Below are 141,044 nucleotides of genomic sequence, written 5' to 3' on the forward strand. Positions count from 1 at the left end.
GTACTCAATATGCTTTTCTGTATTGATTTTAAGCAATAATATGTAACTATTTGTAATTAATTTTTGGTTTTATCATCTTATTTCTAGGGTTTACGGAAGCTGCCTTGTTTTCAGCTACCAGAGCAACCTGAGGATTCCCCACACACCAGAAATCTTCTGAGTAAGGTAGAACTGATTATCTAATTGTCTTCTGCCATGTTTTCTCTTGAAGAAATACTGAACTGGTACAGTGCTAAGCTCATTTTCCCTCCATGTTTCCTGTAGCAGGAAGTAACTTCCATTTAAGAAGTAGCCCCTCAACTTAAGAAACAAATAAAAAACTCCATCAAAACAAACAAAATGCCCCTTCCCCCAACAAACAAACCAACCAAAACAAACAAAAACACAACAAAAAGCATAAGCCTTTTACCTGCTCATTAAATGTCAGCTGCAGGAGTGGTTAAGCTCTGTTAACAAGGTGATACAAATAGGCCCCTTGTATTCCAGGAGGAAATGGTGATTTACTGAGCCATCTGGATCCTCACAAGTCTATGGGACCAGATGGGATCCATCCTAGGGTGATGAGGGAGCTAGCAGAAGAACTTGCCAAGCCTCTCTCCATCATCTTCCAACAGTCCTGGCTCACTGGGGAGGTCCCATATGATTGGAAATTGGCCAATGTTACCCCAGTCCACAAAAAGGGCTGCAAAGCTGACCCTGGCAACTACAGGCCTGTCAGCCTGACCTCGGTGCCTGGCAGGGTTATGGAGCAGATCATCCTGAATGGAATCACACAGCACCTTCAGGATGGACAAGGGATCAGACCCAGCCAGCATGGGTTTAGGAGAGGCAGGTCCTGTCTGACCAACCGGATCTCCTTTTATGATCAGGTGACTCACCTGGTGGATGAGGGGAAAGCCGTGGATGTGGTCTATCTGGACTTCAGCAAGGCCTTTGACACTGTCTCCCATAATATACTCCTGCAAAAGCTGGTAGCCCGTGGCTTGGACAAGTGTACTCTACGCTGGGTTAAGAACTGGCTGGAGGGCCGGGCCCAGAGGGTGCTGGTGAATGGGGCTGCATCTAGCTGGCGGCCAGTCACTAGTGGTGTCCCCAGGGGTCGGTGTTGGGTCCAGTCCTATTTAACATCTTTATTGACGATTTAGATGAGGGGATTGAGACCATCATCAGCAAATTTGCTGATGACACCAAGTTGGGAGGGAGTGTCGACCTGCTGGAAGGCAGGAGGGCTCTGCAGAGGGATCTGGACAGACTGGAAAAATGGGCTGATTCCAATGGGATGAAGTTCAATAAGGCCAAGTGCCGGGTGCTGCACTTTGGTCACAACAACCCCCTGCAGCGCTACAGGCTGGGCGCAGAGTGGCTGGAGAGCAGTCAGACAGAAAGGGACCTGGGGGTGCTAATTGACAGGAAGCTCAACATGAGCCATCAGTGTGCCCAGGTGGCCAAGAAGGCCAATGGTATCCTGTCCTGTATCAAAAATAGCGTGGTCAGCAGGACAAGGGAAGTGATCCTTCCCCTGTACTCTGCATTGGTGAGGCCACACCTGGAGTATTGTGTTCAGTTCTGGGCCCCTCAGTTCAGGAAAGACATTGAAGTGCTGGAGCGAGTCCAGAGAAGAGCAACAAGACTGGTGAAGGGACTTGAGCATAAGACCTATGGGGAGAGGCTGAGGGAGCTGGGGTTGTTTAGTCTAGAGAAGAGGAGGCTTAGAGGTGACCTCATCACTCTCTATAACTACCTGAAGGGAAGTTATAGCCAGGTGGGGATTGGTCTCTTCTCCCAGGCAGTTAGCAATAGGACAAGGGGGCATGGGCTTAAACTCTGCCAGGGGAAATTTAGGCTGGATATTAGAAAGAAATTCTTTACAAAGAGAGTGGTCAGGCATTGGAATGGCCTGCCCAGGGAGGTGGTGGACTCGCCGTCCCTGGAGGTTTTTAAACTGAGATTGGACATGGCACTTAGTGCCATGATCTAATAAGCGGACTAGAGTTGGACCAAGGGTTGGACTCCATGATCTCTGAGGTCTTTTCCAACCCAGTTGATTCTGTGATTCTGTGATCAGAAAAAATGTAGAACCTCCATCTTTGAAAATTTTCAGAACCCAACAAGGCCTTGAGCAACCTGATGAAACTTTTAAGTCAGAGGTGCTTTGATCAGAAGGTTAAATTAAATTACACCTAGCCATCTCTTCAGCAGGAATCTCCCCATTAGAAGTAAAATTAGCCAAGTAAAGATCCATTCAAATGTGGTTTAGAAGAGCTTGTTTTCTTAAGCACAGAGAACAGCTCCTTGTGGCTTTCTTTCAAGTTTTGTGGGAAAATACATTCTGAGTTCTTCCAAAAGAAAACACTGCAAATCAGCAGCAGCACAGACTAGTAATTCAGAGAGGTGCTCTACATCAGCAGTCGGCTCTGTGGTACGAACGCACTTCAGCGGGTGTCTGCTGCCTCCTGCAGACCGTTCCCAGCCTTAGGGAAAAGGAACCGTCATTTGGTCAGACATTAACAGCATCCCATTCCTTTGCACTAGTTTTTGGGTGGGGAGAGAGAAAGAAAACTAAGAAGAAAGATATTGTTAAGCAGATAGTTGGTGAACATTTTTGTGTATCAGCAAAGGATTTTTGTCATGTTAGAAATGCACCGTAATGCAATTATCTTAATAAGTACAACAAACAATACTTCAAGTTACAACTTCAGTTGTTTAGATTTAATTGTCACAACTGAGGAAAAAAAATCTTAGAGCAATGGGTGAAGTCTGGGTTATGGAAAACCTTGAAATAAATTCAAGCTTCTAAAGTGCGTTTATATTGTTTTGGTTAAGTGATTCAGTTCTTTGTATGCCAAACAAATGATGCTCTGTCTCTCCTTTTACTTCAGAACAAGCTTTTGTAGCGCTATCAAGGCCAGATTGGCAGAAAGTCTTCCTTATTTCATCCACAGATGGGGGATTTTATATACCTAAATATACCTGCGTGTTTATGCAGTGCCGTGTACATACATTTCTGTACCTGTGTGCCTATGCATGTGTGTTCAACAGCTGAAATCAAGTACACCCTTTAAAAAAAGACTACACAACAACTTGGTGAAAATACAGACTCAGCTAGCATGTTAACAAGGACAACTATAGACAGAAAATCCAGTCATATCATAAGTTAATATTTTGTGTTTGCGATGTAATGTTTTTTAGCTTGCTTGAGAAGGTTTTTTTAAAAAATAGATGAAATCAGATGTAAAAGAAGATTATTTTACGCATTGAGTGTTTTTTTTCTGTTGGGAAAGAAATTATCCTTCTGAAAAGTTACTTTGTATCCAACTCCCACTAACACAACCTGCTGAGAAAACAGCAAATATAAATACCAGGCTTTTATATGGTGATACTGCTTTATTATTTCCTCATGCACGATTTAAACAAAATGGCTAAAGAAGGAAAGCAATACAGATTTGATGGTACACTGCATTCCTTATACCTCATAACATAAAGGTTCCCATTTTCAAAACTGAAATAGTTATCTTCTACTGTGGTGAATCTGAAGTTTTAAAGCTTCTAATTGAAGCTCTCAAATACATACAACGTATTCTATTTATTGTCCTGTCTGTAGTCATTCTGCTGCTAATACTTTAAAAAAAAAAAAAAAAAGGAGAGAAGCGTAAAGTTGCCATTTTTCACACCACAGATTCTCAGCACATCAAGGAAAAACTCGACATCATCCTTGAAGTCAAAGCCCTCAGATGTGACAGAAGGCTCCTCCTGTTTATGCGCATATCATACATCCATTGAAATGTAGTGCAGTACATCACTGAGGTATGTTGAGTTTTGCTTTTGTCAGTTTTCTGCCTTTTTTTAAAGCCCTATAAATTTGAGTTTATCATCCCCATTCCTTGGCACTCAATGATGTAGGTATCTGTACTGGAATCTTCCTCTTCCGATTTTGTCACGGTAAATTTGACCTAAAATAGGATTAGAAATATATCACTAATTAAGTTATAACATACGTAAGTTTAAATATTCAATATCTGATTTCAAATAATCGTATTGCCATGTGTTTATCAATATTACAGCTTTGACTGATTTCATTAAGAAATGTTTAAATAAAAGTGGTGAAAGTATCTAACCATTCTAAAGGCATTTAACTGTAATGTATGTTCGTTTTCTACAGGTAAACTCCCATATAAATATTGTAGCAATTATTTTGCTAGTGCTTTTTCTGCATGATTAAGTTCAGTTCACAATGCCTGCTAAACCACACGTTTCCTAGTTGCTGCATGGCAACTGACAGGGAAAACTTCCTGAAGTTTTGGACTCACCTTTGTTAGCTGCTCTGCAAAGTGTATAGCTGTTTGAGTATGAAGTGTAATTGGTCCACTTTTCACTCGAGACACCCCCTTTGCTAGTGCCATAAAAATGATCAGCTGAAAAGGAGGAAAAGGTAGTAATTAAGTAACTCTTCAAATCTTAGGAACTTATTGATTAAAAAAAAAACAAAACACGAAAGTATAGAAGATGTAAAAATGTGGTTTGCCAAGTTTCCTAAACGTTCATGGTGCTGAGTGTGAAGTGTGATCCAAGGCGCAAGAAGCCTGGAAATAACTGCTGTAATACCTATTAAAGAAGGGCTGCTACTTTTCTCAGTGGAGTTTGGCATTTACTACATTTAACTTGGCTCTCCCTCACCCTCCTGCCCCAAAACTCCCCGAAGTCAGGTTAGACTCCAGATTATTACTTTTGTGTGGAGAGAAAAACCTCAGGAAGGATTTTTTTGGTGTTGTTTTGTTGGTGGTGTTTTTTTCTTTTTTAAAATTATAACACTTTCTGGTGATGTAATCACCAGACAGATACTTAAAAATTCTGATTTCAGTTACAAACATCACCATGACAAGTACTCAGTAAAGTATCAGGTAAGTCTGAATAGTTCCCATACAGCCTGAATCTAGCTGTGGCATGTTCCCACCAAAATTGTACTGTGCACACTTTGGAAAAAGTAGGATGAGTCCTAGACCAAAATACTTCCTATTCTACTACATAATAGTAATGTGTGACCAGGTGTTTACAGCTAAAAGGTAATGTCTCCTACCTAGAACAACCCAAGACTCTTGCCAATCTCCATTATTGGAAATAAGATAGTGGAGGGTGGAAGTTCTTAATTCTCAAATGAAATTAGGTGAGCATGACAAACAGGAACACCTCTTAGATATTCTATTCTCTTATAGCTTCACTTAGTACCGTTCTTAATGTGTAACCAGGGAGCTATTTTTACTCCACTACATGGGGTGCCAAATAGACGCAAATTCCTACCTCTTTTCTTCCATACCTACTAAAATTTGCAGAAAGGGAAAAATTAATAGTGTTGGTGCAAAGCCAGGAGCATCTGTGGTTCCTGTGAACTGTATGTAATTTGCTAATCCTAGCGATATTGTGACCACACCTGGAAATCTCCTAAGACTTCTAATTATCAACTAATTATGTAAAGCCATGCCTACCTGTGGAGATGCAGTCTAACTTTGAAATCTCATTCTTCCCTTGTTCATACTTATTTACAAGTCATACATACATGCATGCTCTTTCTACTTCAACCTCATGTAAAGCCATTCAGAAGCCTTACTTGGTCTTGCAGAGAATCGTCCACAGTTCCACCATGTTTAAGATTCCTAAGCAGTATCTCAGCTGCTTCAATGCCAACCTTGTCAGGATTCTTTCCTAACAGAGAAATACAGGAGATTAGGATGCTGCCAATTATTATTTAACATTCTAAAAATGCAGAAAGGAAAAAAAAAAAAAAAAAGACGACATCAAGGAAAGATCAACTTTTTAAACGCTATTTCCATGCTCTTGCCTCAAATGTCTTCTTAAAAAGACTCCCATCTTATGATGGCACATAGTAAGTAGCCCCACTTACAGTCAGAGAAATATTTTATTCAAATGATTTAAAACTAAAATAACTTCTATTCCTTTTCATCTAGATACACATCAACACTCAGCACTAATCAAAAACTTCAGGGGTGAACCACAAAGACTGTATGTTCTTAAAGTCCAGAAGTATTTTCAACTCAGTGATCCGTAACAATCCATTCTGATAAAAGGTGAGTTTAATAATTTTTATATTTTTGTCACTAGGCAGAAGCAGCTTAGAAGTATAAAGTGTAAGATTCCATTTACTATGTTTAAAATCTGCTTATTTCCACTGTCCTTTATTACTGAACGTCATCCATTTAAAAAAGCAACACTCAAAGCATCACATCTTTGAACAAATTATACTTCAGATTCCTATTTATTAATAGCACATTAAATCTGTGAGGTGTACTTCATACAACTCTCACCTCTTTTGCCAAGTGATGACCCAGCTAACAAACAGCCTGTTGAAGTCTCTGCAACAACACTAAGCAGAAAAAAATCAACATTAAAACCAAAATCACTCACATTATACTTAACAGATATGTAATCAAGATGTAAATAATCAACCAGCAAGGTTATAGGTGTCAACGGAAAGTTTGGGCTCATCTTACATTATTCCACTTCCAGTCCCAACGGCTTGATCATCAGGTTCTCGAACAGGCTGAATGTTAATGTAAAGATCCCTGATTTCTTTCCTGATGCATCTCACAGCTGCTGCTGACATGTCTTTTGCCAGCTAACAAGGTAAGAGGTAAAAAACATTAATTAAATTATGCAACTATAGTAATACTTTTTCCTTGTAAGTTGAATTATTACAGTGGATCCCTGAATAAAAGGGCTATTTTATCAACTAGCAAAACAAAAGACTGTAATAAAATCCGACAAGCAAGAATTGAACATCATCTTTTCTGAGAATTTTCTCACAAAATTAAGGTAACATTAAATGCTGAACAAATGAGAATTAGAGTGATATAAGTAGAAGCTTCAATATCAATAGAAATTCAAGAACTATTCTCCATTCATAGGGAGAAAGATTTGATTTTAGTTTTGATTATCTCAAAACATGAGTTTGTAGAACAAAAAAACAAATAAAGCACACCCCCCCAACAAACATACAACCACCAACCAAACAAACAAACACCAAAAAACAACCCACAACCAAAACCAAACAAAAAAAACAACCCACAATTATTATGTACAGGATGTACTCTGTAAGATATAATATATAAAATAACGATTTTAAATCATGGGCAGGTGGGGACATATGAAGCTTATCCCATACTTGTGATGCAATCATAGCCAATACTAATAGGTTTGAAGATTTTAAGATCAAAACCAGCTCTTCAAAAAGTAACTCAGTTTCTCCTTTTCCTTCCTTTACTAATTCCTAGCCTGTGCATGAGAAGGAGCCTTGGAGAGATCCCGCCACTTATTCTCTGCAAAAACAGACAGGATAGGAATAATAGAAAGAAGGAGGTAAAAAGGAGCAAATTTCTCTCTGTTTTATCTTTGGCTAAACCTACCCTTAACTTGTTCTGTCTAACACCCTTAGCAATGGTCAAAAAATTTGATGTAGTCTGACCTCTGCCTATTACAGTGCACCATAGTTTACCCATAAATCTATGAACGAGGGCCATGATTTCAGATTTAAAATAATTGATGTAAATATGAACAATATGTACATCAGATATAAGGTACACCTCAATATACACTAAGAACTTTTGAAGAGTCATATGAGGGATAACAATTACATCATTCCCATTTCCTGTTTTAGGTGCTACCATATTCCTATGCAATAAATGCATTTTAGAAATGTCCAAAATACTATTCTAAAGCCTGAATAACTGAAACTATTTAATAAGGCTACTTAGTTTGTATGTGAAAAACTGCAATATACAGGAACAGCAGATATATGTTAAGCAGATCACATGCAATTTTATATAGATATATGAAGTTGGACAGTATCAGAGCTATTATCAAAACTTACTTTTATAGGCAGCGCTCCAGCAACAAATGCTCTTCCATATATCTTTGTCACCGTGCCACGTTCTGTTAAGTTTATTGGGCTCAACTCTTTGACTGGTGACATCTGGACTACAACTTCACCACCTCCCTGAGGATAGTAGCCCCTATTTAGGAACAGTAATAAGATATCATTAAATGCAAAGAGCACATGGAAACCAATAAGAGTCAGAATGCTCTAAATACATTTCATTATACATTTTTATGTTCTCTGTTACTGTACATATGAATTTTCTTGATGTGTTCCTTACAAATCTTTATGAGAGAATTAGGTTCTCTAACAGTATTACCTCATTACACTTAATATTAGCTACCTAACATCAATATAACTGGCACCTCAGAAAAAGCTCAGTAATGTACTGCCTGTTCAGCAGGCGCTTCCTTTAGGGGTGCCCATAGGAAACATTAAACAGCAGCTGAAGACTCAGCAATGAAAAAAAAACAGACAGGAAAGAACCATATCCCATTCATCATCTGGTGGCACTACACACAGCGGCAGCTGATGCAGATTAGTTCATCTATTATAAATTCATTCTCGGCTTGACTGAGGGCACCTTGTGTGCGTGCCTCTGCGCTCGCGCACTGGTTCAGTAAGGCCTGCCTCTGCCACATGTCTGCGTAACTCACCTCTTTTTTATGTCACAATTAAATGTGAAATTGAACTTTTCAACTATTGGCTTGAAAACCTGAAAAACAAGCATACATAAAAACATAGGGTGAATCTGTTTTACATTTGTAATTTTCTACTATTTTATGCAGTCTTCCAAAAAGAAAAATATTTAAACACACAAATTTCAGTTACATTATTGAAAAAAAAGATAGCCAGTCTTATACATACAGCTTATTTGACGTTCCGCATACTTCATTCTGAATAGTCACTTTGTGTAAAAGGATTTTCTTACAGAAGGAAGAGAAAATCTTAGCAATTTACAGCACTTCTAGAATAAATAATATATTTTCTTTAGTAATAAAAAGCAAACAGACTAGTTGCTGCTTCATGAAATTCCGTGAAACACTGGTTGCTTTCTACATGAATAGTGCAACACCTAATTCCACAATTACAAATAAAATTGCAGCAAGAGGAACAGAAGTACAGTAGTTACGTTGCATGTATATGCATGAAATATGCACCAAACCGAAGAAATGTTCCCCTACCATGACTGTGTAGTCTATCTGAGGAGCCATCTCAGCATTAGTCCCACCTTTTAAACGAAGTTCTGATGGGGAAGCAGCAAACAGCACACAGGGCATTGCTACCTGCATCAGCAGACATACGCTCCTAAAAGCAATTGCAAGATAATCACAGAATCATTACATATCAAAGGCAAATGACCTTCCAGAGCATTGATAAAAGTATGTGATTTTGAACATGATCTGTAAAGTAAACTTATTTGCCTTAAAAAATACTAATTTAAAACTTCATGTCCTTAGCAAGTCTAAATATGAAGGGTTTTGTTTCACAATAAGCGCATCTTTAATATTCCTGTTTGAAATAAAAGTAATGTGGCTTACTTAGTATACTGATCCGACTGTGAAAACTGTAGGTTTAGCTAACAGATGATAAAAGCAGAAATGTCTTAGGCAGCAATTTCAACATTTTAATACTTATTTAATAACAAGATGTTTAGAAAAGTACAGAATTGCCTAGCAGCTGGTGAGCATCCTGCACAAGAAAATTCAGCATAGAAAATATGCTTTTAAAGTAATTTGTTCAGCAAAACAAAACAGTTATCTCACAGGGATTTCAAACATAATTTTGAATTGTGAAAACAGTGATCACCACTGAACTGAAGAAAACATGGGTTTGTTTTCTTAAATAACTTCCAAATGTTTGTGAACCATACTGTCTCCCTTTTTTTGTGTGTGTGTGCTTAATTACTAATTCTGCTGCATGGTTGCTTACTCAGACCTTTCTGTGTTAAGTAAAAGGCATCACCATGATTGTTTGTACTACTGCAGCTCAGAAAAATATTTATCTTAGCTTAAAGCAAACTTTAACCTATGCCTAAACTAGCTTATGCTTCCAAACAACTGTTCAGCCCAGCTTTCCATACCTAAACCCAACTTGGTTTTGCAACATGGGCAGCTTTTTTTGCTTAACATTAATCAAGTGTTCAACTTATAGATCAATTATAATTGTAAAACTGTTACACCTGCATATACTTCATTCATATATATCCTGGCCATTCTAAAGGTTCTTTGGTCACATGTATCTGTCTCAGGCAGCACAGATTTTGGCTCATTATGTGTGTAATAATGTTCTTTTTTTCCCCTCACTGTTTTGTGATAATTTTAAAGTTACAAAAAGTCTTCTGTCATAATTTTAAAGTTACCAAAAGCAGTTAAGAGCAGTTACTCATCAGTCATTACCCATGTACAAAGACATACCCTGCTGTTTTTGTATCTGCTATGTGGGTTCCACCTTTAATCTTCCCAGGAGTGAAGGTTATTTCTGTTGAGCCAATTTCTCCACCTTCCAGCTTCCCCTCACATAGATCTCGAATCATCTCCAATCCAGACAGATGCTGAGGCCTTGGAGTGACAAAACAAAGATATATGCAAACAGACTACATTCTTATGTTACATTAAAAGAACTACTAAATACCAACTAATAAATACTACAACTGCAAATTTCGGATCAAACAAGGATCAGAAATTCAATCTGGTTCCTACAGTACTTCTGAGTTCACAGGAGCCAAGAGAGCAGCATTCAGGCCCTTTGCAGGATTCTACTGTGTTTCCCATTAGAATGGGTCCAGGCAGACAAGACACAGGAGCAGTCGCTTGTCATAATGTGATAAATGCTTGGACAAAAATGCAATGGTTAATGATGGGAATGCTGAACTGGAGCCAAGCCAGTAACTGGTAGCCAGAGCCACAAGAGAGCCAACAGCTTTGTTATTTATCTGTTTCGCTGTGCCTGTGTTTCCATTTATTTGAGTAACTTAAACAGGAAAGAAACAAACTTCTTAACCCCACACGCTGGGTGAATCACATTTTGCTGAGGCACTACATGACCTCAAACGTACTTCAGGTTTCACGCCATGCAGTCTGCTTAGCACCTTGGAGAATATTTCTGATGCTCTGTGGGGGTGTCTGACCGGCGGGTCCGGGGCAGCGCCGGGCGGGACCAGCGCCAAGCGGACAGGGCGACGGGTCCGGAGCCTCCGGCCGGGGGGCTGCGGGGCGCCCAGTCCGCGGCCCAGCTTTCCTCCGGCTCAGCCCTTCAGCCGGGGTTTTCTGTCAAAAGGGCCTTCTTAAAGCGATAGAAATACTTGCGGTTTGTTCTTGGAAGTACTTCGGGCAAAATCAAGCCAAGGCGTCTGCAAGGCCACGTCCCCGCCGGGAGCGCCTCACACACGGCCGCGCTGACCGTGCCCGGGGACCGCGGCGCCCCGAGCCAGCCCCCGGGAGAGCGGAGAGAGGCCGCGGGAAGGGCCGTTACCTGAGGCCGGGCTGGCTCCTCCCGGCGCGGATCCGGCGCACCCGCAGCGGCAGGCCCAGCAGGCAGCTCAGCGCCGTGGACACTCGCAGGATCTGCCCGCCCTGCACGGAGAAACTGCGCTCGTCAGCCGGTACAGCACTGCCCGCCCAGCCCGCCACCGGCCCGGCCGCCACCGCCGCTCGGGGCGAGGTGCGGCGAGCCCAGCCCACCGCCGGAGCTCACCCCCTCCATGATCCCGCCGTCTATCTCCACCCGGTCCCCGTCCATGGCTGGCGGTGAGCGGAGCAGTGTCTCGCAGAGGCCCCTGCCGCGCTGACGGGATGCCGGCGGGGCCCTGCACACAGCGAGCCCTCGGCGAAGCAGCTCCCGGGACCGCGAACGCTACCCGGAAGCACGCCCGAGGTGCGATGCGGTGCCGGCGGCGCTGGAGCAGGCGCAGAGCGGAGCCAGCTCCCGCCCGCCCTCCGTGGGTGGGCAGGGGCGGCTCCGCTGCAGGAGCAGCCACCGGGTTCCAACGCACGGGCAGCCGCGTAGTGGGTGCAAGAGCTTCCTCCTCCCCGCGTTAAGGACCGCGTCCCGGCACAGGGCGGAGCTGCAGCGGCTCGGCGTCCCGGAGAAAGCAACGCCTTCCCCCCTTCCCGAGGCTCTTGGGCCGCAGCGGTGACAAACGCGGCAGCCCGCAGCCAAGCAGCGGCTGGGGCGGCAGCCCCGGGGGCACAGGTGTGCCCTGCAGCACTCTGTTGCCCCGGAGGAAAGTAGCGGGATTCTGGCCGTCACGTTTACAACAGAGTAGTTCTCCCCTGAAGCCGAATCGCTGAAAGAAGCGCGGAGAGACGTACGCATGTTGGTCCGGCAGTGGCGCTCGTGACTTTATTACAGGTGTACGGGGAAGGGCCGGGCTCCCCGCGCTGCCTTCACGCCACTCCGGCCAAGGGAAACCGCGCTCTGCTCCGGGAACCCCCGCTAGGCGCTCGGGCACGTGACGCCCTCCCGTTACTTCCTGTGGGCGTGTGACGGCTCCGAGGCACCGCCTGCGCTCCCCGAGCAGCGACGGCACCGAGCGCCCGCTCCGCCGCCCCGCGCTCCCGCCCCCTTCGCCACCGCCCACCCTGGCCCGGGTCTCGGTTGGCTGCGGCCGCCGTGGCTGCGCGGCGATTGGCTGGTTGGTGGGAGGTGTGCGAGGCGCGAGCGCTGCCTTCTCCCGGAGTAAGATGGCGGCCCTGGCCGCTCTGAGGAGCAGCTGCCGCGGCGCGGGGCGCCTGGTAAGGGGAGGGGGCGCTGCGGGGGGTGGCGCTCCCGGTTGGCCGGTGAGGCGGTGGCCGACGTGCGGCTCCTCCACCTCGCCGGCGGAATCCTGAAGCCCTGTGGCTTTCTTCCAGCCGGGAGCGAGCGAGGACCGGGCCGCAGCCCCTCCGAACAAACATGACACAATCGCGGATTTGCCGCCGCCTCAGCCCTCCCGGCCGCCGCCTCCCCCGCGCCTGCGGGCGGGCAGTGCCCGCGCTGCCCCACCCGCCTCCTCTCAGCCTGTCCGGCCGCTGCCCGCCGGTGCACAGGTGACCGTGTCCCTGTCAGCCGGCAGCGCTCGGCCCCGCCCGGCCCGCGGTGCCCGCAGAGCCCACCCGCCGCTTCCCGGCTCTCAGAGTGTTCTCGCTCCCCAAGGCCCCAGAACAGACTTTCTCTGCCCCAGGCTCCTGCCCGCTCAGGGTCTTCGCCGTGTTCCCTGTGCAGGAAACGTGTGCCTCCCGTAGCGAGGCACTGACACCTTTCTCTTCTGTTATTTCTTAGTCGTCTGATTCATTGGGTTGCCTGTGCGTTACACTGCCAGCAGCGCTCCTCCGCCCCGCCATCTGCGCGCTTTGCACAGCGGTCTGCACAGAGGGGAAACCTATTACTTTGAGTCCCAGGAGCCTTGATATTTGTACATTAAATAGTTGAGCTACCTTATTGTACTTCAAGAGGTGAATCTACTTGATTGCGTTTTAGGACGCTTATAATCTCCTATACCATCCTGAAGACTTTGTGCTTTCTTCTGTCTTTTTGTGCTATGGTCTTCCTGCTCTAGTGAAGAATGTTGGTTTCCAATTATGTCACTGCTGTTTTGTGGAATGTCAGAAACATCTTTTTGGAAGATAATCCAAGTGAAAACAAAATTAAGGATCAGTTGTAGTTCTCAATTTTTGCTCTTAAAAATTATTTGTATTGTATTTTGAAAAGGAGAAAGTAATGGTGGTTGTCCATGGGGGCTGCAAGTTGTGAAGAAGTAAAGAAAGAAGTCTGGAGGTCTTTGTGTGAAGTAGTAGGGAAATAACAGGTGCCAGGTGTTTAGGTGAGGAATAACATCTGACTGAAACATGCTACCAAGGACACTGGTTTAGTATATAGGCAACTATATACTTGGAGATTCAGAATATATAGGCAAAACAAATCAAATGTAAGTAAATGTTCACTAAAATGACTTAATGTGACAGCAAGTCAGAAGAGTTTTGTAGAGGAGTATCCTTTAATGTGAAGTCATTGCCATTAAGCACAAGCTATGCAATTTGACTTTGAAATTCAATGTTATTTCATTAGGTAATCAGTTGCCTGCAGGATGCATAAAAACATTTTTTCTGAGGCTAGCAGTAGAGCTTTGGGATCAGTGGTGGCTTAGAAAAGCACAGTGGGCTTCTTTTTAAGGAAACAACCAAAACTGAACTAAATAGGGGAAAGGCAGTTCTCCCCCAAATAGCAAACAGCTCCCGAGTTGCCTTGGTTCAACCACAGGTCTTAGTCGGGCATATACTCCTGGCTGATGTGTCCACAGTAGCGGTAAGAGGCTGGAGTGGGTCCTCAGTTTCTTCTCCCCACTGTAACTCCGTGCATTGAAGACGTGCACGGAAAAGGTGTTATCTTACTGTGGCTTTACTGCCTTTAAATTGTCATACAAACAGCCTAATAGTGGTGACATAAACATAACTGCTGGTACTGTGCTTGTCTTTTATTACTATATTTTTCCAGACATCAAGATATGTAGGTGGGTATGCAATGGATATTAGAACTAATTTTATCTTTTATATGCTTTTGGTTTTTTCCTTATTTGGCATTATACCAAAAATAGTAGTTTGGTGATTAAATACTGAAATTAATAAGCACAGACTCTTTAATGGATTTTATTTTTTCCACTTGTTAGAAGGGAACACTGTTTTATGAACTGATTGGGTACTGTATATTTGCTTTAACATCCTAGCACACCAGCTTTTTAGTAGAGAATATGCAAAACTGCAAACCAAAAAGATTCAATTTTTTTTTAGTGCAGTAGTTTTGAATTATTCCTACAGATACAATTTGAAACAGCATTTAAACTCTTCTGTAACAAAGCCAGCCTGTCTTTTTTGGCAGTGATATTACTAATTTACTACCTGCATTGGTTACCAAATGTTAAAAACACATGGAAAGCATTATGAAACTTCACATTTAGAAATAGTTCATAGATTTGTTGTGCTCCTTCACTGTCTGAAGAACCTTTCAGAAAATTCCATTGACCCTTTAAGTTGATTTCTGGATAAATATAATTGTAACCATGAAAGAAAACCATCTCATGTGCAGTTCTTAAAAAAATATCATTAAAGTTGATGTGAAATTACAGTTACTTGAAGACCGATTGCCTTCTATATGTTAACAGAAATAAGAGGGCAACTGTCCCTGCCTGCTGATGTCAAGTTCCTTTCCAATTTGTACTTCAGATCAACCTTTGATTGCAATAAGAACTGACAAAAATATGCTAATTTTTCCTGCAGTCTAGGGGACCCTTGCAGCATCCATTCTTGATAAGAATGTTTCAGATGGCTGATGTAGTTAATACCATGTATGCTTTTTGTGTGTGTGTCCTGATTAAACTGATTGCTTAGAGAAACAATAGCAAGTATGAATCCCTTACCAGATCTTGTCATGATTTTTGTTAATTGATTATGCTATTGTGGCTTTGATCTCCCCATGTGTTGTGTTAGTGAAAGAAGTTAAAATATTTGGCAAAGTTTATGCTAGTTTAATGGTTATTGTACATTCAGTGTGTGTTCAGTATAATAGTGTTTCCATAAGAACTTATATAAACTAGAAACTGTTGCATCAGGAATATTAAATGAGCTCTACGTTCCTCAGTCCATTATATTAACACTTGAGACTTTTCTCTCCCAGGTTTGCATTCACCGTGTTAGATCGTGCAGCAGCATTCGCTTTATAAAATCAAAATATGTGTGCGTGTTTGACAAATCTGCCCTCAAGTTTAGTCATCAACAGCGATTATTCAGAACATCTGCTGGTAATCTTTTTCATAATAAAATAATGTATTTTATGTTGCTATTTTATGAGTGTTATGTTAGCAGTTTGTATATGACTGGTATGTAGACTAATTTTGATGCATTCAGATTGTTCTGTTTGGTACATTTAATACTAAACATGCTGTATTTCCATTTCCTTGTTTGTTTTAAGTTTCATGTGGCCAAATTGTCCAGTTTAAGCTTGCTGACATTGGAGAAGGGATTACAGAGGTGACTGTAAAAGAATGGTAAGCTCTGCTTTATTAGAAATACACTAAGAAATCATTAAGTAGTTTAACAGCTGTATCAATTATTTATCTGAGAATATGTTTTCTGAGTTACTAGGGAAGTTTTTTAAGTTTAATTTTCCACATTTTAAAACCTTGCATATACTGAGCTTTACATTTTGTTTATTTGCAATCTGGTTAATTTGGGAGTGGAAAAGATGTGAGTAGTGGGATGGCCTAACTGCACCTGTATTTAGGCTTTCTTTCAGTGACTAATGTTTCTGGAGTGCTGGAGGTCTGTCTTTTATTACACTTGCTTAGGCTGAACTTTAGAAACAAATGACTAGTCTGGAGAATCTAGATAATTTCATCCTATACCCCTTTCCTATTGACCTTAGTAATTTGAACATTTACATAGTCTTTAAAAAGCCAATGATGAATGGATTAAGCAAAATCAAAGTGTACAGTGAAGGAAGGCAGCATTGAAATGCCCCATTCTTTGTACAAATAGGTGAAAATACCTCCTTTGCATAGAAGACAGCGTTTCCCACTTTTGGTGTCTTTTCTGAAACTGATTGTATACTGATCCTGGCACAAAATGAAGAACTTCCTTAGGTTCAGACTAAGCTGGGCTAGTTCTTATTTTTTAGATGTCTTATAATCTGTCAAGAAAACTCTGCTTTACCGAAGTAATAGGAAGAATATATGCGTGATGATATTGTAAATCATTGTGTCGTTTCAGACAGCAAAGGGTTCTGAAGCAGTCAGGCAAAAGGTATATAGCAAATGTATCCATTATGTAGAATTTGTCCTCTTAACTGGAATGCATTTGTATGTTGTGGGGATGCATATAGCTGAAGTTATAAAAAGGATACACAGCATGGATTTTTACACTTAATATGTTTTATACTGACCTGTGTCTTTTCTCTTAGGTATGTAAAAGAAGGTGATAGCGTGTCTCAGTTTGATAGCATCTGTGAAGTACAGAGCGATAAAGCATCTGTTACTATTACTAGTCGTTATGATGGCATCATTAGAAAACTCCATTACAATGTAGATGAAACTGCTTATGTTGGAAAACCATTAGTGGACATTGAAACTGATGCTTCAAAAGGTATTTTAAGCTGTTTTTTTCACTTATATATTTTGTGTTTGTTCTTATAAAACCTTCAGTGACAGAGGCGTTTACGTTTTCCTCCTGAAAATCTTAAAATTGAGGGTTTTTTTTTTCCTTTATAGAGTCAAGAAAATTAGTAGAAAAAGCTGTGATATTTTACTAGGATTTAAAATCTCAAAAGCCAAACATGTCCTATTGAAAATTTAGCTTAAGCAGCAGGCTTTAGCATGCTTTGTTCCCATCCAAAGTAGCTCAAAGTAAATGTTAAAAAGTTCAGCTGTCACAGAAACGCAGGATGGTTGAGGTCGGAATTTAACAAATGCTTTTAATGTAGTAAAGTTAATGTTTTTCTTTCATTTGTAGGTGTTGCCTCCGAAGAAGATGTTGTTGAAACACCTCCTATGTCTCATGAAGAGCACACTCACCAAGAGATAAAAGGTCACAAAACATTAGCAACCCCTGCAGTTCGTCGTCTGGCCATGGAGAACAATGTAAGTTTGCTGAATCAGGTCCTGCTGCGTTTTGTATAGCAGCTTGACTGACTAGGAGAACAGTGATCTAAAAGGAAGTGCAGAGAGAAATGACTTGTTTTCAAATACTTTTAAAATGTCTAAAAACTGTAGTAAAGATGAGAGGACTGTGCTTTCTGATTATTACGGTGGATAGGAAAAGAATTACTGGACTTGGAATGCAGCTAAGATGCTTTAGGCTGGAGATTAAGATGACCTTTTTGGAATAAAAATAATAAAGTATCAGAATAGATTCCTGGGACAGAGGAAGGAGGAGAGAAAATGGAATCTCAGCTTTAGCTACCTTGTTCTGTTTTTCACATTTGTATTGGAGCAGAGGATGTACTAGGTGACCTTTAAGTGCTATTCTAATTATTTTTCCTGTGAATCTACAAGAATTCCATTGGTTTTGAAAGCTTGTGGTGCATTTTTAGGAGAAAAAATGAAGTGACAAATTGCTTTCTTCAAATTAGTATTTCATTATTGATTCTGTGAAGTAATTAAGAGGCAAGTAGTATTCATAGTTCCTCTTTAAATATGCAGTTAGACACCTAGCTGGTCTTCTGGGTGATTTTAACAACAATGAGTACCTAATAAATCATAAAAAGTGAAAAACAACTGTAGGTATGTTAGACCAGTAATTGGAATAATTTTTAACCATAGCTTACAATATAGGATATTTTTATATTGCTGTAAAATGAAAGTGTCATAGCTTTTTATGTTATTTTCAGATTAAATTGAGTGAAGTTATTGGAACAGGGAAAGATAACAGAATCCTTAAAGAAGACATACTCAACTACTTGGCCAAACAAACAGGAGCTATTTTACCTCCATCACCAAAGGCTGAAATTATCCCACCTTTGCCAAAATCAGAGACTGTGCCAGCTGCTCCAAAGGACAAAGCACACAAAATTCCTGTTTCCAGACCTATTGTGTTTTCAGGAAAAGATAAAACTGAACCTATCACAGGTAAATCATGAAATATGAAATCTTGAGATCATGTTCCCAGTAGACTACCACTAAATGTTACTCAGTGAATAGTTGATTCCTTTTGATGGGAGTGTTTCATGTTATTGTCATGCAAGTGAGCAACAGGAAAACATGCTCTGTAAGGGGGTGTTGCATGAAATAACTATTTTATGAAATAATTGTTCATGTTTCACTCAGATGGAGTTGGGCTGCAAGTTGCACTTGCTCATTTTTAATCCATGTTTCTTCAAACGTATGCTGAAACAGGTAGGAATTCTGAAACGTGAATTTGTTGCAGTATGAATCATCATGCAATTAGTGGCAAAGTGCAGTGAATTTAAGGGTTTATCAGTGCCTAACAGTAGCATATTTCAGCATTCACATTTGTTCTGGAGAAGAGTGCAACAAAAGATGGCGAGTTAAGAAAAGTCACATTAAAAGAGGAAGATAAAAGGTTTTTGCTTGCCTTTCAGTCAATGTTTATTTGGAGAGGCTGGAAAGAGTAGTGCAGATTACTCTGTTATGATTTCAAATAAAAACATATATAGGAGATATATGCAGTAATATAATCTGAAATATTACAATTGTGAAAATTGAATTTCATTTGCTAAATAACTGTTGATCCTAACGTGAGTTTACACTGTCCTTTTTCTGTTGTGGTTGGGTTTTGTGTTGGTTTGGTTTTTTTTAAGTTTTGTAATTTGTTTGATGAAAACAAGTAACTGAAATTTCACCATAGCTTCCCAGAAGTTTATTTTGTTGGTTTAAGAAGTTGGTGAATATTTTACAGGTTTTCAGAAGGCAATGGTAAAGACTATGAGTGCAGCCCTGAAGATACCCCACTTTGGTTATTGTGATGAGATTGACTTGACTCAGCTTGTTCAGCTGCGAGAAGAGCTGAAACCTCTAGCACAACTTCGTGGAGTTAAGCTTTCCTTTATGCCTTTCTTCATAAAGGTGAGATGTGCGGCAGAGCACTGTACAGAGCACTTATTGCCAAAACCCGATCAACGATCGTTGTAAGTTTGGAGATCCTCTCTATCATGTGAATAATTACAGGTCACAAGAAAAGTCTCAACTTCTCCAGTTTATTGAACCGCTTATCAATTTACTGTTGGAATTGTAGTTAGGGTTATAGTATCAAGGAAAATTTTTGAAATATGAATGGGGAAGGACAGACCAGATAAAGCATTATTCATTATGGGGGTAAGCATCACTGGGTGTTTGAATTACACTGAACAAATTTTGGAAACTGTCAGTATTTTTTATGAGCTCCATTAAAATGAACCTGGTGTGAAATGTGTCCTTATTATTGTTGTTGTTATTATTATTACTATCTTATTTCTGTTGGTAATGAACCCCTCAGGTGTGTCCCTTCTGTGGTTTAGAAGACCAGATGCTTGCATTTGTTTAGTTGCCATGGTTCTATTTCCAACTATTGGCATGAGTGGAGGCTGGTGCATTACCTAAGCTACACATTGAATGCATAGCTTAGTCTGAAACGTGTGGTAATGCTTTTTCAATTAGAGTGCTAAGTAAGCACTCATTGTGCTCATTCTCTTTAGGGCAATAAGTATTACTTCCTTGAAATAATTGTCATCTAAGTGGGGAGCTGAGAATGACATTGCTGCTGCATCTTGAATCTTTTGTCTTGGGATATTTTATTTGAATTGTGGAATAGAAATAACAAATACGGATTCAGCTTCAGTTATACTTGGGAAAGGGATTATCACTTTTTATGTCTGTCTTGGTGTATATCTGTTTTTTGTAAGTTGTCCTTTTCTTCTGCTATCTTCATAATGACAGAATATCAACAGAGAAGATCAGGAGTTGAGGCGAAATTTGATTGCATTGAGGAAATCCATATTGTTATTAAGCTAAATTGTCTCCCACTGTTCCTTCCTTTCCATGCAGTTTTATGGTTATAAAATAGAAATATCTGTATTTTTTTTTGTCTTTTTTTTTTTGTCTTTTTTTTTCAGGCAGCCTCTCTGGGATTATTGCAGTATCCCATTCTAAATGCTTCTTTGGATGAAAGCTGTCAGAATGTCACATATAAGGTTTGTAAACTACCAATAAAAGTTGTGAGCAGAAAACCTAAACTAACAGCTACCAAGTGCTTTTCAGAATGTCTGAGCTACTTGTAAGAACCAAAATTATGGTGATGTGCTGGGAAATAGTTTGTGTGTCCAGATTCTAAGATTATATTTGATTTATTATTGATCTTATTTCAACAGTTTATTTGATGAGTCACTTGGTTATTCAGGCTTGCCTCAAAAGCATATATTAATATAGTGATTTCCTATTTTTCACCTGAAGATGGGCCAAGCATTAAAAATGAAAACATTTAAAATCTAATACAATAATATCTGTAGTAATGACACAGCGGTTCCACTGTTCCAGTGTTCAATCCTCATGTATTGAAGTAATATTTTAAACTCAATTTTGATTAAAAATGAATTAATTTTCATACAAACTGCTGGATTGATACTTCTGGGCAGCACGTTTCTATTAAGTGATGTGTGTGCATTTCTTGTAATACAAACTTTTTTGTGCTGGTTTATCAGTATCTCTCAGATGAATCCTTACATATTCCTTGTAGCAAATGAAAGGCAACTCAGTTTTCTTTTTTTAAAAATTTATTGTTCTCTTTAAAATCTACTAGTCATGTCTTGTTACTCAACTGAAATATTTTTAGTGCAAAATTGATTCCAGGATTTTTTATTTCCTGAATGTGAAATTGCCAAAATCAATTTGCACTTTGCAGATGTGGAAAGCTAATATTGAAAACTTTACATCACCTTCTCCCCTCAAAGTTGTGTAGAGGAATTGTTTACTACAGACAGCACTTTCTAGGTTAAAAAGTTATTTGAAGAAGACATTATTCAAGTGCTTTTTATGTCAAATACATTTTATGTTGACTGCTTACGTTAATGTCTGGTTAATGGAACTTGTTGCAGGCTTCGCACAACATTGGAGTTGCTATGGACACAGAGCAAGGTTTAATTGTCCCAAATGTGAAAAATGTTCAAGTCTGTAGTGTGTTTGAGATTGCTTCTGAATTAAATCGCCTGCAGTCCTTGGGCTCCACAGGCCAACTGGGAACGAAGGACCTCACTGGGGGAACATTCACCCTTTCAAATATTGGCACGGTAAGTACAGAAAAAGGAGAATTTATATCTGAGAACTGCTTCTGAAATGAATACCTTAGTAAAGTTTTATATGCAATGAACAGAACGTAGCAACTGATGCAAGAGGCAATCTGCTTTAAAAAAAAAAAAAAAACCACAAACCAAAACCACAAACTAATATTCCCAGATTTTTCTTTCTAGATTGGTGGCACATATGCTAAACCGGTGATACTACCTCCTGAAGTAGCTATTGGAGCACTTGGAAAGATACAGGTATGTTAACTTCATCTTAGTGATGTGAATGCTTAACTCGAGCTAACTCAGGTCATCTGTAGAGAAAATGAAATGTGGCGTCCCTTTGTTTTGTTTTTGTTATATAAACATTTCCTCTTTATGTTACAAAAAAACTGCATAGCTTGTGATTGACAAGTTTTGTTATGCTTTTAGATGACTGTGCAGAGACACCAAATGTTTACACAGAGATCTCATGCCAAAGGTTCAGATTTGTTTTCTAGAATCCTGTTATATTTCACTCACATGTATGTTTAGCATTCTGGTTATCAAGAAACAACATAAATATGTTTTTACAACTTTTGCAACATGTTGATAGCGTTTTTGTTATCATCAAGGAGAAAACTTGAGACTAAAAACCTATTCTGATAATGAAGTTTAATTTCATGAGCCAAGTAGCTTAATCCATACAGAACTCTGTATGGTGAAGGCAGTTTAATATTTTCTGAATTTCAGGCTTTAGTTCTTCAACATATGCATTTGAGATCAATGTTGGAAATGAAATTTATATTAATTAATAAACTTTTTCTGTGTTATTCCTGTGAGCCTTTCGTTTAGGGAATGTTTTAAGGAAGCTCTCACTTTGAGCACTGACAGTGCAATAAACTATTCAGGAAGAAACTTTTGAGTCAGGAAGAATTTTCACTACTTAAGCATTTCCATTATGGTGCAAACAAGATATGACTGGTTATGATGTAGGTTTGCAACATATTCTAATCCACAGCACAAACAATAATGGGAAGGTCTTTGTTTTTGGAATGGCACTACTGCTGTCTATCTAGTTGGGCAAAATGTTTAAATCTAGATTAACAAATTAACAATAATAAAACACAGATTTGTTAATGAAAGTATTTAATATTTAATTTTTTCCCCCTTTCTCTGATTTTTAGCTTCTTCCTCGGTTTAATGGAAAAGGTGAAGTATTTAAAGCACAGATAATGAATGTGAGTTGGTCAGCCGATCACCGCGTCATTGATGGAGCTACAATGGCCCGGTTTTCTAACTTGTGGAAATCTTATTTGGAGAACCCTGCTTCAATGCTGCTAGACCTTAAATAAAGAAACCATGGCCAGAATATGCCTTTAAATTTTGTGAATTAGACTGAATAACTATAAAAGCTGGCTCTGCTAGCACGTGCCCTTTGCTACTCACATAATATAATAATTTTATGTGGTTAAAAGTTCTCAACAGCTGATATCAGTCTATCAGTTCGTTGTTACTTCTTTTAATTAGTAGTGCTGCAATTTCTTCTACAGCAGACTGTCAATAAATCATGGTGCGACTTCCAAATATGGTGATGGAATGTCTTTATTTTGCCTTTTATAATATATCCGGTTGTGAGGCTGGTGTGACTCAATGACACTGACCTACATCTGCAGTATGTATAATCTGACTAATCTGTTTTGAAGGGAAATACTCATAGTTCTTTCTTGTTGGACATGTAAATTTATTTTAACAAATAATACACAAATTCACAAAAGAAATTATGCAAACAGCATGTACAAATAAAATGCCTTTTATGCTTCTGCTGTAAGATGTCCAGAGCGATTTTTGTGTTTAACTGAGTAAACCTTTCAAGTCTTTTGCTAGTTCACTTTTTCCTGCCAATTACTTGCCTAAGTACTCTTTATCAAATTATAAATGAAGAGGCCATATTTATTCCAGTGCTTACTGATAACATTTATTGATAACTAGCAGGGCCTTAATACCCTCTAGAACAGGGAATGTAGGAGTAGTTACATTTATACAACCCTAAAATTACATTCGGCCCTTGGAAGGCAACCACGAGGCTGATGTGGCCCCCGGTGAAAATGAGTTTGACACCCCTCCTCTAGAATATTCTGGTTTTTTTATAGGCTGGAAGTAGTTTAAGTCCTTAAATGCTTTCCAGTTATTTTTTTTTCTTATAGGAAGCATCTGATTCTTAAAAAAAAAGGAGGATCTCGTTATTCTGTCATTAGGTAAGACTGACAGTAAGCAGAATGCTTTGTAAAACCTTGCATCACCTTGTATTATTGATGTTCAGATACTAGAATTTGACAGATTAATCAGATACAACAAAGAATTAATGTTAAAAAATACTACATGAGATAAGGACTTTTTAAATTCAGATACGAGGCCCATAATGAATAGGTTCAAGTTAATGCCTTCAGTTGTGCAGCTTTAAGGTAAACTACACAGATAATGAGATTGCACTGGTTATTTAACAGGAGATATGAAGAAAACTGGTGGATATAAATACCTTCTAGAAACGTAAGTTGCGAACAGATGCAGGAGGAGACAGTTACATGGCCTTAAAAATTAATTTGTGAGGCACAAAATGGACATTTTCTCCTTTCTTCAGATGTATCAAAAGCTGCCACTACAGGAGCATTCTTCAAAATTGTAAACCAAAGTTGTCTATTGCATTTAGCTGTGAAGATGCAAGGCACAAACTCCGGAGGCAGAATCTCTGCTGTCCTTGATGCTGAGACTGAGCAAGAGGAAAGCTGGTAATGTAGGGGAGGGAGCACAGGAGCACACATGTAAGATGCTATTTATATTTGTATTGTGGTATAAAGGTCTTTTATACATAGGTCATTTCTTGCAAAGTTTGACTGATATATTATGCTTGTCACCTATTTCATTTTGATTAGATTTATTTATTCCTAATAAAAAAAATAAAGACACAAAAAAATTGTCGTAATATTGGGTTATTTTGTGAATTGTATGCAGGCGATCCTGTACAGGTGATTCAAACTTCTATTTCTTCTTATCTTAAAGAACCTACTGCACTCAAGACTAGCAAAAGAACAGTCTAATGGCTACTTTCCTTCAAGTATAGTTGTGGTTAGGGCTTAGTTTGAGCAGTTTATTTTTTAATGTTATAACCATGGAGAAAATAAATGGAGGAAATATAAGTGTGTGATAGAGAGCAGTAAAGTGCTTTTGAAATATTTGAGACAGAATAATTTTGTTCACACAAGGAGCCTGAAATTTGTCTCTCAAAACTCCAGTAAAAGGATTTTTTTTCCTAGTTCTAATTGTCTGTCTCTTTTAAGGAGGAGGAGATTAGGTAGGTAGTGTTTAAGTTATGACTTTTTTAAATCAAGAAAAAACATTGATTAAAAAGCACTATGGGGACTGAATTTATACCAAAAATGAAAGAAGAAATACCTATACCAAATAACTTGTTGGATCATTTTTACTTTTGCATAACTTTTTCCAAAAAAACTCAAACCACAAAGTTTAGAAGATTGAAAGTTAAAGTGGTTAGTGTCTTAAATGGGTGTTGGTGTTCAGGTATTTAGTTGGTCATGGACTGGAGAGGGGTTTTTGGTTACAAAGTTCTGTGTAGTAATGCTAGAATCTAAGGCTAATAATGAGGAAAAATATTTCTACTGAAAGAGGATTGTAACCAAAAAGAATTATATTTTAAAAATTTCATCTTCACATCTTATACTCCAGTGCAAGAATTGGTTAGAATTATCCAGGTTTATGGCTTCTGCCTCAAATAGTGACTGTGATTATTGCTGTCCCTTTCCATTTGGTTAAAAAAAGATTCTGACAGAATTGTTCTTTTCTATTCTGTAAGGGCTCTTTGAAGAAATAAAATGTTAAAATGTTTCGTGATTGGAAGCATGAAAAGGAGTGAGTAATAAGCCCTCTGCACATCCCAACGAAGATTACTTTTCTGCCTGTACTTCGATAATTTGCACTAAAATTCTTCAACAAGAGAATTGTTCAGCATGGACAAAAGTAATGAGTAAAATACTTAGTGATATAATGCTTTTTCTAGTGTAATTAGTAAATGTTGCTCTATCATAGCACGTGGAAGCTCAGTTGCCTTGAAGAGAAACATTACTAGAGTAAAGAAAACAACTGTCCTTTTGGATTCAAAGCTAGCTTATTTTTAATTGTGGACCTTAACAAGTACTCCTTTGTTCATTTTGTTCCCAATTTGTAACTTTAGTTAATGGGAGTCATGTTGAGTGGTACATGTTTGGGGGGTTTGCAGAAGTGCCTCATGTGATACCTTCTATTCTCAGCATAGGTTAAAATTAGAACTAGACTGACATTGCATTGCAGTCTGAGTGAGAGTTCTACGTGGTTTTGACAGTACAGGCAACATTCAGAATCTGTCTCTGCTCTTGGCCAGAAAGCAATGAGTCACCGAAAATCCTAGAAAACACCAGATAATTGAGGTAAGTTGTTGTTAAATTCTTTCAGATGCTTGGAGGTGAATTTGTTAGGAGATCTGATTACTTGGGAGTAAGTTTGCAGTTGTTTTACAGCCACGCTTGGGAATTCACTGCTGAATTTTTGGCTGTGATGGCATGATTATTATGGGTTTCATTTTCCTGAAAAATAATGAGAACTAAGAACAAGAAGCTTTTGATGGAAGTCCAGCTATTATATAATTACATTTCCTTGAAAACAGTCATATACTTAGGTTCTCTTTCATATTTCATGGTTTTAAAGGAATGTTAATTGAATAATATGCTTTCTGCAGCAAAAGATAGTTGCCCAGTGTAAGCTTTCCGCAAAAAAGTATTGTTTTGACTGTATATTCTGATACTGGTTTTAGCAGTACAAGTTTTAACAAATATCTCTAGAGATTTGCACCATAATGTCTCTTTACTATGTGATTTATGTAAAAAGGCTTAGAGTTCAAAAAATGTCGCTAAACAACAAGAAATGATAGATCAGGTGAATCACCTAATCCGGGCCTAATCTCAGTAGAAATTTAATCCTGAAAAATAAGGCAATTTAAATTGTAACCAGTAATCAGAGCAAAAAGCTTCAGACAATGTCTTAGTCATTATTGCTGCATGTTGGGATGAGAAATGGGCAAGGTAATTAACTATGAGGACCACTGAAGGAGAAGCTAATCCTTCAAACCAGTAAATGTGATCACATTTATGTGGGGAATGGAAAGGGGATACAATCCCTCTTTAGGAATCCAAATGCCAGACTTCATTGTGACACACTGTGGTTGCCATTTGTGTCACCTGTCAAATCCTGCCATTTTTTCTTAATGAACAGAGAACAGTTAAGAATCCTTAGCATTAACGTATTGGACCAGATTCTTCTTTGTTCAAGCATTATAATTTGATTTTATGATGTCTTTACAACAGGAAGCAATCCTGATAATTTTCATTTCTTATTATCTGCTTGCTTATATGTTTTTAATTAAGTGATTTCAGTATAATCAGGATTTACAAATAACTATGTTAGCAAAGATATGGTAAATATAAAATAGAATGATGGATAGTTTGAATACAAAAATGTTCACTAAGCAATTGTGGCTTATCCATGCCACACAAAACTGTAATGGAATAAATTCCATAGAAAAGATTGCTCTAGAAGAGAGACCTGCAGCAATTATTGTAGTGAAATATGTGTATGAAAAGACCTGAAATTCCGTTTTGTTGTTATCTACCTGTTGTTTGGCTGAAAGTTATCCTCACTTTTTTAGTTTGAATGGGTATGTAAGACATTTTTCTTAATTGTCTCTGCGAGTATTAGTAAGGGATTTGAAAGGGAGCGTTCAGATCATCAGTGCTCAGAGTACACACGCTGCTGTTGGCATGAAATTTAGCCCTCCAAGCTTTTCTGAATATCAATGTCTTGGCTCCAGTTTATTTTAAAAAAATCTCTTCCCCAAGTGACTACAACAATGGCAATACAAATGTTTTTTAAAGGGATGCACTGATTAGGATGACTGAGTATTCTTTGCTGCTCTTCAGGAAAATATGTATTAATTATGTCACTAAGGAGTAGATGACTTCAGAATTTTAGGCTGAATTTTCTTTTAAATGTGGATCCTGACACTCAGCAGGGCTATAAGAAGATTCAGAGAGTTGTGAAGACTGTTAAAAGTCTTTTCTTAAAGGTAATGCATTGTGAACTATAAAATATGTTACAATGAGTTAAACTATGAAGAAAATGACTGCTAATAAAGTATACTAATTTATTTCCAGCAGCCGTTCTGTTTCTCTAAGTGCAAAAGTCCTTTAGGATGCGGCTACCAGGATTTAACTGCCTTAAATTGCAGGTAATGGCTTAATTTCTTCCTGGGAAGGGAATGAATACTATATCTGCGTTGAACAATTATGGTCAGTTCTCAGCCTACCACTGGAAGGAACTGAGAGCAGCAGTTGTTTACTGACTAAGAATGCAGAGAGGTTGCAAAAATACCATTTCTTGTTATAAGAAAATGTAGCTACATGCAACTATCTATTTTTATAAAGAGAAAGCAGTTGGTAAAATTCTGTCAGTTCTATACATTAACTAAATTTGATAATATAGTCAAGTGGGTATTGCAGCATTTTAGTTTTCACATCACTGTCCCCATTTGGTAGGTGAAACATGCACTGATGCATTGAGCTTGGAATTTAGAGTCAGGTTCTTGTGACTGAACCTAAACATGTGAGGATCATGACTGACACTGCAGTTTGTGTTGGAACGTTCACTGCTGTGAAGACCCTTTGGGAAGTGAGAATACACAAGATAAATGAAGAATTGCAGAAAGAAAAGGAATTCAGGCAGAGGTCTGCAGGAAGGTAGGTAAATGCAGATCTTTAAGTATGTGAAATGCTAGACCGTAGTTACATTTCAGAAGACTATAATTGATTTTCCTAAACTCATCCAGAGTCTAATTCTTTAGTTGTTACTCCAGCAGAATTCCCACTGGTTAGAATCTAGCAATATGGTCAGGTCAAACCAATAATTGCGTTTTGTGATAAAAACATTAGCATATATACTAAATGCCCTAAATGCAGATACTCAAATGCTCTCCTGTGTGGATATTCTAACCAGTGGAGATTTAATTTGTTACGCTTTCTTCTCAATGGATGCATTAACAGGGTCACCCAGTCTTCTGTCTGGCCAGCATTTCATGAAATGTGAAGGAATTTAGCATTCTGGTTTTGGAATTCTTCCTAATTTATGAGATGTGCTGAAATGGAATACCAAATTCAAACGTTACTAATGGAAAATACAAGCAGAAAGAAAGATAATTAGCCTAATTTTCATAATTCTTTTTTAAGTTCCCTTTGGAAATGAAGAATCTCTACCTGCTTGACCTTGTTTGATTGTGCTTATGTTTGCTGCAACTGAAGGCTTTATTTGTAGGAGACTGCTTCAAAATTAATGGCTTTGGAACTTAAGTCCACATGACTTCATATCCTGTTGCCCTGCTGCAAATGAATGAAGTTATATCTTCCTTCTGATTGTCAATTTGAAGGACTATAAAATAGAACTATAACTTACCTCAGCCAGACATTACATTATCTTCTGGTCTTCCCTCAAATTGATAATATATTTAGTATCCATATATATGTGTTGTCTGACATCCAAAAAGGCTAATCCAGAAAACAGAACAGATAACAATTATTGCCTGTATTCGTTGTTGCACCACTGACAGATCTTTCCCTTGTAGGCTACTACTTGTCTGGGAGGAGAGAGCTGCTTTAGCAAAGTTGAAAGAAAAAGTTATTAATGAAGATGGAAGAGCGATTTTAAGGATAGAGGAAGAAGAATGGAAGGTAGCGTTGATAGGAATGAATGTTGCGTGGGTGGAATGACTGATGCATTTCTTACTGTTGTTTGTTTTCTAAGAATGAAAATCAGCCATAATTCTTATTTCTAACCCATGGGGGGAAGCAGCTAACTGTAGGATCAACAACAGAGTGGCAGCTCACAGTCTGTTTGGAGCCACACAAGTGCAGATGCCAGATGAAGTGAAGAGAATGAGACTGTGTTGAGGCGAGGGAGAGAATGACGGCCACACCAGCAGTGCTCTGGTGGGCCGTAGGCCAGGGCTGCTTCAGAACTTGTAGCGTACAGGCACTGCAGTTTTTCTGTCCCTCAGCTCTTCTGCTCTCTGCTGCTCACTGTTTTTCTTAACAGAATAGGAAATACAATTTAGATTACCATTAAAATGCAAAAAGCCATGTAGAGCAGTTTCATCTTCAGTTATATTGGCTTTGTTTAAAAAAAAAAAAAAGAAAAAGAAACAAAAGCAAGCCTGAGGCTTTTCATGCAATGACGATAAGGCAGCAAAAAGTGGGCAGGTTAAATCTGTGGTCAGAATGACTCATATGGACAGTGTTCATTTGGGGATGTTACAGTATAGCTTGAGAAGGATAGATTTTTAAATTTAATTTTATTTTAAGATGACTGTTACTGTTTCAAATAAAACTTCTACCTAAGCCTGTATTCTTGTTGTATACTAAGCTGAATTTCTTCTGGTTCATATTTTTTGTTTTAGACACTACCTTCATGCTTATTGAAACTCATCCACCTCCAGGAATGGCAGCTTCATAGAACTAGTTTGCAGAAAATTCCCCAGTTCATTGGAAGATTTCAAAATCTTGTTGTTCTGGATCTATCCCGGAACTCAATTGAAAGAGTACCTAAAGAAATAGGTGAGCCGCGCTTTCTTTTATTTTAAGCTGCTTTTCTTTAAAAATTAATCTTACACAAACATGCCATCTTTGTGCACTTTGCCTGTCTAATAATTCTACTGACTGGCAGTGAGACAGATCTTAAAACCATGGATTTTCTATAAATTAAAACAAATGGCTGGATGGAGGAGACAGACTTTTATGAAACCTCCACATAAAAAAAAAGCTAGTAAGCACAGCAGATACAAGGTATCAGAATGCAGATAGAAAAGTGATATTGAAAGCCAGGTTTTGTGTTCTGAGTCCCCAGCATGAGTAACCTATGTTCATAAGGTTTTTTTGTGTTTTAGGGGTATTTTTTTGTAGCACTCAACTAGAGTGTAGTTCTGTACTAAAGAGTCCTGAAATCCTACTATTTGAATTTCAGTGTTTGTGTTTTGGGGTTTAAGTGAGAACATAGAGCACTTGAGTAACAATATAAGGATAACACAAAACAAGTAATATTGTATTTCAAATAGAATGAATGTGAACATTTATCATTTCTCCTTTGTGCTCTCTGCAGGCCAGCTGACCAGCCTCCAAGAGCTGCTTCTCAGTTACAACAGAATAAAGTCTGTTCCTGAGGAAATAAGGAACTGTGTCAGTCTGGAAAGACTGGAACTGGCTGTCAACAGGAATATCTCTGATCTTCCTCCTCAGGTTTTGACAGACTGTGTTGTTTTGTTTAGATTCGTTTAATGTATATTTTTAATCTATCCAAAACCAATTATAATGAAACATTGCATGCCAGGTTTTCAGATTTGCCTTGATATTCCGATTTCATAACTACTCCCCAGAAACACAGATGTGAACCATATCTGTATGGCTAGTCAAACTGAAGCTACATAAGAAGGACATATATACATATGTAGTAGTTGAAGGAGCCAATCTTTATTTTGTCCTGATAAATTACTTGGTAGTCCATGTAGGACAATGATACACTTGATAATTTGTTCAGACTGAAGGTTTTCACTGATTTACCCCACCGAGGACCTGACACCTTAGCACAGCGAAGTTCCCTTTTACGGTTGAGTATACAAACTCACACCACATGCCAAGACACAACTGTAAGCATCCTTACCAGAGCTGCTAACTATGAATAGGGGTTGTGTGATTTAAACAACTGCCTATGCACAAATAGTTGAACAAATGTTGTTGTGAGATGATGAAAGCACCGAAGAGAATAAAAACAATTGCTCACCTACTATTGAGCTCTAATTGGACTGATATAACTGTAAAGAGACCTGCATCTCTTAAGTATTAGTCTCTTAGACAGAGACGACAAGTATGTAACTATATTTACTTGTTTTATTTTATTTAAAAAAAAAACAGTAGTGGCAATAGTTGACAGCAATCAGTGCCTTGCACAATTGAACGAGTCCAAACAATAATAGCTAACAACAAACCTTCAAATGAAAACATGCACTGTTAATCAGAATCCAGAATTTACAAAATCTATGTGGATACAGGTTAGGTGGTGTAATGTAGAGTTATAGCTTTTAAATTAACAGCTCATAGCAAATACATAGTTCTGTGCTACTGAGACTATGGTGATGGGAACACTGTGAAGCTTTGGTTATGTGTACTTGAGTGGCATTCAGTGTTTAGGCAGTTGGACCAGATTTGCAATAAAACACCTTTGCATCACTTGAATATTGTATGAATCATGCCTGAAGGGATGATTCACCAAAGCACCTAGCTGTTGCCATACTGAATGATGCCATGTTTAATTTTTAGAGTGTCTTGCCATAGTAGTAGACTTCACAACATAGAAAGTGTCTCGGTTCACTCTAAAATACAGTCCATGCAATTTGATCCATAAATATTGAAATATTTGACTAATGAAAAATGGCATATTGCATGGAGAAACACCACTGAGTGTGAAAGACTAAGGACAGTGAAGTCTTTAAGTTTCATTTTTTTCTCAAGGCTTGGGGTATATCTGTGTTGCAGTCACCCAGTTAAGGCATTCACTGCCTGGTGGGAAATAAAGTTCTGCTGCCTCACACCCACCCACCTTCAGGTGAGAACAGTAACTGTTAGGTAATACCAGCTAAAGTAATTCCGAAGCCATTTTGTGTTTACTAACTCCAAAACGTGTTGTAATGTGTTTAAATTGTTTCCTTCTTTTCAGTTAACATTATTACAACACTGCTGTCGTGGACAGCTGTACAAACGTGTATTAAATCTCCCTTTCTTTTCAGCTCAGTGATTTAAAGAAGCTTTCACACATAGATTTGTGCATGAATCAGTTTACTACCATCCCTTCGGCTCTTCTCAACATGCCAAATCTAGAATGGTTAGATATGGGGGGAAATAAACTCCAGGAGCTTCCTGATGCAATTGACAGGTACAGAAAGCTCAAAGCTCCCATCTTAGTCTCAGTTCCATTGCATTGAAATTCTAATTATTAAATCCTACTTTAAGAGATTTTTTTTAATGTTAAACTCATTGCAAACTTAAGATTTATCAGCCCTAATGTAATATTTTGGATGAGTTTGAATAATCAATTCAATAAACAATAGATTCATCATCAAGTGAAATATTTCTTGCCAATGACATTTTTGACTACAGGTTAGGTGATTATCTTGGATATGGGATTTTCTTTGACAATGATTGTATTCTTTATGTGAGTCCTTTATGTGGCTGTAAAAATGAATCCATTACTTTACATTAATGATTGATAAGACTAATTTTCTGAATCTTAATTGATTGCACAAATACCTATTTTACAGAATGGAAAATCTCCACACTTTGTGGCTCCAAAGGAATGAGATAAAGTCTTTGCCAGAAACCATTGGTAATATGAAAAATCTTAGTACTCTTGTTCTTAGCAACAACAAACTTAAGGATATTCCAGCTTGTATGAAGGACATGACAAATCTGAGGTAAGAAAAAGCAACAAATATAAATTAAAAAGCTAGAAGTTTTAAAGCTTCCCTTGAGTTTGTATGTCATAGAATGATACTTAGGAAATGGAAAAGGCATGTCCGCAGTTAAACAGATGAACACAATACTATATAAATCAGCATAATTACACAGATTCACAATAGCTGGGGATCTGGTCAAGAAAACTTTGTGTAGCACAACTTATTTAAAGAAGTAAGCTATGATAGTTACAGTCCCAAATGAAAAAGGAGACTGTAATACATTTTCTCACTTCTGAAAGGTCCAGATGCCCACTTCTAACTGGCCTTTTATCTCACTCTCTAAAGCCAAGAGCTAGGAGGATAAATGTGTGACAAGCGTAAAAATGACAAAAAGTAGAACTTTGGCACTGAGAAGTCACACGTTCAGAATTAAACAAAAAGGACTAGGTATAAGTATATGAATGAAGCTCTCCTGTACTTGATTTGAAAAATAAAAAATAATTCATGTAAAATTTTAATTAGTAAAATTGGAAATATTACTTTATTTATTGCGACAGAAACATTTCTGTTGTTTGCATTTTTATTTGAATTACTGGATGCTGGGCACTCTAGAGAAAGAAGTAAATCACATCTAACCCAGTAAGACAATTGCTGTTTTCAGATGTTTTGGAAGAAGCAGCACCTCTTTAAAAATATAGAAGCCATAAGCCCAGGGATGGACCAAGGACAGAGGGACAGGGCTGGCTATGGCCTTGCAGAGTTGAGAGGATGCTTGTTCTCTTCCACTTACCTGTTTGTGGAAGTTCAATAAGGCTGATAATGGGGTGAAAACCTGAAGACAAAATGACAAGAACTGTGATGTTTTCTCCCGCCACAATCAGCTATTGTTACTATAAAGCATCAACTTCTCTTAGTTTACTTAAGACTACTAATATAGTGGTTTAGTATACGAAAAGACTTGTTTTGTTCCAAATACTGTTTGAGGAATCTTAATTTAGTTTCAAGATACTTGTTCTCTCTGGACAAAACCTACTGCAAGAGTAACCTTTTCTGGTGAACTGTCAGATTTGTCAACTTCAGAGACAATCCACTGGAGTTAGAGATAACACTCCCTCCATGTGAGAATGAAGAAGAGGAGGAGCAACAGGAAATGTTTGGCATTGAATTCATGCACATGTATATCCAGGAGTCACTCAAGAAAACAGGTATGGCTTTTTTATTAATTCTAATTCCTCTGGAATACAGTAAGGAAGGGAAGGATACTCTGGATATAAGAAAGCTAGGATATGTATACAAATGAAACAGGAATAATCTTCTTAATGAGTAACATTTTCCCAAATGCTGTGAACGGGTTTTTACCAAGGGCAGGGGCGCTCCTATCATATCAGGAGTTGGCACAATAGGTCTCTATTTGAACAGCATATATTCTAGTAGGAACATACTGGAATCATGGAACATTAGAATAAATGTGCCTGAGTTACCTACGGTCTGGATAACTGGAAGTTGACAGCTGTCTTCTTGTATTTACAATTTAATCAGAGTTTACATAGTGTGGTTCTTCCAGCACTGTTTGTCTCTCGAAGCTCAATTTTCCCTGTTTTTGTATGTTGTCCAGCTGGGGACTACCAAAGAGGGATGTAAGGTAGAGATGCTAAAGTTCCCAACATACATTTTTTAGCAATGAAATGTCAATACCTGATATACAAATGTTTCTCACAACTTGCTTTCCCTGACAAAAAATCCAGAAACCTAAACAAAACATGCCACAATTTCATCCCATTTCTAAATCACCATGACAAAAAAATGCTGTTAGTAGTCTCAAAGGTAACTACTTAAAGGTTGCAGTCAGAGACCAAAATAAGCACTTTTGAACAAATGGGCAGGTGGCAGCTGTTACTTGCAGAGAGAACTTTATGCACTGCAGGTATAAAATATTCTCTTTGATCTTCATTCTATATAAGGTGAAGGCTTAAAAAATGAATGACTGAAATGTTCTTGGTTTAGAATGCTAAGCCAGCTTTTTTCTTATCAATATTTCATGAATGGTCAAATTAGCAAAAGTATGTTAAGATGACAGTTCTTCTTTAAAAGATTCCCCTAGCAGCATGGGCTGATGGAAGTACCTAGGCCTACTTAAATTATTTAAGACCAAATACAAAGCTATCCTGAACTTCAAAGTGAAACAAAGTATTAATATGTTAATTTCTCTTATTTTAACCCCTTGTCTTTCAGAAAATCTGACAAGTTGTACCTCTTGTCCTTCTCCTATCGTAGATGCTAGCGAATAAAGAATGTGACTGCGGATGGAAGAAAATATGAAATATACTTCTTCCTAACAAAGAGGCATGCAACAGGTTTCAAATATTCTTACAGATTTTATTTTTCCACTGATGAGAACTTGTTTGCATATTTGTAATTCCCAGTGAAAATGGGAAATACAAGATCTTTTCCTGGGTACAGGAAAGACTAAAACAGTTTTGTTTTTTTTTTTTTTGTAAGCAATGAATTCACTTTTAAAAAAATCCAGATAAGTTTTATAGGTTTTTTTCCTACCAATTCCAAACCTATCTCCTGTCATGTAGTTGGCTCTGGTATCAAAGATGGCCTTGGGACAGCTGTCAACAGGACATTCTCCAAGGACACAGCAGACTCTGTATAATACTGTAGTGCAGCCTTGTATCCTCGTTGTTGTAAATATTCAATCCGTCCATGATCAATCAGCCGTTTACAGAGGCAACCTATCTCCTTTCGTTCTTCAACCGTAAGTATCCTAGTTTCATAAAGAGGAAAAGAACGAACGTGTCAGAAGCACAGTTTTGTTTAATTAACGTTAGCAGTTAAGCTTAGAAAAACTACTGAAATCACTGTAAGTGATTTTGAAATGTATGTCCATGAAAATTGTATTTTTAAAGTAGAGTATTTCTAAAAATTTAGTAATTAAAATATTCAGTCAGTCATTTTGAGGACCCAAAACAACTTCATATACCACTATACCTAATTTTGCTTTTCTGTAGGAGTCCATTTGCTGGGAAAAAAGTTACATACCCCTGTAAAGTATCAGAAACATTCTCTGTATTGCTCAAAGTGTGCTCATGTTCTTCTGTGTCATTAGTGGGATCTTCACTTTCTTCACTTGTAGAGGCTTTGGTTGTGGTTTCTCGCATGCCACAAGTGGCCCAGCTACTCATTCTCTGAAAATAATTAAATTCTACTGGTCCAAGTCCTACTGATTTAAAGAACTCTCTGCCTACATAATGCGTCCAGTCACACTTGTGATGGCAGCACAGTGCAATAACAATTCCAGCTACAGGCGTACAGTCGTCTTTGTTGCTTTCGTTATCAGCAGAATTGTTAGAAGCCACCTCTGTCTTATCGGTCCTAGAGCGTTTTGGTGCGGGCTCTTCATTTTCTCTATCACAGCAAGCTGTATAACTTTCAACCAAGCATGTCAAAGCAAGATCTGGGAAAAAAGAGATATACCGCACCCCCCCCAAAAAAAATAGTGATAAACACCGTGCAATTATTTATTCAGGCTCTATTATGGTTGCGAAATGTACTTCCCACAAAGAAGAATAAAAGTGTGCATCACAAACTAAGCCAAGAGCAATTATAAGGATAACTGAAAATTGCAAGCATGCTTGGACAATGTGAAAACCCTAAATGCTAAATGAATATTATGAGACCTCTGGAGCTACTAAGGGCTGATCCTCTTGAATATTTGTTCTACACAAGTGAATTTGAAATACCTTGGTTAGCAAATGGGCATATTGAAGGAGGAGCTCCTCCCTGTAAAACATGCAAGTATTTGCTCTAAAAGTTTGATATCTAGGACACAATCTATTTAATATGTACATGTACTTCTCAAATCTGAACTGTGTCATCTTTGTAACAGTACTTATATAGGTGTCATATCTGAAGTGTCTTTATCTACTTAGTAGACATATAACATTAAAAGTGTATTAGTTAAAAATTATCAGGATAAAAACACATTCTTCTCACTTGTTTGCTTGGGGCACAATATTCAGACAACCAATATAAATTTAGAAAGAAAAATATTTCAGAGTAGCGATGATGTTGCCACTATTCTTTGCCCTACTCCACAGAAAACAAGAAAGGTTTTACTTTTGTCTGAAGTAGCCCTGCATCTATTATCCATTTACTATTCTACTGAAGTCAACAGATATTTAGAATATCACTGCTACATTCACCAACAAAGGGTGAGAGGGCAAGAAAAGCCTAAAAGAGATCCGTCCATTCAGATTGTAAGATTTAGTATCCTAACTTTCTGCAGTCAACACATTCTTCTCTCAAGTAGTAAGTGATAGGACAAAACGGCCTCAAGTTGCACCAGGGGAGGTTCAGATTTGATATTAGGAAAAAATTATTCATGGAAAGGGTTGTCAGGCATTGGAACAGGCTGCCAGGGAAGTGGTGGAGTCACTATCCCTGGAGGTGTTTAAAAGGCATTTAGATGAGGTTCTTAGGGACATGGTTTAGTGCTAGGGCTAGGTTATGGTTGAACTGATCTTGAGGGTCTCTTCCAACCAGAATGATTCTATATATAATTCATACCTGTCGCAGCACCACACAAATGCTTCCCAATTCCTACCACTGGTAGTTTTTTCTTCTCCAAAATAGGTACCTTATCTGGAGGGAAAGGGGGAGAAATAAAAAAAAAAAAAATTAAAAAAAAAATAAAATAAAAAAATATATATATATAAATAAACACCCACAATCCACAACACCCCCAGAACCTCTATTATTATAATTGCGGCAATATGTTTTCTGGATAATAAAATTTCAGCACACTTTAAAAAAAGAAATGAATGCTTACCACCACTAAAAATACAGCAGTCTGTAAATACAGTTGTAAGCTATTAAAAGGAAAAGTCTCTTTTTCTAAAACCAATTCAGAGAATTGGATGCTCTGGCTGAGAAGCATATTCTTCTTTTGCTTAAACAATGCAATCTTGTCCAAAGGCAAAGAATGTATTTTAATGGTATTATGAAGCAACAACATTACTATATAGCAGTAAAATGATTACCAGGAACACTGGATTGGTTTTCCTTAGCAGAATTATCTGTGGCCCAGAGATCAGTTCCAGCTAAATAGCAATATAAATACTTCTCCTTTTTATTAAAATAAAGTATTAGAAATACAGGATTTTGCATTTATGCTAAGATAGTTACATTTAGCTGTTTAACCATTTCAGCCATTCTAAACTGCCTATGAAATGTAAATATGACTTTAAGGCCTCTCTTGATGACAGGTGTCCCCACAAATTCTACAGTGTTGACATGCATAGCACATCAATGATGTGCATGACTTGCTTCATTCCACGCATCTAAAACAAACAATACAAAGGTGTTTAATCCTGCAAGTTCTAGAAAATCTTCCCAATGTTTTTGTTTTGGTATTTCTCACCTATAATGATGTCTTATAGGTGTATAAAAAGCAGAACATTTTAAATCCTCATTTAATATAGATATATGTTTATACAAACAGCATTAATGTGTCCAAGCAACCATTGATAATAATGTTCAGAACCAGGTATATTTAAGCATGCTACCTACAAATTGATTTGAACTCGAGTATTCAAAAGTCTAAAATTAAGCCTCTATTTCAGAATTACACAAGCCAAGAAGGAACTTACTTAAACATAAGTGTTGAATATCAACTTGAAGCCTTTCAAATACAGAATCTCTCCTTCTATGTTTTCCATCCACCTGTGTAAACAGAACAAGGTCATTAATTAGGGCTGGCCACTAATAATTATAATCTTGCTCCAGGTATTAATGCCAGACTTTTTTCCTGTCAAGTCAACATCTGCACATTTCCAACATTAGACACTAGGATTCTTTTCTTATAAATTTGCTATCAAAGTATTGAATGTAGGGAATCACACTTTGAGCGTTTCAAAAGACTTTATGTTATTTTTGAAGATAAAAAGCAAATGCTAACAGCTTCAATGACAACAGTTTAAAAACACTAATTAGACAATACCTTCTCTTACCTTGAATCTTGTAGTTGCCCTTTCCACGAGCAAAAACTGAACATTTTCAACATTCTGTAAAGCAACATCAACCCAATGAGACAGCTTTCCTCGCCCGGCTCCAAACTCAACAAAACATCTTCCTGGGCCAAGTAAATGTAATTTTTCCATGTTACCTAGAATAGAAGCCTACAAACATCAGAAGATTATTTGCAAACCAAGCAAATATGTACGCTGTGTATCATACTGCCTGATAGAAAAATGATTACTTCACCCAACTGCAAAAGACTTTTTCAAGTCTTCCCTTCCATGTGGGATTTAGGAAAAGATCTTGTGTGTACAGAGGAAAAGGATTATAAATTCTGCCTAATCAGCATTACCATGCCCTTCTTCGCTGCTCACAGAACTCCAGCCAGAAGTTTTTTGAATGGATTTTTGGGATCAGGTACAGATGATAATAGTGTTCTTTGCTGATTCTCAAAGTAGCCATCCAAAATATGGGGACTCTACTGGACTTTCTGTGAAATATCAGTGCCTGCAGAGCCCTCTCTGCTGCATTTACACATTTTATAAGACAAAGAAAAGCAGAGCATGGGAAGAAAGTACAGAAAACAAACATTTCTCACTTTCATTTTTCTTAAAGCTTTTTCCTTTTAAAACTTTCTGTTTTAATACAGTATAAAGCCCATCTCTCTTAAAATTCCTTCTGTTCAATATACATTAAAAAAGGCAGGAGGTAAACTCAGTCTCTCTAATTCTTTTTATGCATCTGTTACACAACCAAGCAATCTAGGACCAACTCTTACAGAAAAAGTAAAAAGTTCCTTTCACTTCTTAGGTAATACATTTTACCTTTTGTAGCTCATATTTATTATGAATTAATATAAAATAAGTAAAAATTCAGAAGAACAGCACACAACTTGTAACTTATTTCAGTATCCTTAATTAACTTTTGTTACTAAGACTTAACAAAGCAGCCACTCAAAAGTTATATATGTGCTGTTATTTGAAGGGCATAGTTATAAAGCATATCAGATTTGGTCTGTACGAAGTGACCAGCATTACGCATGCACAGTCGCTAGAACTTCCAGCAGCAGAATTCCACATGCTTGAAAACATCTACAGCTATTAGTAAAGCAGTGACCATACCTGTTGTTTCAGGTGTTTGAAAGCAGATTCCCCATTCTTTGGGTCATTTAAGGCTTCCTGTAAAGCCTGGTGGGACAGTATTTGTTCCTTAAGGTGAAGATCCAGGCCTGCACACAAATGCAAAACTTTTAGGTACACGTTTCCAGTTTCAACAGTTTCTGGTTTTGCAACACACACCTTACAGTGGTCGGACGTGAGCTCACTGTGTACCACTAACAAAACAGTCTGATGGGGGCATAAATCTATCATCGTATGTTTATAACAGAGCTGTATTGTTGTCTGTAGTAATATTTGAGTGGGAAACAAACAACATAAAAGGAAATTAGCTTTATGAACAAAAGATCAGTGGTTTATCATTCTCTCAATCTAGTTTGTTCTTCTGAGTAGTATTTAACTATCAGAGGACTGCCTACATCTTGATGATTATTACTTAAGATGTGCTCAGTGCCAAATGTCTCGCTTTTTCACAGATATCTAACAACACAAATAACAGTGAAATATTTAATCAATTAAATTCAAAACATCTTATTTTCAGTATTAAGCAAGCTCACCATTACTTGCTTTTTTCAACTTGATAATTAAGTTCTCCAGCTCTTCTTTGGACAGAGAAGAGAGAGGTACCTTTTAAGGAAAAAAAACCACCTGTCATAAATTCAAGACCTTTTTGTTAGTTCTTTAGTCATATGATCAATTGGAACATGTTATGTAGGGCCTGAGCTTTAGAACAGATAAATGTACCTACTTGTTTTTCTGGTATTTCTGCTACATCTTTTAAACCTGCATTAATGTCTTGAACAAAGTAGACCTTTAAAAATCAAAATAAAGGAATCTGTTATTGACCAGGAAGCAAAAATCTAAATTCTTCAGTGTTTTTATTATAAGGTACATAACAATAGGAAGCCACTGCAAAATAAGATATTCCAAGTATTTTTTTTCCTATAGTCTGATCCTTAATCCCCAACTGACTGTTCTGACACAGTTTGACAAGACTGAACGTGTTCACAGGAGTTCAGCTGTCAGTGCTTACTAGACTGAAGCCAGAGACCATGTCAAGGTTCTCCTGAAACAGCTGCTGAGACACACATCCTACACGTTCCCGCAGCGCGGGCTGCGGCCTGGCTGTCACAGCGCTGCGGGCTCCTGAGAGGCAGGTGGCCGGCTGGGGCTGCAGAACGCCCAAAGCCTCCTTGCTCGCTTTGCTGTCCAAGGACCATCGCTCACCAAGCCTCTAACATGAACGGCATTGTGACAGACTATTCTTGGGGAAACGGTTTTGAGAAAAAAATAACTCAGCATTTTCATTCGTCACTAGAACTGAAAAGCTGTACTGAACTACAGTGAGAGGGGACAGGGAGGATGAGGAGAGCAGAATGCGAATTGCGTTTCAGCAGGCACTTGTCCAGCTTCCACACTGTCCTTGCTGGCGTGCTTGCTGAGACTGCTGTTCCAGCTCACAATAAATTCTGTGCGGAGCTGCAATGGTTTGGGTCTTATATCTGAGAGGAAGTAGCGCTGAGTTTATGCTGCACTTACCGGCTTTGGCTTCTCTCTCGAATTACATTTTTTTAAGTGTTTTTGTAGTTGGTCTTCATATACAGTGCTAAAATACAAAGGGAAAAAAAAAGTAGGGAACAGCATTTGTCATGGGAATTCTAACAAAGAATAGGAAAAGTATTTACATATACTTACTGTTTTGGATCAAGAGGGCATGGAATTCTTTTTCTGTCATTTCCTTCCTAGTTATAAAGGACAAGTTTTAGGCAATACTTTAGAATGTGTTCAGTGTTTCTGTTTTAGAAAAGCTGTTGAGGGACATCTGGGTTTTATAAAACATCTCTTCTGAGGTAGCTAGATTAACCGGAATGGAGATACTGAGACAAGGATTTCATACTTAAATGGATCCTAGAGGAACACACCACGGCTGTAATGGCAGCGTTACTGCTGGGCTGAACCGCCGGCCTTACACACGCAGCGACACAGCCCGGGGTTCCGGGCCCCCGCGAACCCTCCCCAGCCAGAGCACGGCCCAGTACCTCCTGCTGCCCGTGCTCTCCGCAGAAGCGCCTCCCCGGAGCCGGGATCATCCTGCAGAAGCGCTTCTTCCTCTCCACGAAGTAGGCGCATCGCCCCGGCGCCGCCATCGCCGTCCCAGCAGCCCCCGCGCTCGCCGCCCCGCTCCATGTTGCGGCTCCTCCTCCGCGGGACCGCGGCGGCAAACTCGAAGGGTAAGATGGCGGCGGAGAGTCTGTTCAACCGGCCGGTGTGCGTGCAAGTGAGGTGCCAGGGCTGCGAGGAGAGGTGAGGGGCCGCCTGAGCGGCGCGGCGGGCTCCGGCGCGGTTTCCTCAGCGGCTGCGGGGGAATTTTATTGCGTTGTTTATGAGAAGGGCTGCCGAGCGGCTCTTTCTTCCTCCCGTTTTTGTGCGTTGTGCGGCGCTGAGCGGAGCGGCCTTGCTCTTGTTTGGGGGCCGCTTGCGGCGATCCCTCTGGGTCGAAGAGGGGAAGGGGGCTCGGTGGCAGCCACGCTGGAGCTGGGGGCTGGAGCGGCTCCTGCGAGCGCCGTGCCGGGGGACCGGGGCCGAGGAAACACGCAGTGGCGTTAGGAAAGGTTCAGGGGTCGGGGCCGAACGCCTGTGCCCTGCGGGCGGCGGGAGGGCCGGGGCTCGGCCTCAGCCCGCTGGCCCTGTCAGCGCTGCCCGCCCGGCCGGGCCGCTGGCTGCGCCGTCCCGGGCCGCGGCCATTGCCCGCGGGCGGGCCCGTCCCGCCGCCCCCGCCCTCTCCTCCCCCTTCAGCAACCGGCCTCAGCGCGGCCTCCTGCCGCTCTGCAGCTCGCTCGGTACTGCCCGCACGGCCGTGCCCGTCGGTTTCTGCCCTGGGATGAGCCGATGCGGGCGCACCCGGGTACGCTTGGCTGAGCGCTGGGGTTCGGTAAAGCCCAGCAACGTCTTGTGTGAAGTATCTGTTCAAATTACAGTGAATTTCGCCAATATAGGACCTGTCTGGATTAGCGTGTGCAGGCGTCAGGGCTGTTGTGGCCCGTGTGGGGAGGCACAGGGAGGCACTGGTGCGCTCTGTAACACAAACGGCCTCCGGGTCACTCAGTAGGTAAATGAAGACAAGGTAGCGCTGCGTAAATGATCAGCAAAAGTTTCAGCAGGCTTTTCCAAAGGTTCTGGTTTCTGGATAAAGTTTCAAAACTTCTGCCTTGTTATTTAAAGTTTGGTGAATGACAACAAAAGAACCTGAGCTGGCTGAGGAGCTGTAATGGTAACTGAAACTGGGGCCTTCAGGTGTCTTAGTAGAAGTTGGCAGCAGGAACTTTTCTCCATATTTTTGCCTAAACTTTTGTTTTCTAAATGTCATCTGATTCCTGTAATTTGGCAATTATTATACACTATATACATATATATAGTATTCTCTCTATATATCATGCTATGTGCAGTATGCTATGTATAGAGAGGACACTTATTATCTGGAGAATGTTTGGATTTGGTGCTAAGTTTCATCTTTTTCTACACAGGAGATTAAATGTTCGAGTGAATATTGAGCTACTGTCAATTTCTAATCCTGTTCATAAAAAGGTTTGTGGATTAATTATATTTGTGTCATTCATTAGGTGTTATCTGAATTTCATTGTATATGAGGACACAGACAAAGGAAAAACAAAATAGGATTTTATTATTTTTGTCACTTGACCGTATTTTTTATATGTTTTCTTGAATAATTTAGTTGGTTTGTTATGGTTGGTTTTTTTCTAGCCTTTTTAGTCCTCTCTTAGTTTGGCTGTTCATGAGTCTTAGTAAACTTGCAAATTAAAAGTATCTGGAGACCCTCAGAGGAACCCAAGTCAGAGCTTAAGAGCAGTCTTGCTTTAAATATATTGAACTCTTATTTAAGATTGTAGGGTAGCAGTTGTCTTTGCAAAGTCCTCCTGTTAACTAGCAATAATTCTGCTGACTGTGACAGTGACAACATTAAGTGTGAAGCAGCAGTTCAGTTCAGAGCTGTGTACAAGTGGCAGCCCCTGTCAGCAGGAGCCTGGAAGTCAATTGGGTACTTCAGCGAGTGATCAGTCTGTAAAGCTACCCTCAAAGGCTTGGATCAGTCAGCGGGACACCAAACCGAGCAGGCAGTCATATCATCAGCAACCCTGCTGTTTTGGGCTGGTGTCAGCTTTAGCATAAGCTGAGCTGCACATGTAAATCTCTGTGCTTGTTTACACATCTCCAACTGAGCGCTTTGTTAGTGTTACTGGTATCTGAGTTACTGAAACTCGTTTCAATTCTGTGTATGTACATGTGCTATGGTCACACTTCAGTGATGTAGGAAGAGCTGTGTCTCGTTTTCTTCCTTCTTCCTTCTTCCTTCTTCCTTCTTCCTTCTTCCTTCTTCCTTCTTCCTTCTTCCTTCTTCCTTCTTCCTTCTTCCTTCTTCCTTCTTCCTTCTTCCTTCTTCCTTCTTCCTTCTTCCTTCTTCCTTCTTCCTTCTTCCTTCTTCCTTCTTCCTTCTTCCTTCTTCCTTCTTCCTTCTTTCTTTCTTCTTTCTTCTTTCTTTCTTCTTTCTTCTCTTTTTCCCTCTCCTCTCCCAGGGAATGTTACATTCATCACACAGGTGTGAGCCTCCTTATAGAGAACAGGTGCCTGGGCCCAACAGATCAGGTGTTTGGCATAAGCTAAGCTGCATAATGCTGCAATTTTCCTTATGAGTTTACTGGATCCATTTTGTTTGCTTTGTGAAGGTCTGCATTCAAATACATAAACTCTTCAGAAGGTATTTTCTCAAACTTGTAGGAGCAGTGTGCTCTGAAAAAACTTCCAGTTATGAGAATGATGTGTTTGTGGTCCATTCTGCACTGTAATATTTGAAGTTGTATCAAATGTTAATGGTTTCCACCTTCTGAGTTAGTCACCACAAGTCTATCTTATTTTTGGTTTAAAAAAATAGTAAATGCTGTTTGTAATATTGCTTTACAATATTTAAACAATCCTACAGAGTGGTTTGTAGTATTTTTAATCATATATAAATGTCTGTTTTTTCAGGATTTAGCTGTTCGATTGACTGATGATACTGATCCTTTTTTCCTTTATAACCTTGTCATATCTGAGGACGACTTTCAAAGGCAAGTGAAACGATAATGTTTTATATGTGAAACATTTCTAAATGGCAAAAGAGAATGAAGGAATATTTTTAGCTTAGAATGGTCTGTCTTAAAATTTAGGTTTTGGCATTATTCACTTGTGGAGTTTTGTCAGTATTTTGGTTGTGTTGTTCTCTTTGACCAGTTGGTGAAACAGCCAAGTATGGGAAAGCGATTGGCTCACATTATCCAGACGAATGACAGAATCCTGATATTACGCTTCCTACATAGCTACAGTACCACAGTTCACATTACTGCTTGCATCTTCTGTTTATCATAACTACTTCTTACTATTGTATGTGTGTGAGCTATTTCAAGGAATAATTGCAAGAGGAAAGTCTGTTTGCATGGGCATGGATTCACAGACCTGAGCCTTTGTCTTAGAGGTTTCTTGCATGCTAATTGTACTGTGGGTCTCACTTGACTTGCTCAGAATTTGATCATCACATTTGGGCACCAGCCATGAACAGTTCAGTTTTCTCCTTTGTTGTTTGAGAGTTTTGTTTGTTATCTTTTTTTGAAAGATACATGATCAGTGTGTGAATCAAAAGGTAAAATAGTGTTTGTAAAACAGAAGTGCAGAAGAAGTGTTTTGCTATACAAGTTGTGACTTTGTGCAAATACTGCTGAATGTCTGTTTCTGGTTTCGAGTTTGTGTCTATGGTGAAGGTGTGCAGTTAAATAAACAAGTAGATAAAGTCTTGTTAGTGGTTGAGTCTCCCCATGTCCTTTGCTTGTTCCATGTGCTCTCATCCAATGACTGTACCACTCTGTGCTGTAAGGAAGGTGTCTACTCAAAGGAGCACATTTGTTCTGCCACAGTAACTTATTTTTTTTCCGTAGCGCAGCCCATTTGCAGGAACTCGTGAAATCAAAAATAGCCTCTGGTGATTATTATCCAAGATATGATCACCTTTATTCTGTGTTCAGGAGTGAAAATAACATACCAGTGAACTTTAATGGCAAGATCAGAATTACTTCTTTCTACTGGTGTAAACAGAATATTTTATAGGAAATAAATTACTCTCTGATATATTTTTTCCACTCTGTTTGTATAGTTTAAAATCCCAGCAGGGTCTCTTGGTGGACTTCTCTGCTTTCCCACAAAAATTTATAGACCTGCTTCAGCAATGCATTCAGGAACAGAACAAAGATATCCCAAGGTAGGTAATAACTTGAGTGTCGTATTTCTCTGTGTTCTTAAAATACTTGTCAGCTGCTCAGACTGAGAAGAGTCAGCAGAACAAGAATTAACCTTCCCCTGGACACGTCTAAATATGAGTTGGTGGATGTTACTAACAAAACTTGGGAGGCCTGAGCAGTGGAATTAATGTCTAGCAGTAGTGTTCCCATCTGAGTTGAAGCTGTCAAGCTCCCACCCGAGCAGATGTGCAAGGATGCAGCACTAGGCCGTTGTTGGTTTTTAGGAGTTTAATGCTAGAGAGCTAATCTGAGTTTGGTGGACTGAGGTATGAATCATTCTGTTTCACAGGAGAAGGTAGAGTTTCAAGGCATTCTGACAAGGATTTTTTTAAATTTCGGGGTTCAGATATTAAGACATGAGTGGGGGGACATGAGGTCCATTCTTTCCCGTAGTAGCCTTTTCACATGTTATTTTCGTTGGTGTGGGTGCTGAGGAAAGCCCTGCCCAGAGTCCCTGCTCTACTCTGGTAGGCAGGCCATCTCCTGAAGTGTGTCTTGGGGGCTATGGGTTTTACTAGGTTGCAGGAAACATAAAAGCAAGTTTTGGATCTGAAAACTTTACAAATAAACAAACTGATTAGTTTTGTGCATTTCTTATTATAAGGTGCAAACATTTCAGTTGATATTTATTTGTAATATTAACTGCAACACAAGTATTGATTTTTGTAGTTCTTTTTCAAACAAAAACTGGACAGACTTATTGCACCTATAAAAATATATTTTATTTGAAAATGGCATATAGGATCTACGGGTACTTTCAGGAAAAGAAATATGCTAAACACTTGTAATTTTTTGTATTTTCTCTAGGTTTTTGTTGCAGTTAGTTTCTTCAGCACCTGTTCTCGATCACACACCTGTCTCTTTAAATGTAGTGGAGACCAACCCTTTTAAACATCTTACCCATCTCTCTCTAAAATTTCTACCAGGAAATGATGCAGAAATAAAGAAGTTTTTAGCCAGCTGTTTGAAATGCCTTAAGGTAAAACGAAGGCTTGTCATAGCTGCAACTAGGCCTTGATGCTATGTGTATTTAAGCATTTTTTTTCACTCTTATACTTCAAAAGTATGTACCAAATTGTATGCTCTGGTTTAGTTTTTATTTTATCTTGCATGTGTAATTGCATGCAGTTATTCGGATGTTGTAAAAGTGAATTGTTACTGTCACTCTGGCAATGAAAATACGACATGCATGTTCAACCACGTGCTGTAATTTGACCTGGCAGAAAATCAGACGTCACACATGCAGTGCACATAGAACGCAGCTGTTGTGTAAATGCTCCAGCGTCTTGTGCTTTAGAGCCTTGAGCTGATTGTCAGATCAGCTGCAAAAATAAAATACTGTCAACTTTCCATCTCTTCGTTCTGCGGTTGGGTTTAGGAAAGCTTGCGTGCGTATGCGATTCTAAGGCTTTATGGACTTCAAAGGGCTAGTAGCTATAAATAGCAAATGAAATTGTAATGTTGATGCAGTTGGTAGCATGCTAGGTTTTATTTAATGAGAAATTAATGGTCTCATAGTTTGCCTGTTGTCTGTTTCAGTTTCATAGGTTGGGATTTATGTCTTTTCTACTTTGCTGTCATGTTTATAACCACCTAATAAGCCTTTTTAAGAAAATAAATTTACAGTGTTTCAGTTGATTTCTCGTTCATGCAACTCATTTTTAAGCAAGTCTTTATGATAGTATTTCCTTATAGAAACTTGTTAAGAATTTAACTCAGGGTTTTTACCTTGTGAGTTAATGCCTTTTCTTTTAAATTTATTAGTTGTATCTTATTGAATATGATTACTTCAGAAGATGTTTTTTTTCTACAAATGTAATGGGTATGTGTTTGCTTAGGCAGGGTATGCTGATAAAATGGAAGGTAAATATAATACTATTTGTAATTTGAGAGCTAAGGATTTGACTTGATGTCAATTTGTACATAGGAAGACAAAATGATGTTGGAAGAAAAGCTTAGAAAAACTGAAGAGAATCTTAGCAGACAACTGAGCTACACTCAGCAGGTAATGCACATCTTTAACTTTCCTGTTGTCAGTTGCATTTCTTTTAGCCTGTGGCAAATGTGCCTTCTTGTGGGCGGGTTGGTTTAGCTGCTGCCCAGCCAGGAGAATTAACTTGGGAATGAGTGGAAGTTCTCTGCTGGAGCTTTTCTTCAGAAAGAGTAAAGCGTGCAACTGGATAATAAAATTTAGTTGTTAAAGTACTAAAACAGAATTTTACTGTATTTTGTACAGAGGTCTGTCTGTATATGCACACGCAAATTATATACTAAATATATGTTAGTGTGAAGATAAATATACTCTACATATTCTGTGAATGGTTGGAAATCCTTACATTTGGAAAAATTGTGAAACAATGATAGATAAATCAGAAGTCTTGGACTTCATGTTATTCTGCTGCTGCTTGATTTTTTGCAGTCAGCCCAGTAATGACTTCACATTTGTGTTTGTGTCAAATTCTAGAACTATCAAGGTTACTTTTTAACTGTCATGAAACAGAAAAAAAATCCATCAAAACTATTATGGAGCTTTTTTGGAATGGAATACTTGTTTACCTCATCTTTGCACTTCCAGTTGGAGTTACTGGAATGTGTTTGCTGAATTGGAATGCAGAATTACAAATCAAAAAGAGGAAAATATGCTGCTTAAGAACTTTTTTGTTTTTTAATTCCCTGCTAGGTTCTGTTACAAGGGTAGGGAACATGAGCAGACTGGCTTTTCACTCTTAAATAGTGGTTGGAAGAAAATACAGTTGGAAATGAAGATTATTTTTTCCACAGGGTCAGAAATGCGCTCTCTAGCTTCTTGGTGCTGTACTTTCCTCTTTACAGAATTAATAGATATTTTGGCATCTGATGCTGAAATTTAGACTTTCCATGTCCTTTTAAAGAAATAATAGTAAAGAATCATTCAGTATTGACTGAAATGCTTGAATTTTTAAAACTCCATATGCTTTGTCCAACTTTAATAGAACTTGTCAGAGAAGAGCCGAGAACTAGACAAACTGAAAAATGAATGGACATCATACACTACTGCTCTAACAAACAAACACACACAGGAGCTGACAAATGAGAAGGAAAGAGCTCTCCAGGTATGACAACGGGAAAAAATTAACAGTATTCTTATGTGTGAATAGTTTCTTGGCTAAATTTTCAGATTTATTAAATGACTACTTAGTTTCTTTGCTTCTCATAGGCACAAGCTCAGTACCAGCAACAGCATGAACAACAGAAAAAGGAATTAGAAAATCTGCATCAGAAGAGTATTCAACAGTTGCAGAACAGACTCTCAGAACTCGAGGTCATCAATAAAGATCTAACAGAAAGGAGATACAAAGGAGACTCCACAGTCAGAGAACTGAAAGCAAAGCTTTCTGGAATAGAAGATGTATGGCTTATTAATTTCTATAACCAAAGCTACTATTTTTAAATCATTAACACTGCCTGTAATAGGAAATATAGCATATTAAGTTTGTTCAGCTCCTCTTCATCCCACACTATGATTGCTATTTAGATATATCTGTTTAAGTTACTATTAGAGGTTTTCCTAAAAATAATAAAATAAAACTCCTTCCCAACATTCTAGGAATGTCAAAGAACAAAGCAGGAGGTGCTGTCGCTGCGTCGGGAGAACACTACTCTGGATGCTGAATGTCATGAAAAAGAGAAGCTCATTAATCAGCTACAGACACGGGTTGCGGTTCTGGAACAAGAGATCAAAGATAAAGATCAGCTAGTTATTAGAACAAAAGAAGTATTAGATGCGACACAAGAACAAAAGGTTCCTTCAAGTTTCAAAATAATTTTCTGTGAAGCTATGTAGAACCTTCTTAACTGTAGTCCCTATAGATGAGCAGCTGGCCAGTTTTTATGAATACAGCAAGTAAGCTTTCAAATGTAGTTAAAGATTGTAAGTTATAGCATCAAAAGTATACTGGATCCAGTTTGACACAGCTCACTGCTGCTTTAATACTGTGGTACTGGAGTAAAGTCAGTGGTACTTTTAGTAAACCAAAAAATGGATGGATTGATATCTGTGTAATTTGACTGAAAGGCAAGGACTGAATTTCTTGTAAGAATTAGTTCCCAAAGAATTATTGAGCTTCTATTTGAAATCATAAGCAATGTCTTATATCTTTATTACAATATTTTTTATATTCTTTTAAAGGTGATACTGGAAGAAAGTACAGAGAAAAAACAAAGTCATATTGAAAAGCTGGAGACAACAATTAAGTCGCTGTCAGCCGAACTTCTTAAGGTTTGTTTGAATGTGCTGTTGTCCTCATGAAATGTCTTCCTTATTTCTAGGTGTTTCTTTGTTTTGAGAATATCTGATTTTTTTTTTTTTTTTTTTTTATTAATAGGCTAATGAAATTATCAAGAAGCTACAAGGAGATTTGAAAACTCTAATGAGTAAATTAAAATTGAAAAATACAGTAACAATTCAACAGGAAAAGCTATTGGCAGAAAAAGAGGAGAGACTTCAAAAAGAGCAGAGAGAATTGCAAGAGACAGGACAATCTCTGCGAATGAAAGAGCAGGAGGTATTGTGATGGGTGAACCCCCTGTCTGGTAAATGCTGTTGTGTTCAGTGTAGTGGGGTTTGTGAGTTTTAATACAGCAACGAGGTCTTAAATCTTTCTGTGGAATAGAAAGTACTGTATTCTTAACATGTTTGTTCAAATGTGTAATCAGCTTCTTGGTTTTTTTTCATATTAAACTGATTTGTAAACGCCATCTATCCATATAGAAGAAAAGTAAAATTGTATTGTTAGCAGTACAGAGCAATATGATGGATGAATTGGCGCTTTACAGGGCACAGTCATGTGCAGGTTGGTGAAGGAGGTGAGAACAGGAACAGCGTGTATGTTTTCCATTAAGTATGTTCCCCTGCTTAAAGTCTTTGCATTATTTAATCATAGAAGAATTAAGGTTGGAGAAGTTTCTGCCTGTCATCTTGTTAAAACTCTACCTAAAAGTAAGGCTTTTTTAAAAAGAATTATCATATTGCTTTTGTAAAAACTTGAGTTGAAACTTCCCTAAATAATTTTGGAACAACTTCATAGATCCTTTTTATTTACTGATGCTACAATTTTTCTTCAGTTTGTAATTAGTAGCAGCTCCTGATGGTGTTATAATTATTATGGGAATATTGCAGGTTTGCAAGCTACAAGAACAGCTGGAAACTACAATACAAAAGCTAGAAGAAAGTAAGCAGCTACTGAAAACCAATGAAAACGGTAGGTGTGTCTGATTTCATTTATCTCTCTGTAAAAAGACAGTGAAGTAGCTGCTGCTGAAAATTAAGGGAAGCAACAACATTGCTTTACCTGTGCTCTTTCTCTGTAAAGAGCTGTGATTATGGAAAACAAGCTTCTGTCTGTAGTGGCTCTGTGGCAGCCTAGAGCTGCAGGTGGAGATCATTTCATTGCGTGTGGGGCTTGGGGTGGTGTGTGTGGGGAGTAGCTCTGGAGGCGGAGCGGGAATCCTCTGCAGGGTGGAAGAAGCTCTGGACATAAAGGCTTTTCATAAGACTAGGACTTGTAGTCATGTTTGAGCTTAAGGAGGAAAAATAGTCCTCCAAGTTGTCACTTTTTTTGAGGAAGGGCTACTTGCTGTTTTAAATGGCTTGTAAGAGGTAGAAGGTGACTCAACCTCTTTCTTCTCTCTTCAGTTATCACATGGTTAAACAAACAGCTGAATGAAGTTCAGATGGCCAAGAAGCTGGAAACTTCTGCCCCAACGCATGGTGCTGTTAGGACTGTCCTGTCACCTCACGGCTTGGTAAGATGCAGCTGTAAACACCGTGGCTGTCATGTAGTCATTATGTCCTGAAACACAGGGCCTCTGCAGAAAAAAGGGAAAGTGCTTTCATCTTCCTAGAGCCCTATAGTTTCAGGTGGGTGTGGTGGTTTGGGTTTTGGTGTGTGCTTGTTTTTTTCCATTTAGTTTTTTTAGTGTTTGTTTTTCTTTTTTTAATAACAAAATACCCTGATGGGTGCTACTTGATGCCTTGGCATTCAAAGTGACAATTTTCTAAGCTGTCGTTTATTAAAATACACAAAACAATGCAAAATCAGCTTGGAAAAGATGAGGTGCAGGGTGAAGGGGGGGGAAAAAAAAGGCGGCATTTTTGTGTTGTGAGGTTAACTTGCGTGCTAATTATCTCTGTATAGGATTGCAAAAAAATGTACTATTTGAATACTCTTATTAGTGCTATTTAGAAACATGAAAATGAGGGGTAAGACACGTATTACCTACTGTTTTTGATAAATACCATAGCTTATTAGTTCGTTGTTGTCCCAGTGTGTACAGATGTCCGTTGTCACTCAGCAATCAATGAGCTGCTTTTTGCGCACTGGAAGGGCATATTCGTGCAAAGAGGTCTCTGATGTATAGCTGGGTACATTTACTGTATTCAACAATTATAGGGTGTGTAGCTTATTATGAGCTTGTTAGCTGAGTGCTCAACTCATCTAACTAATAAAAAGGGACAAGTTTTCCTTACAAAGTGGGTCTTGGAGAAGGGATGTTTTCTTCCCATCCAGAAGACTCAAGTGAGTGTTTGCTTTGTGATTGTGGCTACCTGTTGATTTTGGAATCTCAGATATATACAAACAATTACTTCAATAATTGTTTTTCTCCTTTATGGACATGTTCTGTTTCTCTTACAGCCCGACCGACCACCCTTTCCCAGCTCAGGAATCAATCATCCCCTTTCTCCTCTGTATGCCTTCCAGAACTTGGCGGAACCAGCGCACAACAGAACCGTCAGTTCACAATATCCAGTACCAAAGGCAGGCACTTTGACTTTTCTCTTTGGCACAAAATAACAAAGCTTTGTGTTTTATTTCTCAAAATGCATAAATGTTTACTGTATACCCTAGTACTCTTAAATTTCCTGTCTTAAACATTGTCAGTATTAGTTATGTTATAGCTAATGCTTGTTTCTAGGATGCTTATTCTTGCGTGCTTTGCTGCAGAGAAGTGCTGTGCAAAGAACAGGAACATTCATCCCCAAAAAGTTGTCTCTGAATACAGGTACGGGTGAACCATCGTGCCTGGTGTAGCTCTCTCACCTCCAGCTCTTCTGTTTCTGCAGGTGCAGTGTAACACACAGCTTTCTAAAATGAATCCATGTTCCAGTGTTCAGACGGTGGCTGCTGCAAGCAGCCATCCAGCAAATAAGGAGAAGTGAGTGTCATCTATTGCATTTTTAGCACTGGTGGTGTTTTTTTGTTGTTGTTGTGGTGTTTGTTTTGTGGTTTTTTTTTTTTTTTTTTAAAATCTTTTTATAAAACCATTTGTCTTCTCTGTGTGTCCCAGTACCAGGCTAGTTGTGTGATCTGCCTTTCTCCATCAAGTTGTTGTGATAGACTGAACTGGTCACTCAGCATGGTTTGTAGATAACAAAGAGCTGTGCTTGCAGGAGTGGGTCTCAAGGAATAGAAGTTCATTGTCCCTCCTGGTGACAGATCGAAGACAATCAGGTGATGGGTCAGTCGACAAGAAATAAATAGTTCTAGAGTGTTCTTATTTGGTAATAGTTTACCTTTAAATAGGAGTTCACAGGAGTGCAGTAGTTCCACTTCAGTTTGATTTTTCTGCATGAGTCTGTATCCACACTTGCTGATGTACTGCTAACTAATGACATTTGTTTTAAATTTTAATTAGCCTTTTTATTTCTAGTGGTGATAATTTGGGGCTGGAATCAAAGTATTTCAAGAAGAAAGATGACAGCATTCCTTTAAGAGGGCTTAGTCAAAATACACTGAACTCAGGTATGTATGGAAATATTAAACCAAGACTTTGTTTGAAATGTACTTAAAGGGTATTTACATTTATGGTTCTAAGAACAGAATCTTGTTTCTGCTGTTCTACAGAGTATCTGAAACCCTACTTACCAACAAAAGCCCAACCGTCACCAAAAGCTGCAGTAACACCAGCCTCGGCTTATTTTCCTGGATAGTAGGCAGGGTGCTTAAAAAGAGGCTGCTTTTAACTATTTGGGGGATTTGTGGATGTCCTGCAATGATGTATTGGTAAAGTATCAATGTGAACTCTCAGAATTTTCTAAGTCTGAATTTGTTTTCTTTGAGAAAGATATCTGGACTGACTTGTATGACTTTTCAGGATACTCAAGCCTAAAGAAAAGATAAAGCTTTAAACAGCCTCAGGCTTAGTGGGGCCAGTGTCATAGTTAAGCCAAAGGGGCAGTGCTGAATTTTCTCTCGGAGTATTGGAGACCCTGTATTCTTCCTAAAACCCCTGCAGCACACTGAGTGTTTTGTTCTAGGAGCTGAGGACATGCAGGTTAGATACGTTTCCCTGCTCCTTCAGAGAAGGATGATGCCAACAGCAAGTGCTGCAGAGCAGGCAGAGGCTGTTGATTTTAACAATGGTCAAGCTCTTAAGTTGGCACAACTGCCTCACTGATCCTCCCTTGCAGTTTTAATTTTAATTTTGCAACTGGCTTATTTGAATTGCATACAGACTTACAAATGTATTTAATATTAAAGATGCCAAATTATTTCCCCAAATGTATAAAATTATAATTTAAGATTCTCACTCTTCATCACGCTAAATTTTCTATTAATCTGTCAGGATCATATTCCACAGGCCACATGCATAAAAGGTTATAAAGTGAAATAGCTGAAAATTTAACTATTGAAAGTATCACATATAAAAGCTACTTTAGTTTTACTAATTATACTTTACAACTGTAAGACTGTACAAAAATTTAAGTTACTCTTAACACTCAATTTTAGGCAGACTGAGTCTATTCAACTTGTTTGACCTGGTTTCAAATCATGTTCCAGCTTCATTCTGTGCCATCTTTCATTTGGTGTTGTCTCACTAAAGCACCGGCATGCAAGTATTTGTAACATTCAAAACACACCTTTTTAATGGCTATTTACATACTTTTGTTGTTAAAGATATTTCAGACCTTTTACTTTAGTTATTTAACTGCATCCAGAGGATTGTATATTTAAGTGCTTTGTTTTGCAGTGCAAAATGTGTATATTTGTTTATAAATCAGCACCATGTCAATGTATATTCATTTGTTTTGGCATGTGTAAGTTTCAATGGAAATATTAAATGGTTTTTATCAAAAGCTCTGGTTAGTAATGTTTTAAAAGTACTAAAATGATTCCATTACTGAAATTCCAAGATGAGATAAGTGCCAGGTATAATTTATTCATCCTACCTTTTCCGGGAGTTTTCTTTCGAGCGCGTTCATTTCCCCAGGCGAGGCAGCGCCACTGGACCAGCGTGATGATGTGTGTACAGCCCCCTGTCTGTGCTTTATGCTACTATTTCTAGTTAAGTTTTAGTAGGTGTAAATTACTTCAAGAGGAATATACCAAATTCACATCATATACAAGCTGCAATCAAACAGGAAGCTGGTAATGAAAAGGTGGTGGCTTTCCACATCTCCGAGGCCTATTCAAAGCTGAACTGCAGCAGCAGGGCTGTGCAGCACAGGGAGGCAGAGGCTGGAGGCCTGGCCTTGGATCCCAGCTCATCCTGGTCCTGCTCCCTGGAGCCAGCACAAAAGGGAGAACGTGTTGTCAGCATCTGCAGAGCAGCTTTATCTGACAGGTAAAACACAGTGCTGGACCTGCACGGCTGAAATAGAACACTCATACACTATAGAGCTCAATTAATGTTTAAAGAGACATTAACAATTATTTAAAAATTCATTAAAATATTCAACTTTATTAACAGTATATTTACATTTTTTTTTCCTGCTCTTGGTCAACCATGGTGAATGTTCAAAGGTAAAAAAGCATTAAGCAATAACCACAAGATGAAAACATTTTAAACCTATACAATACTTTATACACAAATTTATACAAAGGAACACTTAAATAATACAACTGGACACAAAAATATACACTTTTAGAGAAATTCACATCAGTAATTGTATAAAGCTCTCTTCTTTACTAAGGGTCCTGAAAATTTAGGACTAAAACATTAGCTCTGTAATGCAAAAGGTTTATTGTGACAGTCCTCAAAGGCCACTATATAGCACACGGACATATTCAAGGCTATCAGCTTATATTTCAGTCTGTGTATTCAAGTTTTGAGGTCCTTTATGATTACGCAAACATCAGGAATATAGTGGTATAATAAACGGTGCTTAGGAAAGCAGAGTTTTAGAGCCAATATTAAAATTAGTAGGCTCAAAACACCCACTTAATATTTAAACAAGTGTTTGATACTACCGTTTATTCAAAAATAGAGTAAATGCACTTACATAAAAAATAACTTTTACTGTTCAGCAAGCGTGCTCATGTGATTTTTATATCAGTACAAACTTAAAAAAACCTGCCATATGACTCTTAAAATAAATGATACCAGTTTACCTTCTCCCTACTTGAGTACATTTACATTAAGGCTTTGAATCATCTGACCCAAGATTTTACGACAACATTAAAATGAGTGGGTCCGCACGGACGCGAGTACGTCTCATTGAGACTCGGCCTGACTAGAATTAAAGCTCACCACCTTAAGGAAACAGAAGGACACATGCTCATGCCTTGACTCTATTCTTTTTGTCTCTGAACTAGAAAGTAAGGTTTAGTAGTAACAGTATTTCATGGCAAGCGACAAGTATGTAACAGTTTGTCTTTAAAAGCAAATTATTAATTCCATGGCAACATCTTTGGAGAAACTTTTTTTTTTTTTTTTCATTCCTATGAACTTCATGCAGAAAGATAATTCTTAAGATTACCTTCAGAAATTACATTTTCGATGGAATTGGAATGTGTATCCCAAACTGCTGATGAAAAACAGTCTAAAAGATTTTCCTGGACTTTTGTCATACATTTGTATCTTGCAATAATGGTTCCTTAGCCTCACCAGGAGTTTGTGGACTGTGGGGATGGCCATGGCTGCCACAGTGTTTCTTCCAGTTGCTGGATCGTAGGTTTAGGTTTGTGTGTTCAGGAATAAACAAGGCAACAAGTAGCGCCAGCAGCACAGAGCACGCTCCAAACAAGAATGGGGGTCCAGGGATTATAGAATTCTGAAAACAACAGTAACACCACAAAGTATTAATGAACCTTGAGACACATGTTAACAGACTCCACGTGCTAATTACATACATTTCAAGAGTGGGAAGAACTTTTTATTGCTACACTATAGGCAATACAGTATTTGTCCCCAGGTGCAGTCTTCTAGAAGGAATGTGGGAAGTGTTACATCCCAAGAATTAAGAGAGCTCTGATTAACGTGTGCCAACATCCCTTTCCAGTGCAAGTTATTGCTGCTGAGTATCCTCAACAAATCAAGAGCTGTTAGGAACTAAAAAAATGCTGAGGGCTTGGTTAGAGGATTAAAAGAGAAATAAACAAAACTGTACAATGGCTAAGAGGTAAATACAATGCCAGGGAGAGGAGTGGGCTCCTGCAGTTATCAGTGCATCCCCCTGCACAAGGGTCCTCCACTGTCTAACTGCCATCAGCTCTGTCTCTGAACGTTGAACTGCACTACGCCATCAGCCCTCTCCAGGGGGCAGGCCAAAACCTTTTTTTTTTTTTTCACACGTTTCATTTACAGTCAGCTTAACATGGAATACAGCATCACACTCGAGAAGTGGTGGGCACATGTTGCCTTCCTAAATTCTATTTTTGGAATTTATAAAAGTAAAAGAAGAATACCTGTTGTAAATGGTATTGTGTGACCACACTACCTCCTGGCGGTGATTCAGGCATGGGGAGTTCATTCAGTTCAACATGAAATATATAGAATATAAAACCATAAAGTGCTGGTCCCAAACCATTGCACAGTCCTCTAATTCCTGTTATCATCCCTTGAACAACACCTGGAAAAAGTAAAATACACTGTTATCTGTCTATACATCTATAATTATTTTTAACAGATTATCAGCAGATCAGTAAGACTTTAGTCAGTTCACCTTCCAACTGATGCAAGCAGGAAAGCTTTTCTAAATGGTGTTGCACTATGGGTAGCAACAAACAAGGGGTGCAGAAAAGTTGTCATTATAGTATATTCAAGGGTTGGGGTTTTTTTTTCCATCTCCCTATAGGCACCAAGTAATATTTCTTGTGCTATGCTCATTCAGAGACCAGTATATATACAATATGCATACAATGTCCTTGCAGGCAGCGTCTCAGAGAACACATTGTGTGCAACCTGGACAACTGAACAATACTTTTGTCAAAAGTGAGGAAAATAACCAGGATTTTAAAGTTTGCTAAATAGTTTGCTGCTGTTGGGACCTGTCGAACATTTTCCATCTGTGCCAGAAGGATGTGATACTCATGTATTACAACTTTGAGGAACTTGGATTTCAACATTTTGTGCCCTGTGCTCGGGTGCGGGGCAGCTCTGTGCCACCCCTGTCCTCACAGCGTTCTCGGAGGAGAACCCAAAGGATTAGGACAAAACCTACCCTGCTGGTCAGCGTCTGCAGTGCGTGAAACCAGCGCGCTCACTGCTGGGAATGTGATGCTGGACATGGCTGCGACAGCGCCGGCCGCCCACATCATCCTGCAAAACACACAAAGTCACTGCTCTGCGTCTGCAGGTGCATGTGTATGTATACATGTACACCACTGAAGTGTCTCCCTTGGGTAAAGGATAAAATGCAGAAAAATACCATATTATTCAGACATTAAAGTGAAATATACGTACCAGGGTTCTGATCCAAAGCCATACCATGCAAGTTGCAGTATTTGAAATCCCAGGCCCAGCAGGATGGTATTTTTGTTTCCAATGGACCGCATGAGTAAACTCAAAACTATTGTCTAGCAGAGGTTAAAAAAAAAAAAAAAAAGAGAAACATTTTATTCTAAATGTTAAATACATGCAAATAAATTAATTTTAAAGAGACAAGTCAAATTCTCCAAAAGCAGTATTTGCCAAGTATTCAGGAGCCTCTACAAAAAAAATAGTGTTCATTTAGTGAGTATTTCAAACAAACTGTCACACAGGATTTAGTTTTCCCAACACAATATATTTTGAATATTCATGAATCAACCCCTGGCTGGCCAGCTGTTTTGTCATTCAAGGTACAGGAACGGTGTTGATTGTCAGTGACTTAGAAGAACAGCTGCACAAAGCTGAGTCCCATTTTTGGAACCACAGTATCATGGAAGTCACCAAGTGAATGAAATATGCAGCAGAACTTACCTGTGCAATAATGGAAAGAATCCCCAGGACTGCTATAAATGCCGCAACACTTTCAGATGAAAATCCCATTATCTATATTAAAAAAGGAAATTTGATTATTAACCTTAAAATGTGTATCATGAAGTCACAAACATCAGTGGGGGAATACACAGTGCAGTAGACCAGTATTCAACTCCTCCCTAAATTAAAAAATGTGAGGTTTTTGTTTGTTTTGTTTTTTATTTTTGTTTTGTAGTAATTAAATCAAGCAATTACACAAAAATAAAGGGGCATCACTAGAAAACAAGTAAATGGTTCATTCAAAAAATTTAAAAAGAGTTTAACATAATAAACATCATAGTCCAAGAATAAGGCAAATGATTTAAAAAAAAATAAGAAATTGTTTTCTTACTTGTTCATCTCTCTTTTGTCTCTCTAAAAAGAGACAAAAGCAACAGCAAGAGGACTTAAATCCTTAAAGCTGAAAGCTTTTCAATGACACTAATGATCTATACTTTCTGTATTAACTCAGCAATACTGAAAACTTTCCTACAAATTTGCTTTTGTTCAAATTCTTACCAAAACATTAACTTACCTGTCTGAGGTAAAGGAAGAAGCTGGAATATTGACCTGCCTCTGGGAGGTAGGAAAGAAAGACTGTTATGCAGATTAGCAGCACAATCGAGTCCTGGCCGACTTTCTTCAGTGACTATGGCAAGAAAGAAGTATAAAATGGTTAATGTTCATATTCTGAAAAAAACCTAGCAAGAGTTTGAAATGTCAACTAAAGAAACTATTGTGTGGTACCACCAAAACAACTGCATGTTTAGCAAGATCATTGCAAAAGTATTAGCAGCAACGCAAGGTTAAATGTGAAAAAATACAGGCTTTGTTTTTGAAGCTTGAGATGCAGAAAACTCAGTCTTTCCTGTCTCAAAAGGTCAACGTTTACAAATAACTCAATACTCCATATTTAAATAGCTTACTGCAAAAGGGTCAGCCTGTTCCCATGAAATGGGCGCTCCCCAGGATGCCGGCCGCATCTTCTCTGGCAGTGATTCTGGTACAGCAACAAGAATAAAACAAATGTCTAACAAGGCTATTGCTGTAGCCAGGACCACAACCAAGCTGTCTCCGTAGACTCGACCAAGGTAGGCACCGATAGCGGGGCTGGTGACCAAACTTGCTGCAAAAGTTGCTGAAACCTACAACAAATAACAGCTGGTAAGATTTTCAATTATTTAAGTCAACAGTATTATTACCCGCTTTTCCTCACTTTCAGAAGCCTAACTATTCTAATCATGCGGTGATTAAACATAACCTTTGTCCTGTGACTATGTGGTAGCAGTGGTATGTTTTACAGACAAAAGTTTTCAAGAAAAGCTTTTTTTGGTTTTGTTTCTGGACAGCAGTGTGAGGCTCACAGCTCTCTTACGTGTACTGACATAATTAGGTGTAATTAACTATACACTTTGCTCATATCTCTGGGCAGTGATGAGCTGTATTTAATCTTCGTATTAGCAAAATACGCAAGGCCTGTTGAGAAAAAAATTCCATGTATTAAGAGCATATTAATCCAACTCAGAGAGCAGTGGATCTTCAGAGGGCAGTTTTCAGTTAACCAGCTGGCCTTGGTGTGAAAGGTGTTAAATGCCAAACTGAAGCACTTTTCTCAACACATCTCAATCCCTGACACATAAAGGCAGAAAGAAACTATTTAGTGCTACATCCACTGCTTTTGGCTCTTCTTGCTGAATATGACAATGGATTCTGTAACTTAAATGCAACAACTGACTTGCTAAACCATAACGCATAGGGTTGTGAAGGCTTCCAAGATCTGGCAGGTTATTGGGAGATACTGGAGAACTGGAGGTGGGTTGTAAGAACTTAAGACAGACAAGTTAACTCAGCTACACTTGCTCTGAAGTGCAGCAGTGTCACTGGAGACATGGGCAGGGGTGGTCAAGATACCATACAACATCAGTTCCAAAATTATCCAGAAACAAAAGTTCAGATTTTTTTAAAAGACGACAGAGTAGTGCTAGTGTAAGAAACAGTGGTGGAATAACTAAAGTCCCTCAAATCACAGTATTAACACTGATGATAACTGTGAAGACAGACATCTGAAACACAGCTTTTAACACGGTCATATGGTATTTCAACTAGAATCAGAATATTCAAGATACTCCAAACTAAAATCAACTTGCTAGACAAGAACCCAAAATACAATTTTGAAAATCTTTACCTATTCAAGTATTTAGTACTGAACAACACAGAAACAGAGCCAAAAAAATACATACCAAACCATAGGCCATGCTTCTTTCATGTTCTTGGGTTATGTCTGCTACATATGCAAAAACCACAGAAAACGTCACTGCAAAAACTCCAGACACAGAGATAACAGCGAAGTACCACCTAGGAACATTATACAAAAATTAGAACAGCTAAATACAAACAAGAAGTCTCTACAATCCAAGTCCAGTTCAACAGTAAATCCTCTTGTCCAACTGATGGATTTCAAAACTTGACAGAAGTACAACCTTGCAGCAACATTTTAGGTTACAAATGGTTACTTCATGCACTAGCTAGCATTTGGCAAGGTTTTAATTTCTGGATAGCTGGTTAGTATTTGAGTACTACGGCCACAATAAAGACCTGCAGAGTTTACCAGATGGCATTCTAGTATCTTTTGCAAACGTGCTGAAGTAGGAAGTAGGGCCTACAGCACAGAGCTCAGAACAGCAGCTCTTAAAATTTTGACCAAGGCATTTGGCCTCAGGGCAGCTGCTTCAGTTTGGCTCTGTTCTCCCAGCTTTGCACTGAAGTAATAGAAAAGCTTCAACCTTCCATGGAACACAAACAATATTTTATCAACAATGCTACAAGCGTAAGCCTTATATGGTAACCTTGACAAGAAACGGCAAATCTAGTGTGAAAGTGTTTACTAACCATGGGCTGATCTTCATTAGTGGTATTGGTGCACAGGTGAAAAATACTGTTAGCAGCAAGAAGGACTTTCGTCCCCACACATCAGACAGGGCACCTATGAGTGGGGCACTGAGGAACGATAATAAGCCCTAAATGAAACAAAAGTTAAACCTAGGTGGTTAGAATTGTGACAGCCAACTGTACCACAATCTGAGAGCAGGCGGAGCTGTATTTTTATTCAAGTTGATGACTATAGTGCAATGCATCAAAGGCAATATGGTCAGGCATTACTAATCTGTCTCATGTCTGGTTACATAAAGTTTGAGATTTATTAACTCAGAGCTACACAAAATTCAAAATGCAGATGATCCAGTGATACTAGCATTTTTATAAACTGTGTTTTATAGCTTTATCTTTTTCTATTTCACATAAATGTAAGTAATTGAAAATACCCTACTGGAGCAACAGACATTAAGTAAAAAATTCTCAAATTTATTAATAAACACATTTGGGATTAGTGAATTACATTTTTATTTGTTGAACCCAAACAGCAGGTACAAAGCAAAAATATCTCATTAAAAGTAAAATGATACATATTTTGCCTTTTTAGGAAGAATTTATTCCCATGCTTTATTTATACCAAAAGGCTATATTAAAAAAACTATTGAATGTTGCTCTCATTTGTCAATGATTTGTATATTCCTCCCATCACTCACTTTAAATTGTACTTGTGATTAACTTCTGTCACCTTACCTTTACTCCTTGAATTAGACCATTCATTAGAAATGTATGTTTTGGGAAGGTTTCATGCAAAACCTGGAGAAGAAATACAAACACTGTCATTTACTATTAACCATAAATATTGCTCATGATGCATCCAACTTCTACAATGGCACACCCACAGTAGTTTTCTGTTTTCATAGAACATAAAGAGAAAAAGACACCACGAATAACCTATTTAATCTTTAATTCACATGGAAGTTACTTTGAGATTTTAGCTGTACTTGGTAGAGGCCCTGGTTCTCTCAACATTTTGGGAAGGATTCAGGTCATCCAACCTCCGTGTCTGAAATCTAAACAGGCCACAGAGAACCTAGAACATGATCTCAAACCAGACTCTCCACACATTACTGTGTCATCTGGTGGCGGGGGGCACTGGGGAGAGAGAGCAGAGACATCATCATTCTGAAGTGTCTCTCAATTTGGTGATGAGAGCCTGGATACACAGGTTAAAACAGGCACCTCTCTCAGTCTAACTTGTGTTACGTGAGGTGGATTCCATTCAGTGACCAACGTGCAGTTTATATCCAAGACACTGTTCATGGTTAACATCGCCTTACACAGCCGCACCAAGACTGCATTTTAAGTGGAGTTTGCTGGGAGATCTTTAAGCCTTTGGTCCTTTTAATTTGTAAGCATGTGTCACTCTCAAAGATTAAATCCAAACAGAAAGCAACCGACTACATTAGAAAATAATTTGGTACAAACACGTTGGTATGACTGTCTTGCTAATCATAGGGAAGCTTCGACTGGTGTAACAGGGTCTGAGCTCTGAAGCTTCCATTTAAAGCACAGCCAGGTCAGCAAACATCTCCCTACCTACACACACATGCTTGCATAATTTTACCCAATTTAAAGTGTATTTTTGTCCTTACATTTGTAATGTGCCAACTTTTTGTAGCATCTTGAAAGGAAAGATAATTTCATTACTGTCTTACTGACTTCAAGTCAGAAAATAATTACATGTAAGCTTGAATGTTAGCAGACTTGCATGTAAAGAGCTATGCTGCATCATTACACTGCTTTAATGAAATAATTTAAAATTCCTGATTCCATGTAAAAACACAAAACTTTTCACCTGCACAACAGAACAGCTCAATGATATATAGTTTTCATTTAATTCAGAAGATGTTCAGTGCCTTTGCAATAATTGCCCCATATCCCATAGAGGGGAAAAAAAGCTTAAACGTATCACTCACCACCAGAGTGGGTGCTGTCAAGAGCCCCCAAGCAAAAAACTCCAAGAAGATCACTATCACAGCATGGTAGACACTAGGTGAACCTATTCCTTGAGCCTAAAAGAAGAGGAAAAACAGGTAATTAAAACAACTAACAATATATCATAGTAATGAGAAATGCATATGAACACTATGAACAGAAGATTAAAAAAATGAAGGACTTAAAACACTGGAATACAGTTACTCAACCTAACTGGTACTTCGCAGCTAATATCCTGAGGTGCCTTAATCCTCCACAGAATACAAAAGGCGCTCCCATCTCAAAAAATAAACCACTTACACTGCCAGTCTGGGAAACAAGGATGCTACCGAAAGCAGAATCAGACTCTTATTTGGAGAATTAGTGTCTTTTCCTTGAGAAAAATGCTTAAGCCCACACAATGCTGCAGGGAAAACAGGTTTTCATAATTTCAAAACATGGCAGAGTGCTCGCACTTGGCTATCCCAAAGTCTAATTACCTGGTCTATCAAACAGCTTTCAAGCACTTCTGTTAGTAAAAAGGCAGCATGGTTGAGTTCAAAACTTTGATAGCTCGAAATAAAGAAAAATTGAAATAATTAACACCAGAAATTAATCTCAGGAACAGCATGGATCACTTCCCAAACATTAACAGCAGGCCTATTAGCTACAATGTGCTTCAAAAGTAGGAAGAGATCTAGATGAAAGACTTGAAATAAGGAACTTCAAATACTTTGGTCATTTGGTATAATCAGAAGTAGCATTTGAGGAGAACAAAAAGAGCATGGGTGGGACAACCTGCTCATCTCCCAGACTCTCTAAATGCTACCCTGTCAAACAACATGCCAAAGTTAATCATTTGCAAATTGAGGAAACGATGCACCAATTATTTTCATATGAAGGCAGCAGTATGAATAAGTAATCAGAAATTGCATATGCATTCTTTATGCGTAGAAGTGCTGCCTTAACATCTACTTTCCTGGCCTTGTGTGAAGAGGAGTTACTAACAGAGTAGTGCTGATGTGACAGACCCAGCACTTACACTGAGCAAAGACACACAGGCTGAAATCCTGAGCTGCTTCTCAAGAAGGCTCAGAGGGATCTTATCAACATGTATAAATATCTGATGGAAAGGAGCACAGATGACACAGCCAGACTCTCGTCAGAGGCATTCAGTGACTTAAACCTTGAACAAAACAAACCCCTGGAAACAGGCAGCCCAGTGAGGCTGTGGAACTTCCGTCCCCAAACCTGACTGGTCATGGCCCTCAGCAAACTGCTCCAGCTGACCCTGTTATTAGAGATGTTCAGAGGTGCCCTCCAATCTCAAATGCTATGCAATTTTAAGTTTTGGTTAGGTAATACTAGAGTCTTTCTTTTATTGCAAGATCTATACAAGTCATACTTAGCTTTTCTGTATTTCCAACACAGAATAAAAAAAGCCTTTTAAACAACTGTAGGAAATAAATACAGAAGATAGCACTGGCCATTCACCCCCATTGCTAGAAAAGATCATAATTTTCAAAAGTAACCGTATCAATATATAAAAGGTGAGCTACAAAAGCACCTTAGCACTGTGCTGTTTTTCTTTCTTTCCCAGGCTCTCTTCAGTAAATACAGACATCATACCATACAGCTCTTTCTGCTATTTTTTCATGCTGTTCTCTTAAGGAGGTAAATTAAGTCTTTATAGGTACAGAAACTGGCTATAGTTATCTTCACTTCCCACAGTTCTTTTCCCTTTCCACCCACAATGCTTATTTTAGTTTTGGGCTAAAAACTGATCCAGCTCAGCACAGACTGTAAGCAATGATCTTAGTTGTCTGCCTCAGTCTGATACAGAAAATCAGGTTCATGTTTGTAGTCCCCAGATTCCTGTCACGTTACTGGCTCGTGACTCCCAAGGCATTACAGACGCTGAGGAGTCATGAGCCATGCCTGGCCCTCCAAACCCAGGGCTCAAAGGCACCTCCATTCTGTTCGCACACAGCAAACACAGACTGACTCTGTGCTGCCCTTGTCCAGCTCTGGGCAGCTACCCAGAGATCCCACACAAACCAAACCAGCAGAATGAACCCTGGGCTTGTCCTGCATGGCTGTCAACTGTTGGCGGCTGTAATCAGCCCAACTAGATGCTTCTGTTTCATTGGCAGATGTGGATCCTGAGAGTTTAGCTTTCTTCCTGCTAACACTCACTTATCACAGGTACTTAAAATTTGTCCTTATCTATAAAAAATTAAGTCATTTAGTCACATCTAGATCATCACCTCTGTAGCTATTTTTCAAGATGGTTGCAACCATAAAGTATCAAAAATACTCCTGAGGTGGAAGAAATAGTGAAGATTAGAGGTGGTTACATTACAGTGCATTAAGATACATTATGTCCATTCAGTACACAAGACGTAAGTACTAGTCTGATGTACTCTCACACCCCAACATGAACAGATGTTGGGTACTCAGGCCCCTCTTACTCCACAAACCCGCCCTGCTGTGCTTTACAAACTGGCTAATGCAGTGTCATGTAATGTAACAACCCCAGCGCAACCACATCGGAAGACCTTACACCTGGAGATAAAAGATACAGAGCCTCTGTGTGAACAACCTGGAACAGAGATGTTCCAATCAGAGTAACAGCAACCCTTCTTATGTTTGGCAAAATCTGTGGCACAAAATAGGGCTCTAAGTGCCCCTTTCTCTAGTTAGAAAATGTCTTTAACCAAACACTTTCTACTGTCAAGTCATGCCAGTCAGAAAAAGTGTATATGCCAGGCAACCCTAAGAACACACTTCTGACAACAACAGAATAACTATCAAAGCAACAAAGGCATTGCATATAAGATCACAGCTGCTGCTCCTCGGCTAGAAGAGGTACCAAATGTCATACTAAGCTCTAATTCTTTCCAGCATTGCCCAGACGTGCACCTCCTAATTCATTTATTGAGCAATTGAAAAATGCATAATCTTACATAAAATGAATTCCAACTGGTCATAAAGGAAGGCAAAATTAACTACAGGGTTGAAACCACTTCACTGGTGTTACTGCCTCTCCTGTGACAACACAGACTTGAGTACACATCACATTGTCTTCTGTGATACAGCTACTAAGCTGCAGAGAGAACACCACAAAAATACCACCAGACACCAACCCAACCTCCTGTACCACCCACCGCCTTGCCAAGGGGATCCAGCATAGTCTGGGCGGGAGAAAAGGCTTTGCAGAGGCAAGGTTTCATTTCCATATCAGTAATTATAAGTAACAATAAATTGACAGAAGCTCCCCATGAGTAAACTCTTTTTGCCTGTGACACTGCCCCCCTGCCAGCAAAAGAGTCACAGGGTTTTCTTTTATGTCAAATAATTTCAAAATAAACCAATCAGGCTGGAAACTGTACACTTAGATGCACAATTAATTACTGGCAAACCAGTTAGAGACATTCAAGGCATGAGCAATTTTCATTTATCTGTTTCCCACAATGTCACATAGCATGTTGGGTAGCCAAAGAAACTAAGGAAACTGAGCACAGAAGGCTAATTAAATGTTCCAGAAAAAAAAAAATCCAAGCATAAAGATTTTGCTGTCATTGTAAAGAAGACTGCTCTACCAGACTTTATAACTTTAAAAATGTATTTAAAGCGAATTCTCAAAACATTTATTTGGAAGTAGAAAATATCTCAAACTGGTGTTTTTGTTATCTAACAACCATCTGCATACCTTCATCTAATGTTAATAGCTCGCTTTTCCACCGCTTTGAAAACAACTGAAAATCATGCAGAACTCACAGAAGTTTGCACTCTACTTTTGAACTGGTGGGAAACACTGATACCAAATGCAGTTACTGTAATATCCTTTCTCCTCTCTTGGCAAAGGAAAGTGAAAATTGAGAGATAAAGGAGACTTGGAAGTATACTCTCTTTTAATCAATGATTACCCCAGAGAGAAATTTGAAAGCACCATGTCCTACGAGTAACAACATTTACTCTGCTTCTATTAGTAATTCTAAAATATTTGCATTTAACATTTGTGCAAGGTAATTCATACATTTCTGTCTTTAAAAAGAGCAGGAAAACATGTCCTGGAAAACATCAACATCTATCACCAGAATTAGTTTTGCTTCTTACCACCAAGTAATCCAGACAGTTGGTCACCAGTTCAGTGAACAACTATAACGACTAACACCTCCCTTTTCTCCAGTATTGTTCCAAAAACAAACTGAAAGGCCACCAGCCGTTTAGTCTGTCAAGATGTCTCTTCATTTGAAATCCTAATACTGTATTTACAAGAGTGCACATCAAAGCCACACAATGTTACACAGTTGGAAAAAATCCAGGGCCATTGATACATTTGAAGTAATGCTACTCATCAACTGAAAAAAAAAAAAATCAAGCTACAGCAGCTGAAACATTTAACAACTCCCCTTCTTTTTAAAACTGATACATTTAAGAGGAAGCAAGACAGTGGGAGGGAGCTGCAAAACACTTCTTCCAGGCACCCTTTATGGGACTCCTCTGATGCAAGAGTTTGTCCCGCTCGCTGGCCTGTTCCTTCTCAGACTGCGGGAGGAGAGGCTGGAGGTGCGGTGACCCCGCTCCCCGTGCGGGCAGAGCCCACCCCGGCGGGCGCGGGCCGCTCCCGCTGCCCCTGCCAAGGCCCAACGGCCGCCCGCGCGCCCCCACCGCTCGCCAACCGCCGCATCCCGGCAGCGCTTCCTGCCGCAAAGCGTCACTTAAAGAATATTCAATGCAAAGTTGGGTTCGAACACTTGCTGCTGGTCTCGCACACGAGAGCCGCGGTCACCTGTGCCTCAGCCCCGGGCCGCCGCTGCTCTGCACACCCGTCCCGAGCAGCTCGGCCCGCTGAGGAGCGGCACTGACGAAGCGACCCGAGCGAGCGTGACGCCCTCACAGGTGTTTCTCGGGCAACTGCCTCACGGAAACCAGCCCGGGATGCCGAGCGAAGCTATGGCGGCCGCAGCAACCCGCAGCATAAAGAAACGGAAGGCTCGCCGGAGCTCGGCCCGCCGCACGGCCCCGCCAGGCCCACCGCCTGCCCCGCACCTGCCGCGGGCCCCTGCCCGACGGCTGCCAGCTCTCCGCACGGCCGCGGGACTCGGGGCCCCACCGCCGCAGTTCGCCCCACAGCCGCCCCCCTGCCCCCTCCAGCTCGCCCCACAGCCGCCCCGGCACCGCCTGGCCTCACCGTCCCGCCGTCCTTAATGATGATCTTCTTGGCCAGCATGATACTGCGGTTCACGGCGCGTTTCTTCTTCTTCCCCCCCTGGGTCATTTTACCATCCTACAGCCCCGGGGAGGAGCGGGGGCAGCAGCGGACCCTCCCCAGCAGCCGGGCCTTCGCCTCCCCTCCCCGCGCGGCCACCGCCACCGCTCACGCACCCGGCGCCATCTTGCCCAGCCACCCCCGGCGCGAGCCGCCGCCGCGCATCACGCGATCGCCCCATTGGCCGGCCGGCGGTCACGTGCGCCCGGCCGCCCCCCTGCCCCCGGGCCCGCCGCCAGCGCCTCGGTTGTTCCCTTTCAAAAATCTGATGGTCAGGGTTGGGAGAAATACCCACATTTTAAAAACGAAATAAAAGAGAAGACACCGCTGCCAGAAGCCGTGCGGCTGGCTGTGACGCGGCAGAGAGAGCCCGTGCGCCGCCCCCCGCAGAGGGCTCGGTGCGGCGGTGCCCGGGAGCGCGGAGCCCCCGTCGCTCCGGGCTGAGCAGCCTCCACCTCCCGGCACACCGAGCCCACCTGCGCGGCCGGACACACTCGACTTTGTTTCCAATCCGGACAACGCTGGGATTTTGAAACACGTATCGCGGCCTCTTCTGCCCCTCAGAAGCCTCAGTTTCTCTCCCGGTTCCGCAGGCACCGACCCGCCCAGCCCAACCGACCGGGCCGCTCCCAGCCCCTTCCTCCCGCCCCGGGCTGCCCGAGGGGCCTGCAAAGAAGGAGCAAAACCCCACACTTCTTACTGGATACACCTGTTGGACACCGAAAGACGTTTCTACAGCCCAAGTACACAACCACAGATATAATCCATCTTAAAAATCCAACTTGGAAACGTTCTGCTTTCTTATTCTCAAGATTTAAGTTAGCTTGTGAAAGCTTTGGCAACTTCAAACAGGCAGGTCATTTCAGGTTCTGATTTACCACAGAGCCTATGGGTAATAAGATAACAGGGATCAGCTTTCCCAAGGCATCATACCCACTAGTGGAGGAAATCCTTTAGAAACATATACTATTACTGTTATTATTAATTATTCTGTGGCTTAGAGTTTAAATTCCTTCACTGCTGATGTCTGGCAGCACTAAACAGAGCAACATCTGTCCACGTGCAGTACTATTACATTTACGACCTCAGACACAACTCTTCATGGCTACATGCACATGCCACTCTTTTCCCTATGTTCTTCACTCAGTCCTCCACCTGCCAGCCCTCTTGCTGCATATCCCTGCCTCCCCAGCTCCTGCCACATCCCTGCTTCCCCCAAAACTTCAGCCACACGCTGACATCTTCCCTGTCCATACAGGGGCTGCTATGCGGAACCCCAGCCCTGACACACACAGCTGTGCTCCAGCTCCCTCACAGCACCAACGCCACTGTGCTAACAAAGGGGTGTAAATCAAGCACCACTAAAGATCATGGGGGCTTATTGACCATAAGACCAAGCACCTTTTTATCAAAATGCAGCTTTTAAGGAATTTAGAATTCCATAGGTGTAGCCCTACTCAGGCCAATGGATCTATTCTGGTCTTACCGTGAGCCAAACTCAAGCAGGCTCCAGCTCACGACACAAAGTGTGTCTCTACTGGGCTACTCACAGGGGAAAAAGGATGTTTGCAGCCATTGCTACTATCAGTAATTTCTTACAAGTCTTAATAAATTATGCCAAGTATGTGACAATTCTGTTCCAGGGTTCCTCACCCCTTCTACTTGAAAAAAGGGGTCCAAAATACTAGCATGGTTTCAAATCTACTCCTTCGAGAGAGTGCTGTTACATTTTGGTGGGAAAGTCACACACAGACATGTACATGACATGTAAGGTAGTCACATAAGAAAGTTAACACAACTACACCTCGAGGACATTTTGTAACTCGGCTGATTAAACAGCTGTTTTCCCATCCACACCTTTATATTAGATCAACCCTGTTATCGATGTCATTATCCCAAAATAAATGCATCTTAAATATCAAGTTCACTTTCGTAGGGTGAGCAGATGACTCAAGTAAGAATTGCTAAATATAGAACAAACTCTAGATTAATATGACATGCTTTTGCTGTCATGAATTTCAGCCAGCTACACACTTTCAAATATCAAACTCCACTTACCTATGTAAGTCTTGACTTAATCCACTCTGCCATTATTTGAGACACAAATTCCTGACAAAGACTTAATCTCCTGAAGAAGAGAAAAAAAATTGTCTTTTACATCTCAACACCTGTAGTGTTCAACCTTCTATACAAAGTAAGTGCATAATAGTACCTGCTAGCTGTAGAAGACATCACCATCTTTCCAGAAGCAGAACGAAAACAGTAGTTATCTTCTCCCCAAGGGAAAGCCTTGCTGCTAAAGCACAGACAGAAGATGGTTTCAGTTATGACTCCTACAGATTGCTTTTAGGCCCAACTTGAAGAACACTGTCCCCTGCATCCCAGTACTCTGTACCACCTATGCTCCTGCAGTTAGTTGATGAATAATTCCTTTCTGTCACCTAATGGCCTAAAAATTGCAGTTTAAATCATGCTGCATGTGATCACTAAGATCAGAGCGGAATTGACAAAAGCATTTGACAGAAATGAACAGTACTGAACATTATTGGTGCATAGCTGGTGAAGTGACCTGATTTTATTATATATCTCTGAAAGGGCATGGAAATGTCTTATCCACCATCCACAGTAATGTGTTTGTGAACTCTGTTCAGGTCTTTGATATATTGTAATGTATAGCTATACAAAACCTCAGCTTCTGAATTGTGACATGAAGCAATGGATTGTGTTGTATTCTAGAGGGTATATTGTATGGTACTTTCTACTGCTGTCAAAGTTCAATATTTAAAATGGGGGACGGAGGGGAAAGCTACGGAATCTAGCTGGCTCCTGGTAATTTCTGGCAAAACTCTCCAAAAAGCATTAAAGTGTTTTACAATTGCACACCATACTATATCTTGGTATGTGATACACAGATGCTCCCTACCAGCTCCAGTTCAGGAACCACAGTCCTGAATAAGGAGATGAGGCTTTCGGGCCCAAAGAGTACAGAGACACACCGCCACAGGAACACTGCTGGAATGTGATTCACAACGAGTCATGATACCATGGTCAAAAAGAAGCATGTCTAAGTAAAAATTAAATTTCTCAGAAAATTCAGTAAGCTGTATGTTGAAAGTTACCACTAACAAACACCTTATAATAAACTGTTTTATTTCTGCTAAAGTGTATAAGGCAAACTTCTCTATTTACAAAGCTCCCAAACATTTTAATATCATATTCTTAATAAAGCCGGTGCTTCATTTTAACCAGTTCATTACTATAGTGACATTATCTACACATACAGGAGAAAAAAAAATACAGTATGTTACCTCACTATGGAGGTAACTGTACGAGGTCATGTAAGATGCATTCTATGGTTCAGCAGTGTTATACCAAAAAAATAACCTGTTTCCAAACTGCCTGGAAACCATCCATTAGAATTGTATTCACTGTAATCACACATAAATATCAACATCAACATATAAAAATATCCTAAGACTACCTAAAAAAAACTTGCTAAAATGTTTGAATACATGATTTATATTTGGGCTTATATATTTAAAATGAAATTTAAAATATATTGACAATAAAGACAAACTTTAAAAAAATCTGAAGTGTTACTCATAGCAGCAAATCCAAACAGATGCTTAGCATATATGCAATTCTTACTGAGCTATAAATTGCTAATGAAATGAAATGAATATGTCTAATTGCAGGCAGAACAATGATGGAAGGTCTTCTAGAAAGAGTTATAAATTCATCCAGTGGGAAATGATTAGAAAAAGTTATGAACTCAACTGAACAGAAATTTGGATTCACAGTAACCAGAGCAGAAGATATAATCTAATTAATCCCACTTATTTTGCTGCGTTTTCCCCTGCGTTTTTTTTAAGTAAAAATATCTTAATTCTCGATATCTAAAAATATATAATGAGCTTACCTGGAAGGAGTGGAACTCTTTAGTAACTTCCTGTGGAAAATAATGAGCTTTAAAGATAAAAGAACAATGAAAATAAAGGCAAGGAGACACTTCCTGGACTTTCTTAAAATAGCTGAACACCATAGGTGATGATGCACTACCACATACATGGTATAACACCACGTTATAGGGAAATGTCACCTTTCTAATACCCAAAACCCCCTTAATGCTTTTTAGTATCTCACTGTTACAAATCATGGATTTCAGAGAAGAAAACCATGAATAATCTTCCTCATTGGCCATATATAACAAGGAACATTGTCAACAGGAGGAAAATTAACAACTTCAAACTTGGAAAATGATGATTGTTTAAATACAACAGAATATGCACAGCTGATAAGGAAATACATTAAAATATGAAAGTTACTGACAACAAAAACCAGAAGAAACGCAGCATTTCATTTATCAATTTTAAAACAATTTAACAAAATCCATTACAGTCTTTCAAATTACAGCCATGAAAATAAGTTAGGAACACAAAACAAATACGTACTTCTAAAAACCTGTGAGAGGACTGCATGAGCAACTGAAATGCAAGCATATGCTACCAGAATAAGATTTTTTGAGGAAAAATAAAACAATAGTTTGTAACAACTTACAGGAAAAACCCCAAGGTGCTATATTGTAGAAGCCAGTTCTAGAACATTAATCTACCCATTATTAAAGCAAACAAAAAGGGACATTTTCTTATAGTTTGTCCAAAACAAAGAAGTTGAATAGAACTATAAAATTACCTTAATTCTTTGAGAAAAAAGATTACTGGGCACTTGGGGATAGCATAGAAATAGAATGTTTAAAGGAAAGTTTATCTTACTAGATTAGACTGAAGATTTTTCACCACTGAACTGCTGATTTATTTTGCTTTGAAGATAGTTCTCAGTTTATTGTTATCTGATAATTTATCATGTATCCCAGAGATTCTCAAATAAAACTACCAAATACCCAAGTATTCAATAAATACTAGTACTCCCATTATGCAAGTCTGAGGAAAAAAAAATCACATAATTAAGTTATTGCAAATAAATACCTAGCTAAACTTTATAAATATTTAAATAAAATTTTTCTACATATAGGTTATCCTTCTAAATATACAACTAAACTAACAAATCCATTGTCTAAAGGACAGAAAAATAGTTCAGAAAGACAGGTTTATTTTTGCCAAGTTAGACTCCTAGATTGCTTTTACAGGAAACTCACAGCACACTATCCCATGCTTCCCAATGCTCTGGGCTAGCTACGCTTCTTTGGTTAGTTAATGGGTTATAAACTTAAAACTGCCTTTTTTATTTTTAATTTTAAAATTCAGATACAGAAGTATCTCAGTGAGAAAATGTCCAGATGCTCTGAGATTGCAAAGGTTACAGAAAACAGTAAAACCCTCCTCAAATCCTTTCTGCTCTCAAGAAACATATGGTGTCTTCCCTCTGTCCAGAGTGATGCTTTTCAGCCTGGTGCATCTCTAGGCAAGAGTCTTTCCTCACCCTGCAACGGGCTAATGAAAGAGAGCTAAAAAAGCAAATTCATATTCCCTTTATAGCAACAAGTGGATGAAGAGATCTATCCTTCTACTGGAAAATTTAATGGAACTGTAATTGAAATAATTGAAAGCATGGAAGAGTCACTGGTCTATGGACAGGAGTTACTACTCCATAGTACAGTAGATATATTGTTTTCAAAAGCAAAGAGCACATATTCCTGTTCTTTCCTTTAAACTGATCCTTATTGACAAATATTGACAGGTGGACCCGAAATATTAAAACTGGGTTTTATGTTACGGAACGTGGTGGTTATTTGGCCAATTTGGTCCCTTCCTGCACTACTGGTTTTAAGTGTTCTCCTCAGCCTGCTCCATATGTATTTTGGAAAAATTTCTCAAGAAGTAACCAATTATATTGCCTGAACATTTCCACTACTGTGATTCATGAAATTAAAAGCACTATCATGCAGGCCAAACTCCAGTTCAGATTTTACTGCCAACGCTTCTCAGATCATTTCAGAGTCATGCACTTCCCATTCCACACTAAGTGACGCTGGGAGCCATTGGTCTATGCATATATCTTACCTGAGGCTGTATTTCAGTGGCAAAATGACTAAATATAATTTTTCAAGGATTTTGCCACACTGAGTGATATAGGTAAAAGGTTTAATATTAACATAGAATGCTAATTTAGGGTAATACAGGATAGTTTTGACTATTGAGAAGCGGAGCTCCTGCAATTATGGCTTGCTAGGACAGATTCACAGTTCACACAGCTTAGCAAGCCCTTGCTGTAATCCTGAAATTTCCTTGCTCTGATATGATAAACAAACAGAAATTTGATAATCTATGTCACTGCTAAGAAGGAAAACACTATTTTTACTTGGCTGACGTAAGTGGAATTTTTCCTTTCCCATTTACAATACTTCATTAAAAAAAAAATCTCAGAGCACTCTTACAGAATCTCCTTGCCAATCCACCACTAAAATGTGGAAAAGATGATGAGGTACTTTGGTAAACATTTTAAAACATCTCTCTCTTCACAACGTGTTCATTTGCACAAGTGAGAAAGAGCATGAGGGGGAAAAAAGGAAATAATACCTTTTTACCTCTTGCCATTCTACAGGTATTGGTATGTTTTTGTATAAATCTGTACCTTTATAAGTGTAATATGTGGATAAGAAGTCACTCTACATTAATATCCATGAATAGGTCTCCTGAAAACAAGTCATTATAAAGACAGCTTTTTTTTGTTTAGTAGCTCTGGCTTTTTTTTTTTGGTGTTTCTGGCTATAAGAAAATATTTCAACAAGTGTTCATAATTGCATCTAGGTTTCTTTGTGAAGTTTGGTGGTTTTTTTTGGTTTAAAACAGCAGAACAGCATGCTTTTATATTTACCTATTGCACTATTAATTACTTTTCCATTAAGTTTCCTATTAAAGTATTTCCACTAGTAGATGGAATAGCTCGAGATAAACCATTTTGGTCTGTTGGCTCAAAGACTTCCAGAACAAAAAAATAATAATAAAAAACAATAATGTCTAATGAAGCCATTACATAGACATGTACTGAAAAAGCCTTGGAGAGTTCATGAGTAAACAACACTTGTTTAAAAAACACCTCTGTAATAAAGTACAGTACAGTATATGGATGATATACCATAATAGCTCCAGGTGGAGCTGTTACAGACAACAATAATGCATTTAAAATGTTTATTATGGACTTTTTAAAAAAATGTGGTTAAAAAAGTCCCCAGAGGATATTTAAAGCATAAAAACTACTTTAAAGGTTCTACCAACAAGTTTATAATCAATAAAAACAAAAAGAATGAACATTACATTGGAGCAAGCACTCCATCATAACCTGCTCTTAGTGCAGTAACCTCTGGCCTGTGTCCACAGAGTTATTGCATCTGGTGGAACACTACAGGCTGTCCTGAAGGCTGGAGCATCAGCACAGATTTCCAGCTTTCACTCTGAATTTCTCCCTTTGCATACTTAGGTGAGAAAGTTAACGTTCTTACAACAGCTTTATATAAGCAACAGAACACAGATTTCTGTTATTAAATCAGCCTTCTAAAAATATAAAAATATTTGATATTGTGAAAGTGTCTTTCAATCATACTTCAATCTTCACAGTTTTAATAAGGAATATTTAATTAGAACCATCACTTTAGAACTATGATGTGTATTCAATTGATTTCATGTAAATAGACAAACAGTTAAAAACATATTTACTAAGATTAAATATAGTCAAATTGCAAAAACATACAACTGACAATGTTGTCATGTGCTCTTTGAAAGAGTGCATAGGACGTATTTCTCCAGCAGTCAATACAGTAAATTCTTTTGAAGCAATCTCAGTCAAAGCTGTAAACATTCCCAATTGTAGTTTCTTGGAAACTTTTGTTCCTTTCAAGTTTTTATTAGCATGTTGCACTGGGCGTTCTCCTGCCATTGTTTTCCCCATCAGTTACAGACAGTATTATCATCAACCTCTAACCCCTCTGGCTGTTCATAGGCATTTCTTCACTAGGTCCAGGGCAGTAATCCTTCCCTTGCAGTGCACAATGACACTTCCCACATGTCATTGTTAGCAAGGCCCCCAGCACATGATCTTGAGAAGCAGGTTGATAAGGAGTCTGCTACGCCTTAATGGGATTTCCTGCAGGTTTGGGATCATAACCGTATAGGAAAGTGGCTGCTATTACAAGGATGGCTCCGAAGAAAAATACACTGCATAGAGATGAAAAAAAAAAGTTAGCTCATTTTAATTTGATAACATTTTATTTTTGTAATGCAATCAAAAGAAAGGGCATTTTTCCCGAGGAAACACAGAAAGATTGTATTTGTCCAATTTATAAAGAACAAAATAGTTTGCACATATTTATTACAGAAGGATGCAGGAAGAAGTTGAAATAAGAAACATCCACCAAGTAACGTGTCATTATACTGACATATTCTGAAAATTAAAATTCTCGTTTCATGGAACAATTGTCAAAAGTAATCAGATCAATCCCTTTTTTTTTTTTTTTAATTTCTTTGGCTTAAAGCTCTGTGCAAAATGTAAGCAGAAGCTAAACAAGTGAAACTACTGTGGTTACCCAGCCGCTCTTAACATCTTACATACATCATGCTGCTGAAGTTGTGTTTACTTTGAAGTCCAAATCTTATGTCAAAACAAATTATTGCTGCCCAAGAACCAGTTTACAAGACAGTACAATCTAATTTTTGGCAGATACATAAAGATTTATGCAAGGAAAAGATAATAAAGGCATCTTTTGTATTGTGACATATAGGCCTTTCAAGCTGTTTTCATAGTTACAAGCCAACAGACAATCAGCACACATTTTAGAAAAGAACCTTGTCATAAAGACATGCCAATGTTGACAATTCGATCTTCTGAACCAAACACTAAAAAAACTTTGGCGCATGACAGGATAATCCTTCAGAGAATACAGTTGGCCTATTTCTGGACACGATCCATTGCAACACGTTCAAGCACTTAAGTACTTTACATCTATTATCCCAATCAAAAATGTTTGTTGACGTGAAGTGAGAGAAACAATTACTCAGTTTCAGTTCAAATAAATTCATTTGGCATAAGCAAGGTACTAAAGATTAAGTTTGATTAACTCAAGTTAATAAAGTTTTATTAAATGAGATGGCTTCAAGTTCTACATGCTGCTAGTTCGTTCCACCTGATTTAATTATTTACCACTGTTTCCATTTTCACCATGTTTGCAGAAGCTGGTAAGGTACTTATTAACTTTCCATTTGAGCACACAGAAATTCTTAAAATACTTTCTACATTTGATTTGATAGGACAAGTATAGGCTACTTATAATTTAAGTTCAATGTCTTCCACATTTTAAGACTGAATAGTTGTTCTACTTCCTTTTTTTGAATGTTTAATTAAACTCCTGCTAATATTGCAAATACTACTTTTAGATAAAAATGTTTCTTTATATAAAATACAAAATTTGTAAATATTATTCAAAATATTTTTACACTATGAGTCTGTGTAATACATGTGAGGAGTGTAGGTCAATTATAAGCAAATTCCTATTAATAGATCTAAAAGTTGAAATATTACTTCTATACTCCATATATTAACAAGCACCACCAGGTCAAGCACTATTCCAGAACCTACCTGTGTATAAAACCTGCAGTGCACAGAGCTACTAAAATCTGATTCACAAAATTTCAGCACACAGTGTATAGGACCTAGTAGCATACAGCAAGCATTTTTCTCTCTTTCTTGGCTGTGTGTTTTCACTAATGAATATGGTATTATCTTTAGAAAAAAAGCTCTGACTTTGGGCTTCTGAGTGTCCTTGGGCAACTAATTGCTATGGTGTAGCTTCCATGTGTGAATGATTGCAATTAGCTCTTGTAGAGACTGTACTGAGACTGCATGGAAACCACTAGAAAAAGATGATCATCGTTATTAGTGTTCAGCCATAACTCATCTTGCAGTGAGATGACTTGTGGAAGACAGGGCCATTTAGAGGACAAGGAAAAGAGGCGTCAGGCATCACCTCTGTCAGGACCGTACTGAGTGCAGCCGGCAGAGGGGAGCTTCACAGAGCAGAGCCGCAGGCAGCAGAACAGCATCAACACTAGAGCGGACGTGCTTGAGCACGAAAGCCAAGTGGGCACTGAACAAGCCCAGGGAAATCGGGTACAAGGAAAAGGGGAGAAAGGGACAGTGAACTAAAACAGAGCTCGCAAGAGTGGTTTGTCAAAAGCCAAGGTTTGAGATTCAACCATTCTTGACCTGTGGGGGCTGTATCTGACAGAAAAGGTGATCTTGCCAACTACACTGAGAAAATTGTTAGTTACGTTATGCTATGAAACTATACTTTTGTCTGCAAGTTGTAGCTAAACATTCTAAAAGTGTGGCTTAGACTGTTTATTTATTGTTGCAGTTATATCTGGTAAACATTAAGTTTTTTTCTTTCAGCATACGTGGAAAATAATTCTTACCTTGTAGGGACAAAGTCTTGCAGCCAGAAATAGGAGATCAATGTTGACAGTATAATAGAGAGAGAAGTTGCAAATCCCTTTAAAATGTTGTCTGCGTATTTTATAACAGCAGCAATCACCAGACCTCCAAGTGCCTGAAAAATATTGAGGTTTGGATTTGCAACCTGATAACTTCACTGAAAGCATCTATTTTAACAACATGTGTTTACTTTAGGAAAAGCTCTTGTCTGTGTTTAGGAGCATTAGAGTTATTTTATGGATATATACTGGTGAAGATAAGTATTGGAGGAGTTCCTCTTGCCCCTCTGAAGAAATCATTGATCATATTATCATCGTTAAATGAGTGGAAATGCTTGTATACTATACATTTTTAGCCACAGGAGGAAGGGCAATTTTTTTTAACACTGCAAAATAAATAACGCTTACCTGCTTTTATGTTGCACATACTTAAGTCATATACTTGCTATATATTTTCCTGGTTTTTATTTAGAGGTTTTAGCTAATAGTGATAGATCAGACTTTTGACTACAAAATTCTCAGTAGCTTCAATGACACCCATTAGTTTCCCCACTCGTTTATAGAAGAGTAAATCCCAAGTGCCAAGTTTCACAGAAACATATAATACAAGGTATCTCACCTGTAGAACAACAACTATCCAAGTAAGTTTATTGTATCCTTGAAAAAATCCATTCTTTGACAGTTGTTCTCCATCATAAATGTATACACCCATCAGTCCAAATATGCTACCAAAAAATCCTGAAAGTATAAGAAAGATTTGAAAGTTTCAGGTGAACAACATGCAAACAGGTTCCTTGTCCTCAATGACTGTTCACATACATCCGATTTTAAAATAGGACTGCCACTTCCAATACCATCACATTCAAATGCAATACAGATATTCACTTTTAAAAGCAATTTTCCACACTTATAACAGTTTTGACTGTTTCCATTAGGACATTCTTATCTTCCATTGCTTTTTTACTGGAATGGGGTAATTTTTGTTTATGACACATAGCAAAATCCATTAAGCACCATTTAGGTTTTCCTGCAACTAGTCATGACTGAAAGCTGAAGTCAAACTATTACCCGGATAGAAAAACAGGGAAAACTTTCAGTGGAGGAGATGGTCAGTGACGTATTAAGAGCAGGAGTTACCACTTTGCCAATTCAAACAAGGATCTTGGAAGTGGAATTCTTCTGGACCAGTCTCAAACACAACAAATGTTTACTAGTAGAGACTTAATGTCAAAAGAAGAAACTAGGATGAGATTAAAGAGGTTATCATTTGGTGAGTACAGTGTTCTTTTATTAGGTGAGAAACTTTTCCTAATCCCCTCAGGCATGGAAGCAATACAAGCACCTCTTCTGCGACTGATGTAGCCTCTCGTCCTGAGCAGAAAAGGGGAAACTTTTTCCCACATTCCATTTCTGTGAAAAGCTGACCTCTATTTTCATCACATTTCTCTGCATCTGAAAAGGGTGGCATTGTTATGAACAAAATAAAACCTTCCATCTGATAAGAAATAATTCTTTTTTGTAGACATAATTAAAAATTTAGATTTAATTCAGATTAAACCAATTATTTCTATTATCCAATTGATCTGGTAAAATAAATAAATAAATAAAGCACCTCTAACGTGATACTAGTATGCATTAAAAACTGAATGAGGACAATTTTTCAAACATGATTCAAATACAATTTCCAATTTTTTTCTACAGTTCTAATAATTCTCTATGGATATGAAAATTAAAACCAGGTTGGACATATAGTTTTCATTGTTTGTGTTTTAAGAAAAGCTCTATTTCAAAGCTCTTGCTTATGACTGGCTTGCTCCTGAATGATACCATGTTGTGCAAATACCTTGTAGTTGCAGAAAGGATACACTAATGTATTTATGAAACTGTGATTTAATGTTTTGAATATTTTCTAAGAGCTGTATCAGGAAACCCTCTATGAGATATGAGAAAAATAATCTCTTTTTTGAAATGAAGAGAACTTCAATAGTAAACATATTCTACTGCATTTTGTATTAAGGCAAATTAAGCTCACTGACAAAAAATAAAGAAAATCAGGTCATTAAATTCTCACTAATAACACTGACATTTATGTCTTCATGGATCACTGTCCTAGCTATTAATTACCCTGAACAGTTTGTGTTTAGATGCAGTCTGTTCTGATCTCATAGTTTTCACAAAGCAATTACTGGAACATTCAATATATGACCAGGCTGGCTATCAAACTAGTGAACTCATTTGTTTTCATATATACTTTTGTGCACTGTAGAAAAAACTAAAAAATGTTTTAGAAGAGAACATTGATTTTTCAACAATTATGTTTAATTGGAAATTGTTTCAGCTATCTGCATTGTTGCCCACCAAAGTGCTTTTAGCATGGAAATTGAGAGTAGTAACAATCAGCTTTTCTTAGCAACGGATTTTACATTGTAGCTCCATCCAGAGCATCAAATCTTACCTTAAATCCTCGACCAAGCCCCAGCTACCCACTCTTCTCTGCCTCCAAAATTCCCTAACATAACCTCTCCTGATGTAACCCCTACACCCTGTTCAAGAAAACTTAGTTTCATTAGACATTATTTCAATAAATACTAGCAAAGAGTAAGTAGAGGTTTTGATCCCATTCTCTCTCCTCAAGTTTCAAACCACTATGGATGTGTAAAAATACTAAAATATAATCCAAATGCAGTTCTGCATTTTTAACTTATTCCATTTATAATTAAAACACAGAAACAGGAAAATGAAAAAAAAAAATATAGCTTGTATTGAGACATTTTTTACCATACCAGTCTTGACCAACTATCTACTTACAAACAAACAAACAAACAAACAATCCACACCATCTCCTGTTTTTATGGTACTTCATTACATTCTACCAGACTGAGCACACAGCCCTGATCCACTAAATCATCCCCATGACTTAACTCTGCAGTACCATGGATTTGATCAAGAGTCCATACTAAGGTGCTGGAAAGTTCAAATTCTGCTGAAAGCATTTGTTCAAATATGCAATAAATAATTATTGCCTACAGGTGGAGACTAGAGAAAGAAGGGCAATTCCAACAATAAGTTTTGATCCTCTTGCAAAACAGGAACAAAAAGATATTGCTGATAATGAAATATTGAAATATTGCATATTTCCAACCCTGTACACTGGACAAGATTGCTCTGAGCTGACGGAAAACTCTTTCAGGAAAATGGATTAATTTGGCCATTAATATCTAGGGTCTAGATGACCCAGAACTACTTTGGAAATAGAATGTATTCTCTTACTGATAGGTGCAAAATAAGTGACGGCATTAAAATGGTTAAGATTAACTGTCTTTTGCACACGCCTCTCTGCAGTAATTATATAGACAACTAAAACAAACTGACCTTTATACTGAAATAATTAATTACCTCAACTTTATTCACAAAGCAGTTCTTTTGTATTATAAGTGCCAATCTATAAAAACTACCTACCCAGACAAAAGAGAAAAAAAATGTTAATTTTAAAGCATCTCAAAACATTGATTTAGAAACACATTTTGGTTTAATGTCCCTATATTATCTTAAAAAATAATGAGAAACTATCTGTATTTATCAGATCTTACAAATCAGTGCAAAAGACAATGATTTTAGACACAGAGGATACACAGAATTCTGCATAACACTCTTTAAAACATTTTAAATACAATCAACAGACCCTGTACAAACCTACTGACACTCTATAAGCAAGTTAAATTAAGAACTTGGTTGATATCAGAAAGCAACTGTTAGAATTCTATCTAGAAGAGTTTGTACTCTTGGTTTTAAAAGTACATTTACACAGAATACTAAAATGTTGGTGATATCTTTATATATCCATATTTTGTACATTTATCTTAATTCTTCAGAATGCATTATCTCTAAGAGATGACTAAAATTCAACTTACCAAGCTGAATGTTTCTGATCCACACTGACTGCTTCGTTTCTTTCAAAATTTTCTCAAAATAAACCCCAGCAAATCCACTAGAAAAGCATGCTATAAGAACTGCCATCAGGCCTACAAACTGAGATCCTGCTGAATGTTCCTTAGCCGCTGTTGCTTGAGAGTCTGAAGGCCACTGGATACAAAAACAGTTACACAAAATTCATGGATAAAATCAAGTCATGAGTATCTATAAATGCAAATTTGTCTTCTAGCTGCAGTTACTAAACACAGATAATCACACACTTGTAAAGTTCTATATTTTGCACCATAAATACTCCTAAAGGACTGCAAAACCATAATTTTTCTTTCTACATATTTGTAAGGAGTAAAATAATGCCTGGACTGGGAGAACACTCATCAACTGCAGCAGGTCCAGGATCTGTGTTTTATAAAGCAGAACTATTCCTGAATCCCAGCATGACTCATCATGGTCATTCACAGTCACCAACTTTCATCACCGGACAGTTACTTGTCCTGGTTTCGGCTGGGATAGAGTTAATTTTCTTCCTAGTGGCTGGAATGGTTCCATGTTTTGGATTTAGTGTGAGAAGAATGCTGATAGTACACTGATGTTTTGGTTCTTGCCAAGGAATGTTAATACCAAGCCAAGGAGGCTGCAGGTACACAACGACATGGGAGGGGACATGGCCAGTACAGCTGATCCAAACTGGCCAAAGGGGTATTCCACACCATATGACATCATGCTCAGTATATATTTTGGGGGATGAAGGAGGAAGAGGGGACAGGTGACAGAGCCCTGCTTTCCTGGAGATGGCCGAACACCTGCCTGCCAATGGGGAGTGGTGAACAAAAAAGGCTTTTGCTTTACTTAGTAAACTGTCTTTACCTCAACACACAAGCCTTCTCACTTTTACCCTTCTGATTCTCTCCCCCATCCCACAGTGGGAGGGTGAGTGAGCTGCTGTGTAGTGTTTATTTGCTGGCTGGGGCTTGACCACATTACCTTATGAATATAAGCACAGTTAGAAAACCACTTATACCAGCTGTCTTTAAGATGGGATGAACTGTCTTTTGTGTGTGCCCCTCCTCAGTGACTATGTAGACAACTAAAAGAAGCTGAAACTTATGAAGCTAAATCCTGCAATATATCTAATGCTAACAGAATAAAATGCAATACTATAGACAAAAACATACTGAAGAGTCTGTTAATTACTAACAGAATGTTTTGTTCTAATTTTTAATTATTAAATTTGAAAATTTTATGAAATTTAATCCTCAAATTTTTTTGTCAAATCCTTAAGTTCTAAAATAAAAATTCCTAATAGGAATTTAGGATATGCTAAAAAATCCTTAGAACACTCTCTTATCCCATGATCCTGCCCTCTGAAAACTACCAAGTCCTGTACTTGCACTATTAGAACAGATGCCAAGTTTGCCTCTTGAAAAAGTTGAAGTAAATTCGCTGTGCTGAGACCACAAGGTGAGAAGTAGGACTGTGCTGGCACAGAAGTACCTGTGAACCCCCAATGTCTGAAGAAGTGTGCTAATAAATACTGCTTATTACTTTTATTTGCAAGTTGCTCCAGAGGCCCTGTCACATTCTACAGTAGAGCACTGGGACACAAAAGAGGTGATCTCTTCTATTTTTGAACCATTTCTGGTGTCCTCTAGCCCTGGCCAGGGGTGATTCATAGCTCCTGACCATACTGTGGTGCTCACATGCAGCTGGTAGAATCAGAAAGCTGTATGATCAGTATAGAAATTCATGTTCCTTGAATAAACACATTAAATTAAAACAAACCACCTGTTAATATTTACCTGCACAAATGCCACTCCTGTCATCAATATCACTAATGAAAGCCACTGGTATACACCCAATTTCTTGCTTAACATGGACACAGAAAACAATGCTGTGGTAAGAATTTTCAGTTGATATGTAACCTAGAAGAACCCAGAAACAGTTACTACCACATAATTCATGAGCTTTTTTTAAACTTACAGAGAAATACGAATGTACAATACCTGGTATGTGGCTGCATCTAGGTTTGACAATGCAACATACAGCAAGTTATTCTGAAGAGTATAAATTCCTGAAGGAATAGCAAGTTTAAGAGTTTCCATAGGTTTATTAAGGATTTCATCATGTAGTACTCTGTTCAGACTCCGTAAATTGCACTCTACCCAAAGAAACAACAAAAGAAATAGACATTCACTAAAAGGAGAGGGAAAAAGAGAGCATGGAGAATTCTGTTCTTAAAGATTATTGCCCCCCTTTCTACAGCTACCATGACCTCAAAATACTGTGTTTATTTGACTTTAAGAAGCCTCATATATGTAAGAAAAAAAGACTGCAAAGTATCTTCCTGTAGCCTGGAATATCAGAACTAGAATGATAATACAAAATACTTTAAGTAAAACTTATTGAAACTATATCAATATTTGAAGATGATACATTAAAGAGTATCACCTAAAAATTGCACATTAAGAGCCTAAAGAGTCATCAATATTTATGCATATACAATATTTTTAAGCTGTTGAAGATCAAATATACATGTCAAGGAACTTCCTCCCTTCTGCATCTGTTGTTTATTATAGGCTTCTAAATTATCATCCATGCTTTGGATACACTTAAAGCTTTTCATTTTTTCCTGCTTCTACATAAGAATTTCGTAAAATGCCTGAGCAAACACAATCTTCAAGCTGTTGGTAGAAGATATATCCTTGCACCCCTCAATATCCACATTCTTTAGAGAACTCTCTTCAGCAAACATACAGTATTGTGTGTTGGGGAGTGAAGTTGGATTAGCATCTTTCCAAGACTATTTCTTACATGAAAAGGGAAATGCTTTGTTGTACACCTGTACTCACATGGCTGCTTTGCAGCTGCCACTGCAATACAGCATATTGATTAGGAAAATTAATTGGTACAAAATTTGATACCTACTGCTGTCTTTGTAGACCAACAGAATGCAGGCCAAAATCTTTAGAAGTTCAGCAATAACCACTGCAGTAGAGGACAAGTAACGAGGTCCTTCTTCTTTCAGTGTTCGAGAATAACGCATGGTCAAGACTAAACTTGTGGTCTGAAAAACCAGGATGCCCAAGGAAAGGTATTTTAAATTGGTAGACATTTCTTGACTTTCTTCCTTCTGAAACAGAAAAACAAAAACCAACACAACCACGCTTAAGAGGTTATATTGCAGATAGATGTTTCCCTTAGGAATCAACATATTAAAAGAAGTTATCCAGGGAGCTCAGCCAACAGAAAACAAACCTAATCTGATATTTAAAAATAAAAAGGAGATTAACACTTTAAAAACGTTTTTCAAATACATTATAACAAATGGGGAAGCATATCAGAACATTAGAAGAGGTGATAACTAATAAGGAATACTTCATTTCGTTTCTCTATCTGTAACAATAAAGTAAAATAAGGACTATTAACTCATAATTTGCCTTTCAATAACTGGTTTCACAAAAGAAATCACCTAAGTTAAATCAATCGGGTTTTTTTTAATGTAAGTGAAGGCTCAGAAGACATTTTCAGAGTGAAAAAGCCCCACACTGCAGTACTGCAGAATGTCCAGTACCCCTACTGCAAGGAGCTATTTCCAGAAGGCAGAGACCTTCTCATTCTTCTACCTCTGAAGTTTTTCAGGTTGCAGTCTCTGCCTTGCCAGATGACAGTTCCAGCACAAGACAGGGTCAGGGTTGGGTTCCTTTAAATGAAAACGAGAGGAATGCCTGATGCTGAAGAAGTGTTGTGGGAAAGCAGGGTTGGATGGGAAGACGTGCAATGGAGGAGCTGCAGAGGAGACAGCACTAAACCTGTCCTGCTGATTATCCTGCTCAGAAAAAAATAGTTGAATATAGATAACTAGGTGACTGCACCTACTTTTACATACTGCACTGACTACCACAAACCTTACATTAGTAAAGATGTATCATCTCTACCATGAACTTTCACCAAGTTTTTCTTTGCACTTGGTCACCAATCAAAGCACTAAATTAGTGTAGGAGACTAATAGAGAAAGCAACTTCCATTTTGCAAGCACAGTATATTACAAGGAAATTTAAAAAACGCATTGCTGCTATTCAGAACATTATATAATTTTCTGCTGTTCTTCATATTAAGTATGAAGAATTTCCATATACACAGAAATTAATACTTTCTATTACAAATTCATGGTCCACATATTCAAAAACAGAGCAGTGTTTTATAATGCCAAAGTAAAATAAAACCAGTCATTAAAAGTTATCAAATACATTTTCAAGTGAAAGAAAAACAGTAACAAGTCCAGACAGTGAACGCAGTTCTCACTTTCAGAAGTGCAGAGATGGCATAAGCAACACTTATTAGATATATATGACATAGTTGTCCCTATGCATGTTTTACACCTACAGGTGCACAAGTTTTGATTCATTAACTATTTGTTTTTGTACACACTGCTGAAGGATGCGCTGATATTTCTAAATATTTGTAGCTGAAACTGAAGCTGCTTCTTGCTGACTGCATTTCTCTAGCTCAAGGTGCATTTCATAACAATCTTCATTGCTATTTTTTCAGAAATCTGGAGAGCTGTGCTATTCAAATATTTCTGAGTTGCCTTTATCTTGTCTCTAAGCATTAATAGATTTTCTCCAGTCAAGCATACAATCAAATGAATACCTATATGGCATGGATACTTAAGAGGCACTGCAGTAACCTGCAAACAAATATGAACTACCAACAGCTGCAGAGATATGAAGCACATATTTGTATCCTACACAATACAATTGTTTACCTCAAGAATTATATGGATGTAAAAATACTTGTAAAAGCATATTGGCAAAGGAGGAAGAAAAAGATGCCAGGATGCAGAAACTGAGGAAGGAATACACAAGGATTCCTTTAAGGAATCTTAATAGAAGATACTTTCGTATGAACTATGGTCTCATTTAACTCCCTGAAGAAACAAATACTACAGATGCAACTGCCCTGGACAATATAAATCAGACAGAAACGTAAAGCACAAAGGAGAAGAAAGCTGCAGACAGCATTCAAGATTTGCTACCTTTTTCCATAGATTCTGGTGGAATAACCCTTTACATGAGGATGTTAACTGTGGAATTAAGCATTCCCAACAATAAAACGGACAATATCAGCTAGTCAAATAGTAACACCTTTGAAGAACAGATTTGCTCTAGCTGAGAACAAGGAGGAGAAACAGAAGAACAGTTCCCATGAAGGGATGAAGAGGGACATGCAAGGCCAGAGATCATACTCACGGGAGAAGTACCAGCAACTTGGAGAAGATGGAGAAAAAGGGAAAACAAACAAACAAAAAAAAAACCTGAGAGAAAAACAGAACTGAACTTCATGAAAATATCTGCTTGTGCTACTGAAGAAAACTGACATTGCAAAATGGACATTTATGTGACCCAACTTGCACAAACTGTTTATTCCACCTTTTCCATCTACCTAATTTTTTAGTATTGAGACCCAACAATCTGGAAACACAAAAAGCAATATATGGTTAAGATGAACAACACTAAATTTCATGAAAGCACACTTACAGAAAAATAGATTTTTAAACTTTTTGGTTTTCAGTTTTCAAAATGCTTCTGCATATAATATAGATAATGGGAACACACATCTCTCCTGAGCTTGGACCCAAATGTCTGCATTCTGTGAGCCTGTGAAGTGACAAAGGGTTTTACAAATGTTCAAAATTCTCAGAGGTCAGTTCCTTAACCTTCAAAAGAGGTCCCAATATCAGAAAACAATGTTTACATGAATTTCTTGCTGAAACACAACCAACCTCCTTCGCTGGAGACATTCAAAACCCGCCTGGACATGTTCCTGTGCGACCTCACCTGGGCGTTCCTGCTCCAGCAGGGGGATTGGGCTAGATGATCTTTTGAGGTCCCTTCCAATCCCAAACATACTGTGATACTGTGAACTATTTACTAAGCTGCTTAAAATCACTAATACCTTGTTTATAAGCAAGTATCAAAGCATTCAGCATGAAAACATACCAACAAGCACAGCAGTTTAGTAAGCCATCAGCAAAGGAATACATACCACAACATTATTTTGAACTACAATCTTGTCTTCATTAGTGGTCATGATAAAAAAAAAGGATCTTTCCCCAGACAATGTCTCCTAAAGGTGCCAGTAGCAGAAAACATTTCTTTACCGCAATTCACTAAAGCAGTTTCAGAGTTTCCAAAAGTCACACAAAACAGACTTTAGGTGTCCAACATGATAGCTGAAATAAGATATTTGTTACAAGTTGTCCTGTCAGTGGTCAGCAAGACAGGCTAGTAAAGAACAAGTCTGTGAAGTTTCATACTGTACTTACAAACAGTTTGTTCGTAAAGCCGGAACTAGAGTCCTGAACTTACATTTGCCAATAAAATAACCACCCTCTACTGAGCACACACAATATCTTATTGGCTCTCCTGGTCCCACCTCCTTTCTGTTAAAAGCAGAGCTGTATATCAGTTCATAGAACTTGGTGCAAACTGGAGACTGGATCCAGAAAAGCCAAGTACTGAACTTCAAACAGTTGAACTGACTTCAGCTGCAGTTTTACAGCAGACTTAGATCTACAGATTACTACCAGAGCAATGCAGTCACATTCTAAATGAACTATTGTCTTCAGTAACAGCCGCACTTTCATTGTCTTAAAACAATAATGAAATGAAAGTTCCCAATGCATTTCCTATACAGAGTCACAGCCAGGCTTAGCTTTCTTACTGGGCTTTGGAAAGACTACTCAGTACTCTGCAGGATGCATCTGTTCCAAAAATCAAATTTAGGTTTGCTAATTCAAAGACTGGAATTAAGTAGTCACATTAACTCAGGGGACTTTCAAACTGCATCTTACAATGGCAGTTCGAAGTACCTGCAACTCATTGACTGTAACATAGCCTACCACATTTGTTAATTCAGTGACGAGGCTCATTATTCTTTTATTTTATTAGTCTTGGTAAAAGAAAAGTAAACCACTTCCATGCAGTTTATACCGTGCAGACACACCCTACAGCTAGCAATACAGAAGGGAGGGGAAGAGGTTACAGGCCGGTCTATCTGGCAAGTCAACATGCAGTAAGCCAACATGGTATTTACCGCCACGTAACCTCCAACTTCAGTACACACAGGTGGGTATAACTGAGGTGGATACTACATGAAGAGTTGTTCTCCTTAAATGTATAAAAGAAGAGGACCTGGGAAAGGTTTCACAGACTCAGAAAACAAAATAAAACAATCTGTACAGGAAGTAATAGCTTCAGGTCAAAGTATCATATTGCGCAAAGTCTGAAAAACACCCGTTCAAAGGTACCAGACTTTTTAAAGTGGAAAAATCATGGAATCATTTAGGTTGGAAAAGAGTTTTAAGACCATTGAGTCCAACTGTTACCCAACACTGCCAAGTCCACCTCTAAACCGTGTTCCTAAGCATCACATTTTTTAAACACCTCCAGGGATGGTGACTCCACCTCTTCCCTGGCAGCCTGTTCCAATGCCTGACAACCCTTTCCATGAATACATTTTTTCCAATATCCAATTCAAACCTCCCTGGCACAACTTTAGGCCATTTCCTCTCATCCTATCACTAAGAAAGATTTTCTTACAGTCCCTGCAGCTGGCTCACTTTTTATTATATTCTTTTTTTTTTTTTTTAATTTCTGAAACTTCAAGAGACTATCCGAGAAAACCTGAAAAAAAAGAAATCAGTGCCCAAACAAACCCAAGCACCCAATGCTATCTCAAGAAGTAGATAAGACAACAAAAAAAAGCAATTAACAATGAATTCCAATAAGTCACATAATAAAAAAGCAGGTTAAATTCACAGATTAAAATAACAACATGTGCTGTGTCAAATGACTGAGCAATCCACAATAAAAGTCACTCATGCAATTACTTTGTATTTGAACTACCGGATAACAGAAGTGACAGCCTACAATACAGTCAATGAGTTGGAGGTACTTAGCACCTCTCACTGTAACATCCAATTTAAAAGTCACTTAAAATAGTTTTGGGGTAATTGTGGACATAATGTCTGTAAATCAAGGTCCATTCACCACTTTCCACTGACACATCTTTAGAACAAGTCCATAAAGATAAAATGAATTCATGACAGAGGAAAGGTAACAGGTCCCGCTGGTTAAGGCTCCCATCCGGCAATTTATGCCTCACTGGCAGTGCCTGGGATTCTACACAGGCACAAAAGCAAAGGCCTTACTAGGTCATGGCCTAGGGATGCACCCTATGGAAACCAAACACATACAGACTAATGGAAAATCAGGAAATGAGACCTTCCCAACAGGCTAGAGAGTTAATGTTTATGTTCTTTCCTACCCATTACAAAAGATTAGACATGAAAATAAGTTCTACTAGCAACTATTTCTTTACTCCCTACTCTGTCACGAGGAAAGTAAATTTTTAAAACAGTAAATTACTAACTACTATTATGCTTCCAATCTTCAAAGTGATGGCATTATGTCAATTACATTCATTCCAGCCTAGCTGTGAAATGTTTCCACTGCTCATCGTCCTGTAGAATAAAAAGCCAAGTTACAGGAGTTACAGCTATCTCTTATCCCATTTTATGATTAAGGAGTTTAAGATCACAGAATCACACAATGTTAGGGATTGGAAGGGACCTCAAATGATCTTCTAGTCCAATACCCCTGCCAGAGCAGGAACACCTAGATGAGGTTACACAGGAAGATGGCTTAACCAAACAAAAGGCACTTTCACAATAGCTAAAATACAAAGCCAAACAGAGGCAGACAACCAGTTTCTTAAAACTGCAAAAGGAAAAGTTTAATTTTTGTGTGCCAGCACACCAAGTTCTATATCTGGGAACTGTCAGGAACTAAACATGGATTGAGTCTGCCTTACAGAAGGAAAAATAGAGTGGAAAGTAAAGTACATGATTTCATTCCAGTGGAACAGGTATGGACACACGTCCTGGGCGTTTGCTTTCAAATCAAGATAGTGGACTAAAGACACAGGATTGAGTTCTCATATTTCTCAAATGAAATGTCAACCCAGTGCTGCTGCTATACCTACACAAATATAAGCTGGAAATAGAGAGGAAAAGCACAGTTGGAAGGTGGAGTAAAAGACAGCTCACAGAACCTGAAGAACATATTTTTATAAGACTTCCTTCTATGCTTTCACACATGCATTGCCCTCTTCCCTGTCTTGCATAGGACACAAACAACAGGCCACTTCCTATAACACAACTGCATTCCTCAGAGGAAAGTTCTATAACACAGAACTTTTTTCTGTTGGACTCAATATAGCCTTTTTTTTTTTTTTTTTCTTACTAAGAGTAGTATCTAATAAAAAAAAAAAAAGGTTTATGTATAGAAATCAATGGATGGAAGGAACCTCATGAAGTTCAACAAGGCCAAGTGCAAGATCCTGGACATGGGCCACAGCAATCCCCAATATCAATGCATACTATAATCTTATTAACATTTCTAGTAATCTTAAATCTTATATTTCTCACTTCAAAAATGTCACTAGTAATGTTCTCTATCTTCCTCATACTTGATACAAGTTTCTGCTCTGTTCTCTCCCATAAGCTGTCTATAATTGTCAGCTGTCTCTCCCCAAATACATGGCACTTTTCAACTAAACCACTGCAAATCACTTCATCATTTTAAAACTTACCTTACTCTTTCTTTTGTTTTTCAGTTTGTTAGTCATTCTTCTTGCTGGATATATTATGATGTGTACACTGAAACAAATAAGCTATGTTTTCCTAAAATCTTGTATTCTTCTTCAGAAGCGTTATTCAAAGCAAATCCTCCAGCAGTGTTTTAACACAGTAGAACACTGGTGGACCTCGCTCCTCTAACAGTCATCTAGCTCCCTACCCACAACCTTATCTTGACCTCTTCAAAATCATACAGATATGTTTTAGCACTGGCAAGTGCACTTATGCAAAGAGCAGTTACACATTAAGTTGTAACTACTAAAGATCAACCAATGATTCTTCTCAACTTTGCTCCAAAAACCTAGGCTTTCGCCCAGGCTAGTGGAGGCTGTATTCACTGGCCTGTCACTCAACCAGGAAATTCCACCATTGCCCACTCTAACAAAAGGAATACAATTACATATTAACTAACAACAAATTTCATGCTGTAAATTGCTTGGGACTCAGGTAAGGTTTTCTTACAGGTTGACAGAAAACCTAGCAGAAAGGGAACTTAACACTGCTAAGTTTTTTTACGATCTCACAAAGTGTTAGTTTTTGTTTGTCTGGGGTTTGTTTGTTTTTCTTTTGTGGGGGAAAAAGCCCCACACCATTCTAATCTATGTATCAGACAGGAAAAGTTGGGCACTGTAAATCTTAAATGTCAAATTTGTGGCTAAATACTCTTCATGCCCACCCCACCCTCTTTATCCTTTACACCAAACCTAAAGAATCCAAAGATAAGATCTGCTTGGCTGATGAGAATTTGGGTTGATAAATATTAAATATATCACATATTGAGTATAAATACTCAGCATTCAGGAAAATCAGCCCCTCATTGAGCTAAAACTAGCAGCAGTATTTCTTGTAAGATGAAGACTTCAACTATGTGCACAGTAGTGCAATAGTTTTATATTGACATAACGGTTATTAAGCAACACTCTGCCTGCCAGCACAGAAATTTGATACAACCTGCCTTAACTGCCTCTCTCTTTTTCAAACAGTACATACACTACGTTCATTGTATAGTTCACAGTATAGAAAGACCGTAGTAGTCACATTCAGATTCTGTGAGCAAGGAGGCATTTGGTTCTTAGTTTCAGTTGCAATGCCCGTCCCTCCTCAAGTGTCCAGGAGTGCAAGGCCATGAACTGAAGCACTGCCCGAAAGCAGCTCTTGTGGATGTGTCAAACCAATGAAGGAGCTTGACTGAAGGTACTGAAAGACTGAACACTGAATACAGCCAGGGTTCAGCTACCGCTATTTATGAATTACTAATCAAGTCTGCATTCTTGAGGCAACGCAGCCACCCTCAGTCAAGGTGACCTAATTTGAGCAGAGTAAGGCAAACTACATACTACAGTAAAATCTGAGACACTTATCACAGAAATCTACTAATTACAAATAAAATTAGACAGCTGAACAGTGCGCTGAAGGTGTATGAATATAAGACAAGGTTTGAAATTTCAATGGGAAAATCCTGAACTCCTAACCATCTGACATTATTATGCTAGATCCTAAAAGGTACAGGTCTTAAGAACATCTTCTCTGCTCTAGAGACATCCTCTATTGATGGGATTCAGCTGTGCAGCCTCCTGAGTCCCAATGAAGGCACAGAGCCTGTGCAAGCAGCATACATTTGGTGTGAACTGAAGTAATCGGTGAAGAATAAGCCCAGGTGGTAAGCAATTAAAGAATAATAAGAGAGGAATAAGTGTACCTAGCAAGCCTGTCCCAGAGATCAAGAAGGTGTTGCTCTCACTTAACACTGCCAAATCTGGAACTGTTTTAAGCAGACACATGTGATTTGATTTCCCTAGGCACCTGGTTCAGATGATCCCTGCCTTTTTTGTGTCACTGCAAACAGCAGCATAACCAGCATAAGGAATAAGGCTGTGTAGGCAGCCTGTAGGATTGTTAAAGACAAAGTGTCACTTCTAACAATACACTGCTCTAAATAAAGCAAATTTATACTTACTACCACCATAGTCTTTCCCCAAACCAATATTTTTGCTATGCGTTCTAACTCTACAAACCGGAACATCATGCATTTCAAACCAGTGGATCTGTATCTCCCAGAACTGTAATTTTCAATCATGAATTTTCACAATGCCTAACAATGTACAAGGGAATAATGAGCTACAGTTTCTGAAAGAAGAGGTTATTGTAAATCAGTTTCTCCACAACTATCACCTCCCTCAAACTCACCCTGCTGCCTCTAAAGAAATCTGATGCTGTTATTCTTTAAGAAAAGCATGTATCACAGAGTGAGAGTCTACTCCTGCAAACTGTCTGTACAGTGACAGTTTTTGTGTAGCAGGTCCTGTGTACTAATTTAACAGAGAAGAGCTGAACAGGTCAAGCTCAACTCAGTACACATACAAAGAGTTCAGATGAGTCAAGTGCAGTTCCCGTGGAGAAAGGCAACCCCACAGATTTTGGGAGAACCAGCTCATCACCTAATGTTCATTCTAAACCTGATTTTGTCAGTCTGCACATATGTTCTTTGAAAAGTGGGAGTTGCTTTAGATTGCAGCGCTCCTGGGTAGAGGCCACTGTGGCAGATAAGCTTTCCACTATGGTGCTCACTCAGTTTTAGAAAGGTTTGTTGCATGTGTTTTTATGTCCCAAATAACACATCCCTCTGTTGCAGGAAACAGTCTCAGTATCCTCCACCCAATCAATACTTAAAAATCTTTTCTCTAGTATCCAAGTCTTCTTTACTCTGATTCAAAATATAGCTTATAGGATTCAAAAAAATGAAACAAGTTGGAGGACCTTTTGGTGTTTATCTTTTACCTTCCAGTCTATTCCATAATACGTATTATATTATTATGCTCATTATCTCCGCATCTTCTGGTTTGCTGATTTAATCCATAAGCTTTGTACTGCTAAAGCACTTCTCATTTCAAAAACTCAGTATGAAACCGTGATGCCATGACAATACTTGTAAAGCACGCGTTTCTGTTAACTTCGCACGCAGCACCACATGGGCACCGCCAGCACCTCCTCAGCACACACCAGCCGCGCTGCCATGAAGCAGACACACGGCGAGCCGCCGGCCAGACCCCCACCCCTCCCCAACTTCACCGGCAGCTGCTTCCTCACAGGAACTTCACCCTCAGCCCTCCCTCTTTCCCTAACTATTCAATCTACAGACATTTCTCTCAGAATCTCCTCAGTCCCACTCTTCCCCTCCCCAGCCTGCTCCCTCAGACCTGCTTCCCGCCCCATCCACCCACCCCGAACGTCTCCCCCTCCCACGCCACAGGCCTTTCTCAGGCTTCCTCCCCCACGCACAGCCCCGGCACGGCTCCCTCCGGAACAGCCCCAGCCGGGCTCTGCTGCCCCCGCTCCCAGCCCAGGCCTCCCACCTGCAGCTCCCGGCCGCCGGCCCAGCTCGCCCCTCACCGCCGGCTCCGCTCGCAGCCGCCACACGGTGTTTCCGGGCGCCGCGGTCCCGTCCCGCAAAGGCTCCGGCTGCAGCCACGGCCCCGCCCGCTCCGTTCCCAGGGCCGCGGAGAGCAGCGCGCCCGGCCCCTCACAGGCCCCGGCGAGCAGCGGAGCGCTAGCCCGCCGCTCTGGGAGGAGCGGACACGGGCAGGGGCCAGCGGGACCGTGCCGGGGCCCCTGCAGCGGAACAGCGACGCGGGGCGAGCGCTGGCGGCTGAGGCGGGGGCCGGAGGTGCCGCACCGCGCCTCGCGCTTCCCGCCGCCCGCGAGGCTGCGCGCGGGGCCGGCGCCACCACCCGCAGCCGCCGTCAGCGAGCGTCCCCCGGCAAGACCGTCTGGCGACAGGGGACTCCCAGGGAATGGCACGAGTGCTTCGTATGAAATCCGGGAGAAATTTATTGAAGAAGTGCAAGGCTAGTTCGAATTGACATATGGACCTCCCAGAAACAAAGTGCCCACCAAATTTTGAAGATCGTGTTTAGGCAAAACTCCTTTATGCTTCAGGCACTTGAGTTGATTTGCGGATGGTTGGCAAAGGAGAGTGAAGGCATGAAATCCTGTCCCCACTGAAGCTGGTAGCAGAACTTGAATGGGAATATATTTCATCAATTGCAATTGTAAACCATGGGAGACAAGCATGAGAGTAATAAATTTAATTTTAGTACCAGGCAGATGCTGAAAAAGACATGAATTAGAAGTATGCTTTAGGAGAAGGCACTGCACGAACACTGCCCACGGGTGCTGACCCGGCCGGCGCTGCAGGAGCCGGAGCGATGGCGGCACCATTGCTGCCAACAAGGTGCCAGCTCAGCGGTCACTGCGCACACAGGAGGTGGCTTTGCTGCGAGATGTGGAGCTGCTCCTGAACTCAAAACCAGCCACGGTCTTTCTGTGACCACATTTACTGTACGTGCTTGCACATGCCAGCAACATTCTTGAAATTAAACTTGCAGATAGATATCACAGGTTAGACTAAATACTTGAGAAAAGGAGCCAAGATAACTATCAGTTTTATTAACTTAATTAAATTTCCATTCCTTCCCAAGGGAAAACACATTGTTTTTCAGCAGCTTTTAGAGTATCACGCTAATCTGGGATGCATTGTCTCTTATGCTTCCCTACAGAACTGTAGGTATTTGCGCTCAGTGTGAACAGAGCTCAGCATGTCTTTCCTCTAAGCTGTTTGACTTCTCGAATGATTTTTTTTTTTTTTCACTTTGCAACCTCCATCTTGAACTTGCAGTTGATTACAATAGACTAAAACAAATATTCTGATATAATCCTAGCATCTTTTCTTCTGCCCCATGGAGGACTGCTTTTCAGATGTTTACATTAGCCTTATTTTATGCGATGATAACCAGGCATGGTGCTCGGTTTGTATATACAACAATTCGTTTGATCTCCTCTGCTTTGGTTAATAACCAAATCTTTTCTAAATGTTTCTTGCACCAATCAGGTTTCAGGTAGGTGTTCATCGCATTCCCCATCAGAAATAAAAATAAACCATGCAGGTAGGGTACAACATACTCTCTTAAAATGATGCCTAAAACAGTGACAAAACTAATGGTATCTACTAATGACTAAAACCAAAAGTAAACTACTGAGAAGCATGACATACTAGCTAGACATACAACAGAACAGCCAAGTAGCATTTGACAATTTGACTTAAGGGTACTTTTTTTCTTACATCAAGTAATTAATCTAACATTGCTGAATATAATCCATGCCTAGGATGCCAAGCAGCTCTTCAGAAGTTCATATAGACCATTTTGATGTAGCAGCAGAGAGAGCAAAGGCACTCAGAACACTGAATAACAGCAGGAGTTGGGGAGTTGAGTGTTTCCCAGCAGAGCTCTATTAAAAAAAAAAAAAAAAAGAGCAATTGGATTAACCAATTCAAAGTAGTTCTATTTACTATTATAAAAACATAGTAAATTTCAGGGATGTATTTTCCTATTAGCCCCTTCTGTTATGTAAACACTTAAGATGTTACAAAGATCACGTGCCACATCTATAGTGCACATAAATCAACAAGTGTTCAGTTTTCACATGCCAGGCAGGATCAAAAGTATAAAGCACTTACGTGATCCAACTTTTCCTCATTTCTGTTGATACTATTCTCATATATCATGTTGCACATGTAGTCTCAAACATTTTTTCAGATATAGGAAATGTGACAGATACCTCACAGTATAAACACCACTTTGTTTTCTACAGTAATATATTGGAAGAAGCCACTAGAAACTACAAAGAAAAAGTGCTTACCACTTGACTGTTGCCTGAGGAAGGTGAATTCTGAAAGTAAACAAACAAATAAATCTAGAAATGTTCCCGCCAAATGGTTTTAAATACAGTTTTGCCTGTGATCAACAAAATTTTAGTAGCCTAACTCACAGCATTGTGTTAAGTTGTTCATGAGGAAAGCAGCTTTGCATAAATAGCTTTAGTTACACACTCTATTCTCATCTTACATCTGCAAATTTCAGCTAAACTTGATGAAAGGGCAAAAGTCTATTTTCCTCTCATTCCATTATCATATTCCATACAGTTAAAAACTGATAAGCACTGAAGAAAAAAAGGAAGTGCAAAACCTGGTAACTTGCCAGTGAAAAACTCAACAATCTACCTTATTAAAAAAAAAGAAAAGTGAAGGATTAACTGAGCAGAGCCCATGAAAATCTACACAGAAAACAGTAATTTAAAAAGAGAAGACAGAAAAATGTAACAAGGCCACTAACTGGAATGTGAGGCAAGACATATTCAGATTTAAAATATCACTGATATTGAAATAGTTTTCTGAGGCTGAGGCTGTATTTTTCACAGCAGTTTCTCTGAATACACTCTAATACAAATGGAACTAATACAGAATGTTCTCTTCAGACCAAATCATCCTGAAATTGCTCTACCAACCACTCAGATTCTTTGTTTACTAAGAAAACAAAATTAAAACACAGTGATGAAAGTATTCTCATTGGTTTCACAGAATAAGTGCTTCCTGAGGCAGACAAGCCATGTAAAATAATTATGAACCATTTATTTTTATTATATGAGACTCCTAGTGAATTGTGTCCAAAGAGCACACAGCCGTCTTGAAAATGCCCTGGATATTGGTAGTTTTGACACTGACTTTGATTTTACCTTTTTCCTTGCATATTTTTTCCCGTTTTAATTGAATACTCTCAAGTCAGCACAGTGATGTTCTTCACAGCAATGTATCATTGACTGAACTACAAAGTTTGAAACTGAAACAGTTCTCCTGATATTTAAATACATCATTCTTAATAGAATTATCCAAGCATGTTCCTATGAGTAAGTAACAAGAGTATATCAAAACTTTGCTGTGGGAGGAATGAATGCTGCCTCATCCTGAATTTTAAGTCTGAACAAAATATTCCAATTTTTATTGGTCAGCTTTCTCAGAAATTTACCATTATAACATAATTTTAAATTTTACCCTAGTTACTGTTACCTATTTTAAAAAAGCAATACCCACATTTCTAACTTGATTGTGGAATAATGAAAGCAGAATACCCTTACTGACTTTCCCTGATCACTGCCTCCTGAGGAAGACAAGCCCTGAAAAAAATATACCAATTTTCGACTCTAAACCTCTTTGTGCCTCATTATATTCTTGCTATCTGGAATAAAGAACCACAGGAGAATGAACACTATTTTGTGTCTAGTCATCCAAAAATCCCAGGGAAATCTTATCTGAAATACAGATATTTAAAATCTTTCTGTTACAAGTATTCTTTTGAATGATGTATTAGTCAGAGAATTCAGTTCCAAGTTCTCAAGAAGAAAGAGCTGTTTTGTAGTTATGATATGTTTAATATATAGAAGGGAAAAAAATAATAAGGTGTTTGGTTTTTTTTTACTTACTGGTTTGCCCTGTTTACTGGCTCCAGAAGGACTTGAGCCCTGCAAGAAGTGAATCACACATCTATTAACTGAATGAAAATATCTTCTATCACTGTCCTGAGACAATTTGCCCAACTTAGTACAAACATACTTGGATATTGTTTGAACAAAGCATAACTGGGGTACCCAAAGCTTAAGCTATCTACAGCACAGCAAAATAACGGCAATTTGTTATTCTGAATCAAGAAAGTGGTGTTACGAAATACAGTATAGCAATTATGGTATGTTGAAAGGAACATTTTTACACAGAGTGGTAAAAATGTAACCAAATCCTTTATTCAGCTTGCTGAAATGACTTGAGTTAATATTACCTCAACTATTTAAGGTCAGTAAGATGACCAAATGAATGTATTTTTCAGCATCAAGTAACTGACCTGAACTAGACAGTACAGGGAAAGAGTGGGGAGTGATGGGAGGAGGAAGAAAATACACTCACCTGCCCACCGTACTGGCTGCTTACTGAGGGAGAAGAGCCCTATTAAAAAAAAAAAAAAAAAAAAAAATCACAGGAAACGTAAGTGTTTAAGTGTTGGAAGAATAACAACAGTTACTTCTCCCCCTACTCCCCAGTGGAGAATGAAACATAATAGAAAGACTTTTTGGCGGGAGGCGTCAGTAGGAATCTGGAAAGTATATTAATCTAAAAAGATACAGTGAAAGACGTCTGACTTAATTCCTTAAGTTCCTTAACAGCTGAAATTAGTAAATTTGGCAAATATTCAGAAAACACCTGCTATGACTATTCTCTGACATAAATATAGGGATATAGTGTCTTTAAGTGTGGCTCTGTACAAGGGAAAAAAAAATCTACGTTATTTGTGATTTTCTGCTAGGTAAAACATGTTCAGAAAGCATCCTTATTATTTCAAATAAGTAATTTGGGAAAAATTTGGTTTGCAGCTTTTACAATTCCTCTCCACGCTACAAGAAATTATCTTCTTAATAGTGTGATACTGAACTCTAATGCTTGCCAACGGAATAAAAAGAAACTAAATTATTTTTTAGTATAGCAGAGTGAACAGAATAATATTAATGAAAAATGTGTTCCACCTTACATCTGTTAACTATTTGGGCTACTAAGATTTCTTGATCAGTGACAAACTACTAAGTCTACAAAATATGCACAGGGAGCTGCTTACAGTAAGAGACTCAAATGGCAGGTGAAGATGAGAAAAGTAGTATTACTGTAGGTAACACAGCAGAATTTATATTTTCAAAGCAATACCTATTGGTACATTTTGTACCAAATTTCCAAGTATTTAATCTAAATAAATGCAAAAAAAAATTCAATATGATGATTGAAAAATAACACAGAAAACAGATTTTGAACTGGTGTGGTAGCAATGTGAAACTGAAACATAAAAATGGTTAAATAAAATTATCACTTGAGATAAGAGGCATTCTGAGGTAATACAACTAAAATTATCATCTATGCATCTAATCATCTATCTTTAAACTGAAGTCTGTTCATGCTACTCCATTTCAGTTACTGAGAAACAGTCCCTTTTTCAGATTGAGAGTAAAATTACTCTGAAAAACTGAGTAAAATTATGCTGAAAAACTGATTGGCTATATATGCACTGCATCATATTTTTCATTTAATAAACAGCACGTAGGAAGAAGATCTAGAAAACAAAGAAAAGTTGCTTGCCTGTCCACTATATGGACTGCTTCCAGAATATGATGAGAGCTGTAAAAAGAATGTGAAAATTTTGTAAATAATTTTTTAAAATACCGTCTGGCATCAAAAAAACCTGGACCAAATCTAAACCATACTCACAATACTGATAGGCTGGAATAACTTTACACAGTTTTTAATGCAGTGGCAAATTTGGCCTGATTACTAGTATAGTAATTCTGTCTGGTAGATTAAACAAGTAAAGGATTTAATTTCAATTTATCCTTATTCCTTCAGATTGTTTACTTGCAAAGAGAAGCTGATAATTTACATGTTGTTTCAGCACTTCTGATTCTCAGAAGTGGCATGTATGCCATGAGTGCTGTACTTCTGGCATGTGGGTTTTGCTTGATTTCATGATCTGAGAAAGTGTAGTAGTCATCTAAGCAATTTTGACTATACTGAGACAACAGAAAACTGAACTTCCCCTCAAAAGTAAATCAGCTTAATTTCAGCAAAATAGTGGTTTGTTTTGTTTTCTTTTTGAAGTATTTACAAAAGTATAGGGAATATACTAATTAGACAGAAAACTGGAAATAGCCTTAACTTTTAAAATTGATTGTTCTGTTTCTACTTGGAAGCATTTTGGGCCAAGATTTTCGATCTAAGTTTCACTAGTTCAAATCATACTGTTAATAACCATCATAAGAGCAGCACTGTTACACACATGTGTAAAACCCAGCAGATAAACTATGAGATATTTGGGAAACAGATTCTTAGGAAAGTTCCAGGCCTCTCTTACAAACCAAAATAAATTAAATGCTTTGAAGCAGTTATTCATAGATGGATATTTTACAGAATTAGCTGCAGTCTTCCTTTAATACTTCTTTTAATCCAGGGTGGCAAAAATGCATTTTATTTTATATGTGTTTCTTTGAAAATAGAAATGTATCTGGGTAGCTAGTTTTGAATATAACAATATCACAGTTGCAAGTCACTTAATGTTTTTGTCTTAAGCAGGTTCAAAAGTTCTCATTTTAGCACAATGTGAAAAAAACTTCCATCATACATATACATTCACAAATAGAATTATTTCAAGAAATGTAGTTTGGGAATTTTGCAGTATGTGTAGATAGTATGAAAAATATACAAAGCATACTTACTGAACTTCCACCGGGGCACACACATCCACTCTGCATAAAACACAACCAAACTTATTTTCCTGAGTCTATGACTCAAAGAGGCCTCTGAATCAATAAACTAAGCTCACATTCTGCTACTGCAAGAATATGGACTATGAAATCCTGCTCACAGACTCACCAAGCTCCATCTAAAAAGTAGTTTCTTTCTGTCTCCACTGTCCTTTCAGGTTAGCTGTGCACTTACTGATCATTTTTTAAAATACAGCCTTCTGATTTCACATTTAAAACTTAAAGTAAAAACCTTACCCACAAAAAGGATGAGTAAAAAATTCTGACTAGTACTACAGAATGTTTGGGAATATATGTAGTACTCTTTCATGCTACAGATGTTACAGAAAACACTGAAGATGACTTCCAGTGGAGGCCTGCTACGTGATTTCTGCTCCCATAAAACTAACTGAAAGGTGGCCAGGGCTTCACCATTCAGTGTCTCACTTTCCACATTCAATCTGCATGCAATGCAGAAGAAAAATGTTCAGCACCAAAGCAGGTCCAGAACCTCCCATACAAGTGCCATTCAGACAGTTACTACCGGCTGCTCTGGCCTGCGGGATGTCCGAATGACACAGAAAAAAGAAAATAATGTGTTGCTGGGGCTTTAGGCAAAAAGGACAGTGGTGAAGGAAAACAGTTCTTCTGAAGGAATGACTCAAAGTAAATTGTGAGTGCCTGACAGCAGCAGAACTGAACAGTGTGCAGAAGTAAAGCATACCTGTCCACCAGACTGGCTGCCTCTTGAAGGAGAGCCCTGGAAAAAAGGAAAAACTGATTATTTCTGTGTTATGGTGTAACATTCTCATTTGTTCTCTGTAGTTCTTAGGCTTTCAAATTGCTTCTGTTTAAACATAACAAAAATGGGCTTCTTGAACCCTGATCTGTGTAAGGAAGCATTCGCATGCTGTCACACAGATCCCTGTATCATTTGTTCATACCATGACCTGATGTACTAGACAGACCCATACTTACCAAAACCCTCACTCAGTTTAGCTTAAAGCTATTCTCTCTTAGAATGTTCCTTTTTTAAAAAAATGCAGTTCAGTTTTCGTAATGAACTGTGTTCTAAAACTGCAAACACTATGAAAGTAAAGTTTTACCTATACTGGCTGCTTCCTGAAAAAGCTATACCCCAAAGAAATGAGAGAGTATTTATATTTTTTGCACATTCTTTAACTTACGATGTCATAGGAAAAAAAAAACCCACTTTTACTTGTGTTCCATTGATTTAAATGTCACGAGAATGTGAACACTTCCTTTATAACCATATTGAAATCTACTAGCCTTTACAATGGCTACTGTTTAAATTGAACAAAGTTTAAATCCAAGTCAGTATAGGCAGGTGCGATTGTGTGCTCAGGGCAACCTCCTGTGCTTTACATTCCTGAGTGGGCTGAAGCAGCAGAAGGCCATATATTCATCTATTCTACTTAGACGCTGTTTTGCTGTAAGCCACCCCTTTATAGAATGTTCTGTTTTTCACAAACCAGAAAAAGAGAGAAGGGTGAACATTAGAAAAAACAATCCATAAATAGAAAAACAATTCTCACCTGTCCTCCATAATGGCTGCCACCAGAGTAAGGTGAACCCTGAAGAAAAGGTACCAGTTATTTCTCTATCAAAAAGCTTCTTTAAGGGTTTTTTAAAGAGAGACTATTTTATTTCTCTGTTGTACAATGGAAGATAAACACACAACCTGTTCCTTTATGTGTTCTATGCAAATTAGAGATGGTTTGTACCACAAATCTTCCATAATACTAATGATGAGTTAGTAGCATTAGTTAGTTTTAGGAGAATGTATTTGGACTAGAAATCTCTTTCTCTTCTAATTCCCTCTCCAATAAATCTGACCATAAATGTTTTCAGAGGCCAAGGACGAGTTTGTTGGGAATTTCACTCCGTATTAAGGGCTATACCACTAGACAGCACTAGGAACCCTATCCATCACCTTTCATTTCCCAGGAGCATGGAACAGCTCTCAACAACTCCTGCCCCACTCCCCTGCTCCCCGCCTGAGACACACTGCTCCTCTGATACCAACTTTGATATCGCATTTTGCTGAAGGAAGTGAGGTATTCTGGAGGCTGAGGCAGAGAAGGAATGCAATCTGGGTTTTTGGATAAGGACTATACAGGAAGAGTTTCTCACCTGTCCTCCATACTGGCTGCTCCCTGAAGAAGGTGAACCCTGAACAAAAGAACTAAATTATCTCTGTATCCATGTCATAGCACTCCTTTAAACCATGCTTCATTGGAGGGAGAGGTACCTAATTTCTTTCAGTGCAAAACCGAGTGGACTGAACCACACTGTGCCAAAAGGACTGAGACTCATCTGCATTTACCATGATGCATCAGAAATTACATCTCCTAAAAACTCTCCTGTGGCTTTGTATCACATACTTTTATAACTACTACACACCAAGCAACAAATGAAATAAAATATGAAAAAAAAAAAATTAATCTCTTTAAAATGTTATTTTACACAGAGAACTACCAAGTCTTTTGGATGAAGTAGGAAACACTACGAGAGAATTCTCACCTGCCCACCATGATGCATGCCTCCTGAGGAAAATGGACCCTGAATATAAACAAAAAAAGGAAATAAAACTTCTTTACACCCATTTCATAGAATCATAGAATGATTTCATGAGGCTTTTAAAAATTTTGGTTAGCTTCATAAGCTACTAATTTATTTCAGAAAGACACAACTTCTAAGTCTGAAAATTTCAGAAGCCAACTGAGTCAACCATGTATTTCAAGTTCTATTTTTTTCTTACTCTTAAGCAATTGTTTTCATCTGAACTTGTTTTGTTTAATCACAGTAGCACCAAATGCTACAGAGAAAAATTTACTGGAGATTTTAGACTAAGATAAATAAAGCTAAGGTAGACAGCTGGGTATACAATGAATAAACTACAAGTTTGCATAGGTCAAAACTACAAAAGTAGGGACTACTAATGCTTACTTGTCCACCAGAATGGCTGCCTCCATAAGATGACCCCTGGAAAAAAATATTCAAAATCAGTTATTTCTGAATATCTGATTCATGGAGACGGAGAGTAAAGACATCAGTATTTTGTTATTTGACTGTTTGTTTGTAATCTGCCCAGAATAAACTCTATATTTTTGTCTTCCTTGGATTCACAATATTACTACAGAGAATAAATCACTATAAAGTTTCTTGAAATATAAAATTGAGATAGCTATCTGCATAATCCTTTCCTTGTTAAGAGTCGAATGATGGTAAAACAAATATATAACATAAAATATTAAAAGAGCTTACATGCCCACCATACTGGCTAGCTCCAGAGGAATATGAACCCTGTAAAGAATACCAAATAAGTGAATTACCTGCTGCAGGATTTCTTTAAATCAAAACATGACTCTCCAAGGACAATAGGAGTGAAGGCAGGACTTTTCGTATGCTTTAATAATTGGAGTTCAAGCCTTACAAGGTAACTTGGGGAAATTCCCAAGTTCATAAGAAAGGCTGGAAGGTAAAAAACCCCTAGTGCTTAGTTTCTGGAGAATGGCATGTCTTTACTTAGAAAGCTGAATCCTGGGCCAAAGCTACTGGTAAAAGATCAGCAACCTAGCAGGACTCTGCAAATCAAACCAAGGAAGTTTATTGAAACCTCATACAACAAGAGGTCTCTTTAAAGAGGGAAGATTTGGTTTGTTTTTCTTCTTAATGGACTTAGGTCCACTAGGAATCAAAAATGCTATGTTTTGATTAATTCTTTCCCCACACCTATTTTTTGTATGAACTTCATTATGCAAGTTTCACACAAACAAGGGCACTATTTGCTAAAAAAGTCTCATGTATAACTTTTAGGACATATCAAACTCAACGATGAATTTAATTTACTGAGGTTTTGCTCTTTAGACTTATTTCCCATATCAAAACTGAATTTGAGTTTGTGAATAACCCTCATTTACAAAAGTGGCAAGCTGGATCTCCTTTTGGAACGAGTGCTTACTTGGCCGCCATACTGGCCATGGTGGCTGCCTCCAGAAGAAGGTGAGCCCTGGAGAAAAACAAACAAATCAGTTATTTTCCTCTAACAGAACTATTTCAAAGCAAATCTTTGGAAAGGATAACAATATTTAAATCTCTATTTAAACATTTTACATTTTTGTTTGGGTTTAAAATCCACTCAAAATGTAAAATCTAGCCTTCCCTACTTTGTTAATACATCTAAAATTTAGTGGGTACCTGTCCACCATACTGGCTATAATGGCCACCTCCAGAAGAAGATGAGCCCTGGAAAAAAAAAAAAAAAAAAAAAAGACGATGAAAGAAACTAGTTATTTTTCTCTAACAGAACTATTTTAAAGCAAATCTTCGGAAAAGATAGCAGTGTTTAAATTTCTATTTTAAACATTTTTGTTTGAGTTTAAAATCCACGCAAAATATAAAATCTTGTCTTCCCTACTTTGTTAATACATCAAAAATTTAGTGTGTACCTGTCCACCATACTGGCTATAGTGGCTGCTTCCAGAAGAAGATGAGCCCTGGACAAAAGAGAAGGGAAAGAAAAAAAAGAAAGAAACAAACAAACTAGTTATTTTTCTCTAGCAGAACTATTTTAAAGCAAATCTTCGGAAAGGATAGCAGCATTTAAATTTCTATTTTAAACATTTTTGTTTGGGTTTAAAATCTATCCAAAATATAAAATTTAGCCTTCTCTACTTTGTTACTATATCTAAAATTTAGCATGTACCTGTCCAACAGAATTGCTGCTTCTAGAGCCCTTTCACAAATACAAGTTATTTCACTTCAAAGTATCTGACTGAAGGAGTGGCAGTTTATTTCTTTCAGTTTAAAACCAGCACACTGAAGAATGACATCCCCCAAAAAAGCTTTTAACGTTCATTCTTGCAGAGTACTACAGACCTTTTGAGTCCTCTGAGCTTCTACAAGATCTGCTAAGCTCATAAAGAAATGAAACTGGTTTGTGTTTAGTATATAATGTTAAGCATTTATCAGAAATGTGTCCTTCGTAAGGGATCTTAACTATGTAAAATTACTTTTTAATTTCCCTGTAAAGAAGACATTCAAGACAATGTTCTGAGGTAGACTGCAGCACAGAGTTGGGGAAGGACTAAGATCTACATTCAGTCTGCAAAAGCCATTCACCCATGCTGAGGTACTGGGTGCATCTAGACATCAAAGTACAGATCAGGAACGTGCCCTTGAGAAAAACCTCCCGTTAGTAGCCCCCACGTGCTGTGGCTTGTTTTGCACCATGGAGTGGTTTTGGAGTGAAGTAATTGGATGCCTTTCAGATTAAACTAAATTGTAGAATGCTCTCTAGGGGCACACAGTGCTTTCAGGTAGTAAAAGGACCAGAGCAGCCCCTGCCTGAAATGTGTATAGTGTGGCTGTCAGTTCATCAGCACTGATTTTTTTCACTCTGTGTAGTAGAACCACCCCAGCAGTTTGCAGTACTTGTTGACGTAGACACAATCACTACGTTCCTTCAGTCTTTTTACACACTCCTTGATTCTGAACTGCTCTTCAAAGATGGCCAAAGTCACTAAAAAGATATAAATCAGTCCTAATTGGAAGTTTCATAGGAAACAAATCTCAACATCAATAATATGAAGGATGTAGAACACAGATGGGTAAGAATATTTTTGTGTCTGTAGATATATAAACATTCCCCCTTCCAATAAGGGAGCATAAGACTTGTCTTATTTATAATGTAATATTGATTTCTGTATGGTACATTGATGTAGCTGTGTCCCAGTTAGCTTTATATCAGTTAGCAGTCTGGTAACAATGCTACAGAGTTTTGTGCTAGATACAAAGAGACTTCCTTTAGTGCAGCACACATAGAGCTCCAGTGATGTAGCCAGCATGCTTTTCTAACACACGATGAACAGAACTGGTCTTGTGAATGCTGTAAACAGGACTCTCCTGCAAAAGAGTTACCCATACGATAGGGCCAGCATCATTAAATTACTAGTCTATGAATCCTAACCTTTCTTGTAGTAAATGGTTTAAGAGGAATACAAACACATAAATCCATGTCTTTGGGGATATTTTGGCATAATACCAAGGAAATCAATGAAACTGACTCCCAAAGTAAATCTTTATATTGTTACGTACCTGCATTTGTGCCAAACAGAATCTTTCAAACATTTCCAAACAGCACTTGTCTTTGAATGAACACTATTTCAAATGGAAAAAGAAACTGCAAGTGCTGCTTGAATGTTCTGTGTGTATTTTTAATTGTAGCTAAGGTAGTTTATTTTCACAAGTGTATGACTAAATTAGGTACTGACCCTTTTTAACCTCTCTAGCCATTCTATCAACAAAACAAGCACAGGGCATCCTTACAAGCTGGTGAACAGTGCTTACATTTGCAGAGGAATCACTTCTGACTAAGGTAGGGGATCCACCCTGTAAGGGAAAAAAGAAGAAGAAAAAAATTAGCCTTTGCCTGATCATAAACTGAAAATAAAACAAAATCTTAAAATGTCCATTCTAGGGTACTTTAAAGGAAAAATATCACAGTCTGAAATGAAACTACACTTGCATTTCACTTACTTTTCTTAACTTGCCAAGATAGCAAATAGCCTTTTTTGGCCCGGAAGACCATAAATTAAAAAGTATCGTTTTGTATCTGCGCATAACTCACTGCCTAGAAAATAAGAACTCTATCCACTGTGCAGGCACGTCCTTTATGTATTACATTACATATTACATGTTGATTGACCACATATGATTTGCTTTAGAAAACATGCATTATCATATTTCACAGTCTTTAAATAATTCTGTATAGATTTAAAAGCACAAATGAGAAGTGGCTCAGGTTTGTGGGTGTTGGTTTCTTTTTTTATTTGGTAAGCATTGATTTTTGAGACAACTTTTACGGTTGGCAATTTTGTAGACTTGATTTTTTGAGATTATTTTAGCATCTGTTCATGACAGACTTTTTTTTTGTCAATGAATTCTACTATTTAATGATTTATTTTTTTAAACACATGCACATCTCTGTAAATACTGGTCAGAGAATACACCTTTCTGCCACCCTTTAGGGTTCCTGGCTTGTATCAGAACTAGTGTGGCCAGCAGGACCAGGGCAGTGATCATTTCCCTGTATTCAGCACTGGTGAGGCTGTACCTTGAATCCTGGGTTCAGTTTTGGGTCCCTCACTACAAGAAAGACATTGGGGTGCTGGAGAGAGTTCAGAGAAGGACAACAAAGCTGGTGAAGGGTCTGGAGCACAAATCTGATAAGGAGCGGCTGAGGGAACTGGGGCTGTTTGGCCTGGAGAAAAGGAGGCTGAGGGGAGACCTTATCGCTCTCTACAACTACCTGAAAGGAGGTTGCAGCATGGAGTGGTATATAAAAATAAGGGTACATTCAAATAAATAAGTTAGAAATAAGTAGGACCACAGATAATTTTCCAGTTAAATAATGTAGTAAACCAAAATGTGTAGTGAATAAATAACACTTACGGAACTTCCTCCAGAACAATTGCATCCCTCCTGTAAAGAATGCAGAAAATATTTAAGATATCAAGAACACAGAACTGAAAAGGAGTCCAGTTACAACTCAGATTACTCCATCTACCATCCCAGATATGCAAGCCATAAAGTTACATTCAAAACTGCCCAAGCACCCAACTTCTAGAAAGCAGTCTATTTTTTTGTTCTCTTTGTCCTGTGCAACAATTCCCACACTTATTGCTCTGATGGTGAAAAACTTCTAATTTTGTTATGTTTAAATTTGTTATCTACAACCTTGACCTTGAAAACCTTATACACTGAAAAAGATGAGTAAAAAATTCTGAGTAGTACTACAGAATGCAGGGGGATGTTGTTTTTTGTTGTTTTTTTTCCCTAGAGAGGCCAGAGCACCTGGAACACATGCAGTACTATTTCATGCTACAGACGTTACAGAACACAGGTGATTTCTGCTAAAACTGAGAGGTGGCCAGGGCTTTGCCATTCAGTGTCTCACTTTCCACATTCAAAGTTCATGAAACATGAAAGAAAAATGTTCAGCATCAAAGCAGGTCCAGAACCTCCCATACAAGTGCCATTCAGTTACTACTGGCTGCTCTGGCCTGCGGGATGTCTGAATGACACAGGAAAAGAAAACAACATGTTGGGCAAAAAGAACAATAGTGAAAGAAAACAGTTCTTGTGAAGGAACGAAAGTCAAAGTAAATTGTGAGTGCCTGACAGCAGCAGAACTGAACGGTGTGCAGAAAGAAAAGCATACCTGTCCACGAGACTGGCTGCCTCCTGAAGAAGCTGAACCCTGTAAATGATACATCTTCATTTAAAGGATTTTCCTTCAGTTTCACATGTATATTTTATTACAATGTATTGTCTTATACTCTCTAAACTATGTTAGAAAAGATCTATCTGGTTAACAACCCAATTTTACTTACGGAAAGATGAATAAAGATGAAAAACCCACAGTAGTCTGGAAACGTAGGTATTACCAAACTGGTAATATTTTCTTGAAGTATGTACATTGGACAACAAAACAAAAAACCCAACACCAAAACAAATACTGAAGAAATATTTCCCACCTGCCCACCATACTGGCTGAAAAAAAAAATCATTTAATATATGTTTAAAAAAATATAAATTAATACAAAATATTTATTACTTTCATTTGTTTCCTGACATTGGAGCGTCAGTGAATACATGAATTGTATTTTGACCACTGTGCTTACACTTGGACTTTTACATGACATATATAAGGAAAAGGTGATTGAGTACCAAATAGATCTTGCTCACAGATAAAATAATGCTGGAAGACAATTTGAGGACTCGAGCTTTTGTATAACACATACTTCAGGTCAACAATACAAAGAATTAGTATTTACCTGTCCACTGGAGTAGCCACCACTTTGAGAAGATGATCCCTGCAAAAAAGTAGACCAAATTTATTTTTGTTTAAAATGGCTTCTGGAAAACAAGACTATGTTGTTGAATAGTCATGGGCATATTTTTATGAAAAACAAAACAAACTACACACACACACACACACAAACAAACAACCAAAACCAAACCAACAAAACACCAAAACAAAACAGTTTGCCATTTGGTTTCACAAGACATGATGCCAGATGTCATGAAAAATTCTAGGAGATAACAGTTGAATATAATTTACTTGTCAGGATAATTTTTTAAAAAAACAGCTGTTTTGGAAGGGAACTGCAAATAATGAATAAAATAGATGCTTACATGTCCACCTGACTGGCTGCCTCCTGGGGAATAAAAATCCTGGAAAAATGTATTGAAATTACATGAAAAAACCAAACACTTCCTTTCTTTTGTAGTATGGAAAGACGAGGACGGAAGCTGAGCATTCATTGCTTCTCCACATTCCTTAATTTTCTCTCATGGGTCGTTCAAGAGAATATAAAAGGTCTTTCTGTATAAAACAGCACATGCCCCTTTACACCTGTTGATAATTGCTCTTTTGGTGAGAGGTATTATTTTGGATACAATGATTAAAGAGTTGTGATATCTCCAACAAAATAATTTCTCAGTGTGTCATTTAATTCTGCTTAGAATAAATGAAATGTGTGCTATGTAAAAATGACAGGAAAGTGGAAGCCCTCATAACTAAGTCATGCAGCACAACAAAGCAAAGGGTTTCACTTTGAATAGATGCTGGACAAATCATGGTACTGAAGCCTTTTGCAGTCAGGCAATGAGTAAAAAGGCACAGGAACCTGAATGTGTATATTGTGGTGCTGTGATTGTAATGCATTGGTTGGGATTTCTAGCGGTACTACAATACTTTAAGCACATCCTTATTCCCTCTGTGCTTGATGACTTTCTATCCCACACTGGAAGCTGCCACACCACCTTCCACACAATATAATTTAGGTGGCTAGTGGTTGTCAAGCACTGGGGCAGACACCCTGGCAACATGTAAGGACGGAGCACTTACCCGTTCACTCTGATGGCTGCCAGATGCTGACGTGGAATTCTAAAAAAGATTAGAATCTAGTTATTGCATGGCAAATACTTCTATTTTTTTTTTCTAAGCAAGTTTGGAAGGCAAAGGAAACTACTGCTTGTTTGCATGCCTTGTTGGGAAGGTTCAAGATGGTAGGGTGTAGGATAAGCAGCACTCTTTCAAAGTTCCTCCCTTGCTCATTTCTGGAGCATGGCATTTCATTATTTGGAAAGCTGAATTCTGATATAGCATAATAAAGGAATGAGCTCGCATCTCAATCTACGTTATTTCCTCTAAGAACGCTGTAGAGGTAAACATCAGCACTTTAAAAGCTGTCTTGGTTCTGGGTAAGACCTCAGTGGTGCACACTGATGTTGGAATACTTTAGCTTCTTTCATACCTTAGTTTCTTCCAGAGGGTCTTGGGGCCCCTGTAGTATCATATGTTAACTTTGCTGAACATCCACAAGAAGATTTTGCTACAGAAACTGTGTGGAAACTAATGACTTTATACTTGTGGCTGAAGTGCACAGATGAATTTATAAAAATTTGTGGAGAACAATTTCCTACTAACCAGGACAATGGAAAACAAGCTTATTAGAAATCCAGTTAAAATACAACCTATCACTCAAGACTCCAAGAAAATGAGACATCAAATTTGGAAAGTTTTATAAACAGCCTCACCAGAATTAATAGGAAATATACTTTAGTTGGGAGAAAAGGCATGTTCTTAAGCAGAACAGCAAGCAGTTCTCACCACACTACATGAAACCAGACCATTCCTATGCAATATACAGATGAAGAAATATAATGCTTTTATGTCTGGCACTGGAAAAACACAAATCAAGTGTAGCGTGAATTGAAGACGGAAAGAGGGAATTAGTCTGTGCAGTATTAATTAGGGAAGCTGTATTTTAGAAAAAGAATAAAATGAGATAATGATTAAGGGTCAAATACAATGTGTTTTCTCAAAAATACAAGGAAAAGTTGAATTTTAAAATAAATCTGTATCTTAAGAGCAATTAAGTTTGAAAGTCCTAATTTGTGGGAATTGCTATGAAAGTCCAGAACGGTAAACATAGATGGAATATAATCTTATGGAAATAAATGACAAAAAATCACCCTGAAGAACAAGAAGGGCTGATCTGACATATGGATAGTATTGTTCTTGTAGTTAAATTAGTGGGTTTGTATTAAATTAACTCTGAAAAAGTAGACAAATTAAATTGCTGGAAGTAAGAAGTATCTGGTTCTTTTATACACTGTAAGCCTATACTAATATTGTTTCAATGGAAATTGTGAAATAAGGGAAGAGAGTTTCCTTTATAAATGCCAATTCTAATAACTGATTCAAAAAGCATATGGTTGTTACAAGTCAGAACTGTTGCAACTGCAATTGTAATTTGCCAAATCCTTGTCATAGCACAATAATGTGACATAATATGAATCTACATTTTCCTTTATCTATAGAAACAATATCATTTCAAAGAAGGTATTGCAGAAAATTACAAGACAGATGATCAATGTACTGTGAAGGACCTCTTAAAGATAAGATGATGAGATAAGGTAAAGGTCCATGTAAGCACCTAGATAGTTTAAAAGGTAGTAAATTCTGATATTGATATACTTGAGAAAAAATGCTTACATTGTCATCAGTTTCACCGCCTCCTATGGGAAGTGAATCCTGTAAAATAATTGAAAAACAGTTATTTTCATGTAAAAAGGATTCTTACATGATCTTACTAGTGGAGAATATAAACTATGCTTTTTTTAACGTAAAAAATACTAGATAAAGTTGATTTGAAAAATTAATCATTCTTTACATTCAGAAATTGCATTATCTATGCTCTCTTTCTAGATCCTGCACTAGAAGTAGCAAGACAACACAATTTTCTACGAAAAAACAATCTGGATTATATGCCTTATTATTTTTAATATATCATTCTATATGACTTCAGCTGTTTCAAATGTATTGCTAAACAAAGCATAAGATGGTCCCTGTATAATAATCCCACAATGTGACACAATCTTCAGATACAGTGCATGCATTTCTCTAGACTTTCAATAGCTTCTACATGACTAAGGTGTGTAAAGTACATGCACAAAATATTTTCCTTTTGAATAAGCTAGTGCATAAACAACAAAGTAGTTAAAGTATTGAATAACCACAGTGGCACAGTTGGCAGGATGGTGCATACACTGCATCACGTTCCCTCCATCATTGAAACATTTGGAGTTGTAAAGGGGTAAATAAAAGCAAAGAGAAACAAAGGATAAAATGGCATTTCTATGGTCATCACTTAAAAATAGAATCATAGAATGGTTTGGGTTGGAATTAGTTCCAAGCCCCCTGCCATGGATAGGGACACCTTCCACTAGACCAGACTGCTCAAAGCCCCATCCGACCTGGTCTGGAATGCTCCCAGGGCTGTGGCATCCACAGCTTCTCTGGGCAGCCTTGCCCAGTGCCTCACCACCCCCATGGTGAAGAAATAATTGAAATATAGAAGCTAGTGCACAAAATAACTGAAACAGCAAGCTTAAGCTTTTGATGTATGAGACAAATAACATTTACCTGACCAAAAGATTGACCACCGCTAGGTGTGGAAGATCCGGCACCACTGTAGGTAGAAGATCCACCCTGTTCAGAAAACATAAATCATATTCATACTGCAAACAGCCTTTTCTTTTTTTTTTGGTCACTTACTGTAGGGATCTCCTTCTGGGGAGATTTAAAAATATGAATATTTACGTAGTTATCAGAATGGCTATTGAGCAACTCATAGTTATGTCCCTGTAAAACACTAATTTAACATATTTTAAATCCAAATTCTATTTTCACTTTTGCAGAGACCTTCATTCAATTCAAAGCTAGCATTGTTGGGGAGAACAAGCTCTAATGGTTGGAGGCACTCCACTTTTTACTCCTTCATAAACTTTCAGGCTACTTAGTTAATAGTATATGCAAATTGACTCCACAAACAAAAAACCCCACCTTAATTAAAATGTAGCGAGAGCCAAAATATAGAATATAGCTGCATATAGGAGTCAGGGAGTCTCAGCACCCTTTACACAAAGATGAAAAAAAGAGTATTTACCTGACCATAGGATTCACTGCTACCGTCATAGGTGGAAGACCCTCCCTGTACAGAGAAAAAAAAAAAACAACAAACTTTATTATTTTGGTCCCCTCAAGAAAGAGTTTTCCTTCTTTCAAGGGCAGTGTATGAATGAAAATAACAGAGGTCTGTTTTATCTTTATGTCACCATTTAGAGCAGGGTGGCAATAAACAAAGTGTACACTTACAAACGAGAAAAAAATGTACCTGTCCAGAAGATCCACCATGAGAGAAGGAGGATCCGCCAGGATAGTAGGAAGACTCTCCCTGTACAGAAAACATAAACATTTACTGTTTTGTAGTTGAAATGTTATCTCAAGGAAGACTTTTAGACTACTCTTGTGCAGACACAGTGACCAGAATATTTACCTGGTTACTGGAGTAAGAGCTGTGGGAAGAAACTGGGCCGCCCTGAAAGGAAAATTGCAGACCATTATTTTCATGCAGACAAGTGTTTAAATCGCAGCATATACACTTTCATTTTACACCCTTTCTCTCAGTTTTGAGCTAACTTTTATGTACCTAAACAGAAACCAAGACCAATATTGTTAAATGGAAGAAGTTTTTGGGTGATCATTTTCTTAAGCCTGCTGAAATCTGAATACTGCAAAGAAACTGCAGATATTGTTTTGTACTGCTCTCTGTCAAACCTCACACCACTAGGTTACATCAGGGTTAATTTAGGTTTTCTTCTCGAAGAGACAGCTATCAGGTCTGTAATTATAGCATGTCATAGCACCCACAATATTGGCAGTGAAGGAACCAGGAAAATGGGAGTCCGAGTTATCCTGGTAAGGGAGGAAGAACAACTACCTGTCCATAGGATCCTCCAGGATAGAAGAAAGGCCCTCCCTGTGCAGAAGACAGAATGGGTTACTGGCTTACATTTGACTGCTCCTTCAGGGAAGGTTTTAGATGGAGCTTCTGAATAAGGCATTTTATCTGAACATTTACCTGGTCACCAGAATATGTGCTGTGTGCAGAACCTGGGACTCCCTGAAATTAAAATACAGACTAGCTATTTTCTTGCAAACGGGATGGTGTAAATAGCAATGTACCTGACTTTTATTGTGGGCCAAATTGTTAAAGAACAAGGGACTTCTTATGACTAATTTTCTTAGCTGGATGAAAGATCATTCCAAGGAAGTTTTAAACACAGTGTAGTCTTTTCTTCTGACAGACTTTATGGTGTAAGTTAGAAATAGTTGATTCAACTCTTGGGTGTTATATTTCACAGCAACCACTACTTGGGGAATATAGGAAGGAAGATAACAGAAGTCTCTCTTATGATTACAAATGAGGAAACACACCTGGCCGGAATATCCACCAGGATAGAAGGAAGCTCCACCAGGATAGAAGGAAGACTCTCCCTGTACAGAAAACATAAACATTTACTGTTTTGTAGTTGAAATGTTATCTCAAGGAAGACTTTTAGACTACTCTTGTGCAGACACAGTGACCAGAATATTTACCTGGTTACCGGAGTAAGAGCTGTGGGAAGAAACTGGGCCGCCCTGAAAGGACAACACAGACCACTATTTTCATGCAGACAAGTGTTTAAATCGCAGTGTATCCACTTTCATTTTACACCCTTTCTCCCAATTTTGAGCTAACTTTTATGCACCTAAATAAAAACCAAGACCAATATTGTTAAATGGAGGAAGTTTTAGGGTCGTCATTTACTTAGCCTGCTGAAATCTGAATACTGCAAAGAAACTGCAGATACTGTTTTGTACTGCTCTCTGTCAAACTTCACACCACCAGGTTACATCAGGGTTAATTTAGGTTTTCTTCTCGAAGAGACAGCTATCAGGTCTGTAATTATAGCATGTCATAGCACCCACAATATTGGCAGTGAAGGAACCAGGAAAATGGGAGTCTGAGTTATCCTGGTAAGGGAGGAAGAACAACTACCTGTCCATAGGATCCTCCAGGATAGAAGAAAGGCCCTCCCTGTGCAGAAGACAGAATGGGTTACTGGCTTACATTTGACTGCTCCTTCAGGGAAGGTTTTAGATGGAGCTTCTGAATAGGGCACTTTATCTGAATGTTTACCTGGTTACCAAAATATGTGCTGTGTGCAGAACCTGGGACTCCCTGAAATGAAAACACAGACTAGCTATTTTCTTGCAAACAGAGATTTAAGTGAGTCAATTTCCAAATTTCTATTCTTTCAAGATATAGCTTTCAAAACTGACATTACCGCAATCATTGAAAGAGATCACTGGGGTTTTTTTGTTTGGTTGGTCTGGGTCTGTTTGTTTTGTTAAAGATAAGGAAACCTTTAGCAGATACTTTTCTGTTCAGGAGAAAAGACCTGAAATAAATAGTAACTTTTCATTTTACTCTTTCTAATCAAAGAATCCTATCCCATACCTGGTAGACTCTATGTTGTTATAGATTATCATGATCCTGATCATGTTTTTCAAAAGTTGCCAGAATGCTGAACTTCTAAAGTATAATATAAATAGGGTTTAGGAGAGCAGATTTTTCAGCTCACTGCTTAAAAGAGAAGACTATTTACCATTTTGTAACATCCATTATTACTCCCCCTTTATATACAAAACAAAGGATTATTCTATGGTTAGGCTGCAACCTCATAGACTATTTATAGACTGAGCTTTTGTCTTTAGGTGAAGCTTAGAGAAAAATGTGGAATAATTACAGTGTAAAGAATTCAGGCATCCACATAAGGAAACTGATTGTTTCCTTTGAAGCAAGCTGGTTTGTATAGCTTTGACTCTCAATTTATAATCTTTCTCAGGTTTGAAGAGACCTTTATGTAACTCACAACTTTTAAGTTTAGAAGAAAGCTTTTTGCAGATATTTTCCTACTGAGCTGAAGAATCTATTTGTTAAAGCCAATGACAGTTAAGTTCAGAAAGCAGTAATTTCTTTATAAAATTATTTTTTTTAAATAGCATACTTTTTATAGAAATGATAATACATAGGATTCTTGTTGAAACTTATATCTGAAACAATATTACACTCTTCAAATGGGTTTATGTAAATACAGCTTCAATAAAAGCATCAAAAAGTTTTCAGGTAGAAGACAGGTGACTTTAAAATCCAAGTTCACCTGGCAAAGCCAGGTGAAGCCAGAAGCCTGGTAAAGCTTGTCTGTAATGCCCCTGTAACCTCATTCCTTGGCCTTTTTCCTGGCACAGAGACATCGTCTAAGAGAAAAGTTCATCCAGTGCTACTGATTGTGAAATTGCAGTCATTCTCTTTATGGGAAAAAATAGTTTAAATACTGATTTAAGAGATTATATTTTGAAATATTTATCAGATCTTGACTTTTACTCACAATATTTTATTGCACCAGGGAGGACAAGGAACCTACAGTCAATGCAATTGAATTCTGTGGTTACTACAGGGCATACTGACTCTGCTTTTTTAAAGTAATTAATAATTAGCACATAACAGTCAACTGACAGAGCATCGGGATTACCATGCACAGTTACAGAAAGTTAGTGGCCACATAGTAATTATGCAGTTAAAGTGAGACTCGTTCTTCCATTTAATTGTATATTAATCTGTCCATACTAAGGAAATTATCAATAATGTTTAGTGTTACCCAAGTGTCCATACTTACTAGGTGATTAATTCAAAATACTCCACTATGTAGACGGAAGTATAAACCCAGAAAAATAATTACCTGTCTACTACCACTGCTTCCATCAGGACAAATGCAACCACCCTATAAATTAAAAAAAAAAAAAAAAAGGCAACAGTTATTGCTTTGTGGAAGTCTAAAATAAAATCTTATTTCAGATGTGAAATTGTGTTTAGGGGAAGAGACACTGGGACTATAGAGTAGCTGTGACCTTCCCTAAACCTAGAATAAACAAGGGGACAGCATAGCTCTATACATTTAATGTTTGCTTTGGAAGTTAGACGGATACTACACCTCTCAGTGCTGTCTCAATGACAGATGCCTCATCAAGAGAGAATTTTCGGGGTAGTCAAGAGTACAGGGAATCACCATGGTGCTCTCACCAATAAACTGTCAAATCGAAACAGTGTTAAGTGATTTCAGAGAGCCATTTCAGATAAATTTAATCTGAATAGGGTCACTTAATTTACAATTTAATGCATTACATAACCAGGTCCCTAGGCAAAACTACTGGATTTAAACTCTGACTCCTGAATTTTACTTTAATTACTAAGAAGGTATCTGGACAAGACTGAAAATAGAGAAAATCCTGACCTGACTACTTGATCCAGCACCAGTTGCAATAAATGATCCACCCTGTGAAGAAACCAATTATTTTTTATAGAAGCATTCTATCAGAATCTAACATGCATAAAATGATGCAGTGATAAGTAAGGTGACAAACTCTTTGTACTACTTCCCTGCACCAACAGACATTATTTCTTCAGAACTCTCTGTATGAATAATTGTGAAAACATAATTTTGGACAAAACTTAATTAGTGATGAGATACAATACACATGGAATGGATATTAGAAAAACTAATTAAGGAAACTATTGCTCTCTGGAGCTCAGAGATCTGACTGTACTATCGAATTAGACTTCAAACTCTGTGAGACAGAGTACTATGATAGTGTTACATCTACAAAATCCTGGGCATAATGGGATTCCAGATCTCTGGGAAGCTGGGGGTGCCAATGTAGTACAGTACAAAGTATTAAGAAAAACAGAATCAGGTACCACTCTGGATCAGTTAAATTTCCCATAATTCTGTAACATGTACATCACTGCACCAGAACATAAACCTACAGAATATGAAAGTTGGACCTAATTTTGTAACAAAAATACATTATTGCCAAGATGTACCTTATCAAATTCTAAATGAAACAGAATTATATATCTGGCCATTACCATCACTAGAACAGGACTGTTTCTAAAATAAAAAGATTCTAAAACTATTTGGTTTGTGTTTTGCAAACAACTTTTATGAAGTGCCATCTAAATAAACGCCTGAAATGATTACCTGCCTAGTGGAGTGAAGGAACAGAGGAGACAGTATATTCTGGGCCCATCATCATTATTTACAACTGTGCAAAATTATAACATTATAGCAATGATGTTGCCAAATTAAAATAGCAACCTTCAGTACAGATAAATTAGTGGAACATAGTTTGCAGAAATTAAATATAATTTATCAGAAAGCTCCTTGCAATGAGATAATGCAGTAGACACTGTTATTACCTGGAAGTTAGTGTGGCTGCTGTTTGAAGTAGAAGATTCATTCTGTGAGGAAACAAGAAATGATTCATTTTTCTGTAAGGGTAATAAATTAAAATACAGAGTTCTATTGGGAAAGAACTACCTAACCCTAAAGAGGATACTCCTTTATGGAAACTAGATCCTTATTCTTCTTTTTGTAGGTAATACACCAAGGAGCTGTAACACCAGCAGGAGTTCAGAAAAAGTGACAAGCATGGTTTACCTGTACTTCATGGTCTCTTCTGCCCAAAACACGCGATGTGTCCTGTAAGAACCAAAGACATTTACTATTAGGAGATGAAAACTCTATGATCAGTGACAGACCTTTATCTTTCTGTATTATTTATTTATAACAACTTCAGACACTTTAATGCATACCTTGAGTAGGAATGCCTTATTATAAAATAAAAGGTTATTTGCACAAAATTTTTATCTTCAAGTCAGACTCAGCAGTGACCTATATACAGTACACATGTGTATCTTCTCCACAACATGCTGAGCACAATAAATCGCCAAACATTATTCTTTCTTTCTTCATTATTCTATCTTACTTCAACTAACATTTTAGTTGTCCTCTGTGTGACACTCATTCAATTTTAACTTAAGCTTGGACCAACTATGTATATGTGCTTCCTGAAGAACAGGAGTTTGTGCTGCTCTATACCTCAGAGCAGATTTTTCATGTCTTTTTTCATATATATATATATATATATATATATATATATACACTTCCTTTAAAGTAAACTCAACCAAAGAACAAATAGCCCAGCTATTTTATTTTCATTTTTCCTTAAATATAAGAATATTAATTAGGACCAACATAATTAGCAAAAAATCTGGCATAATCGGACAAATTAGGCATAGTTAGGGCAAAAATCCTACAAGCAGTAAAAAAAAAATAATTAAAAAAATTACTTACTCTGACAACAAGTTTCTTTCTTGCACAACCAGATTTCTGCAAAGGAGTCAGAAGCCAGTTATTACTTTATAGATGCGGCCATCCGCACAAAATGCTTTCAGCAGAAATCTACCTAAACTTGTCAAGGTGGCATATTTCAGGACAGAAAAGTGTCCAGAGCTATCATTTTACTATAAGTAAGTGTCTTAAAATGCATCTCCCTAATATGTTTTGTTTGTTTGTTTGTTTTTTTCACCTTATCACTCCTCCATCGGAAGATCCTGCCTAGCAGAGTTTCCCTCAGCTGAACCCCTGTGGTATAGAGAACAATCCATGTAATTCTTTTGTTTGGCTTTTTGACATTCCCCACCTTTCCTTGTGAGAACGTTTAGAAGCAAACTCTTTTACAGTAAAGTCCAGCAATGCACACTGGATAGGGATAAACAAGGGAATAATTGCATCTTTTGTGAACAAAGGAGGAACTGATGAGACTCTTAAACAGGGCTTGCTGCTGAAGGATTTTCCTCTGCAGAACCTTTTGCATTAAAGCCAATGCAATGCATTCAAGGTAAATACAAGAAAATCCAATGTTTTCAGAAGGTCTCCTTACTTCCTAGTGTACATGTTTGGTGCAGTACCAAAGTGGAAAAATAGGGAAAATCATGAAGCAGTAAAGTATATGGCTGACAACCGAAGAGAAGGCGAGTAGCTCATGACAGAAGATTACTCTAGATGGCAGTAAAACAAAAGGAGGCTGTAACAGAAAAAGCTTTTCTGTGAACATAAACAAGTACAGAAAAATGTCATTTATTTACACAGCAGTATATTTGCTTAGTCACAATCTATCCATGTTAATCACAGTTTCTGCTTGTAGGACAGATGGGAAGCTTTGACAGAGAGTGTTTTACCAGGGGATAAACATTACTTTACAATACTAGCATATATATATATATGACTTGAAATTAGAACAAGTGGAAAAAGCTTGGGGTGGCTATGTGCCTTATGTGCACAGACGGTTAATTCCCAAATTATTATCCAGTCAAAGTGCATATACTGCAACATGTTAGTATATAATCTTAGAAGTATTGTGCTGTTTTAAATAATTGTGCAGCAGCCTTGAGAATGGATAGAAGTGATTGAGAACAGAGAAATATAATATCACATATCTCATTCTTGAATTAACTTTTTGAAGGGCATTATAAAGCATTCCTACACCAAAAGTAGATATCAGGTCTAATGTAGAAGTGTTCGGATACTAACACTGTCCTTAATCATAAGGATTTGAATATTGCAGAAGAAAAAAAAAACCACTTACTTGACCATTGGCACTATAGGTAGTTTCATTCTGGAAAATAATAAATTATTTCATTCTTTGAGAATTATTTCAATACAGTAAGCTTACAGAAATGTGATTCTTTCTGATACTGCATACAGACATAACAAAAATAATTTGTTGCTCACATCCTCCACAGCCTTGCCTAAATTAGTTTGAAACCTTACCATTCCAGTCTGAAAAACATTTTAATAGCAACTTTAGATTGGGAGAAATGTATCATGAAAAGCAGTGAAATTTTCGCCCCTGTGTCTCCCTTCTTTGTTTCATTGTATGTATTACAGCTTGTCTATGGGATTTTCTTTACAGTAATTTTCAAAAAAAAAAAAAAAAGAGTCTACCCTTAGATTTTGGGTAAAATCTTCTGAAATAGCTATTAGTGTGGGAACACAACATTTGTTCTGCTCACAAGACTGCATCTAGCAGTGCAAAATTTTCCCATCTACATGAAAAGTATATTAGAGAAAGCATACTCACATCATCACAAGCGTTAGGATTGTAATCCTGTGAACCCTAGAAGGACATCAGATAGTAGTTATTTCTTCAGAAAAATGGAATATTAAAAATGCACTTTGATGTTGTATTCTGCAAGGCAGAATTGAGGCGCATGCAAAGAAAAAGCTGAGTTAAATTAAAGTAAGATCTTTATAAGGAGAATGAGGAGGCAAATACTTGGTTGCAATAGTTACTTACAGAGAATCTTCCACTCTTCGGTAAATAAAAAAAACAAACCCAACCCAAATAAAAAATATCACAGAAACTATTATGTTTTACTATATCTTTGAGAAAGATGATGCAGTGACTACAATGATTATAATGAAATAACATGTAACTAGGAGAAAGGAAGAAAGAAATAGTTACCTGGCCATCATAAAAGTCAGATGAGGAGGATGATCCACCCTTGAAAACAAAAAAAGACAAACCGAAGTTGAGAAAAATACAATATAGAAAGCCTGATTTTGGGCAGAGGCTAAAGCTTGTATGAAGTGATGTACAAGTAGGGAAATAGAGCATTACTTACTTGGCCACCACCATAGTTTTGTGAAGAGTATCCACCCTGTAAAACAAGCAAATAGAAACCCTAATTCAGAAGAAGCTACGGTTTTGTTTGGAGGCTGTAAAGCTGGAATAAACAATTGCCTGGGATTTCTTGATCTTTTGAGGCCCCTTCCAATCCCTGACATTCTGTGATTCTTTGAACAAATACAGCTTTCTAGATATCTAGATTATTTATCAGATATGATGAAAATTCTTACCAGGAGAAAATCGAGTTCTACCTACCTGGCTGCCACCATAATTTTGTGAGGATGATGATCCACTCTGCTAACACACAGAAAAAAAAAAAAAAAGAATTAACATTACAATATTGCAGATCAGTTATTGTTCAGCCATCATGGAACCCGTGTGAAGTAAAACCTCAGTGGGAGGAAATAACAGTCTAGTACTTACTTGGCCACTACCATAGTTTTGTGAAGAGGATCCACCCTGTAAAGCAAGCAAATAGAAACCCTACTTCAGAAGAAGCTATGGTTTTGTTTGAAGGCTGTAAAGCTGGAATAAACAGTTGCCTGGGATTCCTTTGAACAAATACAACTCTCTATATCTAGATCATTTATCAGATACGATGAAAATTCTTACCAGGAGAAAATCAAGTTCTGCCTACCTGGCTTCCACCATAATTTTGTGAGGATGATGATCCACTCTGCTAACAAAAAGAACCAAAAATAGAATTAACATTACAATATTGCAGATGAGTTATTGTTCAGCCATCATAGAACCTGTGTGAAGTAAAACCTCAGTGGGAGGAAATAATAATCTAGTACTTACTTGGCCACTACCATAGTTTTGTGAAGAGTATCCACCCTGTAAAACAGGCAAATAGAAACCCTGCTTCAGAAAAAACTATGGTTCTGTTTGAAAAAAGTAAAGCTGGAATAAACAACTGCCTGGGATTCCTTTGAACAAATACAACTCTCTATATTTAGATTATTTATCAGATATGATGAAAATTCTTACCAGGAGAAAATCAAGTTTTACCTACCTGGCTGCCACCATAATTTTGTGAGGATGATGATCCACTCTGCTAACACAAAAAAAAAAAGAATTAACATTACAATATTGCAGATCAGTTTTTGTTCAGCCATCATAGAACCCGTGTGAAGTAAAGCCTCGGTGGGAGGAAATAATCTAGTACTTACTTGGCCACTACCATAGTTTTGTGAAGAGGATCCACCCTGTGAAACAGGCAAATAGAAACTCTACTTCAGAAGAAGCTATGGTTTTGTTTGAAGGCTGCAAAGCTGGAATAAACAATTGCCCGGGATTCCTTTGAACAAATACAACCCTATAGATATCTAGATTATTTATCAGATACGATGAAAATTCTTACCAGGAGAAAATCAAGTTTTACCTACCTGGCTGCTACCATAATTTTGTGAGGATGATGATCCACTCTGCTAACAAAAAAATAAAATTAGAATTAATATTACAATATTGCAGATGAGTTTTTGTTCAGCCATCATAGAACCCATGTGAAGTAAAACCTCAGTGGGAGGAAATAATAATCTAGTACTTACTTGGCCACTACCATAGTTTTGTGAGGAGTATGATCCTCCCTGTGAAGACAAAACAGAACAGTTGTAATGCTGGAGAGCTGATTTTGATCAGAATCTATAGAGCTAGCTTTATTAGGTTGCCAAGTTCTTTCTACGTAATGGAATTTCAGGGCTGATAAGAAGCGCCTTTGAAGAGAATGAGTTGCAGGCTGGAGCTGGGGAGACTCTGCAAGAATCTATGACATCATGGGCAAGAAAACTATACTCTGGATTAGAACTTCTTAAAAGGTTTTTACCAATGGATAACAAAAGAGCTACCTACCTGACCACCCTGTGATTCACCCTGTAAATAGACATAAAATATGCCTGCTTTAGACACTTACTGTTTGGCTATGGATTCTTTTTAATGAAAGCTGTGATACTTGCTTAGGGGTAGTAAAAGGTGCAGAGGCAGATGCACAATATAGATGTGACTTCTGACATAGTAAGCATAGATTGCCAATAGTGCAAAAGTAAATACTAGATAAGACATATGTCAAGGAACTATAAACATTTATATTTAAGTAATTCCTAGTACACAGATGAGTTTCATTCTGAACAGTCTGCAGAAAATGTACCTTTTTTTCTCTTGTAGAAAACTCAATTTATACAAATGGAATGAAAAAATCCCCTTGTAACATTATTACACAGAAAGCTGTGAGATACAGTGGCCTTAAGGAAAAGGTTTTAAATAAAACACTCGGTATGTTTCAACATGGCTTCTTTAGAGGCAAATGTAACTCCTCCAAGCGAAATCAGGAGGCATTTATAGAACTATTAGTGTTAAAAGTGCATTATAAGAACAGTGGCATCCTGAGCTATTGAAGTGGGATATTTGCCATTCGCTAAAATGGGGTTGAGACTTCATCCAGAAAAAGCAAAGGAAAAGAAAACAAAAAGTACTATCTTTCAATGTTCTAGCAGTTTTTGGTACAAAATGTGTTCCCTTTAGTCTTAAAAAGAAATAGCTCCACTTTGCAAATAAACTTGAAATGCTATTATGAAATAATTATATACCTGTATCATATATTATTCTTCCAAGTTACAGTAACATATTACATACAGCATATTGTATATACTATACCACATAATAATAATATATTATAGCAACATCTATGTTGTTCATAATTTATATAGTACATATCTATAGTGGTAAAACATGGTATTTATTAATAAAATGAAATTATCTGAGTTTTCAATTTCTTGTGAAAAATCAATATGAATCAAGAAAAGTACCACAATATATAATCTAATAATAATATATAATCTATTGCTGTTTTCTTACTAATTTTTAACATCTACAGAGATCGTTTCTTTAAACAAGGCAGATATCTTTTAGGATACTGGGTTTTAGAGTTCCAATGCTGAAACTTGTAACGAATACACATGCAGCTATCCACACTTCACTGCACGAACTGAATGAATTGTGAAGCCCATTTCTTTCAGGAACCTCAAGGGGCAGTCCTGAAATATTTTCTGACTTCAGATGGGAAAAGTCCACAGAGAGGATGGTGAGCTCCAGCACTGATTTGAGTAGTGCCAGTTGAGCAACTCTGCAGCAGGCTTATTCTTTCCAGAATCTGGCCTTACTGTCCTACAGAGATAGACATGTCACAGACATAATGCTATTAAAGAGGTGGGGAAAAGATCCCAAGCCTCTGTGATGCTCTGGTGTATAGGAAGATAGTGAATTCTAATCTCATAATTGGTAAGATTACATGGATTTGCATTCTAACTCACTTAGTACCAACTGCAGATGTATAGTGGCAAACCTCACACGCTAAACACACCTCACACCTCACACACTAAAATCAGAAAAGGAAGAACATTTACCTGGTGGCAGGGATTGCTATCATAGGAAACACCCTGTTAAAAAACAAACGAACCAAAAGGTAAATACCCAAAGTTTAATTTTCTTGCAAAATCAGCTACATAATTCTGCTAAATATTTCTGTATTAATGCTTCTCTTTCATTCTCATTGCTTTCCCCAATATATTTATTTGAACACAGATTTACTATCATGGCCTCATCCATGATCCTTTCACCATCATTGAAGACACCATCTTTACATTCTTGTAGGCATAAATGAGTTGAAATGGATCAAGGATGAAAACTACTAATCTAATTCTTATTCCAAAGGAGCCACTCTCTGATCCTATCACTTTCTTTAGGAACTAAAAGGAGTAACATCTGAAAATCATTCAGAAGCAAAGACTTTATCTGTTTACTGAGTAGAAAGAGGAATCACTACTTGTCCATCTTCTGTGTCTAACACCACATGGGAGAAGCCACTTTATTTTGGTTACAATGACCAGGAATATCAGACTTCCTTGATGTCTTTGCTAGGAAATTCCATGTAAGAATGAAAACAAAAGATTCCAAGTAACAAACATTATATAACTTCTTGAAAAATAAGTTATAAAGAAAACTGGGTCCAGTTTTCAAACAGATTAGAGAAAGAGGACTTACTTGTCCACAACCGCTGCTGCTACCTGAAGATCCACCCTGCTGGGGAAAAAAAAAAAAAAAAAGAGCAGCTCAGTAATCCGTATATTCCTTTTCTCCATTCCAAGTACAGAAATCTATCTTAAAGGGCTTTAGCTACCTGACTGCTTAAAAGCTAGAAGATGAGCTACACACTAATATAGATTGTGTATATTGAGTATTATACTGCATCAAAAAGCTGACAGCTACACACTCCTTTCTATGTGGGAAAGACCTGCTTCAAGGAGCATATTGTTCCCAGACCCATATGAAAAAAAGTTCACAACTCCAACTTCAAATGAGAACTTACCATATTATTTCAAGAAACCACAGGATTCTCTGTACCTATATGGGAACATCACACACATGTGATGTTCTGACGGGTGACTGAGGCTTACCTGGCCATAGGAACTGCCACCTTGAGATGAGTAGCCCTGTAACCAAGCAAAGAACTCATTTGTAAAACAGAGCTGTAGTCCTAGCACAGCTGCAAAAGAAGAGCCCATTTCCACTAAAAGTTCATCTATACAATGTTCTTTTTTCCTTCAAGGAAATTCAGCGATGTGAACCAAAATCAAGGACCACTCAGCAACACCAAGAAAGAAAATAACCCAACCAAACCAAACCAAACACCAAAGCCCATTTAGAAAGCAGCCCCCTGCAGAAAACCTCAATACATGGCTGCATAAATGTTTCACCTGTCCGGAGAACTGGCTGCCTTGGGAACCCTTTAAATAAAGAGACGATAATTACCACCTTGACACGGATGCTTGTATGGAGAGCATAAGGTTTATGGAAACACAGCTGCAGGAGGGATTTCTCAAAAAGGCTCTTCCTGAGCCAATGAAAACCAGAGCAGTACGCTAAGCTCTGTACTGCAGACTGTCCCAGTCTCAGCAAAAGCCATGAGGTGAATCAATTTGGAGACTACCAAAGGAAACATCGCTCTCAAAAACGTGCCAGTTGTGCTGGTCACAGAGAGGTAAGTGAAGAACACCCTGCAGAATATCAGATTTGCTTACCTGGCCAGAAGAAGTGCTGCTGCCTGTGAAACTTGGCTGACCCTAAAGACAAGGACACCATTTGGTTACTTCTCTTTTGTAAGGGACCCAGTGTGCATTAAGAAAAGCAACTACATATTGTAGCTGTACAGGGCAGCATGAGGAGCCTGCACTTCCTCCTGGCGCTCACAATGATGGCAAATGCAATGATTCGCCATCCTGGTATTCCAGATAAATAAGTAGCATGTGGATACACTATGAGAACAGACACTTTCAGAGAAAATGTCTGTTTAAGTTCAAACGCTGAGTGACTGCTGTGTGGTTTTGCAGTGCCATGGCTCCCTGCTTCTGCAGACATTGTATTCTGACTGGTGACTGGCTGATGCTTACCTGGCCATAGGAACTGACACCTTGAGATGAGTAGCCCTGTAACCAAGCAAAGAACTCATTTGTAAAACAGAGCTGTAGTCCTAGCACAGCTGCAAAAGAAGAGCCCATTTCCACTAAAAGTTCATCTATACAATGTTCTTTTTCCTTCAAGGAAATTCAGTGATGTGAACCAAAATCAAGGACCACTCAGCAACACCAAGAAAGAAAATATCCCAACCAAACCAAACACCAAAGCCCATTTAGAAAGCAGGACCTTACAGAAAAACTCAATACATTTCTGCATAAATGTTTCACCTGTCCGGAGAACTGGCTGCCTTGGGAACCCTTTAAATAAAGAGACGATAATTACCACCTTGACACGGATGCTTGTATGGAGAGCATAAGGTTTATGGAAACACAGCTGCAGGAGGGATTTCTCAAAAAGGCTCTTCCTGAGCCAATGAAAACCAGAGCAGTACGCTAAGCTCTGTACTGCAGACTGTCCCAGTCTCAGCAAAAGCCATGAGGTGAATCAGTTTGGAGACTACCAAAGGAAACATCGCTCTCAAAAACGTGCCAGTTGTGCTGGTCACAGAGAGGTAAGTGAAGAACACCCTGCAGAATATCAGATTTGCTTACCTGGCCAGAAGAAGTGCTGCTGCCTGTGAAACTTGGCTGACCCTAAAGACAAGGACACCATTTGGTTACTTCTCTTTTGTAAGGGACCCAGTGTGCATTAGGAAAAGCAACTACATCCTATAGCTGTGCAGGGCAGGATGAGGAGCCTGCACTTCCTCCTGGCCCTCACAATGATGGCAAATGCAGTGATTCGCCATCCTGGTATTCCAGATAAATAAGTAGCATGTGGGTACACTATGAGTATGAGAACAGACACTTTCAGAGAAAATGTCCTTTTAAGTTCAAATGCTGAGTGACTGCTGTGTGGTTTTGCAGTGCCATGGCTCCCCACTCCTGCAGACATTGTATTCTGACTGGTGACTGGCTGATGCTTACCTGGCCATAGGAACTGACACCTTGAGATGAGTAGCCCTGTAAAAAAGGCAAGCACTCATTTGTAAACAAAGCTGTAGTCCTAGCACAGCTGCAAAAGAAAAGCTCATTTCTACTCAAAGTTCATCTCTACAATGTTCTTTTTCCTTCAAGGAAATTCAGAGTTTCAAACCAAAGTCAAGGACCACCCAGCAACAGCAAGAAAGAAAATAACCCAGCCAAACTCCAAAGCCCATTTAGAAAGCAGGCCCCTGCAGAAAAGCTCAATACGTTTCAGCAAAACAGTTTCACCTGTCCAGAGGACTGGCTGCCTCGGGAACCCTTTAAATAAAGAGAAGATAATTACCACCTTGACAAGGAGGTTTCTATGGAGAGCATAAGGTTTATGGAAACACAGCTGCAGGAGGGTTTCCCAAAAAAGCGAGAGAGGTTCTCCTGTCTCTGTACTATATCTCACAAATCAACACTCAAGTCATATCCATATTTATTCTTATTATGACTGATTTTTTTCATGAATAAGCACAAATTTTTGACAATGTCTTTGTCAAAACTAAGATTAGAAAAGCCACAGGTACAATTTAACAGAAGGAAATGTCACTGCATAAAATCTTTCAGTTTCCATGAAGTACATGGATAAGGCGAAGAATCACATATTCTGCAATTTTATTTATAAACACACAGTGAAAATATTTAACTTGTGTAATTAAAACACTATACATTTATATTCAGAAATAAAATAACAAGGAAATATTATTCCTTTCTCTGTCAGGATTCATCACTAGTTATGGAAACATCTAATGCTATACATTTTGAAAGCAATGATTTCCAAAATACAAATTTCAGCTGTGTTAACCTGCTACTGATCTTTTAATGAAAGTGAGAATTTGTTGTCATAGTCCGAAGGAGGAATGCCTAAACTGTGAACAGTGGTAGGCAGGTTAAAACTGCAAAGGATGCCAGAAACTACATCTGAGTGATACCCATAATACTTTACAAACGTGCTCTTAATGCAATTGGATTGTAATCAACTTTCCAAGTGCCTCGTTATGAAGAAATGATGTTATAAGTAGAACAGCAAACAAAAGTTGAGCTAAACACTAAATGGCACAGTTTTTTTTTTAAAAGTAATGCTGAACTAGTTGTTTGCATTAGAATAATCAAATGTTTAAATGAACATGGAACTGTGCAGGTTATGATCTATATATATTTTATTTAACATAGAAAAACATTCAAGTTTAAGTTCTAAAATTCCATCTGCCTTCCTGAGCAGGTTGAGATGGTTAAATTTTGCAAATTTTGAGATCATTATGGAATTAGCATACAGAGGGTTTCATATTTTATGACTGTAGAAAACAGCAACCACCACAGAAATGTCCTACTCCACCACTGTAGTTTGTGAATATCTAAGATATCCATAAGTGATCCAAACTTATTTATTCCAGAAGAGATGAATCATTATTTAGTTCACTGAGACAGGGCTTCAGTTAAAACTCAAGTGTAATGGAAAAAAGAATGTCTACCTGTATGATGATCCTAGTAGCAGAACTTCCCAAGCTCTGGAGGAAAACAAAACAAAAAACCACAACAGTAAACATTTAATTTGACTTGTTTAAATGCAATGCAGTTAAACAGCATCATCCCTCCAACCTGTCTCACTGTCTCACCTGCAGTGGACATATATCAATCACACATATGAATCCAATTTCTGATCCAGTCATTTGTTTGATGAATTTTGGGGCATGAGTGATAAATGTAAAAGGGTAGCAGACACCATCCTGAGGAAACTGGTTTGCTCCCATAAGAACTGTATTACTGTTATAGAAAACACAGGAAAAAAGTATGCTTACCTGGGGGTAGGTATGACGCTGCAAATGAAACAAAACAATCTTTAATTATTTTGCACAAGGCCTTTTCCAAACAGAAAAAGGGCCCTATCTTTTGGACTCAATACAAAACCAAATGTAGAAGAAAGATACAGAAAGGATAATGTAGAACAAACGCATCTCAGTCTTCATTCAGGTTAGAACAACAACATGTTTGATTAGAAACTAGACATCAGAAAAACATATATATCAAATGTTATGTCATACAAACTCACTTTAACCACTTTAAGGATAAACTTACTTTTCACTGATTCTATGAGTTCCAAGTAAGCAGAGTAGAAATTTAATAATTTTAAAATGAGAATGGAAGTGAATTTACAAAAGAAAATTGCAGTAGAAATAGAAAATCAAAACTATTCAAGAACACAGAGGCTGTATACATTGAGGGACCTGGAATCCGCAGTTAATCCAATATCTCTGCAAGTACTAAAATCAATCAAAGAACCACAGGATTTGAAGCTATCTGACTCTTGGCTTTCCCTGAAAGTAATTATGTAGCTAGAATAAACCCAGCATGCCAAGGAGCTGTCTACACACACCAGGAATCTTTTGGACAAATTCAGCATGTAGATATTTGAAAGTTTTTTAAGTGGAAATTTTGAGCACTGTAGAGAATAACTACTTACCACAGGTGGATAAGGGTTGCTGTTGGTAATGACCACTACCTATAGAGAAGTTAGAGAAAGCTGTTTACTCATCAAAGAGTTTATTTGAGTAGTTAAATATATTAGGAAAATGAAGAATACTGCATTATCTAAATTTACAAACTCCAATAATAATGCTATGAATGATCACTTCTATAAAACATTATTTTAATAAAAATGTTTAATGCACATTACTAAGCAAAGAATATATATGTATACATGGTTTACACAAGTGTATAAGGAGATAAAAGACTTGCTCCCAGTCAGTCACACAATGACTTGGCTGTAGAGGCAGAAGCGGGATTTCATGTATTATACTGTATCTGCTGGCCTATACTGTGTGTCCTTTTTGATCCTCAACTTTCCGACCCAAACCGGAAGATCAATTTCTTTTTTCTTTATTCAGTATTATGCTAAAAAAAAAAAGGCTTAATATTGAGATAATTAAAAAAAATTAAGCCAAATACAATAGTAGTATCTTCTCTTTGGATTTTAATGTTTTCTAATTAGAAGTTTTTTCTTTTTTTCCACTCTCTTACTCCGCCCCCCCTGCCCAACTGAAATTGGTTCATATTGTCCAGTAGTGTAGAAAGGAAGAGTCAGTGCTACCAGAAGTAAACAATTTTAGTATAAACCAGGGAGAAGTATGACATTTTAAAAACTAAGTTATTAAAAAACCCCAAAACAACAACAAAAACAATCTGTATGTTTTGAATTCCTAAAACAATGGAAAACTAAAATGAAAAAGTATCTGTGAGGACATGAGTGGGTACACTGTGCGTTTCATGAACATACCACAGCATTAGCCCTGAGCTTCCTGGGAACTGAACTAAGAGGAACAGTCCATTAAATGTTATGAGTCAAAGTCAACAGTAATATGAATTCTACTGGTTTTACTTGCCTTGAGTCACACTTGTTTTCCAGCCCCATCTGAATAATAATTACAAAATCTATCTCCTTAAAAGTCCTAATTACATCACAATCCCATTTCTAACTTTTTAAAAACAAATCCTCATAAACATGGATGAAATTTTATTTTATATACAGTTAAGTTAACCACAGCACAGCTAGTTAGTATAAGGCATCTTAAGAACCCAATCGATTCAAATAATATGAAGCAATCTGGGTTATAAACTTTAAAAGTCTTAACTGGTAAAAGGAACTGCAGTACCACTGAAATAAAAGGAGTAATGCCAAGTTACAACTATAAGAACATTTTTCCTTTCAGTTGAAAAGGAATGCTTACCTTCTTACTGGAATCTGAACTGCTTGAAGGGATGGACTGTAAAGAAAACAGAATAAATTTTTTGCTTAGGTAAATGTATGACAAATTGACTACAGCACTATTTTCCACAAGAATGTTATAGTTAACACCATTTCCATAAAATATCAAACAAAATAAGATTCTGAAAAAAATATTTAATGCATTGACAATTAATAAATTAATGACTGAAATAAATCAACTTGTCTAATTTTTTCCACAAACCCCAATTATTTTGCTAGTTTAACACAGCACTGTAGAAAAGCTGCAGATGTTTATCTAGCATCAAATTAGAAGTTTGCTTATAACAAAAATAATTTATTGGTAGGAAAAAAAAAAATATTGTCTACCTTCATCGAAAAAGAAACCAACCCAAACTCCAGAACCAATCCCCCCCAAAATATAAAAACCTACTGTTGAAATACAAACTGGAATAAATGGGATGCACCATAAGAATATAAATGTTTTAAATGAAGCATAATGTGCAGCGAAGTTTTGCATTCCATCAACCCATACGTACAATTGCATAGGTAAAAGCCACAAAAAATACTTGTAATTCTTAGTAACTATTGAAGAAAGCACTGACTTTTGGAAAATCATAATAAAAGTAACTGGTGTTCATTTACAGAATAAATGTAATTGAGTTTCTGTGCAAAACAGAAGTAAACAACTTCTAACTAAGTTGATATTACAACATACATTATACACGTAACTCATCTCCAGAAGTTATTTCCAGATACGACTATTAACCATTTGAAGACAGTCCTCTTTTACCCCCTTTCCATTAATTTTATTATCATTTGGTAAAAACTGGGCATAACTGCTCAGTTTCTGAATAGCTTAAGAATCTGAAAATATGTTGGAAAGCACATAGTTACCTGGCCATAGGTAAGACCATTGCTGTATGAGGATGCACTCTGAAATAAAAACATAAATTGGGTATTTATTTGTATAGTAATTTGTTAATTATATCTAGAAGTAATTGCTTTTTGCTCTTAGATGACACAGGTTTCCTATGAAACTCATTTCATCTGTATTTAAATAGATCTAGGGCAATAGTAAAGTATACTGAACTTGCTTAAAGATAAATGAAGTAAAAATTTGCCAACATTCTACTATAGTCATAAGTTTAATGTTGCTCTATCACAAATACAATTTACACTTACATATTAAAAAATATAAAATCTATTTAATATTTAGGATTTAATATCACTAATGACGTATTTGAAGTTAAGCATACAATTAAGCAGCTTTTTGGCTACGGTTTCAGTTCCCAACAGGTATTAGAGAGTGTGTTGTCCTTCTGGTAGATTTTTTTTTACTCACTTTTGTGATTTTAAAAATGGAAAACACGTTAGTCTTTTTAATAAATCTGTTTTCAGGTGAAATTGAAATAAATGAGATTGAAATAGAAATATTTCTAGTAATTAACAAATTATTGGATTAATACAAAAATATTGTAAAAAAGCCCCAAACAAACAACAACAAAAAACAAACAGGAAAAAAACCCAAAACCAAATAAAAACCAAACACCACAACAAAACCCCCCAAATAATATTGCAATATCCAAAGACAATTACTCTAACAGATAAAAAAGCATTACACAGTAATAATTCTGACATTTTAGTAGGCTAACAAATTAAACATTTATAAAGGTGAAGAGTAGCCTCTGTAACATAAATGATTACACTTTGAGAAAGTAACAAGGTAACACCTTTTAATTTTGTTTTTTGATCCCAGAATAATACCTCAGGCAACTGCCATTTTCCTTAACATATTTAGGAATAATACAGCTGTGCAGAAGAGAATCAAATGCAATTTGCAATAAGGAGACGAGTTAAGAAGCACAGTAGTAGACAACCAGTAAATACATATATAAGCAGCTTACATCTTTACAGGCGTATTGACCATATGCACCAGCAGCACCTCCCTAAGAAAACAAAATGAAAGCAGTTATTTCTCATCTATAATTACTTCAGAAAAAAAGGCAAATTTCAGACACCTTCAATTCTGATTGATCCTTATGTAGAATATGTGCAGAATACATGATAAGGAGAGTATTGTACTCTCTACTAACACATGAGCATTCATGTGTGCACATAAGAGCCAGAGACATTAGCCCTTTCTATACTAGTGCTTATCTAGTGGTATTCAGGAAACATTTCAAAACAGACACTGTCAAGACATTATTTTAATAAAAATAAATTATCAAGATTTAATATAACATTTGTAATTCAAACATTATGTATGTAAAATGTACAAACACGTATACATAAAAATTAGGAAGCGGAAACTGGAAATAAACAAAAATCATCACCTTCCTGATTTGCAGTCAGTCAAATATAAAATATCAAGGTCCAGCATAAATAGTAATAGTTCCCTTTTCAAAGTAAATCTCACTTATTATTATTAATACAATCAATAGTCTCCCGCAAAATTGCAGTTTTTGTTGTTCTTACCAAAAATCAAATACATACTGTGACAAGTTTTACATTTTACCACTATTGATGACATGAATGTTTTAAATTTTTGGAAACATTGTCCTTGTTGGTGCTGGCTCATCCCCATTTTTCTGGTTTGAAGTGGCAACTGATAGTTCTTAGCAACAGACCTACATGACTGGTTTATTTTTGTTTACTTGCTATACTATGAAAAACAAGCAAAAAGACCTGTCATTGACATAGAAAGAGTAAAACTTGACTGTTTCATTTATCTTTCATGTTCTTCCTCGTTTTTTGTATTGAGTAAATGTTTGAACATAGTAAATTTGCATTAAAAAATAAAGAACTTGTAAATGCTGAAAAGAAACCAAAATAATGATATATATTTGACATTAATCTGCAAATATTTTAGTCCATCCAATTAGTCACCATGTTGATGAAAAAATGCTTCAGTTAAGTTTTAGATCTATTCAGCACCATGTTAGAGCACTCTTGCATCTTTCCCCTATTTCTGGCTTGACCTATCTAGGATTCATAATTTCACAAGCACCCCTGCTGCATGAAAGAATGAAAAACTGAAACGGTGTTAGTTATTGTAGATATGTGTGTGTTTATTTCTGAGAGGAGGAACAACTTAGAACATGCAGATCAATTCACACCAGTCTTGTCTAGGGTAGGAGAACAGACAACCTGTATGAGTGTAATCTAAGTGGAACAGACAACCACTTTTGGTCTTTTTTCATGATTCTATAATCTATATGTTTCTATTTAACTTTTTAACATCTCTGCCAACTACTTTGTGTTGCTGAATAAACTGTAATATTCATCTTCAAGCTCTCTCTTAATTATTTTCTATTTGCAACAGAAGATCCCACATGAACACTGAAATAAACTATGCAACCAAAGGGTAAGAGTTGCTATAAACATAGTTAAGTTTGGGACAAAAAAGTAAACGCAAGAAAAGTGCTTACAGGGCCGCACCCATTCCTGGTTATTGTGTAGACTTGTCCACCCTGAAATGAAAACAGAAGTCAATTATTTCCATGTAAAAAAAAGGTGTGTGTGTGTGTGTGGAGGGTAGGGGTTAAAAAATAAACAAACAAAAAAAATGCCCTCCTGTTCATGGCATGAAAAGCTGCGCAGGTGACAACGTGTGTGTGCAAATATGGGATAAGCAAGTACAGAAGTTACAAGTTCACTGGCATCTGGTTGTACTAATTCTCATTTAGTATGAGACATTAATCATCATGGTTTTCATATAACGTTGTCATTGGTCACGTAACCTTTCAAAATCCACAAGTTGTTGAGCTAAACAGTCTATATTTTAGAAAAAAAATTGATAACTTCAGGTAGTTATGTGACATGATGAGAAACTCAACTCTTAGAAGAGAACAGGTATTATATGTGAAAGAAACACAATGAAGAAAAATCAGTATTTATTATTTATATAAGAATAATTGGTACTTCTCAGAATCTGGCAATTCCACTTACAAGTTGTGAAGATTGAACAAATGGAATATTACCAATTAATTCACTAATAAATATAATAATTAGTAAGTAGTAAGAAATAAATCCTTGAGAAGCTCAGTTCAAGAAACTGGAGATATACCAGAAAGCACCTGACAGTTCAAGTGCAAATACATGCATTATGGTAGTGGAGACAATTAAGTAGAAAACAAGTACTATATCAGTGAGAATGCAGACATACATTCCACAAGGTTTTCAGAGGCTACCTGGACAGTGAAATCCCCAAATTTTCAACTGCAAATATAATCTGGTGTTAAAAGTGATCAACATTATACTGGAGCTTTAATATATGCACTCATATCCAGTGAGGTTTGGAGAAATTTTGCAATTTTTTGTGGAGAAAACAGTGAAGCACAACTATATTCAGTCCTTTTATTTTTATTATTATAAAAAGGAAAAGTGCCAAATAAATCAATTTACAATAACTACAGTTTCATTTTCATTATGCCAGATGTCTCTAAAACTATAAAACAAATGGTTTGTGACTGTGTTTGCACACACGGGTAGGAATCCTCTAGGAAAATGGAAGGATTTATTTTTTTTTCTCAAAAGGGTAAAGTTAATGCTCAACAAAAGTTTAATGTGTGAAATCAGAGGTGGTGAAGGTAAGAATAGGACAGCAAGTTATTGAGCTCAACACAGTGTAGGTAGTTGAACCTAATCCAGTTTACTGGATGAATAACTCCGGTATTCTGTGTTAGCTAAGAGAGATAATATTCCAGTATAGTATTAAATCACCTGAGTACTCTGTAGTTACAGAATTTCAGTTGTTCAAGGTAACTAAAGGAAAACATACAAATGCTGGATGTTAGGACCCCTACCTGACTGCCTGAATAGCTGCTCTGAGATGAACCGGAAGGTCCAACCTGTGAAGAAACCAAAATGCTATTTATTATTTTGCAGAAAATTGATTTTTATATAAATGATTTTCAGTGAAAGATCTACTTGGCGGGAAAAAGAAGAGCACACAAAGTCATTTTCTGTAACTTCATAGCACCAATTGATACTATTAAAATTATTTTAGAGAACTTTAAAGCCCAGTTATCAAAACTATACCAAAACACCTGGCATAAATTAACATAATTCTGGTGCTTGCACTTTCTTTTT

General features: G+C 38.0%; 8 protein-coding genes across 35 annotated transcripts in view; 3 read left to right on the plus strand and 5 right to left on the minus strand.

The window, feature by feature from the left end:
* Positions 1–2,742: 2,742 nt before the first annotated feature.
* Positions 2,743–11,766, minus strand: RTCA (RNA 3'-terminal phosphate cyclase). Its single transcript, XM_082053451.1, has 11 exons — positions 11,582–11,766; positions 11,360–11,460; positions 10,303–10,446; positions 9,070–9,193; positions 8,542–8,600; positions 7,880–8,021; positions 6,504–6,628; positions 6,318–6,376; positions 5,603–5,697; positions 4,308–4,412; positions 2,743–3,950 (listed from the first exon to the last, which is right to left on the minus strand). The coding sequence occupies exons 1-11, from the start codon at positions 11,624–11,626 to the stop codon at positions 3,852–3,854; spliced, it is 1,098 nt and encodes a 365-aa protein (XP_081909577.1). The 5' UTR covers positions 11,627–11,766; the 3' UTR covers positions 2,743–3,851.
* Positions 11,767–12,470: 704 nt separating this feature from the next.
* Positions 12,471–23,408, plus strand: DBT (dihydrolipoamide branched chain transacylase E2). Its single transcript, XM_082053447.1, has 11 exons — positions 12,471–12,621; positions 15,536–15,659; positions 15,830–15,905; positions 16,817–16,998; positions 17,365–17,492; positions 18,242–18,479; positions 19,270–19,436; positions 20,462–20,539; positions 21,440–21,631; positions 21,812–21,883; positions 22,792–23,408. The coding sequence occupies exons 1-11, from the start codon at positions 12,571–12,573 to the stop codon at positions 22,957–22,959; spliced, it is 1,476 nt and encodes a 491-aa protein (XP_081909573.1). The 5' UTR covers positions 12,471–12,570; the 3' UTR covers positions 22,960–23,408.
* A 462-nt stretch (positions 23,409–23,870) lies between these two features.
* On the plus strand, positions 23,871–35,570 carry LRRC39 (leucine rich repeat containing 39). 2 transcript variants are annotated; one of them, XM_082053453.1, is made up of 12 exons: positions 23,881–24,393; positions 25,476–25,531; positions 25,930–26,085; positions 27,865–27,938; positions 28,246–28,446; positions 29,325–29,430; positions 30,156–30,312; positions 30,854–30,990; positions 32,535–32,680; positions 33,066–33,218; positions 34,266–34,405; positions 35,433–35,570. In XM_082053453.1, the coding sequence occupies exons 5-12, from the start codon at positions 28,322–28,324 to the stop codon at positions 35,486–35,488; spliced, it is 1,020 nt and encodes a 339-aa protein (XP_081909579.1). In that variant the 5' UTR covers positions 23,881–24,393; positions 25,476–25,531; positions 25,930–26,085; positions 27,865–27,938; positions 28,246–28,321; the 3' UTR covers positions 35,489–35,570. The 2 variants fall into 2 exon arrangements, with proteins under 2 accessions (XP_081909578.1, XP_081909579.1); XM_082053452.1 differs by lacking the exon at positions 35,433–35,570 and having other exon boundaries at positions 23,871–24,393; positions 34,266–35,374.
* TRMT13 (tRNA methyltransferase 13 homolog) lies at positions 35,571–42,535 on the minus strand. 3 transcript variants are annotated; one of them, XM_082053449.1, is made up of 11 exons: positions 42,376–42,535; positions 42,032–42,078; positions 41,876–41,942; positions 41,085–41,147; positions 40,894–40,963; positions 40,343–40,449; positions 39,215–39,268; positions 38,855–38,927; positions 37,773–37,847; positions 36,246–36,660; positions 35,571–35,970 (listed from the first exon to the last, which is right to left on the minus strand). In XM_082053449.1, the coding sequence occupies exons 1-11, from the start codon at positions 42,481–42,483 to the stop codon at positions 35,775–35,777; spliced, it is 1,275 nt and encodes a 424-aa protein (XP_081909575.1). In that variant the 5' UTR covers positions 42,484–42,535; the 3' UTR covers positions 35,571–35,774. The 3 variants fall into 3 exon arrangements, with proteins under 3 accessions (XP_081909575.1, XP_081909574.1, XP_081909576.1); XM_082053448.1 differs by having other exon boundaries at positions 35,573–35,970; positions 39,215–39,382; positions 42,376–42,531; XM_082053450.1 differs by lacking the exon at positions 36,246–36,660 and having other exon boundaries at positions 35,800–35,970; positions 39,215–39,382; positions 42,376–42,489.
* On the plus strand, positions 42,522–55,924 carry SASS6 (SAS-6 centriolar assembly protein; the record flags this gene model as incomplete). Its single annotated transcript, XM_082053444.1, has 17 exons — positions 42,522–42,640; positions 43,861–43,921; positions 45,380–45,459; positions 46,536–46,640; positions 47,488–47,659; positions 48,608–48,685; positions 49,653–49,772; positions 49,877–50,068; positions 50,267–50,461; positions 50,849–50,938; positions 51,045–51,224; positions 51,839–51,920; positions 52,355–52,464; positions 53,355–53,477; positions 53,783–53,874; positions 54,370–54,461; positions 54,564–55,924. The coding sequence occupies 17 exons, from the start codon at positions 42,522–42,524 to the stop codon at positions 54,647–54,649; spliced, it is 1,977 nt and encodes a 658-aa protein (XP_081909570.1). The 3' UTR covers positions 54,650–55,924.
* A 445-nt stretch (positions 55,925–56,369) lies between these two features.
* On the minus strand, positions 56,370–70,141 carry MFSD14A (major facilitator superfamily domain containing 14A). Its single transcript, XM_082053445.1, has 12 exons — positions 69,923–70,141; positions 64,728–64,823; positions 63,502–63,564; positions 62,770–62,897; positions 62,121–62,235; positions 60,807–61,025; positions 60,416–60,529; positions 59,842–59,913; positions 59,344–59,456; positions 59,102–59,199; positions 58,347–58,510; positions 56,370–57,712 (listed from the first exon to the last, which is right to left on the minus strand). Exons 1-12 carry the CDS (start codon positions 70,007–70,009, stop codon positions 57,506–57,508), a joined length of 1,476 nt encoding a protein of 491 aa, XP_081909571.1. The 5' UTR covers positions 70,010–70,141; the 3' UTR covers positions 56,370–57,505.
* Positions 70,142–74,246: 4,105 nt separating this feature from the next.
* Positions 74,247–97,700, minus strand: SLC35A3 (solute carrier family 35 member A3). 2 transcript variants are annotated; one of them, XM_082054650.1, is made up of 8 exons: positions 97,426–97,700; positions 87,298–87,502; positions 86,376–86,530; positions 86,172–86,294; positions 84,354–84,525; positions 81,062–81,180; positions 80,425–80,558; positions 74,247–78,171 (listed from the first exon to the last, which is right to left on the minus strand). In XM_082054650.1, the coding sequence occupies exons 2-8, from the start codon at positions 87,482–87,484 to the stop codon at positions 78,081–78,083; spliced, it is 981 nt and encodes a 326-aa protein (XP_081910776.1). In that variant the 5' UTR covers positions 87,485–87,502; positions 97,426–97,700; the 3' UTR covers positions 74,247–78,080. The 2 variants fall into 2 exon arrangements, with proteins under 2 accessions (XP_081910776.1, XP_081910777.1); XM_082054651.1 differs by lacking the exon at positions 97,426–97,700 and adding an exon at positions 89,910–89,929.
* A 442-nt stretch (positions 97,701–98,142) lies between these two features.
* LOC309440586 (uncharacterized protein) overlaps positions 98,143–141,044 on the minus strand; it is a 60,640-nt gene continuing 17,738 nt past the window's right edge. Inside the window, exons 8-75 of one of the 24 annotated variants that reach the window (XM_082054398.1) lie at positions 140,759–140,803; positions 139,382–139,423; positions 137,858–137,899; positions 136,848–136,886; positions 135,955–135,990; positions 134,691–134,729; positions 134,029–134,046; positions 133,702–133,737; positions 132,473–132,502; positions 132,185–132,220; positions 131,810–131,851; positions 131,486–131,515; positions 131,192–131,227; positions 130,823–130,864; positions 130,499–130,528; positions 130,199–130,234; positions 129,786–129,821; positions 129,149–129,181; positions 127,599–127,619; positions 127,298–127,336; positions 127,136–127,174; positions 126,920–126,955; positions 126,763–126,804; positions 126,549–126,584; positions 126,385–126,426; positions 126,171–126,206; positions 126,003–126,044; positions 125,743–125,778; positions 125,583–125,621; positions 125,199–125,234; positions 124,704–124,733; positions 123,410–123,445; positions 122,714–122,755; positions 122,473–122,514; positions 121,508–121,549; positions 120,956–120,997; positions 119,353–119,394; positions 119,212–119,250; positions 118,770–118,811; positions 118,608–118,667; positions 118,252–118,293; positions 118,111–118,149; positions 117,667–117,708; positions 117,505–117,564; positions 117,277–117,321; positions 116,754–116,819; positions 115,824–115,862; positions 114,171–114,209; positions 113,456–113,494; positions 113,095–113,133; positions 112,479–112,517; positions 111,710–111,739; positions 110,606–110,647; positions 108,706–108,753; positions 108,455–108,502; positions 108,219–108,266; positions 107,522–107,560; positions 107,204–107,239; positions 106,778–106,816; positions 106,388–106,426; positions 105,790–105,828; positions 104,958–104,993; positions 104,207–104,236; positions 103,077–103,115; positions 101,862–101,900; positions 101,387–101,425; positions 99,770–99,799; positions 98,143–99,358 (exon numbers count right to left, since the gene is read on the minus strand). In XM_082054398.1, the coding sequence (XP_081910524.1) occupies positions 99,260–99,358; positions 99,770–99,799; positions 101,387–101,425; positions 101,862–101,900; positions 103,077–103,115; positions 104,207–104,236; positions 104,958–104,993; positions 105,790–105,828; positions 106,388–106,426; positions 106,778–106,816; positions 107,204–107,239; positions 107,522–107,560; positions 108,219–108,266; positions 108,455–108,502; positions 108,706–108,753; positions 110,606–110,647; positions 111,710–111,739; positions 112,479–112,517; positions 113,095–113,133; positions 113,456–113,494; positions 114,171–114,209; positions 115,824–115,862; positions 116,754–116,819; positions 117,277–117,321; positions 117,505–117,564; positions 117,667–117,708; positions 118,111–118,149; positions 118,252–118,293; positions 118,608–118,667; positions 118,770–118,811; positions 119,212–119,250; positions 119,353–119,394; positions 120,956–120,997; positions 121,508–121,549; positions 122,473–122,514; positions 122,714–122,755; positions 123,410–123,445; positions 124,704–124,733; positions 125,199–125,234; positions 125,583–125,621; positions 125,743–125,778; positions 126,003–126,044; positions 126,171–126,206; positions 126,385–126,426; positions 126,549–126,584; positions 126,763–126,804; positions 126,920–126,955; positions 127,136–127,174; positions 127,298–127,336; positions 127,599–127,619; positions 129,149–129,181; positions 129,786–129,821; positions 130,199–130,234; positions 130,499–130,528; positions 130,823–130,864; positions 131,192–131,227; positions 131,486–131,515; positions 131,810–131,851; positions 132,185–132,220; positions 132,473–132,502; positions 133,702–133,737; positions 134,029–134,046; positions 134,691–134,729; positions 135,955–135,990; positions 136,848–136,886; positions 137,858–137,899; positions 139,382–139,423; positions 140,759–140,803 (2,718 nt within the window). In that variant the 3' untranslated portion in view covers positions 98,143–99,259. Of the gene's footprint in view, positions 99,359–99,769; positions 99,800–101,386; positions 101,426–101,861; positions 101,901–103,076; positions 103,116–104,206; positions 104,237–104,957; positions 104,994–105,789; positions 105,829–106,387; positions 106,427–106,777; positions 106,817–107,203; positions 107,240–107,521; positions 107,561–108,218; positions 108,267–108,454; positions 108,503–108,705; positions 108,754–110,605; positions 110,648–111,709; positions 111,740–112,478; positions 112,518–113,094; positions 113,134–113,455; positions 113,495–114,170; positions 114,210–115,823; positions 115,863–116,753; positions 116,820–117,276; positions 117,322–117,504; positions 117,565–117,666; positions 117,709–118,110; positions 118,150–118,251; positions 118,294–118,607; positions 118,668–118,769; positions 118,812–119,211; positions 119,251–119,352; positions 119,395–120,955; positions 120,998–121,507; positions 121,550–122,472; positions 122,515–122,713; positions 122,756–123,409; positions 123,446–124,703; positions 124,734–125,198; positions 125,235–125,582; positions 125,622–125,742; positions 125,779–126,002; positions 126,045–126,170; positions 126,207–126,384; positions 126,427–126,548; positions 126,585–126,762; positions 126,805–126,919; positions 126,956–127,135; positions 127,178–127,297; positions 127,337–127,598; positions 127,620–129,148; positions 129,182–129,785; positions 129,825–130,198; positions 130,235–130,498; positions 130,529–130,822; positions 130,865–131,191; positions 131,228–131,485; positions 131,516–131,809; positions 131,852–132,184; positions 132,221–132,472; positions 132,503–133,701; positions 133,738–134,028; positions 134,047–134,690; positions 134,730–135,954; positions 135,991–136,847; positions 136,887–137,857; positions 137,900–139,381; positions 139,424–140,758; positions 140,804–141,044 lie in introns of all 24 variants that reach the window. The other 23 variants (XM_082054391.1, XM_082054397.1, XM_082054380.1 and 20 more) reach the window with 23 other exon arrangements.

The sequence above is a fragment of the Streptopelia decaocto genome, assembly GCF_964273445.1.
Source record: "Streptopelia decaocto genome assembly, chromosome: 5".
Lineage (NCBI taxonomy): Eukaryota > Metazoa > Chordata > Aves > Columbiformes > Columbidae > Streptopelia > Streptopelia decaocto.

What these genes read in the sequence shown, in the direction of transcription:
- RTCA (XM_082053451.1), bottom strand. Translation starts at nt 11,626, where the DNA reads ATGGACGGGGACCGGGTGGAGATAGACGGCGGGATCATGGAGGGG. An exon ending in ACGGCGGGATCATGGAGGGG is followed by an intron (nt 11,461 to 11,581) that starts GTGAGCTCCGGC and finishes TTCTCCGTGCAG; the next exon opens with GGCGGGCAGATCCTGCGAGT. An exon ending in AGATAGACTACACAGTCATG is followed by an intron (nt 8,601 to 9,069) that starts GTAGGGGAACAT and finishes CTTGTTTTTCAG; the next exon opens with GTTTTCAAGCCAATAGTTGA.
- MFSD14A (XM_082053445.1), bottom strand. Translation starts at nt 70,009, where the DNA reads ATGACCCAGGGGGGGAAGAAGAAGAAACGCGCCGTGAACCGCAGTATC. An exon ending in TCTTCCTTTACCTCAGACAG is followed by an intron (nt 59,914 to 60,415) that starts GTAAGTTAATGT and finishes TTTTTAATATAG; the next exon opens with ATAATGGGATTTTCATCTGA. An exon ending in CACAATACCATTTACAACAG is followed by an intron (nt 57,713 to 58,346) that starts GTATTCTTCTTT and finishes TGTTGTTTTCAG; the next exon opens with AATTCTATAATCCCTGGACC.
- SLC35A3 (XM_082054650.1), bottom strand. Translation starts at nt 87,484, where the DNA reads ATGTCTACCAATTTAAAATACCTTTCCTTGGGCATCCTGGTTTTTCAG. An exon ending in GTTGGTCTACAAAGACAGCA is followed by an intron (nt 86,531 to 87,297) that starts GTAGGTATCAAA and finishes TTCTTTGGGTAG; the next exon opens with AGTGCAATTTACGGAGTCTG. An exon ending in CAGGAGTGGCATTTGTGCAG is followed by an intron (nt 84,526 to 86,171) that starts GTAAATATTAAC and finishes TTTTGTATCCAG; the next exon opens with TGGCCTTCAGACTCTCAAGC.
- LRRC39 (XM_082053452.1), top strand. Translation starts at nt 28,322, where the DNA reads ATGACTGACACTGCAGTTTGTGTTGGAACGTTCACTGCTGTGAAGACC. An exon ending in TAGAGGAAGAAGAATGGAAG is followed by an intron (nt 29,431 to 30,155) that starts GTAGCGTTGATA and finishes TTTTTGTTTTAG; the next exon opens with ACACTACCTTCATGCTTATT. An exon ending in CTTCCTGATGCAATTGACAG is followed by an intron (nt 32,681 to 33,065) that starts GTACAGAAAGCT and finishes CCTATTTTACAG; the next exon opens with AATGGAAAATCTCCACACTT.
- DBT (XM_082053447.1), top strand. Translation starts at nt 12,571, where the DNA reads ATGGCGGCCCTGGCCGCTCTGAGGAGCAGCTGCCGCGGCGCGGGGCGC. An exon ending in GCCGCGGCGCGGGGCGCCTG is followed by an intron (nt 12,622 to 15,535) that starts GTAAGGGGAGGG and finishes TTTCTCTCCCAG; the next exon opens with GTTTGCATTCACCGTGTTAG. An exon ending in TGAAACTGATGCTTCAAAAG is followed by an intron (nt 16,999 to 17,364) that starts GTATTTTAAGCT and finishes TTTCATTTGTAG; the next exon opens with GTGTTGCCTCCGAAGAAGAT.
- TRMT13 (XM_082053448.1), bottom strand. Translation starts at nt 42,483, where the DNA reads ATGGCGGCGCCGGGGCGATGCGCCTACTTCGTGGAGAGGAAGAAGCGC. An exon ending in CGAGAGAGAAGCCAAAGCCG is followed by an intron (nt 41,148 to 41,875) that starts GTAAGTGCAGCA and finishes TGATTTTTAAAG; the next exon opens with GTCTACTTTGTTCAAGACAT. An exon ending in GTTTCTGATACTTTACAGGG is followed by an intron (nt 35,971 to 36,245) that starts GTATGTAACTTT and finishes TTATGAAACTAG; the next exon opens with GATACTTACGGTTGAAGAAC.